A 144,179-nucleotide genomic window follows, 5' to 3' on the forward strand; every position below is an offset into this window, starting at 1 on the left:
CCAATAAAAATCTGGCATAAATCCCCTCACGTAGATTTACGTGCACTGGACCATATTCTATAACTACAATCATAAATTTGGGAACGCCCATTTCCCCGCCCATAGCCACGCCCCTTTGGAACTGTGTGCATTAGAAGTTAGGTGTAGTTCATTACAGAATATACTTAGTGAGCTGTGCAAGTAAATTCTAATTATTGCCAATTAGTGCTCATTATTGCTTATTAAGTGCTGTTATCAATGCTGATTAGCTTGTTATGCCAATTGTTATGCACGTTGTTATAGAATATGCCTGGATTTCAGCGCAGATCTCTACATAAGTACATAAGTAATGCCACACTGGGAAAAGACCAAAAGTCCATCGAGCCCAGCATCCTGTCCACGACAGTGGCCAATCCAAGCCAAGGGCACCTGGTGAGCTTCCCAAATGTACAGCATTCTATACATGTTATTCCTGGAATTGTGGATTTTCCCAAGTCCATTTAGTAGTGGTTTATGGACTTGTCCTTTAGGAAACCGTCTAACCCCTTTTTAAGCTCTGCTAAGCTAACCGCCTTCATCACGTTCTCTGGCAATGAATTCCAGAGTTTAATTATGCGTTTGGTGAAGGAAATTTTTCTCCAATTTGTTTTAAATTTACTACACTCTAGGCATGCTATATAGCATCTGGGAGTTTATGTGTGTAAATACACATCTGAATGACTAAGATCCCGCCTAGCAGTGTGACAGCAGAGGTTGGGGCAATGGGGTGGAGAATCACTATGAAACAAATTGTGTGTTTGTGAGTATGTATCTGTGTGGAAACACTGGGCTATTTTTGACATTTTATTTTTAAAACTCCCTGTCTGATTTGGCCCTATTTTTAAATTGCATTTGTCCTATCTTCATGCCAAATTTAGATATAGAGAGGACGGTCGCCAGGTTTAGGTGCTGTCCCTGATTAGGTTACATTTATTGCCTGGTGGCAAGATGCAGCACATTCTTGATCTCTAGCTGCTGTTGCTCCTGCTCTGTGCTCAATCTTCTCCAGGCTCACCCCCTCCTCCATTCCTGCTGTCTGCAGCTGCCTGGCAGGGGAGAGAGAGGGGTTTTATGCAGGAAACAGCGAGCTGATTCCTGCTGCCTGAGATTTAGGCATTGGTCAGTAGAGTTATAGGAATAGAGAGCCATGTGCATTCATGCAATGACACCCCCCCCCCCCCTAAAAAACATACACAATATGTATAGGTAAAAGCAGTCTGGTTGTTGCTGTTTCTTTGGGTACTATATCACCGGGAGCTGTACCGTTTCCCCCCTCCTCCTACACCAGGCACCAAGAGGGCAGCTTTAAATGCCTACAAAAAGGCTTACGGCATCAGAGCTTTGCATCTCTCTACCTTTAAAAGTACTGTCCCAAGGGACAGGAGAGAAGACAGTCTGTCAGGGCTGCAGGGAAAGGGTGAATGGCTTAAAAATGATCACAGTAAACGAGAGAGGGCAAAGCTGCCTGGCATATGAACATATTCTTTCCCCCCCCCCCCCCTCCATTTGGCATTCTCCATTCTGTCCCCGGAGGAGGGGGAGAGAGAGAGAGAGAGAGAGAGGATTTTGTCACAGGCACCTGCATCCCTGCAAAAGCAACAGCAGCAGCAGCAGCATCGCCGCCCCCTCCCTCTCTCCTCCCGCCCCCAGCAGCTTGCCTTGCGGGCTAACGACCGAAGGGCTGCAGATCCCTCCTGCTAGCGCTGGAACTGGGGATCGCGGGCGATCAGAGCCCGGAGAGATGAAGAGGAGCCCCGGGGCTGTGCCTTCTCCTTCCCTTCTGCTTGGTACAATCAGCCTGCCAGTGCCGGGGCGCAATGCTCCCTGCCGGCAGCGAACGTGACCCAGGGGCTGCAACACTCACTCATCCTCCTCCTCTTCAGCCTCAGGTAAGGGGGCCAGGAGGGTGGGTTAAGGGTGGCCATCTCCTCCTCCCTGGGGATCGAGTGGAGTGGAGGGGGGGGGGGGGGGTTACAGAGCTCAGTGTGACCTGGAACTGCCTTTTCGTAACAGGAGACGGTGATCAGTGGAGAGGTCACTACGTATTTTATCTCCAGGAGGTACCCAGGACTGTCACTTCTGGACTCCCGTTTGGGATTCTCTCTTTCTCAGCAAATGGGAAATAGAGCAGCAGCTTGTACCATCGGCAGCCAAAGCAAGCTCCACACGGAATCAGCTCCTGCAATAACAGCAACCCTCCCCATAATGAAAAGGGCGCATTTTTAATTATTGTTTTAAGGTTTTCCTTTCCAGATTTGAAAACTTTAAGTGATTTCGCTTTTTTTTTTTTTCTCGTATTCATTTTTCTTGTAAAGAAGTTTCCTTTTAACTGTCTCCATTCTTTCAGATGAATTCAGTCTGGGTTTTGGGCTAGATTGCTTTTTTTTGTTGTTGTTATTAGTGGCAGCAGCACCTCTTTTGCTTTGCTGGGTGATTGTGCATTTGTACATGGTCTGGGGCTGCTTGATGCTCCTCTTGTGTTTTGGTAATCAAGGTGCATGGCGGCAGGATTTACAGGACAGGAGCAGGTGAGCAGATATGGAACTGATCTACTGCTATTATTTCACTAGATCTGTGCATTTATTTACATTCAGTTTATGCCTTTATCATTGGCAGTTCCAGGCTAATCAGGGCTTAAGTTAGAGACAGAAAGGAAGTGGTGGGGTGGGCAGGGACAGGAACCAAAGAAACTGGCCTAGGAAGTAGAGGGACTATTCTGTATTCTGCTCTTGGCTTACCCCGTTCCCCCCCCTATTCCCTACAGGCTGCCCTGAAGGGAGGAGGGGGAGAAGAATTGCATGCCAGGCTGTTTCCCCAGAACATTAATTATTTCCCTGTCCCCAAAGGGCTTACAATCAGCCCTATTTGCTTAAAAGCCTCTGAGGAAATGCTAAGTGAACAGGGCCTTGAGATTGTACCTGATACAACAGAGGGTGAAACATAGCTGTTCAAAATGATTGGGGCTGCTAAACCTGGGGTAAAAATGATATAAATAAAATAAAAATAAATACAGATTACTCCTTCCTGGACATAATAAAGGAGCTTGTTCAATATTGGCGGTGGTGAGTGAAGTGACTTGCTCAAGGTCATAAGGAAGGTCAGCAAGATTTGAACCCTAGCTTCCCTACGTTAGTAATGGGCAGCTCCCAATTTTTTTGTTTTGTTTCATTTACAGTGTTATTGCTGCATTGCTCATAAGAACATAAGAATAGCCATAGGGGGTTCAGACCAATGGTCCATCTAGCCCAGCATCCTGTTTCCAACAGTGGCCAATCCAGTCGCAAGTACCTGGCAGAAACCCAAATTTTGTTTTGCTTTAGTTAACTGTTCGTTTTCATTTAGGAGCAAATAATGAAGAGTTCACCATCTTTCCTGATTATGTGCGTATGCATACACTCATTTTCTTATGTGTACACTATCGGGAAAGAGAACACACTCTTTCCGAAAGAGCGTACCCTCTTTTCAAATTGTGTGCACTATTTGCAGAGCCCATACTTGTTGCAGAGAGGGCAAAGAAGGCACACTGTTGTCGACAAACAAAAAACCACACAGGGTCAGATTCTATAAATGGCACCAAAAATTTGGCACCGATAAAATTTGGGGCTCAATGCTATACTATAAAAGGTGCTTCTTGGGGGGGCGGGGATGCTCGAGCTCTAGCACTGAATGGATGTGCGAGGAGACTGCTCCATGGGTAACTCCCTCAAATCCTCATTGGTCTGGTAAACCAGGTAACTTACCAAGCTTCTATCGATGTCTTTCACTATCAAAAATGTCATCACAACGGCAGAGCAAAATCATTTTGAATTGTATCGTATTGTTCTATTTAACATTATGATCCTCTGTTCCCTCTTTTTTCAGTGTAGACAATATGTCGTATTTATTCCCTTGTGCCAGTACCATGAGCCTCCAGTGTGTTGGATTTCTTTCTAAAATGTGACAGCTTAATTGTTATCTCGCTTTTAGATATGTATACAATTAATATTGCTCCTGTATTGCTAATGAATGCCCTGTTTGATTTTTTTTTAATGAAAATTTGAATAAAGATGGTTTGAACTTTAAAAAAAAAAGGGGTGCTTTGGAATGAGCGCGCTATAGAATAGCGTTGAACAGCTGAAATGTGCTGTAAATCCTGGCATAGATCCTTGCTATTCTGTAACAATGCGGGTGTCTTTTGTGAACACATCTGACCCACTCATGCCCCTCCCATGGCCACGCCCCTTTTGAGTTACACGTGATCCAATTTAGGCGCCCATTGCTACAGAATAGCGCACAGCCAGACTGGTGCCCAAATCATAATTAGTGCCAATTAAGTGCTTGCTAACTCCAGTAATTAAATCACTGAAGCTCATTAATGAATTATTTTAGACGCCGATCTGGATTGGCACCCTTTATAGAATCCGGGGGAAAATGTGTTTTTCTGTTTGTTTGTGCTTGTTAATGACATGCAACGATATGGAATATGTCACCGACATGTCATTGCAAACGACAGCCCAGCCCTACCCTCTCTGCTGCTCTAATCACTAGAAGACTCCTCCACTCCATTTATTCTGCGGTTTACATCCTGAAAACTATTACTTTGAAACAGGGGTGGCCCAAGGCAAGATGCTGCCTGAGGCAGGGCTGAGATGCCGCCCCTCCCCAGGCCAAGTTCTGGTATCTCCCCTCTTCATTCCTCCACCCCTTCCTTCCTCCATCCCTTCCCAGAGTTTACCTTCTTTCTCCATTTTCCAAAAGCTGGTGGCGGCAGTAATTTCCATATTCTGCTCTGCCGCTGGCACTGGCTTTTTCTCTACTGTGGCTGCCTCTGAGGAAACAGGAAGTTACATCAGAGAGGCAGAACACACCCACTCTTTGCCCCAGACATGCTCTTACCAGGAAAAAAAATAGTATTTATTTTTTAGCGCATGTGTGCCCTATGGTATGTCATGTTTTGCAGGTGTTTGTGTTTGTCACAGCTTTGTAAAAGAGCCTCATAATTTGCTAAAAAAGACCTACTGGTAGCAATAATATAAAATATTTTATTATATAAAACTAACATTTTTTAACAGGTGGTTGAAATCTCCTGATTTGATCATGGTATAACCAAGGGGTGTGAGTGGAAGGGGTTGATGTAGTGTATCTTATGAGAGACTCCTGAGAAAATGAAAGCAAAGTTCTGGTGTGGATTAGGAATTGGTTATTGGACAGAAAACAAAGGGTAGGGTTAAATGGTCATTTCGCTCAATGGAGGAGAGTGAACAGTGGAGTGCCACAGGGATCTATACTGGGACAGGTACTATTTAACATATTTATAAATGATAAGGAAATTGGAACAATGTGTGAGGTGATCAAATCTGCAGATGATATAAAACTATTCAAGATTGTTAAAACATGTGCGGACTGTGAAATATTGCAGGAAGACCTTAGGAAATTGGAAGACTGGGCGTCCAACTGGCAGATGAAATTTAATGTGGACAAATGCAAGATGATGCACATTGGAAAGAATAATCCAAATCACAGTTACCTGATGCTAGGGTCCACCTTGAGGGTCAGCACTCAAGAAAAAAATCTAGGTGTCGTTGTAGATAATGCGCTGAAATCTTCTTCTCAGTGTACGGCAGCGGCCAAAAAAGGAAACAGGATGCTAGGAATTATTAGGAAAGGGATGGTGAATAAGACAAAAAATACTATAATGCCTTTGTGTCGCGCCATGGTGCGTCCTTACCTTGAGTATTGTGTTCAGTTCTGGTCACCGTATCTCAAAAAAGATATAGCGGAATTAGAAAAGGTTGAAAGAAGAGCAACTAAAATGATAAAGGGGATGGAACTCCTCTCGTATGAGGAAAGGCTAAAGAGGTTAGGGCTCTTCAGTTTGGAAAAGAGACAGCTAAGGGGAGATATGATTGAGGTCTACAAGATCCTGAGTGGTGTAGAATGAGTAGAAGTAAATCAGTTACTTACTCATTCCAAAAGTACAAAGACTAGGGGGCACTCGAGGAAGTTACATGGAAGTACTTTAAAAACAAATAGGAGGAAATATTTTTTCAGTCAACAAAGTTCTGGAACTCTTTGCCGGAGGAGGTAGTAACAGCGGTTAGCATATCTGGGTTTAAAAAGGTTTGGACAGACATGGGAAGCAACTGCTTGCCCTGGGATTTGCAGTATGGAGTGTTGCCATGATTTGGGTTTCTGCCAGTTACTTGTGACCTGACTTGGCCACTGTTTGGAAAACAGGATACTGGGCTAGATGGATCATTGGTCTGACCCAGTATGGCTACTCTTATGTTCTTATAACCCTCTGTATTGTACATTCTCAGCCAAATGGCCAAAAAGGGGCCATTCTCAAATTACTTTAGCAATGGTTGTTGTGTCATCAGGGCTAGAACTAGGGGATAGTGAGCAGGTGGATACCTCCTTCCTTCTTTCCCTCCCCTATTTTCTGCTCTCCCCACCCTTCCTTGCTGAATGGGCTGCCATGGGTTACCCACACTGAGTCTTCCTCCAACCATGCACCCTAACAGTCAGACAGTATGAGACACATTTAATCAGATATCTTGTCCTGCTGCCTTGGGCCAAATCCTCTGATAACAACTGTGAGATTTGGTCTGGAGGGAGAGATGGAGATATGGAATGAAGAATTTGGAGAGCCTAGTAAGGGATTGAGAGAATGTGTAAAGGGACAGGGAATGCTGGAGATTGTGGAAATGGGACTGCAGAGGAGGTGAAAGGGGGGTAATGAGAAGATGGGTAAAGATCAGAAAGTAAAGGGATTGGGTGTTAGGAGGGGTTGAATGACAGGGAAGGAGGTGGATCTAGGTATGTTGAGGGAATGAAAGAAAGATGATGGTTTGGGAATGGATGAGTACTGATGATGGCTTCAGGGGACCAGGGCCGCCGAGAGACTGAGCCGGGCCCGGGGCAAGGCCGCCCCCCCCCATCACTACTACTGTTCCCTCCCTCTCCTGCTCCCAGGCCGCCAGCATTGCAGTCCCCAGTCTTCACCTGCCTACCCTTAGCTCCATCGACATCCTCCTTCTGTCTGCCACTGGGCCCCCTGCATTTAAAAAAAAATCTCAAAATCATCAGCACAACACCAGCGAGCAGCGCCTCGCATCTGTGTGAAAGTGGCAGATTGCCTCGGGCCTTCCCTCACTGTGCCCCGCCCTCATGGAAATAGGAAGTTACATCAGGCGAGGGCGGGACACAGTGAGGGAAGGCCCAAGGCAATCTGCTGCTTTCACACAGATGCGAGGCGCTGCTCGCTGGTGCTGCGCTGCTGATTTAGAGATTTTTTCTTTAATCAGGGGGCCTGGTGGCAGACAGAAGGGGGCTGTCAACGGAGCTGAGGGTAGGCAGGTGGAGACTGGGGACTGCAGCGCCGTCGGTCTGGGAGCAGGAGAGGGAGAGAGACCCTGGTGCCGGGCCCGGGGAATTTTGCCCCCCCTCTCAGCGGCCGGTCTTAGCAAGTGTGGGGCCCTGTAAAGACCAATTTGTTGGGGCCCATCCTAGCCCTGCCCCCACCCCATTGACAAGATTATTCAATTTTTACAAAAATGTTTATTTATGAAATTTCAAATAAAGACAAATAAGCAAAACTTGTACAGAAAAACGGATTGAAATAAGCACAATGCTATCATGAACCCCCCCCCCCTGAAATTATTCAGTTCAAGTTCACTACAATTAGGAGTTCCAATTCTCATAACAGAGGAGATAAAAGGAAAAATTAAGAAAAGATCCAGTACTTTCAAATTCCCCTATTACTGTAACCCATCAAACCAGAGAGGCAACACAGAGATCCCCAAGTATCCAAAAAAGATGTAAAGTAAGTGCATAGGTTCCCATTAAAGACACAGAGAAACTCCTTTGCCATGGATCGAAGGTATCTGATTCAAGCCCCAAACCTCCAGCTATCACCATAAAATCCAAATATTTTGTGGGGGGGGACAAGGGTGACTGACAAAGTGCAGGATAACACAGGGTATACTTAAAAGAATGCATTCAGAGCAATACACGAGGATCACAAAAGCAAATATCAGCATCAACGCTGGAAAAATAAAAGAATGTGGTCCGTCAGTCAGACATGTGATGATAACAAGAGGCAATGCAGGGCGAAAGAAAGCCAATTGGCTAATCCTGTAGAGAAAAATTCACAGGAGCAGTGAACCCGGAGAGGAGGGGGACAGCCTCCTGAGGACACGTTTGCTGTTGCACTTGAGTCATGCAGAGCAGGAGAGTCGAGAAGAAGAGTTTGCATGCTGCGTTATGTGCAGTGGGTGGCAGCTCAGCAGTCAGCTATGAGGCGTGCACCAGTACGGGCCCATGGAGAGAGTTGGGGGGGGCCCTGTGAGTTCACGGCCGGGGTCTGGTAATGTCATGGCGCGGAGACCAGTGGCTGGTGTGCGTGGCGCTGCTGCAGAACTGCATATGCGCAGCACAGATAACGTGCATGGTCAGAGGTGATGATTGCCAGCAGCAGCTGCGGGAGAGGTCTGGCTCTCTGGGACTCAGAAAGCATCCGAAGCGGGACCAGGAGGAGGTGGAGTTGAGGCGCGCCATGGGCCCCCTTGAGTGCAAGGCCCTGTGCGGTCACACCGGTCACCCCTGCCAAAGAACGGCCTTGCCTGCAGAGGACTAGGGAGTGGGTGATGGGGGAATAGAAAGTTGAGAAAGAAGAAGGAGACAGGGGTCAGTGGGAGACCAGGATTGGTAAGGAGAATGAGGTATAAATCCTAACTGGATCTAAGGATCAGTAGCACTCTTGCTCATTCTATTTTCCCCAAAATAGGTGCCCTGGACCTCAAGTAACATACAATGCTGTCTTTTAATAGTTGGGGTTGCCCTGGCTGTAGAAAAAGCTGGACCCGGCTCTGGCCATCATTATATTTATTATTTATTGGGACTTATTAACTGCCTTTATGAAAAGATTCACCCAGGACAGTATACAGCAGGTTCAGCTTGACATAAAGCCAGTGGAGTCAAGTGGCAAGATGGTTAAGCACTCCACATTGTACAAATTTTTAACCTCAAATGCAGGGTAAAGAAGGGACTGTCCTCAGCTGATAACTCAGACCATGCTTCGATTTTGGCTAAAAGACCAAGAAACAATGTAGCTGAATTCCTTACTGGTTCTTTCATGTACAGTCCATAATGCTAAACTTGACTGCTGATTAGACGTGCAGTATCTTTATTAACCTTTGTTTACAGAAATGAATGCCAAATGGAACACCATGTCTGTCCTTTTAGGTGTGCCTATAATTCAGACTCTTCCTTCTTTTGTGATTTTGCTTAAATGAAAAATGCTTTTGTACTGGCTAAAAGCAATCCACACTGTTTGTTGTGGATGTAATTACTGACACCAGTGGGTTTACAGTTTAGGTTGATGTCAGGGGCATTAACTTTCCCAAGGCCACAGAGAGCATTAATGGGAGGAGTAGGATTTGAACCTTGGCTTAGTACACTGTTATAATTACTAGGCTATTCCTTACAGCTTGGCTACTCCATGGATAACTGACTTAGGCATAGACAATCTAACTCATACATGCACCCAGGACTGGTTAATAACCCACCCTATAGTCCAGCATCTCCCCTTCCCTATCCCCAACAGTCCAGCATCATCCTTTTCCCTCCCTATATCCCCAAACAGTCCAGCATCTCCCTTTTCCCTTCTTACTCCCTAAACATCTAGCAACCCCCTTTTCCCTCCCTACATCCCTCAACAGTCCAGCATCTCCCTTTTCTGTCACTAGTTACTAAAAGCTCATCATCTCCTTTTCCCTTCCTACTCCTCCCCAAAGTCCAGTATCTGCCTTTTGCCTACCTACCCTCCAAATATTCCATGATCTCTCTTTTTCCTGTGTACCCCACCAAAAGTCCAGGATCTCCTTTTTACCTTTCTATCCCCCCACAAAATCCAGCATCTCCCTTTTCCCTCCCTACCCACCCCAACAATCCAGCATCTCCCTTCTCTTCCTAAGCCTCCCACAACTATCAATATCTCCCTTTCCTCTCACTTCCCCCCTCCTCCACAAAGGAATCCTATATGGAAGGTGTGGAATCAAGCACACTTAACGGTGATTAGATGGCAATGCAATAATTGGGAAGCAAAGCCAGTGCCAGGCAGACTTCTATGGTCTGTGCCCTGAAAATGGCAAAGATAAATCAAGATCAAGTATACTTATGTAGTACCAAATCATACCTTATGCTATGAGTTTATTTTCTTGGGCAAACTGGATGGATTGTATAGATCTTTATCTGTTTTCATCTACTATGTTACTATGAGGCTCATTTTCACAGACTTACAAAGTTATATAGGTTACCATGTAACTTTGTAAGTCTATGTGCCTTGAAAATGAGCACCTATGCACATCAGAATGGAATCAAATTATTTACAATTTTGAAAGAAATTGAAAACTTTTCTATTTGATTTTGTTGATTTATTGTGTTTATTTTGATGTGTTTTTATATTTACTCATGGGTCGGGATTTTTAAAAAAATGTCATAGTTTTATATTTTTAGTTTTTTTTTAATGTAATTCCTTGTATTTAATTAATGGATTTCTTGTGATATGTTTCCCCATATGTAATTAATTGGTTTCTTGGGATGTAATTCCTCATATTTAATTAATGGGTTTCTTGGGATGTAAGGCATCTAGAACCTCCAGCTGGAATTTGTGTGGCAAATAAGTCTTGCATTAGATTAGATTAGAATGTGCATATTGTTGTCCATGCCACTACTTGGATGGGATGATTAGAAATAGAACAGAGTAAGGTAAAAGTCTACTTACCTTAGTGTTGCCTTGCCAGCTCTTGAGTCCTGACCAAACCCTTTTCAGCCTGTGTGGCTCTGCTGCATTGCATCCCAAGATTGACCCTATAGTGCCAGGAGATGATACAATTCTTAAACATGTCTCTCTGCAGAACCTACAAAGATAGAAGATTGGGTTGGGACTCTGGAGGCAAATTTTGCTCATGAATATTCATTGTGGACATCCTGAAAACTCGACTGGCTGGGGCTCCCCCAGGACAGGTTTAGGAACCACTTCCATTTTTAGTCATGTGGAGAGGGGAGTGAAGCCCCAGCCATTCAGCCTGGCCATTTTATTTTCAAAATTTCAGAAATGTAAACTTCTGCTGTAGAATCTACCATCCCATCAGCCATTTGTTCGTTGGATTGCCTGGTGCCTGGCTGTGAGGACCTTAACCTCTGACTTCTGCTGCCTTTTCATTAAAATTAAATTTTAATTCCTTCCTTCATGCAAAGCTGAGATCCCGCTGGCAGAGTAATGAATGGCAATAAAGCAGTCTGCCAACTTCACTAGAAGGGCTGCACTTGTTCATTTCTGAAACTTTCCATTGCTGAATATCCTTTCTGTGAATGTCGGCTACTTTGTTTCAAGCAATAGCTCAACACAGTCAACCCAAATGAAAAATAAGAAGAGAAAGTATGCAGAATCATGGCTTTAGGAATGCTTTCCTAGCATATATTTGTAAAAGGTGTGGCTGTAGCAGGAGTTATGATGGGGAGGTGTTTTTAGGATTGGAGGTTGACTGAGCGTGGGGTGTATGTGATTGAGGTGTATGTATGGGGCTCTCTGAGTATGTTTATGGGTATATGTATATTAGAATGATAGGACTGTATCTGGGAAATGTGTGTGTTTGTGTGTGTGTTTTTGAATGGGTAAGGGTTCTATGGGTGCAAGGGATTTGTGTAGGGGTTTTTATTGTATGGGGGTGTAAGCTGTGTTAAGGCGTGACTGTGTTTTATTGGAAACAGGTGTGGTTCTGAGGGAATATGTGTGTGGAGCATTTGAGATTGGTGAATTGTATGTGTGTGGAGGGTTTTGTGTATGGTAGATGGATGTAAGGGTTGTCTATTTTTTTTATTTCTTTATTTACAAGCATTTTATTAAACACTTCTCCGTGCTCCCAGAGCAGAGGAGGGATGACTGCCACTGCAGTGGGGGATCTCTGAAAAGTTTTGCCCGGGAGCACAGAATTTGAACTTACACCACTGTGTATGTCTGATTATTGTGTTATTGTTGAGAATTTGTTTTTCATATCTGAGTGTCAGTTAAGTTGTTAAGGGGGCAATTCTTCCATCCAATGATGCATGGGGATCACCTACTCTACAGCGGCATCTGGGTGCCCAAATTCTAAATTTAGGTACGGCTATTTACATCAAGGTGTCAAGGCATTTTACAGAACTGGATTGTGCAGTAATCTAACATTTTTTGTGTAATTTTCATTGGTAGCATTTTCTAGATCCAGAGAGGCATTTTTTGAGACTTATTTCTGAGTCCCTAAGTTAATAATGAGTCAGTCAATGAGTTCAGTGATTCCATTTCTCTGTCTGGCTAGATATATAGATTTTGTTTGTGTATGCACAAACAGTCCTATGCTTACAGAGATGGCAGGATGAATAGAGTGGATGGAAGTGACACCAGAAGCAGGAGGTTGGTGGGGAGGCAAGGACCATAAGAACATAAGAGTAGCCATACTGGGTCAGACCAATGGCCCATCTAGCCCAGTATCCTGTTTTCCACAGTGGCCAAGCCAGGTCACAAGTACATGGCAGAAATCCAGATCGTGACAACACTCCATGCTACAAATCTCAGGGCAAGCAGTTGCTTCCCATGTCTGTCTCAATAGCAGACTATGGACTTTCCCCCCAGGAATTTGTTCAAACCTTTTTAAAATCCAGATACGCTAACCGCTGTTACCATCTCCTCCGGCAAAGAGTTCCATCCAACCAAAGATTAAGAATGCAGTGAGGCACCAGCAAGGTTCCTACCCTCACCAGCAGAAAAATCTGAAGAGGACCACAGCAACATAGAATTGAAGTTGCCAGCTGGGTTGTTACCCCAACTGCAGAACAATCTCAATAGGATTGTGGTGGTACAAAAATGAAAATTCTGGCAAGGTTCCCACACCTGATGGTAGAAAAAGCTGAAGAGAACACAGAGGATCTCTAATTAAAAAATTAATGGTATAAAAACAAAACTTAAATGGTTGTATGTGTGTTTGAAGTGGCGCATAGATGGCGACTCTGGCTGTGAAGGGGATGGGACAGCTTCCCTATGAGGAAATGCTTGAAACAGCTTGGAGAAAAGATGGCTGAGGGGAGATATGATAGACGTCTATAAAATAATGAGTGGGGTGGAATGGGCAGACGTGAATCGCTTGTTTACTCTTTCCAAAAATACTAGGACTAGGGAGCATGCAATGAAGCTACAAAGTAGTAAATTTGAAACGAATCAGAAAAAATATTTCTTCACTCAACGTGTAATTAAACTCTGGAATTCTGTGCCAGAGAATGTGGTAAAAGCAGTTAGCTTAGAGGTTTGGATAGCTTCCTAAAAGAAAAGTCCACATGCTGTTATGAAAATGGACTTGGGGAAAATCCACTGCTTATTTCTAGGATACACAGCTATGGATAGGAAGAGCGATTTACTTCAACCATAATATATTATATGTAAAGGGACGTCTCATACTGTCACACAGGTATATATCAAACCTCTGCAATTGTGACACTGTATAATCATCGGCTGCCCCCAACCTCCAGTAGTGCTCACAATTTGCTCATAGTGCATCACTTATTAACATATTTCAAAATAAAACAGTCCATATGTGCCATTGTGCTCACATCAATTTCATTTTTTTGTAATTTTTGCGCACTACTGTTGCAACTCAGCAGTTCTAGTATAAGCAGCATAAATTGTATTGTACTGTTATGGGATCTTGCCAGGTACTTGTGACCTGGATCGGCCACTGTTGGAAACAGGATACTGGGCTTGATGGACCTTCAGTCTGTCCCAGTATGGCAACACTTATGCACTTATAAGAAATCAACCTCATATGGTCTGGGTCCCTTATATGGCAAACTGGTTTAGGATAAGCTGGAGGGGCTTTGACAGAAACTCCAGTAATTTGGTACGTGAGGACAGGGCCGGGCAGATTGTTATGGTCTGTGTCCTTTAAATGACAAGATGGGTTTGGATAGTCTGAAGTGGGCTTCGACGGCAACTTCAGTAGCTGGAACCTAAGGACAGAGCCAGGTGGATGCCAAACAGAGACAATAATAAAGTATTTTATATCATGTTCATTGCTGATATAATCATGACTTGATAATGAGTGTGACTGTTGGGCAGACTGAATGGACCATTCAGGTCTTTATCTGCAGTCAATTACAATGTTACTATGTGAAGGACCAATAAGGTTCCCAGTCCTGCAGGAAGAAGCTGAAGGGGACCTGTAATGGTATAGAAGTTGAGGTTCTGGCAAATGGCAAAATAGAGGATCCATAAACATTGGCTTGAGATTTTTAGTTTAGGTTTTGAAACCAAAGTATATGTTTTGGATTACATTGTTGAGGATGATGTTTTCAATTTTGTGTCACTTTGGTGAGAAAGAAGTATTACAACTTATGGTTATCAATAGAAATCAAACAAAATAAAACATGGAAAAGAAAATAAGATGATACCTTTTTTATTGGACATAACTTAATACATTTCTTGATTAGCTTTCGAAGGTTGCCCTTCTTCGTCAGATCGGAAATAAGCAAATGTGCTAGCTGACAGTGTATATAAGTGAAAACATTCAAGCATTACTATGACAGTCTGACAGGGTGGGAGGATGGGGGTGGGTCGGAGGTATGCATGGGGACATCAAAGCATATCATTGATATTCTAACAGGATGGGTGTGGATAGGTGAGGGGTGGGGTGATCAACAGAGACATACAGCTTTATGGTTTATAATGGGCTAGGAACCCCAGGTCCTTGTTAAGTCCTTTCTGTTGGGTGTTAAAATATTCAATCATTCTGACTTCAAAGGTCTTACGTTCTTGTATGGTTTTAAAGTTACCTTTCAGTATTCTCACTGTGAAATCACTGGTACAGTGTCCTGGTTCTGTGAAGTGCTGTCCCACCGGGGTGGGGGCCCTACTGGCTGTATTGTTCATGTGATGTCTATGTAAATTGAATCTTGTCTTAAGCATAAGTACATAAGTACATAAGTAGTGCCATACTGGGAAAGACCAAAGGTCCATCTAGCCCAGCATCCTGTCACCGACAGTGGCCAATCCAGGTCAAGGGCACCTGGCACGCTCCCCAAACGTAAAAACATTCCAGACAAGTTATACCTAAAAATGCGGAATTTTTCCAAGTCCATTTAATAGCGGTCTATGGACTTGTCCTTTAGGAATCTATCTAACCCCTTTTTAAACTCCGTCAAGCTAACCGCCCGTACCACGTTCTCCGGCAACGAATTCCAGAGTCTAATTACACGTTGGGTGAAGAAAAATTTTCTCCGATTCGTTTTAAATTTACCACACTGTAGCTTCAACTCATGCCCTCTAGTCCTAGTATTTTTGGATAGCGTGAACAGTCGCTTCATATCCACCCGATCCATTCCACTCATTATTTTATACACTTCTATCATATCTCCCCTCAGCCGTCTCTTCTCCAAGCTGAAAAGCCCTAGCCTTCTCAGCCTCTCTTCATAGGAAAGTCGTCCCATCCCCACTATCATTTTCGTCGCCCTTCGCTGTACCTTTTCCAATTCTACTATATCTTTTTTGAGATACGGAGACCAGTACTGAACACAATACTCTAGGTGCGGTCGCACCATGGAGCGATACAACGGCATTATAACATCCGCACACCTGGACTCCATATCCTTCCTAATAACACCCAACATTCTATTCGCTTTCCTAGCCGCAGCAGCACACTGAGCAGAAGGTTTCAGCGTATCATCGACGACGACACCCAGATCCCTTTCTTGATCCGTAACTCCTAACGTGGAACCTTGCAAGACGTAGCTATAATTCGGGTTCCTCTTACCCACATGCATCACTTTGCACTTGTCAACATTGAACTTCATCTGCCACTTGCACGCCCATTCTCCCAGTCTCGCAAGGTCCTCCTGTAATCGTTCACATTCCTCCTGCGACTTGACGACCCTGAATAATTTTGTGTCATCGGCGAATTTAATTACCTCACTAGTTATTCCCATCTCTAGGTCATTTATAAATACATTAAAAAGCAACGGACCCAGCACAGACCCCTGCGGGACCCCACTAACTACCCTCCTCCACTGAGAATACTGGCCACGCAATCCTACTCTCTGCTTCCTATCTTTCAACCAGTTCTTAATCCATAATAATACCCTACCTCCGATTCCATGACTCTGCAATTTCTTCAGGAGTCTTTCGTGCGGCACTTTGTCAAACGCCTTCTGAAAATCCAGATATACAATATCAACCGGCTCCCCATTGTCCACATGTTTGCTTACCCCCTCAAAAAGGATGGAAGCTGGAGTTGTGGAGGTAGCTGCATCAGTCTGTGGGTTTCTTGTATATAGATGTTTGTATACAGCCATCACTGATTGAGACCGTGGTGTCCAAAAAATTGACTTTTTCTGGGGAGTAGTCAATTTTGAATCTGATTGTAGGATGGTATGTATCCTTCACATACAAAAAGATCCATCATTTACAGCCAAGCCACAAGATACCACCGTATCTGCTCTGACCCAGGGGACAGAGACAGACACCTTAAAAGCCTGAGTGCATCCTTCAAACAGAAAGGCTACAACCCCAAAATAATCTCCAAGAATATTGCCTCCTCCCTCAAAACACCCAGGGAGAATCTGCTACAGTACAAGGAGAAAAAATCCACAGGCAGAATTCCCCTTGTAGTGACATACAATCCAGAGCTGGAAAAACTGAGGAAAATCATAAGAGATCTACAACCTATACTCCAGGAGGATGAATTACTGAAAGAGATATTCCCATCCCCACCAGTACTGGCCTTCCGACAACCACCCAACTTAAAACACAAGCTAATCAGAAGTAAACTTCCATCACAGACTGAAAAGGAACAGAAGGGCACACGTCCCTGTAATTTATCCAGTTGCAAACTATGCCAAAATATTTCAAAGGACCCCACAGTTACCCACAAAGGAAAGATATTCAACATAAAGGGATCTTTCACTTGCTCATCTTCCAATGTGGTATATATCATTCAGTGTAAAAAATGTAACGAAGGATGCTATATTGGAGAAACAGGCCAGATGCTTAAGACAAGATTCAATTTACATAGACATCACATGAACAATACAGCCAGTAGGGCCCCCACCCCGGTGGGACAGCACTTCACAGAACCAGGACACTGTACCAGTGATTTCACAGTGAGAATACTGAAAGGTAACTTTAAAACCATACAAGAACGTAAGACCTTTGAAGTCAGAATGATTGAATATTTTAACACCCAACAGAAAGGACTTAACAAGGACCTGGGGTTCCTAGCCCATTATAAACCATAAAGCTGTATGTCTCTGCTGATCACCCCACCCCTCACCTATCCACACCCACCCTGTTAGAATATCAATGATATGCTTTGATGTCCCCATGCATACCTCCGACCCACCCCCATCCTCCCACCCTGTCAGACTGTCATAGTAATGCTTGAATGTTTTCACTTATATACACTGTCAGCTAGCACATTTGCTTATTTCCGATCTGACGAAGAAGGGCAACCTTCGAAAGCTAATCAAGAAATGTATTATGTCCAATAAAAAAGGTATCATCTTATTTTCTTTTCCATGTTTTATTTTGTTTGATTTCTATTGATAACCTTAAGAGTGGACTAACACGGCTACCACACTCCACAACTTATGGTGAAATGCAATTGTAGTTCTATTCTGTTGTACCTTTGACAAAGATTTATCAAAATATAGTCATGATGGGCTTTGTATTTTAAGTATATTAATAACATTTTTCTTGATATCTGTTTGGTTTGCTGACCTCTCTGAAACCTTGGAGTGTCCCTGGATTCCAGACCCAACCTAAGTGGAGTCCCCCTTGGGTAGGCTCCATCGGTCCGTTGAGCGGTTGGCGCTAAGTCCTTTCTTGCACTGTAGGCTGAGTCCTTGTGTGGGTGTAGCAGTGTGGCCTGTGTTCCACCCCTTACTCCTTCCTCATGTCCTTCCCTAGTTCTCCTCCACCAAGTCCCCAAGAACATAAGAATATAAGAAGCCATACTGGGTCAGACCAGAGGTCCATCTAACCCGGTATCCTGCTTCCAACGGTGACCAATCCAGGTCACAAGAACCTGGCAGAAACCCAATTAGTATCAACATTTCATGCTACCAATCCCAGGGCAAGCAGTAGCTTCCCCATATCTATCTCAACAATAGACTATGGACTTTTACTCCAGGAATTTGTCTAAACCTTTTTTAAACTCAGATATGCTAACCGCATCCTCTGGCAATGAGTTCCAGAGCTTAACTATTCTTTGTGAAAAAATATTTCCTTCTATTTGTTTTAAAACTATTTCCATGTAATTTCATTGAGTGTCCCCATGTCTTTGTACTTTTTGAAAGACTGAAAATTGATTCCATTCTACCCGTTCTACACCACTCAAGATTTTATAAACCTCAATCATATCCCCCCTCAGACATCTGTTTTTCAAGCTGAAGAGCCCTATCCTCTTCAGCCTTTCCTCATATGAGAGGAGTTCCATCCCCTTTATCATTTTGGTCACAGTTCTTTGATCCTTTTATAATTCCGCTATACATTTTTTTGAGATATGGTGACCAGAATTAAATGCAAGGTAAGGTCACACCATGTAATACAGTGTCACACTGTAATTGGCAACCAGTTTTCAGGAAGATCCCACAGGGTACTTTTCCCAGCTGTGGCCCAGAATATCAGCCCTTAACAGAGTTCTATAACCAAAAGGCCATACCCAGAATCTCTGAATATCAGAAAACTGAAAACGCAGAATACACTGCCCAGTCAAGAGGTCACTGCCAGTATGTTTCTCTTTTATTATGATGAATAAAATCTCTGCCCCCCCCCCCCCAATTAGCTTCAGCTAACCTTCCTTTGTGTGCTTGCATTACTAAATCAACTTTACTCTTATCCCCTTTAGTGGATAATATTCCCAAAGTGTGTCAATGTGATTCCATCAGTCAGTCTGTCTTTCCTTCAGTGAATAATCAACATAAGGTGCTGCCCACCTCCCTCTCTGCTTAGCTCAGCCCTGTAACATTTCATCAGATTGATACATTTCTCCTACAGGGTAGCTGCCAAGGCAAAATGACAAAAACCTCTCTTATTTTCTCAGCATAATACAGACAAAGAAAATCTGCTTTTGAAACTCATTGTGATCAAACATTCCCGCTCTCCCCAATTACTCAACAACCCCTCCCCATGGGGGGGGGGGGGGTGGGGGGGGTGGGAGGTTATCTGTTTTGCTTATTACCTGTTGTGGATCCTTGACTCTTCTGTTGACTCCTCTGAAATTGAGGTTGTGGTCACATTCTTACCCCAACTGGCATAAGAGGCAGGAGAGCAGAATATGCCTCTGTTTAGGAAAGCTAGACTGCCCCAATTTGACTGCCCTTTTTGACTGACTGTACACTTGTCCTTTAGGTTGTAAGCTCCTTGAGCAGGGACTGTCCTTCTCTGTTAAACTGTACAGCGCTGCGTAACCCTATTAGCGCTTTAGAAATGTTAAGTAGTAGTAGTAGTAAGTGTTGATAATGAGGGAAGAAAAGAAGGAAAGGGGACAGAAGGGTGAGATGGGGGTGGGAGGAAAGCGAAGGGAATGGAATCCAAGGAGTGAGAAAGGGAGGAGAGTGGGAATCTAGAAGGAAAGGGGAAATGGGGGGAGAGGGGAGGGTGTGGCCTAACCCCCTAGGAGTCAAAAACAGCAGTATGAAGTCCACCACCTCACTGCATTCAATTGCACTTCCCCGCACTCATTCAGCCCCTCTGCCACTCATAATCCCTCTATGCTCTCACCCACTCAGCATCTCCACCACTCATTACCCTTCTATTTGCTCACTCACTCAGATTCCCATCCACTCATTTATCAACCTTTCTGTCTCTCATAGTCCCCCCCCCATCCATCCTCTCAGTCCCCCAGCATTCTTAACTCCCCTCCATTCAGTCACCCGTTCAGCTCCCAGAGGCACTGTTAACTTCCCCACCCACTCAGCCTCTTACAAATAACCTCTCCATCCACTCACTCAGCCCCTCTCTACTCATAACCTCTCATCTACTCACACAGTCACATATCTACCCCCTTACACATACGAACCACACACTCCTTCAGTGAAAGATACCTTTGTACAGTGCTAAGAGAAAGCACTTTTCAACTTGTGATTTGTTGTGTATGAAATATAAGTACATAAGAGTAGCCATACTGGGTCAGACCAATGGTCCATCTAGCCCAGTATCCTGTTTTCCAAACAATGGCCAAGCCAGGACACAAGTACCTGGCAGAAACCCAAATCGTGGCAACACTCCATACTACAAATCCCAGGGCAAGCAGTTGCGTCCCATGTCTGTCTCAATAGCAGACTATAGACCTTTCCTCCAGGAATTTGTCCAAACCTTTTTTAAACTCAGATACACTAACCGCTGTTACCACATCCTCCGGCAAAGAGTTCCAGAGCTTAACTGTTCGTTGAGTGAAAAAACATTTCCTCCTATTTGTTTTAAAGGTATTTCCGTGTAACTTCCTTGAGTGCCCCCTGGTCTTTGTATTTTTGGAACGAATAAAAATCAATTTACTTCTACTCGTTCCACACCCTTCAGGATTTTGTAGACATCAATCATGTGGAAATTGTAAACTGCTTAGAACATTCTGTAGTTAACACAGCATAGAAACTGTAGTGAGCAAAACTGCTCCATGATTCAGTCCTTCGCTTTCTGTTTCTTCACCGGCCCTGTATTTTCTGCCCTGTATAGAGAATGGGAGGGGATGGGGTGAGGCTGAGTGGCCAGAGATGGGCACGAAAGAGTTGCTTCCTCATCCAGGCCCTCCCTTTCTGTCATTGCCCTCCTCCCCCTACCACGACATAGGCAAAAATAGCTTCCCATTGCTTCCTGACACAAATGGTATATCTGTGAGGAAAGCACAACAGAATTTTTAATTGGTAATGGTGGCGAGCACACATGCACTACCTCGTAGCCCTGATGCCATACCCATGCTTACATGTTTATTTGGGGGCCAATGCTCAGTGATATTGAAGAGCGTAAACCATGTGTTAAAACTGGGCATGAAATTAACAGAATAGCTAGCTCACAATCTGGGTGACAAGGACTGCTTTTGTTAATAAGAATTTATTTAAGGACGTGCAAAATGTTTTGTGCTTTTTAAGGTATGCAATCTTAAATCACTTATGTCCCTAGCTACTAAATTGTTTTAAGATTTTGCAGGTAACGTGGGTTAATAACAAACATTAACCCGCGGCAGTTGCAAACCTCTGCAGTAAGTGGAGGCATTTCTGGCACTTGTGGGGGAGGCAGCCATATTAGCTTGAGGTATTGGTTGCTGCCATTAGGGCATGGCTACAAAGGTAAAATGCATTTAACCACTTCCGAGGCTGTTTATTTATTTATGAGGATTTATTTACCGCCTTTTTGAAGGAATTCACTCAAGGCGGTGTACAGTAAGAATAGAACAAACATAAGAAATAGGCAACTACAGCAGTAAAAATATTCAAATATCAATACAAAGTATGGCATGGTATACTACTTACAATGTCAACACACTACGTAATAGAACATTTTAATTGATAGTGAAGGGTAAAGCAATGTTGTAACATATAGATAGGTAAGAGAGTAAGAAGAGTTAGAAAGTAAGGTGACTAATTTAAAGAAAGTTGCATACGAGGTCAGAGAGATGGCTAAATATTTTGTTACCTGGTCTGCATAATCTGCCATGTTAGCAGTTGATGTACATTAATGATACTCATGTTAACTGCAAGGTGCTCTTCCTGTCCCTTCCCTAGCCTCTAACCTGGAATTCCATGTTTATCATGGCAGTTAACCTGTGCTGTCAATGCTGTGTGTTAACACGCATTAAAACTTGCATTAAACACCTAACATGGTTTAATAAATAGAGACTTTAACTACGAATGGGTGACACCATGGATGACTTCTGGTTTATTTTTATTTATTTTGCAAGATATTTGTTATACCACCTTGCAAAATAACGTCAAGGCGTTCTACAGAACCAGACTGTGCAGTAATGTAGCATTTCTGTGCAATTTTTCTTGGTAGCATTTCTTAGATCCATAGAGGCATTTTTGAGATTTATTTTGCTGCTAAGGAATACCATTGCCATGTTCTGAGTCATTAAGTTAACAAATGGCTTCAAGATGTCATATTATGTAAACAAACTCTGCAGACAATACTATCAGATAAATAATTGATGAAGGAGTAAAATAAAACCATTATATTTCTGTGTGCTGCGGTTAGCTTTTTTCTTTTAACTGTGATGGAAAATGGTATGAGAAAACCTGGAGTAATATGATGTGTAGCTGGAAGTAGTGCAGTGATGGGCAGGTGGCACTGGGTACAGACAAAAATACTTTGAGTCTGAGGCAGAGGCATAGCTAGACCTTGTGGTGGGAGGATGCCAGAGCCTGAGGTGGGGGGGGGGGTACATTTTGATCTGCCGTCCCTCCCACCGCTTTACCGCCCTGCCACTCCCCACCCACTACCACAGCAAATACCTTGGCTGGCAAGGGTCCCCAACCCCTGCCAACTGAAGCGTTGTCCAGTGCTGGTCTCTGGCACTGCCGCATTGCCTGCCCTGCTCTGTCTTCCCCTCACGTCCTGCACGCTCCTTTTTCACTAAAAGGAGCGTGCAGCACGTGAAGGGAAGACAGAGCAGGGCAGGCAATGAGGCAGTGACGGAGACCAGCGCTGGACAATGCTTCAGCTGGCAGGGGTTGGGGACCTCCACTAAGAAAACCAGGGGCCCATAGGAAATTGGAGGGGGCACAGGCCCCTGTGGTCCTACAAAGCTACGCCACTGGTCTGAGGCATGTACAGCTCTCATCCCTCTTCAAACAGGACAAGCAACTCACATCATGTTAATAATTGAACAATAATTAGCAACTGAGAAGAAAAAGATGAGACTCCCCTAATCCGTTATCCCTCAGACTCTATAAACGGAGACTAAATTTCTGTGCGCAAATCTACATGCATAGGTGATTTGTGTGTGCAACTTAATTGTTTAACAACTAATCAGCACAGATAATTGGCCAATAACAATTGGAATCTACTTGCGCAACTTTCTAAGCATATTCTGTAAAGTGGTCCATGTAAATTCTAATGCGCGTATCACAAAAGGGGGCATGAGCAGATCATGGGCATTCCTAAAAATTATACACACTGTTATTTAGCCCCAATCAATGCCTAAATAAGACTTGAGCATTTACACCAGGTTTGGTGTAAATGGTGGAGCCTAAATTTTAGTTATGGGGCGACCGCTATGCATATTCTGTAAACCATGCCTAACTTTAGGCAAGGTTTATAGAATACTATGTTTTTTTCAGCACCGATTTTTTTTGGCACTATGTATAGAATTTGGCCTTACGTGTCCTGTTTGTCTCGAATAGATTGTAAGTTCTGTCTCTTATGTTTGTGTACATCTAGTAGTAGTAGTACTTTCAATAGGTCAGTGGTATTCACTTCCAGTTCTCAGGGTGTGTCAGTGGGTCAGGTTTTCAGCATATCTATAATGAATATGCATAGGAGAGATTTACATGCCTACGATCTACACTTGGCTTCAACGGCAATGCTAGTAGATGAGAAGCAAGGGATGGGTTCTGATGGCCATTCCAGTAGTTGGAAACAGGGTCGTAGCCAGACTTTGGCGGGAGGGGCGTCCAAAGCCTGAGGTGAGGGGCACATTTTAGCCCCCTCCAGTGCCGCCGACCCCCCCCACCATTGCCGACTTTGCCCCCCTCCCGCCGCCGACCCTCTTGACCCCTCCTCCCACCGCCAACCTGCTGTCGCCTAACTTTGCTGGCGGGGGACCCCAACCCCCGCCAGCTGAGGTCCTTTTCTTCTCGCAAAAGCCTTCCTTCTGTTTCTGATGTCCTGCACGTGCAGGACCTCAGCTGGCGGGGGTTGGGGTCCTCTGCCAGCAAAGGCAGGCGACGGTGACGGTGGGTTGGCGGCGGGAGGGGGGTCAGGCGGGTTGTCCGCAGGGGGATCAAGGGCCAAATCTATGGGGGCCCAGGCCCCCCCAGGCCCCATGTAGCTACGCCACTGGTTGGAAAGTAAGACCAGACCAGGCAGACTTTTATGGTCTGTGTCCCGAAAATGGCAAAGAGATCAGTATGACCTATATGTATTTTATATTACATTCATAGCATATGCTAGGATTGCAAGTGCTGTGGATCTCAGTGGGGGAGTGGAAACGTGCATAATGAATGTGACCATGCTGAGATCATAATAATAAAATCACTTTTTGGACAATTGGCATGGTGATGTGGCATCGCAGGGGCGGACTGACAGTGATTGGAGCCCCCTGGACAGTAAAGGTCAGTGGGGTCCCTCCGGCCGCTGCCTGCCACCCCACCGCTGCACCGACCCCCCCCCCCCCCACACACATACACTACAGACCCCTGAGCCAAAGTGGACTCTCCCGATCCTACCTTGAAGGGCCCTGGTGGTCTAGTGGCTTCTTCGGGGGCAGGAAAAAGCCCCATTCTTTCCTGCCCACTGTTGATACTGTGCCCAGTGCTGCCGTGTTTTCAAAATGGCTGCTGAGACTTCCCGCGGTAGTCTTGCCTAAGTTGGATCATGTGCTGGTCACTAGGGGGCATGGCCATGGGAGGGGTATGAGCGGGAGAGGGGCATTCACAAAAGATACGCTTACTGTTACAGAATATGAAAGATTTGCGCCCAATTTGTGCGCCAGGATTTGCACCAGGTTTCAGCTGGCGTAAGTCCTTTTGCCCAAAGTTGAGCACTGAATCTGGCTCATCCTGAAGCGGCATTGAACACCAAATTTTATTGGCGCTGAATTTTCTGTGCCATTTATAGAATCTGGCCCGAAGAGTCCTGCGTGTGTTGATTGGGATTGTTAAAACATTTGGAAGTTTTTCGGAGGAATCTGGGACACATTATACTGCAGGGTGAATCAGTGGGAGGAGGCAAAAGCTGTGGAACTGAGTTGCAATTTACCAAAAAATCACTTCTCCGGGGACTTTGGGAGAAAGAACTAGAGACAACCAGCCTTGACTGTGAAAATATACAGTTAGGAGTTGATATTTAGTGGCAGTTTCTAAGTAGGAGCAGCTGTTAACCAGATAAGTCCCACTCACTGAGGCCAAGCATTAATTTTCAGCAACATTATCGGGATAATATCACTGAAAATGACCACTGAATGCCCTGGCGGTATTTGAATAGTGCATGGCAGACTGGGGTGGAGCTGAGAATTACCTGTTTAGTTCTGATATTCAATCTGCTAATCAGGTCACTATGTGCCCGATATTCAGCCAGCAGAGATCAGTGTTTTGTTGACCTCTACCAGCATTCACTGCAGGGCCATGTCTGGGCTCTGGCACTTAAGTTCTGAGTATATGGAGCTGGCAAAAGCTGGTTAAGTGCATTATTCAGGGGGAACTGCATAAAGATAGGACTGACTTTTATGTGGTCCTATTTATGCAGTTACCTTGGCTGGTTAAGTGCTGAATATCTGGTTGTCCAATTACACAGTATCATTCTTATTTTCAGTGAGGGGGTCCTCTATATAGTACAACGTATAGTATCCAGCTCACATACTATATGACAACTTCTTCTTTATACTATTTATATAGGTATTATTATATAGGATCCATCAGACATCTCTGTCACCACCATTCAGGCTAGTGTGAGCCAGGCACTTTTATGGTGGGCAGATATTCCTCATTTGATCCCATAAGATCTCAACTTTTATTATTATCAATTCAATCAATTCAATCAAACGTTAATTTAATTTAAGTTTTACTTAGCTTTAAAATTGTATCAATCTCTCTTCCTTATTTCTACTATGGAGACATTCAGTCCGACATGAACTCATGTTTCGCAAAAAGTTGCTGTTTCAAGGTGTGTCTCCTAGAAAATAAAGCGTAGGCTGTCAAGCATTGTTATAGTTTCTTACATCTTCCCTATCAGATAGTTTTATATAATAAAATACCTGAATTAGTGCTGGAAACCAACTCCATGCTTATTCGCCATATGTCAAAAATGGCCGCGGCGTTTTAGCTATTTATACAATACAACTACGTCACTACTTCGTAAAATTTAATGCTTTCGCCATCCACCAATCCCAGAGTCCACAGTTGTAACTCCTCCTCTTTATTAAATCACTGACATCCACTCGATCTCGCGATTTAAACCATTTGGTTGTACAGAATTTAAAGAAAAAAATCCATGATTGTTCCCTATAGTTTAAAATATTTTCTACATTTCCACCCTCCCACCCTACTTTAACGTGGTCAATCACTCTCCATTTTATATCTATAATTTTATGTTTGTATTCGATCCAGTGTTGGACCAATGGAGCTTCCTCCTTGTTAGTTTGAATGCGAGATTTATGTTCATTTAAACGAGTTTTAATCGGCTGTTTACTTCTGCCAAAGTATATCTTCTCGCATGGACACACTATCACATAAATCACCATGGCTGTCAAACAGTTCATCAGAGTATGAGATTTTAATACTCGTTTTGTTTGAGGATCCATCCATTCTGGACCTGATATTGTATGATCGCACCATTGACATTTCCCGCAGCATAAATGTTGAAAATTATCAGCATCATTTCTAATTTCTCTGTTCTTTCTTTTCGATAATAATTCACCCAGATTTTTTGATCTAGAAAAGGCTATTAACGGTTTTTCAGGAAACATCCCATCTATTTGCAGAACATGCCAGTTGGTCATAATAGACTGAACAACAAATTTAGCTAGAGATGAAAATGGGAGAACGCAAATCAATTTCTCTCCTTCTTCCCTTACCTCTCTATTATCTTGGAGGAGCAAACTCCTTTGTGCAAAACGCGCACGTAGATATGCCCTCTTTAGAGATTTCTCAGGGTACTCTTGTGACACTGAATATGATGGGTTACCCCAAACAAGCGATTTGACCAGCCAAGAGTTGTTTCTGGCTGGTTAAATTGCATTGATTATTGACCCCTATCTGGATAAAGTTAGAACATCAAAATAGTAAACATGGCTGATACCTGGATAAGGCTAGCGGTCACTTTATCCTTTAGAATTTAGACACAGTTCATTACAGAATACGCTTAGAGAGTTATGCATGTAAATTCTAATTATTACCAATTAGTGCTCATTATTGCTTGTTAAAGTGCTGTTAACAAAGCAGATTGGCATATTAAGCCAATTGTGTGCATCGTTATGGAATACCTAGCTATATGTTACATCTTTGCTTTACCCTTCGCTATCAATTATAATGTTCTATTATGTTTTGTGTTGACATTGTAAGTAGTATACCATGCCATACTTTGTATTGTTTTTGAATATTTTTACTGCTGTAATTGTCTATTGCTCATGTTTGATCTATTCTTACTGTACACCGCCTTGAGTGAATTCCTTCAAAAAGGCGGTAAATAAATCCTAATAAATAAAAAAATAAATAAAATAAAATAAATAGGCGTGATATATAGAATCCGGCAGTTAATGTGCAAAGTTCACAGATAGTGCCTGTTATGTATGTAAGTTAATTTAATAATAATTAGCTGCTAATTGGCATTAACAACCAATTATTGACTATGATTGGTGTTAATTGTTGCTAATTGGCATTTAGGTGCATAACTGCCCTTAATCGGGATTCTACAAATTGATGATCAAAAGTAAATGCAGGCTCTAGAGGCCACTAGCGACGGACTAACACCCGCATTTACCCGGCACAGTGCTCTGATCGTAGGGGCAAAATAGCTTCTTAACCCTAATCCAGCTCGGAGCTGGCGTTAGGGCTAAGGCTCTGTTCCCGCCCCCACACCCTCGTCCGTCAGAGTCAGGCAGGCCCAGGTTGTCATTGTCAGCCCGGGCTGCCACCATAGCCTCTGGGTCAGTTAGGCGTGACCGTTTACACCGACCATTGAGGTAGCACAGTGGTTCTCAACCTTTCTTCTTCTGTGTCACACCTGATAGACAGCGTTTCTGTATGTGACACACTGAACACTAAAATTCACAGCTGAACAAAGCATGCCTAAGTATTTCATTGTGTAACTGCAAGTTTAGTATGAATTTGCCTATCCCATATCAAAAAGCTGTATGCAAAACATCAGCCCCAGATTTCTCACTTGTCATACATCAAAACAAATGTATATTCAAATTCTAATGTCACCTCAGTAAGAGCAACACAAAAGCCTTCCACTGCCAGATACTGTGAAACAGCACAAAAACTTGCAATTATGTTACTCAGAAACTATATATAGCTATATAGCAAACAGAATCTATGGACAGCAGACCTGCAACATTTTCAATTGTGGCTGGAGGCAGCAGTTAGTATTGGGGGTAGTGGGGAAGCAGAAATAGGGACCAGTTACAGGGATTTCAAGAACCTGACTGTCAAGATTGCTGGTCTTCCCAGCTTGCAGGCACTGATGGCTGTAAAGGAAACACAGGCTTGCTGTCTACACCAAATATTTTGTGTGAGACACCTCCCACCTCTTGGGGACACACCAGTGTGCCCTGACAGCGCCAGAGACAGCGGCACTTATATGGGCAGCCTCTTGCCAACTGAATATCGTGCCCTCTGTTCTTTTCTAATGTCTTTGCTTCTAAAATAGGTAGTCTGAATCCCTGTTTTTCATCTGTAAAGAGAGTTTAGGCAGAATGAATCATGAAGCAACAGGTGTTAAAGAGGGCTACCATTCTTCCTGTTATTCATTGATTGCTTCCAGTACACAGAGGGGACAGGACATTAGATTCAGCAGGTCAACCATAAGCTCTATTCAAATAATGTTGATGCATTTGCTATGATTCATAACTCAGAATATATATATTTTTCTGGCCATTTGATGACTCAGATTTTTTTTAAATTAACTTGAGCTTACTTCCCAAATCAGAGCAAAAGATATGGAACTTGCATTTAAAGAACAGTAGTAAAATTAATTATTTAGGTTTATTTATAGCAGTGTGGTCTGCCTTTCTCCTGACTTCATCCTTGAATCAGTTGTCCACCCTCCACCAGTCCAATTTGCCTGACTAAATGTGTTCTCTCTTTCTTTTTCTATCCTGTCAGTTCAGACAAAGATCTCTTTTCAGATTAGCTGTTCATCTTTCCTCAGAATGAATCATTAGTTTGCAAAAGTGTTTTCTGCTGGCTGAAATATTCCCTCCCTTAAAATACGGTAATCTATTCAGTCAGCCTTCCCTGTTCACTACCTCATAAAATCCCACAATGTAGGTACCTTTAGCATGTTAGACATTACTGTGTAACATCATAACAGGACCTCCAGCACCCATTAGTGGGATAAGCCCTTGGCCACTTGAGTTTTGCAACAAGCACTGCAAAGGGGTCACCTGCACCTGTGTACCTGCCCCTATACTGGTAACTTCCCATCTGCCAACTGGGTTCCCCATCCATAACTTATCCTCTGGTGGTTTTGGGACACCATGCCCCACAAAACCTTGGGAGTGGCAGAATTCCCAGACAGCAAACCTAAGATAACAAAGAAAAAAGTGGATTACCCAGTGACACACTTCTGTGGATTGTTGACATGGGTGTAGTTTGTTTCATTCGGGGGAGGGGGTATGGCACATTAGTGTATTCATATGCATACATATATCTCATACATATTCATTATGGTTATTCAAAAAAAAAAAAAAAAAAAAAAGACAAAAACAGACTGAATAGGAAGCCAGTATATTAAAACAGGCAACCGCTTGAAATTTCAGTGTGAAATTTTACAGCTTTATTTGTTACTATGTGCCAAGTTGAATGAGATTATCTTTAAACATGGTGAAGTTTACAGTTCATGCACTGTAAAAATACCTTTATTTGAAAAACAAAACAAAACAGGGTACCAGTTTACTTTTAATGATGTCACAGTGGTGTAGACTTTTGTCTGGGGAGCAATGTTGGAGGTCTATCACAGCATCATCCATAGCTGCAAACAATTGCCAAACTCAAGGAAGAACTGCAGATGATCTGGGTCAGCCTGCCACAGGGACTGATTGACAAGGCTGTTAAGAACTTCCCAAAGAGACTGATGACTTGTGTTAAAGCTGGTGGTGGACACTTTGAACATTCACAGTGACTGCAAAATTCTGACACATTGTTAATTGAGTTATTTGAATGATGATATTTTACTGTGTTTTAGTTCGAACATTTTTAATGCACAAAAATTGCTAGGTACTAACACTAAAATGTCAGTAACGTCAACATAGCTTAAGATACAGTGGGGGAAATAAGTATTTGATCCCTTGCTGATTTTGTAAGTTTGCCCACTGACAAAGACATGAGCAGCCCATAATTGAAGGGTAGGTTATTGGTAACAGTGAGAGATAGCACATCACAAATTAAATCCGGAAAATCACATTGTGGAAAGTATATGAATTTATTTGCATTCTGCAGAGGGAAATAAGTATTTGATCCCCCACCAACCAGTAAGAGATCTGGCCCCTACAGACCAGGTAGATGCTCCAAATCAACTCGTTACCCGCATGACAGACAGCTGTCGGCAATGGTCACCTGTATGAAAGACACCTGTCCACAGACTCAGTGAATCAGTCAGACTCTAACCTCTACAAAATGGCCAAGAGCAAGGAGCTGTCTAAGGATGTCAGGGACAAGATCATACACCTGCACAAGGCTGGAATGGGCTACAAAACCATCAGTAAGACGCTGGGCGAGAAGGAGACAACTGTTGGTGCCATAGTAAGAAAATGGAAGAAGTACAAAATGACTGTCAATCGACAAAGATCTGGGGCTCCACGCAAAATCTCACCTCGTGGGGTATCCTTGATCATGAGGAAGGTTAGAAATCAGCCTACAACTACAAGGGGGGAACTTGTCAATGATCTCAAGGCAGCTGGGACCACTGTCACCACGAAAACCATTGGTAACACATTACGACATAACGGATTGCAATCCTGCAGTGCCCGCAAGGTCCCCCTGCTCCGGAAGGCACATGTGACGGCCCGTCTGAAGTTTGCCAGTGAACACCTGGATGATGCCGAGAGTGATTGGGAGAAGGTGCTGTGGTCAGATGAGACAAAAATTGAGCTCTTTGGCATGAACTCAACTCGCCGTGTTTGGAGGAAGAGAAATGCTGCCTATGACCCAAAGAACACCGTCCCCACTGTCAAGCATGGAGGTGGAAATGTTATGTTTTGGGGGTGTTTCTCTGCTAAGGGCACAGGACTACTTCACCGCATCAATGGGAGAATGGATGGGGCCATGTACCGTACAATTCTGAGTGACAACCTCCTTCCCTCCGCCAGGGCCTTAAAAATGGGTCGTGGCTGGGTCTTCCAGCACGACAATGACCCAAAACATACAGCCAAGGCAACAAAGGAGTGGCTCAGGAAGAAGCACATTAGGGTCATGGAGTGGCCTAGCCAGTCACCAGACCTTAATCCCATTGAAAACTTATGGAGGGAGCTGAAGCTGCGAGTTGCCAAGCGACAGCCCAGAACTCTTAATGATTTAGAGATGATCTGCAAAGAGGAGTGGACCAAACTTCCTCCTGACATGTGTGCAAACCTCATCATCAACTACAGAAGACGTCTGACCGCTGTGCTTGCCAACAAGGGTTTTGCCACCAAGTATTAGGTCTTGTTTGCCAGAGGGATTAAATACTTATTTCCCTCTGCAGAATGCAAATAAATTCATATACTTTCCACAATGTGATTTTCCGGATTTAATTTGTGATGTGCTATCTCTCACTGTTACCAATAACCTACCCTTCAATTATGGGCTGCTCATGTCTTTGTCAGTGGGCAAACTTACAAAATCAGCAAGGGATCAAATACTTATTTCCCCCACTGTAATTAAATGGGCCCCACACCTGCAGGGGGCCCCCATGGGCCAGCATGTCTGTCCCTTCTCTCTACCCCCATCCGGCGTCTCACTCACCTTCCCGGTCTAGCTTAAAAACAGTTTTTTCTAAGCAGAGGGTTTCCACTGCAGGAGCAATTGAGAAACATGCTGCTTTTGGCAAAATTTGGCCTCCTTGGCACTCTTCCTCTGCCACCACGGAGCACCCAAGCAGAAACAGGAAGTTGTGTCAGAGGTGGGGCGGACTGTGGTGGCAAACAAAGGAAGAGTGCCGACTGCCGAGGATGCCGAATTTCACCAAAGGCAGTATGTTTCAATTGCTTCCGTGCCGGAAACCCTCTGCTTAGGGGAAAAATAAAACATTTTTAAGCTAGACTGGGAAGGTGAGGGAGACGTCGGACTGGGGTGGAGAGAAGGCCAAGATGTGCAGCCCACAGGGTTGCCCTGGAGCAGCTGTTTTTGAACTAAACTGGAAGAGGTAGGGTTTAAGAGAGGGGGAGATGCCAGAATGAGGGTGGTGGAGAGATGTGAAAGGGAAGAAATAATGGGCTTGGAAACAGAAGAGAGGGAGAAAGATGGTGGGCACCAAATTTTCTCCCCACCTGAGTGCAAAATATAAATACTTGAGGTGGCGGGGATCCCCCAAGCTCCACCAACTGAAACCTCGTCCTCCATTCTGGCAGCCAGAAATCTCCAAGCTCAATAGTTGGTGGCAGTATCCCCAAATTGCCACTGCTCCCCACCACCACGCATGTTCAGATTTCATGAATGTGTGAAAGATGAGCAGGTGTGTGTGTGTGTGTGTGGGTGGGGGGGGGGGGGATGCAACTGCTCTGAAATACTGCTGCTACCTACAGAGCTTGGAGAGTTCTGGTCGCTGGACCTGAGGAGGGGAATGAGGTGATCATCAGCTATTGAGGCTCAGAGTGCTCCACTAGCCACAGCAAGGGAGAAATTAAAAAATTTTTTTGGGGGGGGTCCTAAGTTCTCTCCCCCCCCCCATGGTTATGCCATTGATTGTGTTCAGTACAAAATGAAGTGCATTTCTATTTCTCCAGTATTGCAGTAGTTGCTGAGTTTAACTTCTTGGGGTTCCCAGTTCCGTTTTGGTGTTCATATTTCTACTCTGTGATCCTTTGTTCTGTATTTGGTGAAGGTCTGTATGTGTTTTGTGTGTGAAGAAGTCATTTAAGTTTGTTTTATGTGTGGTAGTAATGGTGGGTAGGGAAATCGAGGGAGGGGGCAGGGAAGAAAGGGGATTGGGGCCGCCTCCTTAATTTCTGCCCTGGGCCCCAGCATGTCTAACACTGGCCCTGCCGCTAGCACTGCTTTGTAAGCAAGGGTAAGTGTGTAAAATATCTCATTGAAATTCCAAAGTGGTTGCTGAGAAAATGGCAAAAACTCTAAGGGTTACTGGGGGTTTTTTTTGTCTCACCTTGTATATATATATATAATTTGTTTTTTAACTGAAATTAGCTATCAATAGTAAATTTCTCTCACATGAATTAGCAAGAGGTGAGTACACTTTCCCTGTTCCCCTTCCCTAGGCCTGACACCAGCAACTCCTCCTTTTCTTCTCCAAAGCCCAGCTCTTGTTCCCATCCTCACTTCTTCTTCACTTCTTCCCTCTTTCCCCCAGTGTGGGCCTTAGAAATATACAGGGTCTAGATGTAGAAATGCAGTATTGGGGAGACACAATGGATACCTTCCAGATTAATATCTTCAGATGAGTTAGTTCAGTGTATTCTACACTCTTGCCTCATACAGTATAGAGGACCACAAAAAACAAGCTGTCAAAAATTGAAATGGAACCCCCCCCCCCCCCCCCCCCACTTCTTCTCAGCCAAAGAAAGCCAGACTCTATAAGCAGTGCAATTCTAGTAAAAGAAACAGAAATGCATTTTCTCCTGTACTCTGCTTAATAGAAAAATAGATAAGATGTACATTTTTCAAAAAGAATTAAATACAAATATATTTTTTCTACCTTTGTTGTCTGGGCACTTTTCTAATTAGGTTGGTTCCAATCTGTTCCACATTTTGTGTTGACCTTCTAAATTATTTTCCAACTTTGCCATTCCATTTCTTCTTTTGTCCTGCATCCTGTCTTTCTCTATATCCATCTGGCACTGGTCTTTCTTTCTTTCTTTTTTTCCCCTCACTTTTCTCTGCCTTTTTATCTACCTATATATTATTTTTACCCCTCATTCTCCATTTCTTTCATCCTCTAGTCTAGTTTCCATTTCACATTTCATCTATCTACCAGCTTTTCTCATCCACCTCTCTTCCCCTCTCCAGCCATCCCATTGCCTCCTCTGTCTGTCGTTCTTTATCCCAAGTTTCCCATTCCCCTCATCAGTCCTCCATTTCCATCTTTTTTACTCATCTACTCTCCACTGTCTCTCATCCCCTCACCAGCTCCATCTCCACTCCCGTCTCTCCTTCCTTCTCTCGCCTCCAGGCCATTGTTCTAAACTCCATATTCCAGTGGTTCCCAAACTTTCTTGGTCACAGCACCCCTAGGCTACACATTTTCTCTCATGTTTTCCCCCCGCCCCCAACAACATTGAGTCCTACCTTTGCTGGTGGGGATGCTCAAGCCCTGCCAGCTGAAGAGGTCCATTGCTCGATGCCGGCATTCCCACGCATGCCGTCCTGCTCTTCCCCTTTTCCATCCATCATCTGCCCTCCTCTTTCCCCTTTACATCCAGCCTCTGCCCTCTTTCTCTCCCCACTTCCATCCAGCCTCTGTCCTTCCTCTCTCCCACTTCCAGCCTCTGCCCTCCCTCTCTTACCACTTCCATCCAGCCTCTACCCTCTCTTCCTCCACTTTCAATCAGCATCTGCCCTCTCTCTCTCTCTCTCCACTTCTATCCAGCCTCTGCCTTCTCTTTCTCTTTCTCTCCCTCTCTCTCTCTCTCTCCCTACTTCTGTCCAGCCTCTGCTCTCTCTCTCACCCCACTTCCATTCAGCCTTTTCCCCCTTGACAAACCAGACTCTGCAAAAGGGAACCCAAAACTCGCTCGAGCATCATTTTAGCTGGAAGGAGCTGCTTTCGGAGACAGACAGCAGCCAGTAGCCATGCCTAGAAGAGTGCTGCGATTCACAAAGAGCCCCTGGTGCGGGATGAGTTGAACAAGTGCAGCGTGAGGCTGTTGGTCAGTGCCTGAGAGAGCGAGAAGGGACAGCTCCGTCCGGGGCTGAGAGTGAGGCAGAATGACAGTAGGAGAGATCGCAGTCTGGGGTAGTCAGTTGGGGGCCGGGAGTGAGGAGGAATGACAGTGGGGGAGAACATGTAACGAAAGCGCATCCTGGAGCCTCTGCCCTAGCGGGTCTTTGCCTGCCACTGACAAGCAGAGAGTTCGGGTCTCAGCTTGTCCCCCTCAGTGCCAAATCCCCCCCCCCCTTTAGGAATGGCAGCTTCATTCCAAGAGGGAAATGGCAAGAAGGACTGGGGCACACAGAAACTACTGCCAGGAAAGGAAGAGAGCTTATGCCATTGCTAGTGGGAAGGGAATGCCAATGAAAGCCAGAAGGAAGGGGCTGGATGAACTTTCCTTACTTCTATGTTCTCCCTGATACAGCTCACCATTCCTGCTGCTGCTGCATCTCTAGACCGGCAGCAGTAGCAGCAAAGCAAGCTACAGCCACCATGAGGCAGGACTCTTCAATCATGCAGTAGCTGCAGCTTGTTTTTCTGCTGCTGCTGCTCATCTGGAGAAGCAGCAGTAGTGGCTTGGGCGGCAGCAGGAAGGAGGTGGGAAAAATATGCCACGGCACCCCTGAGAGTTCACAGCACACGGTGTGGGAATGCTTTTTGTGTGGTCTGGCACTGGCATAACATAGTAACAAAGTAGATGACGGCAGATAAAAGACCTGTATGGTCCATCCAGTCTGCGCAAAAAGATAAACTCATAGCATAATGTATGATGCAATGCATTTGCATACTTGATCTTGATTTGTCTTTGCTATTTTCAGGGCACAGACCGTAGAAGTCTGTCCAGCACTGGCCTTGTTCCCCAACTTCTGAAGCTGTCATCAGTGTCAAAGCCCCACTCCAGCCCATCCAAATCTGTCCAGCCAGGATCAGGGCACAGGCTGTAGAAATTTGATTCCTCTTCAACTCTGCCACCATGCGGCCCAGTTCCAAAATGGCCGGTTAGTGCAGATATTTAGTAGCACTGCCTGGTGAAGTGCTGCTGAATACTGGTGGTTAGTCAGCTCCAAGTGATTTCAGAGGGCAGGAGCCTCTCCTGCCTCTTAAATTGCTTTGAATATCGACCCCATTATATTTAATTGCTTTTTTTCTTGTTCATACATTTGTGGCCTTATCGTGCTATAGTAGTTGTATTTGCTGCTCAGATAAGTGCCACCGACCGGGGCTAAGCAGTGATTTTAAGCAGTATTATCCGGAAAATGCCACTGAAAATAATTACGGACCATCCTGGTGCTGTCTGGATAGCACTGGGGTGGTCCATAGGTACAGCCAGGGTGTCCTTCAAGTTATTTGGCTAGCAGCAACATTAAGTCTGTTACTGACCTACTCATTTTTGCTTTATCTGGACTATATTTTTTGTGGCTGATCTGCTGGATGATGAGCCTGCTGCTACTCTTTGCTATTTTCCCCTGCAGTGGGGTGCTTTTCATGACTGGTGATGGTAATTCTAATTTGCATGAGCATTGTTTTATAACGCTGATAAAGCTTCTGAGGCTTTTTCGTTCTGTAATCCATTTATACCCATTTGGACACTCCATGACATATTTTTAGTGAAATGAATTATTTAGAGATATTGTTTGAACTTCGTTAATACTAATTTGGGGTCATTTCAGGATGGAACATGAGGCCCATCAGCTGGAACAGCAGCACGTGCATGGTGTGTATGAAAGCACAGCTTCCTGCTTTAATGACCTGCAGAGCAAAGCTTGGCCTCGAGTGCGCCAGTTTCTTTTAGATCAGAAGCCCGGCAGTCTCACTGCTGACATAGGTAAGCTGATGGTATTTTGTATGGCAATGCACTTTAAACTGAATTAATAGTTCACCTTTGTCCTTTGATGACATGGGTGGCATCTGGAATCGTCTCAGTGGGTACAACACTAGCGCATCATGTTGCATGCCCATGACTATATATTACTATAGAAGCCTGACAAAACAATTATCCATATGGGTGTCACACTCTTATCACCTCACGCTTAGATTACATCAACTTGTTTCTCACAGATTTCCCACTCAGCCAACTCTTTCCCCTTTATTCTGGTCAAAATTTGGCTACACTCACATTAGCCCTCTCCTTAAGTTGCTTCATTGGCTCCCTATCCATTTCTGCATACAGTTCAAACTCCTCTTATTGACTTAGAAGTGCATTCCCTCTGCAGCTCCTCAGTACCTCTCCTTTCTTTTCTCTCCATACATCTCTCACAGGGATCTTGGTTCATTGGGTAAGTCTCTTTTACCTGTACCCTTCTCCTCCACTGCCAACTCCAGACTCCATTCCTTTTATCTAGCTGCACTTTATGCCTGGAATAGACTTCCTGAATCAGTACATTAAGCTCCGTCTCTGGCCATATTGAAATTCAGGCTAAAAGCCCACCTTTGTGAGGCTGCTTTTAACTCTTGACCCCAATTCACCTGTTCAGAACCCATGTCTGTTTTAATCATTCCCACAATAAGTAATTCCCTAGTCCCTTATTTTACCTGTTTGTCTGTCTCAAATACATTGTAAGCTCTGTTCAGTAGGGACTGTCTCATACGTGTTTTATGTACTGTGCTGTGTACGTCTAGTAGAGCTAAAGAAATGATAAGTAGAGCAGAAGTAGTAGCAGTACTGCTGCTACAGATATCAAACTTTGTTCCATCTCTGGTTGAGGTTTTGATAAGCTCCTTTGAGCAGGGACTGTCCTTCTTTGTTAAACTGTACAGCGCTGCGTAACTCTAGTAGCGCTCTAGAAATGTCAAGTAGTAGTAGTAGTAGTAGTAGTAGTAGTAGAAACTGTTCCTGATATTACCTTCCAGGTTGACACTGTCCTGATGTCTTGGATCATGTGTGCAGGGGATGGACAAGTGATAAACTACCTGAGAGGTTCAAACCATTAGTTAGCAGACAGCATAGGCGCCGACTCCATGGGTGCTGTGGGTGCTCGAGCACCCCCAATATTTCACCCACAGGAAGTTTGTTCCCTCCCTCCCTCCGAGTTCCAGGGTCCCCCCCTCCGAGTTCCAGGGTCGTCGTCCCTCCCTCCGAGTTCCAGGGTCGTCGTCCCTCCCTCCCTCCCTTCGAGTTCCAGGCCCCCTCCCTCCGAATTTAAAAGTCATCTTGACTTACCTCGTCGGGGTTACAGCGGCCGGCAGCAGCGGTAAAAAGTGTGCCGGCTCGGCTCTTACTTCAGTTTTCCCTTCTCTCTCTCTCAGCTCTGGTCCCGCCCTTGCGGAAACAGGAAATGAGGGTGGGACCAGAGCTGAGAGAGAGAGAAGGGAAAACTGAAGTAAGCACTGAGCCTGCACACTTTTTACCGCTGTTGCCGGCCGCTGTAACCCCGACGAGGTAAGTCAAGATGACTTTTAAAATTTGGAGGGAGGGGGCCTGGACCTCGAAGGGAAGGAGGGAGGGAGGGAGGAAGGGAGGGATGACAACCCTGGAACTCAGAGGGAGGGATGACGACCCTGGAGCTCGGAGGGAGGGGGGGACCCTGTGGAACTTGGATGGAGGGAGGGGAGGGGGGACCCTGTAGAACTCGGAGGGAGGGGGGACCCTGGAACTCGGAGGGGGGACGGGGAGAGGGAGGGGGATGGGAAGGGAGAGGGATGAGGGGGGAGAGGGAGGGGGATGGGGAGGGAGGGGGACAAGGGGGAGGGGACAAGGGGGAAGGGGAGGGGGAAAAAAAATTTCAGCACCCCCAATCATTTTGAAAAGTTGGCTCCTATGGCAGACAGCATGAATTATCAACCCATAAAAGATGTCTCCCTTGGGAAAATTGTGCTGAAAGGTCATCATATCAATCTAGTCATGTTACATGGGAAAAGTACACATATGAAGATGCTGGCCAGGAGATACATCTGATGACCTGGGATAGATAGCACTGTAGAAAGAGTGGCCAAGGAGTGTGACATATGCCAGATGTCAAGGCATAACCCACCAAAAGCCCCCATGATGCATGATCAAGGATTCACACTGACTATGTAGGTCTATTTCAAGGGAAGAGCCTCCTTGTTGTGTCAAAATCTTACTTGTGGTGGTCACAGTATCTTCACAAACATTTGCTCTAACAATATGTAGCACTTTGGCAGCTGTTTACAACTCATGGGCTACCAGATATGATTGTGTCAGACAATAGATCTGCTTTCACATCTGATAACTTCAAGAATTTTATGCAAAAGAACTTTGCAGGCCTTAAAGATATTTCAGCTGGACACATAATAGAGACTAAGGAGCTCATTTTCGAAGCAGATAGACATCTCAAAAAGGCCAAAAACATGTCCATCTGCCAAAAACATGTAAATCGCAATTTTCAAAAAGGCAGAATTTCTACATTTTCCACTGAGTTCATCCAAATAGCAAAGGGACATATTGTGGGTGGGACTAGGCTAGACCCAAAATTAGGACATCTTTCAGTGATAATGGAATAGGAAGACACGTCCAAGTCTAAAAAGAAGTACATTTTTATCTAGACCTGTTTCAATCACATCCAAGTTAAAAAAGAAGCTCTGAATGGCCAGCTGACCACTGGATGGTTTAAGGCTTGATCCCCTCCTCAATCCCCCAGTGGATGCTATCCCCCCTTCCATCCCACTAAGAACTGAGACTGAAATGGGATACTAGGCGCTATGACAGCATCAGGTATTATGGGTATACCCACCAGAGCAGCAAGCAGCTCCCAGGAGTAATATAGTGGTCAGTGCAGTGGACTTTGAACAAGAGGATCCAGTTCCAATTCCCACTCTACCTAGTACATTTGTGGTGGAAATTGTGAGCCCTCCAAAACCACCAAATTGCCTGCTGTACCTAAATATAGCTGCAGGGTGGAAGGTGATTGTAATGGTGTACAGTTAGGCACAGTAGATTTTATTCTGTTCCTGGAGGGCTCAGGGTTCAGAATACAAAATAAAGGAATTATGGTGGGAATTGTACATGAGTGCCATTGTTTAAAGCCCACTGCACTGACCACTAGGCTGCCCCTCTGATCTGCAGGTTCGTCTGTGTGGTCATTTCTCTCAAAATGATGCCAATCAGACGTCCTTGTACCTGTTTTTTTTGGCATTTATAATTTGGACATGTCAGCTTGGAAAATGGCTCTTCTTTTAGATAACTTCTGTGCAAAAATGTCTATCTTTGAGCCATTTTGAAAGGGAAACCAGATGTTTTTCCTGTTCGAAAATGGCTCTAACTTAGACGTTTTGTTTGGACCTAAAGAGCCAAATGTCCCAGTTATGATTTGGGCGTATTTTTCAAAAATGTCTGTCCACGACTTTTAGGAGAAAACATAAATGTCATTTCTTTATGGCAGCATTTATGAGCATTGGCAAGTTAGCAGATACTGAGAACACTTGAATAACTGATTATTCTTTGTCTTCAGGTAGATAGGGCAGGTACAATCATCTATAAATATGGGGAAGAAAGTTTGGATATACATATAAGAACATTGGCTAAGCTGTTATATTGTGATCTATATGTTTGGTTTTATTGTGTTTTTAATTTGTTTTTATGATTATATTGCCTTTTTATCCACCTTGGTTAAGGCAGGCTATATACATTAAGGCTATATACATTAACTTCTCATTCTGAGAAGTTCTGAGAGAAAAGGACATTTCTCTGGCAATTGAACATTATTTTGCTCTGTGCTTTGTGAACTTAAAGATTGGGGTTTAAAGGAGGAATTGTAGGTTATTGATAGGCAGAATAAAAAAAAAGCAAACTTTATCAACTAGTCTTCATACCATTTCCCCCTAGTTTTAAAAATTTAACGTTGTACCACAGCATTAAGAGATGGCCTCTAGCAGGCACAGCAGGGCCTTGTTCAGTCTTAGGGGGGGTGGGGGAAGAGAGAGAAGCAAGCATTATTAACTAGTTTTCATAGTGTTCAACCCTTTCCCCATAGTTTTAAACTGAAACTTTCTCTAGAGGTAGATACTTTTCCCATAGTTTTAAACTGAAACTATTTCTAGAGGTAGAAACGTAACAGCCAAAGAACATTAAAAAGGATAGTAGCAAGGCTCAAAGTTTGTTCTAAAAGACAGTTAAGTACATAAGTAGTGCCATACTGGGAAAGACCAAAGGTCCATCTAGCCCAGCATCCTGTCACCGACAGTGGCCAATCCAGGTCAAGGGCACCTGGCACGCTCCCCAAACGTAAAAACATTCCAGACAAGTTATACCTAAAAATGAGGAATTTTTCCAGTCCATTTAATAGCGGTCTATGGACTTGTCCTTTAGGAATCTATCTAACCCCTTTTTAAACTCCGTCAAGCTAACCGCCCGTACCACGTTCTCCGGCAATGAATTCCAGAGTCTAATTACACGTTGGGTGAAGAAAAATTTTCTCCGATTCGTTTTAAATTTACCACACTGTAGCTTCAACTCATGCCCTCTAGTCCTAGTATTTTGGATAGCGTGAACAGTCGCTTCACATCCACCCGATCCATTCCACTCATTATTTTATACACTTCTATCATATCTCCCCTCAGCCGTCTCTTCTCCAAGCTGAAAAGCCCTAGCCTTCTCAGCCTCTCTTCATAGGAAAGTCGTCCCATCCCCACTATCATTTTCGTCGCCCTTCGCTGTACCTTTTCCAATTCTACTATATCTTTTTTGAGATACGGAGACCAGTACTGAACACAATACTCCAGGTGCGGTCGCACCATGGAGCGATACAACGGCATTATAACATCCGCACACCTGGACTCCATACCCTTCTTAATAACACCCAACATTCTATTCGCTTTCCTAGCCGCAGGTTATTTTCTGTTCTTTGGCTGCTGGAGAGGTAGCACTGCTATTGACCTGAATTAGGTGTTAATTAAAGTGTGAGGAAGTAGAATATTTGCAAAGATTATTAAGGGTAATCTGATAACTGAGTTAGCTTGAACTTTTTGCCACAGCCTACAACATTAACAGATAGCCTCTAGAAGGCACAGCAGGACCTAGCATGGTTCGGTATGGCGTATCCTTGAAGGATACTATTGAAACAGGACATTTAGGGAATCCCAGTAGAAAGGTTTCAACAATGCTGAAAGTAAGCCAGGTGTTCTTAGTGAGCGCGCAGGATAAAGGATGCACATTATCCCCTCCAACTTCTAAGCAGCTTATAGATCCAAGGAAAAAACACCTGTATACAAATGCTAGAAGCCTAAAAAATAAAATGGGAAAATTAGAGTATATAACACTAAATGATGAGGTAGATATAATAGGCATCTCAGAGACTTGGTGGAAAGGGGACAATCAATGGGACACTGTGTTAACAGGGTACAAATTGAATCACAATGATAGAGAGGATCAGATTGGATACATCAACCAGCTCACCTTTATCCACATGTTTATTCATGCCTTCAAAGAAATGAAGCAAATTGGTGAGGCAAGACTTCCTTTTTCTGAACCCATGCTGACTTTGTCCCATTAAACCATGTTTGTCTATGTGTTCTGTAATTTTATACTTTATGATAGTTTCCAGTATTTTGCCCTGCACTGAGGTCAGGCTTACTGGTATGTAATTTTCCCAGATCACCCCTGGAACCCTTTTTAAAAATTGGCGTCACATTGGCCACCCTCCAGTCTTCAGGTACTATGGACGATTTTAATGACAGGTTACATATTACTAACAGCAGATCAGCAATTTCATGCTTGAGTTCTTTGAGTACCCATGGATGTATGCCATCTGGTCCAGGTGATTTATACCCTTTAATTTGTCATTTTGGCTCAGTACATCTTCCAGGTCAGCATCAAACTGGCTATGTATAGTGGTTAAAATAGGCTGTATAAATAGCAGGCCTAGTTAGCACTGAATATTGGCTTAACCAGTTAAGTTGCCATGGTCAAAAATGAAACCAGATTTTCTATGCCAGTCGCTGGATATGACCTGGCATTGAATATCTGGGATGACTTCTGGTGTAAGGTAGTCACCACACAGCCTGACCCCAGAATATCGTGGGGGGGGGGGGGGGGGGGGGTGTATGTTATTGTGTAACCTGCCTAGTTAATGGAGAGGGGGTAGGTACAAATGAGAAATAAATAAATTAAATAAATGTATCTTTTATTGATTGTACCATCTGCTTTGTCAAGCCATTTGTCTAAGGTAGACATGATGTAATAGTGACAGCATTAATGTTTATATTTATGTTTATTTTATTCATGTATAGCCTACCTTAGGAACATAAGAACATAACAATAGCCATACTTGTTCAGACCAACTGTCTGTCCAGCCCAGAATCCTGTTTTTAACAGTGGCCAAGCCAGGCCACAAGCACCTGGCAGAAACCCAAATCATGGCAACAGTCCATGCTACAGCCCCTTTCTTTCCGAGCACTCTACCAAAACCCTCATCCACACCCTTGTCACCTCTCGTTTAGACTACTGCAATCTGCTTCTTGCTGGCCTCCCACTTAGTCACCTCTCCCCCCTCCAATCGGTTCAAAACTCTGCTGCCTGTCTCATCTTCCGCCAGGGTCGCTTTACTCATACTAACCCTCTCCTCAAGACCCTTCACTGGCTCCCTATCCGTTTTTGCATCCTGTTCAAACTTCTTCTACTAACCTATAAATGTACTCACTCTGCTGCTCCCCAGTATCTCTCCACACTCGTCCTTCCCTACACCCCTTCCCGTGCACTCCGCTCCATGGATAATCCTTCTTATCTGTTCCCTTCTCCACTACTGCCAACTCCAGACTTCGCGCCTTCTGTCTCGCTGCACCCTATGCCTGGAATAAACTTCCTGAGCCCCCTACGTCTTGCCCCATCCTTGGCCACCTTTAAATCTAGACTGAAAGCCCACCTCTTTAACATTGCTTTTGACTCGTAACCACTTGTAACCACTCGCCTCCACCTACCCTCCTCTCTTCCTTCCCGTTCACATTAATTGATTTGATTTGCTTACTTTATTTATTTATTTTTTTTGTCTATTAGATTGTAAGCTCTTTGAGCAGGGACTGTCTTTCTTCTATGTTTATGCAGCGCTGCGTACACCTTGTAGCGCTATAGAAATGCTAAATAGTAGTAGTAGTAGTAGTAGCTTCCCCATGTCTGTCTCAATAGCAGACTATGGACTTTTCCTCCAGGAACTTGTCCAAACTTTTTTTAAACCCAGATATGCTAACCACTGTTACCACATCCTCCGGCAAAGAGTTCCAGAGCTTAAATTCATTGAGTAAAAAAATATTTCCTCTTATTTGTTTTAAAAGTATTTCCATGTAACTTCCTTGAGTGTCTCCTAATCTTTGTACTTTTGGAATGAATAAAAAAATCAATTTACTTCTACTCGTTCTACACCACTTGTGATTTTGTAGACCTCAATCTATTTCTATAGCACTACTAGACTTACACAGCGCTGTACACATTATAAGCAGGTACTTTCTCTGTCCCTAGAGGGCTCACAATCTCAGTTTTCTATCTGGGGCAGTGGAGGGTTAAGTGACTTGCCCAAGGTCAGAAGGAGCTGCAATAGGAATCAAACCCAGGTTACCAGGATCAAAGCCCACTGCACTAACCATTAGGCCAGGTTTATTAGAATATAAATCTATTGCCTCAGGCTGCTTGCTATGTGAATATTCCATCATTGTTTAATTATTGCTACCAAGTATTACATATTAAGGGCATTTGCTTTAAACTTTGTTTTAATTCATTTATCTAGTCCTTTTTAAACCCAAAGGTGAACCGTAAGGGTGGTTGAACAATTAGGTTTAAACTGTTTTGTTAAATCGCAAGAGGACTGTGAAAAATTACAAGAAGACCTTACGAGACTGGGAGACTGGGCTTCTAAATGGCAGATGATGTTTAATGTGAGCAAGTGCAAAGTGATGCATGTGGGGAAAGAGGAACTCGAATTATAGCTACGTAATGCAAGGTTCCACATTAAGAGTCACCGACCAAGAAAGATCTAGGTGTCGTCGTTGATGATACGTTGAAACCCTCTGCTCAGTGTGCTGCGGCGGCTAAGAAAGCAAATAGAATGTTAGGTATTATTAGGAAAGGAATGGAAAACAAAAATGAGGGCGTTATAATGTCTTTGTATTTGTCCATGGTGCGAACGTACCTCGAATGTTGTGTTCAATTCTTGTCACCGCATCTAAAAAAAGATACAGTGGAATTAGAAAAGTTACAGAGAAGGGCAACTAAAATGATAAAGGGGATGGAACGACTTCCCTATGAGGAAAGGCTGAAGTGGCTAGGGCTCTTCAGCTTGGAGAAAAGACGGCTGAGGGGAGATATGAGAGAGGTCTATAAAATAATGAGTGAAGTGGAACGGGTAGATGTGAATCATTTGATTACTCTTTCCAAAAATACTAGGACTAAGGGGCATGTGATGAATCATTTAAAATGAATCGGAGAAAATATTTCTTCACTCAATGTGTAATTAAACTCTGGAATTCATTGCCAGAGAATGTGTTAAAGGCAGTTAGCTTAGTGGGGTTTAAAAAGGTTTGGACAGCTTCCTAAAGGAAAAGTCCATAGACCATTATTAAAATGACTTGGGGAAAATCCACTGCTTATTTCTGGGATAAGCAGCATAAAATGTATTGAACTTTTTTGGGATCTTGCCAGATATTTGTGACCTGGATTGGCCACTGTTGGAAACAGGATGCTGGGCTTGATGGATTTTTAGTCTGTCCCAGTGTGGCAATACTTATGTACTTTTAACTGCAAGCATCAGAAGTATCTAGGTAAAAGTAATAGAAATTGGTAACATTATTACTTTTTTATAAGTAAAAGTAGCAAAACTTTTACTTAAGTACAGTAATTAGTTACATCTACTTAGTTACTATACAAGATTGCACTATGGTGATGGGAGCTGGAAAAGCTGGCCAGATGGGGGGAGCCCAGCCTCAGGAGGTGGGGAAAGATGATAAATAGAAGGAACTGTGTTTGGTGAAAAGGGATCTTTTGGTTGCTGAGCCCCCGCCGAGACACTGAGTACTGAGGGAGAGTCCTGGAGCTGAACAGGTGGATCCTGGTGTGGCTGGTTGACATAACCTCTGCCAAGGGGCAGAGGTGATCTATGGTTGGTTCCCTAGCGTGGAGATCCATCCATTAAAGGAGACATTTGAAGTTACCTATTGTGACTGCTGGCCATTATTCGAAAGTGGATTTTTGTACAAATCCTGAGTGGTGTAGAACGAGTAGAAGTAAATCGATTTTTTTACTCATTCCAAAAGTACAAAGACAAGGGGACACTCAAAGAATGTACTTCAAATGCAGCAGCACATTTATTAGATAGGAAATACATTTTAGCCCCCCCCCCCCAACCACCACCACTTTCTCTTTCTGCTTTTCTTTAGTCCCTACAAAAGGATTGCTTATAGTCTCTGAGGAAGATATGGTCTGAGGCCCTCCTGTCACTCCCTAGGTTACTCAGCTCTTTAACACCACTGTCCTTTTCATAGGGGAAAGAAGGGATTGTATTCCTCTTTTCCTCACTTTCTTAGAAGAACTCAACTCCTAGCTCCCAACTTCCTATTTTTTTTAAAGTATACTGCTCTGCCATCTTCTGGCTAAATCTGGATATAAACTTTTCTTAGGTTATTCCCTTGGCTGCTTGGATTTAGCACACAGCTTTTCACTGGTAGCTCCAGGCAAGTTACATTAAGCTACATTTAGCATTTCCTTGGTTCTAGAGGGCCTATAATCTAAGGAACCTATTTACTAAACTGCATTTTATTTATTTATTTAGATTTTGCTCATTCAGTAGTAGCTCAAGGTGAGTTACATTGAGGTACACTGGATATTTATCATACTATGCATGTTATTGCCCGATTAACATGCATTCATTTGCAAAGACGTTTGTTATTTGCTAATAACACAGCTTAACACAAAAATGCTGTCTAATATATGTTAAAAAATAATAAGCTATTTGCATGTAAAGCAGTGCCAGCTCATATTATGTAAACTGAATAATGCTGCTTAAAGTGAACTCATCAGCTGCATTATTCCTGGAATGCTAACAACACCTTCAGATGTTTAACTTTCGTTGGGAGAATTGGTTCTCTAACGTGCATTTTAAAAGGGTCTTTAAAAGTTAGGAAAAAAACACTCTCATAAGAAATTGTTTATGGAGATTGCGCCAGGTATGTGGAATGTTTTACTTTTAGAATTGTGGCTGCATGAATTAAGATTTAGGAAGATTTTAGAACCTTTTTAATAAGTTCTATTATTGACTTTTATTGCTCTGTAATTTTACCTATTTTTAATGAATGATGCAGCCCCCACACACTAAAAAAAGGGTCCTGGTAGTCTGGTGGTCTCCTGACCCCCTACAAGACAAACAAAAACCTGGTGGTCCGGTCTCCTGACTTAGGGCTGCATAATGGTCTAGTGGCTAACCACGCCCACTCACTCCTGTTTCTAAGGTTGCTATCTTGAAAATGGAGGTACCCTGCCGAGGATCATGCATCCTGGGATGCAATAGGAGGGGCCTAACTGCCATATAAGGTGTACACATTGTTTCCTGCGCTAAAGCCCTCTGAGCATTCTGCACAGATTAACACTGGCTAACACTAATTGGCTCTAACACTGGCGTTAGGTTCTGAGCATCCAGGCCTTTGTATTTAAATGTTTGGGACACCCCTGACCACCCATGCTACTCTCATGTACATCCCCCTTGCAGATGCATGCTATTGATTTTGAGTGCTAAGTTTATAAAATAGCAGTAAGAGCAGTTAAATGGATAACTGCAAACTACTTCCAGTCAGTGGCGTAGCAAGGGTGGGGCGGTGGAGGCGGTCTGCCCCGGGTGCACGCTGCTGGAGGGTGCAGAGAGCAGCCGCACACCTGTCCGCTCTGCTGTTCCCTGCTCCCTCTGCCCCAGAAGAGGTTACTTCCTGTTCCGGGGCAGAGGGAGCAGGGAGCCAGTGGAGCCGACAGGCGCACTGCTGCTCTCTGCACCCTCCAGCAGCATGCACCCGGGGCGGAGCGCCCTCACCACCCCGCCCTTGCTACGCCACTGACTGGCAGTAGTTTGTAGTTATCCATTTAACTGCTCTTACTGCTATTTTATAAAGAATGCACCCGGGGGGGGGGGGCTCGATGTGCCGGGGAGGGGGTGTCATTGCGCCGGGGGGGGGGGGGGGGGGCTTGATGCGCCGGGAGGGGGGTGTCATTGTGTTGGGGGGGGTGTCGTGCTGCACCCTAGGGGGATGGACGCCGCTGCACCCGGGGGGGTGCGCAGCGGCAATCTGCCCCGAGTGGCAGCCGACCTAGGATTGCCACTGCTGCCAGTTAGTATCAATTAACTCCAATTATTGCTGATTATTGGTTGCTAACACAAATTAATGCCTAATTAACGAATTAAATTACGCATTTAATGGCCAGAATTCTATAACCTATGCATGCAATTGTGCACAGGAACCTCCAGGTTCTGTGTATGGCACCAGATGTGCTCACCCAAATTTGTGCACATGCCTGAGATTCGCACACAAATTAATTGAATAACGAGCTCAAAAACAGGACTAATTGGGTGCTAACAGCTAATTATTGATGTTAATTTGCACTCATCAAAATTTGTGCATGCATCTGGCTGTGCAGGGCACCTACTTCCCATAGCACATATCTCATGGGAGGGGTATGGGTGTGTCAGGAGTGTTCTGATAATTTGCACATTTACACCAGGTTTCAGCAGGCATTAGACTGGGTGCAGGAATTGGTGCTATTCTGTAAAGGGTTTGTACCCTTTACAGAATAGTGCTTAGCAGTGATTTTTTTCAGCACCTATTTTTGAATTCCCTCCAATTGAGGAAATGTGCATGCAAAATTATAGAGTTATGGGGTAAATGTTGCACATGACCCATTTCTTTCAGTCTCATTGAGACCTTCCTGGCTTCGAGCCCTAATCCAAAGTATAACTTTTGACCCTACAGCTATCTCTAGAGACCCAAGTTCTTCTGCCTAGCAGTGCTTTGTGCAGCAGGGGCATAGCCAGGCACAGGGGCAGCCCGACCATTAAGCCACCTGAGGTGGGGGCCTCAGGCAGCACTCTTCAGAAGCGGCATCTCCCCACTTCTCGGGGAGCGGCATCTCCCCCTTCGCGGAGCTTACCTTGTCACATTCCAAACCCGGCAGAGGCAGCGATTCCCATACGCTGTCCTGCCATGAGCACCCACCTCTTCCCTTTACTGCGGCTACTTCTCTGATGCAGCTTCCTGTTTCGTCAGAGGCTGAGGCAGCTGCAGTAAGGGGAAAAGGCGGGTGCTGGTAGTAGGGCAGCTTATGGGAATTGCTGCTGGGTTTGGAACGTGACGAGGTAAATGCCACAAATGGGCTGGAGGTAAGAAGGGGGGCAGCTTCTGGGCCTGGGAGTGGGAGGCATCTCAGCATGGGGTGGAGAGCAGCATCTTGGCCCGGGGGGGGGAGGGGGTTGGCATCTTAGCTAGGGCCGCCGAGAGGGGTGGCAGGGGGTACAAAATTCCCCGGGCCTTCAAGGGGGGCCCAGCACTGCAGTCCCCGGTCTCACCCGCCCTTGGCACCGTCAAACGTCTGCCACCAGGCCGAGCCCCCCACATTGAAATCATCAGTGCCTCGCCTGTCATCTCCGTGACTTAAAAGCACAGCAGCGGCAGATCGGATTCGCATCCCTTTGGGCCTTCCCTCCCTGTGTCCCGCCCTCGTCTGATGTAACTTCCGTGAGGGTGGGACACAGGGAGGGAAGGCCCGAAGGGAGGTGAATCCAATCTGCCGCTGCTGCGCTTTCAGTCATGGAGGTGACAGGTGAGGCGCTGTGATGATTTCAATGCAGGGGGCCCGGTCTGGTGGCGGACGGAGGGGGGGGGGGGGCGGGTGGGGACTGCAATGTGGCGGCCTGGGGGGGTGGCGGTGATGACCTTGGGGGCGGGGCCCCAGGGGCGGCCTTGCCCCGGGCCCGGCCCAGTCTCTCGGCGGCCCTGGTCTCAGCCTGGGGTGGGGAGGCAGCATCTTAGCTCTGCCTCAGGCGGCATCTTGCCTTGCACCGGCCCTGGCCAGACAGCCGATTTTGGGTGGGCCTGAGTCCAAGCTGAGTGTGCCCCCTGGCCCCGGCCCCCCTCTGCTCTGCTTTGCTACGCTGTCTGCCCTTCTTCCTTCACTCCACCCACAAATCCAAAATATTAAATACCTGAGCTGGTGGGGATCTACAAACCCTGCCAGCTGAAGATTTCTTCCTGCTCGGGCAGTCAGCGCTGTTCCAAACAGCAGCCAGCAGCACTTTCCTCGAGCTGATACCGTGATGCACATGAGTGAAAACTGAGCATGTGCAGAGGGGCCGGAGTTAGTGTCAGCTTGAGGCAAGTGGCTGCCTGGGGAGGAGGAAATCTTCAGCTGGTGGGGTCTGAAGATCTCTGCTAGCCACAGCAAGAGTGCCACACTTTTGGGTGGGCCTGAGTCCAAATAAGGTGGGCCCCGGCCCACCCATGTCTACGCCACTGCTGTGCAGTTTGTGTTGCCATAATAGAGACACAGAAAGTTTGATACGATCAAAAGCTGAGACCTAAAAAACTGGCATATCTGTGAGGGTGGTTCAATTAATTAAACCTGACATTTGTCTCTTCACACTGGATCAGTTTGAAAGGGAAAGGGACTGAGACTTGATATACTGCCTTTCTGTGGTTTTTGCAACTACATTCAAAGCAATGGAGGGTTAAGTGACTTGCCCAGAGTCACAAGAAACTACAGTGGGAATTGAACCCAGTTCCCCAGGATCAAAGTGTGCTGTACTAACCACTAGGTTACTCCTCCACAAAGTTCAGTTGTTTCCAGCTTTCTGCTTATAATGCTTATAATAGTTGGTCATAAAACTCAAACCTATTTTATGCTATCATCTGCTGGAAAATAAGGCAAACAATTACTTTCAAAAGATAAAAAATACTCCAACGAAACATTTCTCCAAGGTAATAACATAGATCTATGTACATGTACATAGACTTCTAAAAAAAGTTACAATATTTTTCCATTACTTAACATTTATGTTACGAACAGATTAAAATAGTGAACAACTATTTTTTTTTTTAGGTTGTGGGACTGGAAAATATCTCAGTGTCAATTATGAGGTATATAATCTGGGCTGTGATTACTGTGGGCCTTTGGTAGAAATTGCAAAGAAGAAAGGCCATGAAGTCATGGTATGTGACAACCTTAATCTTCCCTACCGCAGTGAGTGCTTCGATACTGTCATCTCTATAGGAGGTAAGTCACTGCAAAGTATGATCTTGTGAGATCTTGCCAGGCACTTGTGCCCTGGATTGGCCACTGTTGGAAACAGGATACTGAGCTTGATGGATTTTCAGTCTGTCCTAAGTAGAGAGGTGTGGTAGCCATGTTAGTCCACTCTTAAAGGTTATCAATAGAAATCAAACAAAATAAAACATGGAAAAGAAAATAAGATGATACCTTTTTTATTGGACATAACTTAATACATTTCTTGATTAGCTTTCGAAGGTTGCCCTTCTTCCTCAGATCGGAAATAAGCAAATAAGCAGTCTGTCCTAGTATGGCAGTGCTTATTTTCTTATGTCCTTTTGATGGTTTTTCATTAGTAGCAGTGCAAGAAACACATTGGAATACTTACAGGCTTATTTTTGAAAGAGAAGGGCGCCCATCTTTCGACACAAATCAGGAGATGGGCGTCCTTCTCCCAGGGTCGCCCAAATCGGCATAATCGAAAGACGATTTTGGGCGTCCTCAACTGCTTTCTGTCGCGGGGACGACCAAAGTTCACGGGGGCATGTCAGAAGCGTAGCGAAGGCGGGACTGGGGCGTGCCTAACACATGGGCGTCCTCGACCGATAATGGAAAAAAGAAGGGTGTCCCTGACGAGCACTTGGGCGACTTTACTTGGTCCATTTTTTCTTACGACCAAGCCTTAAAAAGGTGCCCAAATTGAGCAGATGACCACCGGAGGGAATCGGGGATGACTTCCCCTTACTCCCCCAGTGGTCACTAACCCTCTCCCACCCTAAAAAAAAAATTAAATATTTTTTCACCCTCTATGCCAGCCTCAAATATCATACCCAACTCCATGACAGCAGTATGCAGATCCCAGGAGCAGTTTTAGGGGGTACTGCAGTGCATTTCAGGCAGGCGGACCCAGGCCCATACCCCCCTACCTATTACACTTATGGTGGTAAATGTGAGCCTTCCAAAACCCAGCACATACCCACTGTACCCACATCTAGGTGCCCCCTTCACCCATTAGGGCTATGGTAGTGGTGTACAGTTGTGGGGAGTGGGGTTTTTTTTTGTGGGGGGGTTGGGGGGCACAGCACACAAGGTAAGGGAGCTATGCACCTGGGAGCTTTTTCTGAAGTCCACTGCAGTGCCCCCTAGGGTGCCCGGTTGGTGTCCTGGCATGTGAGGGGGATCAGTGCACTACGAATGCTGGCTCCTCCCATGACCAAATGGCTTGGATTTGGTCGTTTCTGAGATTGGCATCCTTGGTTTCCATTATCGCCGAAAATCGGGGACGACCATCTCTAAGGACGACCATCTCTAAGGTTGTCCTAAATGTTGAGATTTGGGCGTCCCCGACCGTATTATCGAAACGAAAGATGGACGCCCATCTTGTTTCGATAATACGGGTTTCCCTGCTCCTTCGCGGGGATGTTCTGCGAGGACATCCTTAGGAAAACTTGGGCGCCCCGTTCGATTATGCCCCTCTTATTCAACCTGCTTCCAATCTGTATATAGCAGAGGATCAATTTTCAAAGGGTGTAGGTGGCTAATGTTGGGAATAAAGGCAATTCTATAAACGGGTGCCTACTTTTATTTACTTTTGTTTCTAGAATACCAGTGTAACATGTCAAACATGTGCTTATATTCTAGGTGCAAGCATTTCCACCAAAAAGCTGGTCGAAATGTTCATGCCTAGTTTGCTGAAGACATTCTTAGATTTTAGTATTCTATAGTAGAGACTGACCTAATTTCGGTTTTGGATTCGACACCAAAACTACTACTACTTGACATTTCTAAAGCGCTACTAGAGTTACGCAGCGCTGTACAATTTAACATAGAAGGACAGTCCCTGTTCAAAGGAGCTAAAACCAGCCCAAAGTCCAGGTTCAGGTTTCAACCGAAAAGGCCAGTGCGTTTTTACAGAAACCAAAACTCCCCAATCCCAGTCTGTGGCATTGTGCAAAATATTCTACCTTAGAACTATATTTTAATAGTAGGTTAGAATTTAGTAAGTATGACCACTTTCTGAATGTGTATTACTTCACTGTTTAACTATAAAGAACAGAGAGGGGTCTTTTACTAAGGCATGCTCATGTTTTTAGTGTGCGTTAAAATTGGACATGTGCTAAACGTTAGAGACGCCCATAGGAATGCATTGGCATCTCTACCGTTTAGCATGCGCCCAATTCTAGCGCTCGCTAAAAACATGAGCGTGCTTTAGTAAAAAGGGGTCAGAGTGACCAAAGTTTTAAGGGATCTTTAGGAATGGAAAAACATTGTATGTCATTTGTTTCTGTACTTAGGGAGCAATTTTTGATTCCAATATATAATGTGTAAGCTGATGGTCAAGGGGTGAAGGAGTCTATCACAGAGGCTATAAATGATGTGTGTATATAGTCATTAGCAGTGCGTTTTTTCTAGCAAAAAAGGTGCCGGTATTCAAATGCTAGGCCACCCTTCAAGGGTACGTTGATCACAGAGGGACCCACCCCACAATAGCCAGGCCACAGAACCTATGACAAGGCAGAATTGGTGTTTGGATCCTGAGCTCTTTCATTAAAACTTGGGGACTTCCTGACAAAAAAAACATTCTCCCAGGCCACCTACCAACTCCTCTCTCCCCCACCCCTCACGCCTAGGCCTTCCCCAGGCCTACCTTCTAAATGTTCTGGTGGTCTATTGGCCTGTTTGGATAGGGTTACCATATTTGCGTAGATAAAAAAGAGGAAACAAAAAATAAAATGCTGCCCCACTCCAGCAGCACAGTCACCTTGATCCTCCAAGAAAGCCAGATTCTGTAAGCAGTGAAAATACTGGTAAAAGTAACAGAAATGCATTTTCTTCCGTAGTCTAAATACAATGACGGCTGCACGTGGGAGTGGAAACAAATTAATCAAACTGTCTGGCTTCCTTGCATACAGTGGACTAGATGGCTCACTTCCACTCTGGTCTATTAAACCAAATTGGGCAGCTTTTTCTCCCTTCTCCACCTCCCTCCCCCACCCTGCATCTTACATATTTCTCCTTCTCTTCAGCTCGCTCTCTCCCGTCTGCATGGTCATTTTTACTGCCCTGAACCGTTCTTCTTCTCCCTCCAGCACCGCAGGCAATTGACACAGCCAGTCCTGCCTCTCCTGAGGTGTGTCCCACCTCTGTGGAAAACAGGAAGTTGCATTAGAGTAGGTGGGACACGCCTCAGGAGAGGCCCCAACGTTGGCAAAGGGCTGGCTGACTGTGTCAATTGCCGGTGGTGCTGGAGGGAGAAGAAGAACACTTAAGGGCAGTCAAAATGATGATGCAGACGGGAGAGAGCGGCAGAAGAGACAGGAGAAGACATATAACTTGCACGGGAGGGGGCAGAGAAAGATATTGCATTGCATGTGGCGCATAGGCACCATTTTTTGTAAAAATCTGTTTAGGGGAGCAACCGCTCTCTTGCGCCCCCCCCCCCTAGCTACGCCACTGCTTGTATCATGGATGCCCAGGGCAATTGTCCTGTTTGTACCCCCTAATGCCAGCCCTGGCTGACCAGAAATTAGGAAAGAATTTAAAAATGAAATGACAAGAATAAATATATCTTCTCCCATTGAGCCAGGGAAAACCAAGAGAGAGGTTAGCAGAGGACAGCCATAAACACTGCAGACGTTGATTATAATGGACAGATAGCTCAAGCAGTTCACAAACAGCAATGAATATGTCAGCCTTAATGGCAGTTTATTAGCTTAAAGTTCAGATAACGTAACTGTGTTACAGCCACGATGAGTTAAACAAGTGGCACTGACAATTCTTGTGACTCATTCGGACACGTCTCAGTGGTTTCCCACTTGATTTCATAGGAGAGGGTAGTACTTGAGGAGAAAAATACTAGGGTCTTACACAAACCCTCACCAAAAGACCAGACACGCCAAACAAAAACTCATAAAAGCACAAGAATAGCCATACTTGGTCAGACCAATGGGTCATCTGGCCCAGTATCCTGCTTTCAACAATGGCCAATCCACGTCACAAGTACCTGACAGAATCCCAAAGAGTACCAAGATTCCATACTTCCAATTCCAGGGACAAGTAATGGCTTTCTTCATGTCTATTTTAATAGCTGACTATCATGGACTTTTCCTCCAGGAACGTGTTCAACCCCTTTTATAAACCCAAATGCACTAAGTGCTGTTACCCCATCTTTCAGCAATGAGTTCCAGAGCTTAACTATTCACTGAGTGAAAAAATATTTCCTCCTATTCATTTTAAAAGTACTACCATGCAACTTCATGGAATGGCCCCTAGTCTTTGTACTTTTCGAAAGAGTAAGCAACCAATTCATGTTTACCTGTTCTACTTCACTCAGGATTTTGTAGACCTCTATCATATCCCCCTTCAGTCATCTCGTCTCCCAGCAGAAGAGCCTTAACCTCTTAAGCTTTTCCTCACATGAGAGGAGTTCCAGCCCCTTAATCATTTTGGTCACCCTTCTTTTAACCTTTCCTAATTCCGCTATATCTTTTTTGAGATACGGCAACTAGAATTGCACACAATCCCCACCAGATTCTATATATGGCGCATGAAATTGTGTGCAAATTTGGGCATGTGCCCAATTTGCGCATGCAATTTAATTGAGTAAGGAGCCAATAATGAGCAATAATTGGGTGCTAACAGTCAATTACTGCAGTTAATTGGCTCCAATTAGGTTTTTTGGCAAGCATCTTGCTAAGCACTATTCTATAAAGATGTGCACGCAAATCTTTTAGCACGCAACTGAAGAGGGAGTGTGGCCATGGGAGGGACATGGGCGGGTCAGGAGCTTTCACTAAAGATGTGTGCAGTATTATAGAATTCGGGGGATCTGTGCCTAATCTCTTTCATGCATATTCATTGTGGATATTCTGAAAACCTGACTGGCAAGGGGTACTCCAGGACTGGACTTAGGAAACACTGGTCTATAAGAAGAAGTGGTTTGCTAGAAATTCCCCAGGAGCACTCTAATGTAGTAACAATACAGATCGGTTTAATGTTGATATCAGCTGCTGCACTTACAGTATACTTATTAATTTACAAACACACAGAATCAGCTATTGTGGCAAATATATACCATAAATATTTGAATGTAAACCAAGACTTTTGGAACAAAAAAGTGACCTAAAAATGGGGGTCTCGTTTTATATCCATGTCCCACCTGATGACCGGCGCTTTTGTCCTCACCTTCCTACCCGATAACTGGCACTACTGTCCTCTCCCTTCCCTGAGGTGTCCTGCTGCAGCTGTCTCTGCCACCAGCCCCCCCAACTCTTGTAAAGAGAAAACCCCTCCCTCCCGGACCCACCGAAAGCCCCCTCCCTGAGTCACAAGTTCCCGTTGCAATCTCACAAGACTGCCATGAGAATCTCATGAAACTGCCACTGAAACTTGCAGCAGCCATTTTCACTACGGAGACTGCATGTGCAGGAGTATAGGAAGATCACTCCTTTCCCAGCTCGCTACTGGACTACCAAGGCTGTAGGGAAGGCCCTGGGAGGGGGCCTATGGTGGATCTGGGAGGGGGGGTGTTCTCTTTACAAGGAGGGAGTGAGTGTTTCCAGTTGGGTGGGGGTGCTGGGGGCAGAGACAGCCCTGGCAAGACACCTTGGCAAAGGATATCATGGGGGAGGGAGGGAAGGAAGGAAGGAAGGAAAGAGAGAGAGGATTACTAGTACTTGAATATAAACCATTGGTTTCTATTTGAGTTAACATTTTTGCCCCTTTTTTAGGGGAAAAATGTTATCTTGGTTTATATGCGGATGGGTTTGTATTATTTAACTGCTTAATTAGTAGAGGCATACTTGGAGGGACACCAACTAACTAATACTATATGCCAGTGTTTCCCAACCCTGTCCTAGCCAGTCAGGTTTTCAGGTTTGCCATAATGAATATGCATGAGGTAGATCTGTATACACTGGATCTGCAACCTCTACAAATGTATGGATATCGTGACAACCAGCCTGGTTAGGTGCATGTCCAGCACAGAGTTGGGAAACACTGCTCTATGTGGTTCTAAGTTCAAAACTTACTCTTCTGCCACATAATCGGCAGACCGGGAGGGGATATTTAGTGGCACTTAACCATCCAGTGTCTGTCTTCTCTGGCTGCCATGGCACTGCCCATATGTGGGCACTGGCCATACTCATTGCTGGCACCTGCATATCTATCCGGGCAGAAAGGGTCACTCAAAAAACAGTTCTGTCTTTACCTGGCACTGAATATCGGCCAGTACCTACATAATTTCTGGCTGTGCAGCTGACCCAGATATTCAGTGCCAGTGTCTGGGCATGGCCTGGCATTGAATATCTGGGACTAATTTAGCCCGTGGCTGTCAGAGGCTTACAACCTGCTGCCAGCCGCAGGCTGAATATCGCCTGCATTACATTTTTGGGAAAACAGAAGATTGATCTTAAGTCCCATTTTGATGTTATAGGATGCATTAAGGTGCCCTTTTACTAAGCCGCATAGGCGCCTACGCATGCCCAACGTGTGTCAATTCGGAGTTACCACCCAACTACTGCATGGCCCATGTGGTAATTTCAATTTTGACACGTGTCTGCTATGCACGCCAGAAAATATATTTTATTTTCTGGTGCGCGGCGAAAATCGGGTGGTAACTCCAACTTGACACGCGTAGGCGATTACCACATAGTTAACCTGAGAGACCTTACTGCTAAGTCAATGGCTGGTGGTAAGGTCTCAGACCCCAAATGGATGCGTACCAATTTTTAATTTGCTGCACGTTTATTTTCGGCAAAACTAAAAAAAATGCCTTTTTTTACAGGCACGCTGAAAAATGGATCTGCTTGTGCCCAAGACACGCATCTACACTAGTGCAGCACACCTTAGTAAATGGACCCCTAAGTTCCAAAATATTATTGTGGCTGTGATAAACGGAAGCTTTGGGAGTAAGATGTAAATTTGATATTCCCCCCCCCCCCCCATATCAATACTAAAGCTGCCAATTTGTATTCCTAAGTGATCGTTATGTTCTGAATGGAAGAGGTGTTTTCTTTTACTTCCTGCCAGATCTTTTCAATTAGAGTGTGCTCGAGCTTACTTCTGTTTCATGACCTGGTTGTGGAACAAGGTTCTTCCCTCTGTGAGGTCTATTAATTGAGTCCTGGAGACATTTGTAGCATTCCTAGTCTTTTTCCCTACCCTCTATCCTATCTGATATTATAGCTCCTTCCCCTCCTGCCCCAACTATCCATGTCATGTCTACTCATTGCCTTATGTTTTATAGTAACATGGAGAGGCATATTCGAACGGGGGAGCCCATCTATAAGGGTGGCCATCTCTATTGACGGCCCCATTAAGCGGCGTACCTGACTGTATTATCGAAAAAAGATGGCCGGCCATCTTTCGTTTCGATAATACGGTCGGGGCTGGCCAAATCTCAACATTTGGGCCGCCCTTAGAGATTGCCAGCATTAGAGATGGCCACCATTGGTTTTCACTGATAATGGAAACAAATGGCGGCCATCTCAAACCCGGCCAAATCCAAGCCATTTGGTCGTGGGAGGAGCCAGCATTTGTAGTGCACTGGTCCCCCTCATATGCCAGGACACCAACCGGGAACCCTAGGGGGCACTGCAGTGGACTTCACAAATTGATCCCAGGTGCATAACTCCCTTACCTTGGGTGCTGACCCCCCAAAACCCACTACCCACAACTGTAAAGAGTAACGGGGGGCACATAGATGTGGGTACAGTGGGTTTCGGGTGGATTTTGGAGGGCTCCCATTTACCACCACAAGTGGGCCTGGGTCCGCCTGCCTGAAGTGGAGCTGAGTATGACATTTGAGGCTGGCAAAAAAATGTTTTTTAATTTTTTTTTGGATGGGAGGGGGTTGGTGACCACTGGGGGAGTAAGGGGAGGTGATCCCCGATTCCCTCCTGTGGTCATCTGGCCAGTTCAGGCACCTTTTGAGACTTGGTCATGAACAAATAGGGACCAAGTAAAGTCGGCCAAATGCTCGTCAGGGCCGGCCTTCTTTTTTCCATTATCGGCGGAGGCCGGCCATCTTTTAACCACGCCCCCGTCCCGCCTTCGGTACACTGTCAACACGCCCCCTTGAACTTTGGCCGGCCCTGCGACGGAAAGCAGTTGAAGCTGGCCAAAATCGGCTTTCGAGTGTACCGATTTGGCCAGCCTTAGGAGAAGGCTGGCCATCTCCCGATTTGTGTCAGAATATGGCCGCCCTTCTCCTTAGAAAATAAGCAGAATAGTAACATAGTAAATGACGGCTGATAAAGACCTGAATAGTCCATCCAGTCTGCCCAACAAGATAAACTCATTTTACATGGTATGCAGTACTTTATATGTATACCCAAATTTGATTTGTCTTTGCCATTCTCAGGGCACAGACCGTGGAAGTCTACCCAGCACTGTTCTACTAAAAGTTCTGAAGCTAACGTTGAAGCCCCTTGAAATTTACACACTAGTCCATCCATATCTATTCATTCACGAATTCATTTGCTTCCCAATTACCAATGTTGTCACCCAATCTCCGCTAAGATTCCGTATATCCATTCCTTCTAAACAGGATTCCGTTGTGTTTATCCCATGCGTGTTTGAATTCCATTACCATTTTTGTCTCCATCACCTCCTGTGGGAGGGCATTCCATGTATCCACCACCCTTTCCGTGAAAAAAATACTTCCTGACATTACTCCTGAGTCTGCCCCCCGTTAACCTCAATTCATGTCCTCTAGTTCTACCGCCTTCCTGTCTCTGGAAAAGGTTTGTTTGCGGATTAATACCTTTCAGAAATTTGAACATCTGTATCATGTCACCCCTGTTTCTCCTTTCCTCCAAGGTATACATGTTCAGGTTGGCAAGTCTCTCCTCGTACGGTTTGCAAATCCCATACCATTTTTGTAGCTTTTCTTTGCACCGCTTCCAGTCTTTTTACATCTTTAGCAAGATACGGCCTCCACAACTGAACACTATACTCTAAGTGGGGCATCAACACCTCCTTTCTTCTGCTGGTTTTCTTTTTCTTTTTTTTCTATTTTAGACAGTAAGTCGCTCTTAAGGCAGTCCCGTAGAGTGAGTTAGTAAAACTTTCATAAACTTGGAAACTTGGGATTTTGTAAGGCTGTTAAAACTGACTTGGTTTGATCTAGCAATTTGATGAGTTGAAATGGAAATTTTCAGGCTGGAACTATTGTCTAATTTTATTCTATTTTGTTATAAGTTGTCCTATTTTATTATATTATGAATGTAATTCTGTAACCTGCTCTGGGCACTGTTGGGAGGATGGGCTAAATAATGGAATAAATAAATAAATCTTTGAGAATTACAAAGTTATTATCCCTGCTTAATAGCAAACTCTTTTTATTTGTCTTGACATTAATGATCCCATCCTGTGCTTTTTCTCTTCACAGTAATCCACCACTTTTCAACTAAGCAAAGAAGAATTAGAGCAATAAAAGAAATGTCCCGAGTACTAGTCCCTGGAGGGCAGCTTATGCTGTACGTTTGGGCAATGGAACAAAAGAATCGTCGGTTTGAGAAGCAAGACGTATTTGTTCCTTGGAACAAGGCCTTGTGTTCCAGACCCCCTTCGGAAACTAGCCAGTCTGGAAATAAGAGCCCTCTTGGCCAGAACATTAAAATGCAAGCCACCAACAAGCAAGCTCGAGGCTCTGCTGAATCTATCGACATAAACAACCTTAGACAAAATCTCGATTCCAAACGTTCACACAGTGCTGACAATTATGGACCTGCTGAAGGATGCTGCATGAAGTTTGATGAGGATGAAAACAGATTTTATGCTGCTTTGGGGAGATCTTTACGATCCTGGTTTTTCTCTCGATCCCTTGATGAATTCACTTTAAAAAAGCACATTGAAAAGATAAAGCCTCTGAAAAGCATAGGAGGCTGGGCAAATAGCGCCATATCTGCTCAGCCTTCCAGGCACTGCAGTTTAGATCTGGGTCACCGTAGCTCATTATTACAAGGAGAAAGCTTTGATGATGACGAGGTATTCATGGAAAATGCATCCCACAAAAAATCACAGTGGTTCATATCCTCAGATGTTATGAGGAATTTCAACGGAATGATACAGAGCAACAAGAATGAAACATCTTTTCAGAATGATTTAATGGAAAATGGAATCTGTAACTGCAAATGCACAGATGAAAGAGAGAACTCCACTGTTAGTGGAGTCTTAAAAAGAAATTTGACTACAGAATCAGCTGACGGCATTTTGGATGCTGCGGTTGTTGTTGAGGACCAGGAGGCTGACATGTTAGATGCAAAAGCCTATATGCGTTATTATCATGTTTTTCGGGAAGGTGAGCTCAGCAGTCTACTTGAAGAAAATGTGCCAGAGCTTCAGATTCTAAATTCCTGCTATGATCATGGAAACTGGTGTGTTATTGCGACAAAACCCCCCCCAAACAAACTCTAAAAACATAATCAAAATTTGACATTCAGGAAAAGAAAAGAGCTAATCCATATTTTTGTCCCTTGGTAAACTCCTTAAGAAATTGTCAGTGAGAATGTGTCTCTGGGCTACTAAGAGGATAGTTACTAAGTTGTAGTAAAATATTACTTGCAGCTTAAAATACCACAGGAGTCACGAACCAGCGGTACTGCAGGTATATATCTCCATATCAGTCATTTCCTTAGATATGAGAATATCATGTCAACTTATCGTCTGTATATGATACTTTTATTTGATGCTTTGTATAGTTTCTTTATATGACATTTCTATATGATGTGTATACGTTGTTAACTGTATTTTTTATTATTTTCTATTTTTGGTTTCATTTGTCTAACGATCCATAAATTTGTTTTTAACTGGATTTCTACTCGAAGCGTTGTCCTCTTCATTTTTGAGTCATCTTCGCTGTTTTGTTTACGGTTTTTGCGAAGACTGGTTTCTTCTGCTGGGTATTGCAGTACTACCACTAGTGGTCAAACTGCCAAATTAAGGGTCCCTTTTATTAAGGCATGCCGAAAAATGGCCTGCGCTGGTGTAGGCACATGTATTGGATGTGGGCAGGTCCATTTTTCAGATTGCCTGCAAAAAAGGCCTTTTTTTTGCCAGAAAATGGACATGTGGCAAAATTAAAATTGGAGCACGTCCATTTTGGGCCTGAGACCTTACTGCCACCCATTGACTTAGGGGTAAGGTGGCGGTAAGGTCTCATTCGTTAAGTAGGCGGTAATCATCAGCATACACTGCCAACTACTGCCCGGTTAGCGCCACACGGTAAAAAATAAAAAATACTTTCTGCCATGCGTATTGGACGTGCATAAAAATTAGAATTACCGTCTGGGGCACGCAGTAGCCAAGCGGTAGTTCTAATTTGACACACATTAAATGCATAATCGAATGCGAACGCCTATCTCCATGGGCGTCTATGTCCGAAAACGGGTATGTGAAGAGGCGGGACAGACCGTATTTTCAAAAAAACGGACGTTTTTCAGCTGGGCGTTTGTTTTTTTTAGCGATAATGGAAACTAAAAACGCCCAGCTCAAAAACGTCCTAATCCAAGCCATTTGGTCGTGGGAGGGGCCACGATTCGTAGTACACTTGCCCCCCTGACATGCCAGGACACCAACTGGGCACCCTAGAGGTCAGTGCGGTGGACTTCAGACAACGCTCCCACATGCATAGCTCCCTTACCACGGGTGCTGAGCCCCCAACCCTCCTCCCACAAAACCCACTACCCACAAATGTACAACACTACCTTAGCTCTTAGGGGTGAAGGGGGCACCTACATGTGGGTACAGTGGGTTTTGGAGGCCTCCCATTTACCAGCACAAGTGTTACAGGAGTGGGGGGATGGGCCTGGGGCCAGCTGGCTGAAGTGCACTGCGGTACCCACTAAAAGTGCTCCAGGGACCTGCAAACACGCAGGCCTCTAGGACTTGTTGCTGCTACAGTGGTGGAAATAAGTATTTGATCCCTTGCTGATTTTGTAAGTTTGCCCACTGACAAAGACATGAGCAGCCCATAATTGAAGGGTAGGTTATTGGTAACAGTGAGAGATAGCACATCACAAATTAAATCTGGAAAATCACATTGTGGAAAGTATATGAATTTATTTGCATTCTGCAGAGGGAAATAAGTATTTAATCCCTCTGGCAAACAAGACCTAATACTTGGTGGCAAAACCCTTGTTGGCAAGCACAGCGGTCAGACGTCTTCTGTAGTTGATGATGAGGTTTGCACACATGTCAGGAGGAATTTTGGTCCACTCCTCTTTGCAGATCATCTCTAAATCATTAAGAGTTCTGGGCTGTCGCTTGGCAACTCGCAGCTTCAGCTCCCTCCATAAGTTTTCAATGGGATTAAGGTCTGGTGACTGGCTAGGCCACTCCATGACCCTAATGTGCTTCTTCCTGAGCCACTCCTTTGTTGCCTTGGCTGTATGTTTTGGGTCATTGTCGTGCTGGAAGACCCAGCCACGACCCATTTTTAAGGCCCTGGCGGAGGGAAGGAGGTTGTCACTCAGAATTGTACGGTACATGGCCCCATCCATTCTCCCATTGATGCGGTGAAGTAGTCCTGTGCCCTTAGCAGAGAAACACCCCCAAAACATAACATTTCCACCTCCATGCTTGACAGTGGGGACGGTGTTCTTTGGGTCATAGGCAGCATTTCTCTTCCTCCAAACACGGCGAGTTGAGTTCATGCCAAAGAGCTCAATTTTTGTCTCATCTGACCACAGCACCTTCTCCCAATCACTCTCGGCATCATCCAGGTGTTCACTGGCAAACTTCAGACGGGCCGTCACATGTGCCTTCCGGAGCAGGGGGACCTTGCGGGCACTGCAGGATTGCATTCCGTTATGTCGTAATGTGTTACCAATGGTTTTCGTGGTGACAGTGGTCCCAGCTGCCTTGAGATCATTGACAAGTTCCCCCCTTGTAGTTGTAGGCTGATTTCTAACCTTCCTCATGATCAAGGATACCCCACGAGGTGAGATTTTGCGTGGAGCCCCAGATCTTTGTCGATTGACAGTCATTTTGTACTTCTTCCATTTTCTTACTATGGCACCAACAGTTGTCTCCTTCTCGTCCAGCGTCTTACTGATGGTTTTGTAGCCCATTCCAGCCTTGTGCAGGTGTATGATCTTGTCCCTGACATCCTTAGACAGCTCCTTGCTCTTGGCCATTTTGTAGAGGTTAGAGTCTGACTGATTCACTGAGTCTGTGGACAGGTGTCTTTCATACAGGTGACCATTGCCGACAGCTGTCTGTCATGCAGGTAACGAGTTGATTTGGAGCATCTACCTGGTCTGTAGGGGCCAGATCTCTTACTGGTTGGTGGGGGATCAAATACTTATTTCCCTCTGCAGAATGCAAATAAATTCATATACTTTCCACAATGTGATTTTCCGGATTTAATTTGTGATGTGCTATCTCTCACTGTTACCAATAACCTACCCTTCAATTATGGGCTGCTCATGTCTTTGTCAGTGGGCAAACTTACAAAATCAGCAAGGGATCAAATACTTATTTCCACCACTGTATATAACATTGGCACACCAGTTGACACCTGAAGACTAATCTCTCCAAAAACGTCCTTTATTGGAATAAGCACGCTTACTCACAGTTAACTGCAGATCAGAGGTTGTGCCCCACTGGCAACGAGTCTCCCTGGTAACCTCCGCTCTCAGGACAAATCACTTCTATCTGTACCCTTCTCCACCACCGCTAACTCCAGACTCCGCCCCTTCTGCCTCACATCACCTTATGCCTGGAACAGACTTCCCGAGCCCATACGCCATGCGCCCTTCCTGCCTATTTTCAAGTCCTTACTCAAAGCCCAACTCTTCTCCCTTGCTTTTGGCGCCTAACCACCTTCCCCATTCATGATACCTACACTGACTACATAGTTTGTTACCTTTAGATTGTAAGCTCTCTTGAGCAGGGACTGTCCTTCCCCATGTTTAAACTTGTACAGCGCTGCGTAACCCTGGCAGCGCTATAGAAATGCTAAGTAGTAGTAGTAGTAGTAGTAGCAGGTCAGAGCTGGCAGAATGCTGTACAATGCCCTCTTTCAGCCACATTCACGGGAAGAACTAAGTTCTGTAACGTGGCTAACACGTGAAAGGGACCTAAAACTGGCTTACAAAAATGGCCACTACCTCATGGACTACCGGAAACAAAACAGGGCACACTCTGACCCAGTTAGCAGGGGGAAAAGCACCATGGGAGTAGAGCCTACCAACTACCAACATTGTGAGCATTTGCCACAAGCTACTGGAATCACGGAGCCCAATACCCTACACCCACCACAATGCATTGCTGATGTGACTCTGCAGTGTGCATAACGGAAAAGGTGTCACACTCACCTGAGAGCCACATCAGAACCAGGGAAAGGCTGTCACAGGATAGAACACATTCTGCTGTCATAGAGGTGGGTACGGCATTTGAGGCTGGCATAGAGGCTGGAAAAAAAGTTTGTAAAGTGGGGTTTTTTTGGTGGGAGGGGGTTAGTGACCACTGGGGGAGTCCAGGGAGGTCATCCCCGATTCCCTCCAGTGGTCATCTGGTCAGTTGGGATACTTTTTTGGGACCTGTTCGTGAAAAAAAAAGGTCCAAAAAAAAGTGACCCAAAATCGTGGTAAAAACGCCTTTTTTTTCGATTATCAGCTAAAGACGCCCATCTCTCCTCGGCCGATAACCACGCCCCAGTTACGCCTTCACCACGCCTCCAACACGCCCCCATCAACTTTACCCATTTCCGTGACGGATTGCAGTTGGAAACGCCCAAAATCGGCTTTCAGTTATACCGATTTGGGCGCCCACGGGAGAAAGACGCCCATCTCCTGATTTGGGTCGCAATATAGGCGTTTTTCTCTTTCGATTATAAGCTGGATAGGCACCTATATGCCTTAGTAAAAGGGCCCCTAAATCCTCAGGTATGCGTATGTGCAGTGTAAGTATACATGCTCTCGGCACACATACTATGGAATACACTGCCAACTGACTTCAAGACGATTAACGACATAACTACCTTTCGTAAATCTTTGAAAACCTATTTCTTCAACAAGGCCTACAATGAAAACTCATAGCTAATTACAACACCTCACCACATCACCCTAATCTGATATTTATCTTTCTATAACTTTGATTAGACCTTTCGTTCTCTTTATCCAAAATCTTTTTGTAACACCAATGGTATCAGTCTCCTGGAATGGCGATGCCATAACAGGCGCTTGTAAGCCACATTGAGCCTGCAAATAGGTGGGAAAATGTGGGGTACAAATGCAATAAATAAATAATAAATAAATAAATAAATAAATATGTATTTGACTAGACAGGAGCCCTTTCCATGTGTAAAATCCATTCTGTAAATGCAAAAGCTGCTTCATAAAATGACCTCTCAAAAGCACACAGGCACATATGTTGAGCCTATTGTAAAAAAAAACAATATATGCGCCTACATTTATAAAATTGCCCCCCCCCCACAAGATCCTACACAAAGTTACACCTGCTCCAAGGCAGGTGAGTGTACGGTATTTACTGATAAGAATTAGCGCTTGTGTGTGTATTGTGGAAAATAGAAACAAAAGTGCCATCCATCCGTTCTGTGCTCCTGGGGTCACTCCACAGGCCCGTCATTTTTTGAGTGCCTACTTTTAAGCTCATTAACTGCCAGGCAGTTTTATAAGCACCTTGAGGAACATGTAAAATATTGTTCTGCATGCTCATATCCCTTAAAATTTTACCCCCCAAGAACTTAATTGGCACTCTCAGAAATGATAGTATTTGCAACCACTGGAAAATACCTCAGACTTTGTGAGTATTTCTTTGTAATGTTTTAAGGTAGTTTATAGCAAATAGAATTCCATAAATTTGCACACTTCAATTTAGAGAACATTGCCATCTAGTAAATGGCAGTAATGCACCAAATTGCTATTCTGTAATTATGCACTAAAATGGCTTAGCGCTTAATTGCAAGAGGGTGGTCACAGGGAAGGGGTATGGTCATAGGCATATCTGAAATTTAAATGGGCACCATACAGAATACTTGTATATTATGGGGCCTTTGGTAGTCTTGGACGTCTGAATTTGGCGCTCAGTGGGTCATTTTTTACCGTGGCTGGGGAAAGGCTTTTTTTTAGTGGGGTGTTAAAAAGTCATGCACTAAATTTAAAAGTAGCATGTGGTTATTTACTGTCTGTGCACTTACTGCCACCCATTGACCTAGCAGTAAGGGCTCACATGCTATTTGTGCAGTAGTCAGGGAGTGCACGCTAATGTGGCCGTGCTGCCAATTACTGCCGGGAATGCCCCCCACGGTCGAAAATAGAAAAATATTCTCTACTGTGGGAAACAGTGTGTGCCAACTTCAAAATTACCACTGGGCGCCTGTGCTAGCCCAGCTGTAGTGTCGACTAGCCCAAACTATCCGCGCATTAGCCCTGTTGCAGCTTAGTAAAAGGGCCCCTATGTGCATAAAAGCTGCATTTAAGCACATTCGTTTACGCCAGCCATAGACCTGGTGTAAATGTGCATGCCAGTGTCGGTTTATGCTAGTGTTCTATAAGAATGCTTAAATGCATAAGTGTTCTAATAGAATAGGCTCACAGCCCATGGAAATTTGGCATCTAAACTTTGTCGCCCCATTATAGAATTGTCTGGGCCCGATACTCAGCCAGCAGTGATCAGCATTTTGCTGACCGCTGCTGGCGTTAAACCTAGAAATGTAATGCCGGGTCATATCCAGGCACAGGCTTTGAATTTATGGGTGTCCAGAGCCAGCTAACGTATAGCCGGTTAACTGTGATATTGAGCACTCAACTGGCTATGGGTTACCATTTAAAGATAGGATTCACTTTTATGTGGTTCTATTTATGCAATTAACCTGGCCGGTTAAATATTGAATATTGGCACTTAACTGGCCAAATGTTGACTCTGCCCCAGAACGCCCTCAAAATAGCTGGTTTGCAATTCGGCGCTAACCAATTATTTCCAGTGGCACTAAAAATTATCGGTTAGCATTGAACAGACAATTTAACCAGCCAGGAGCTATTTCTGACCAGTTAAATCGTGTTGAATATTGACCTGATTATCTTAAATAGAATCCAAAATGTCTCAAAGAAATTGTATTGATGCACAGTTTATGCATATTTGAAGCCCAGCATATGAGAAATGACAACTGTATATGCAAAGCTAGAGGTAAAAGAATATACTTTCTGGATTCCAGTATGCAAAAGGTAGTCAACCTGAAATGACCAGTATTTCAACGGATGTGCATATTGAGAACTAAAAAAAATAATCCTTAGATCATTGTAACAGAGTAGAGAAGTAACCAAAGTTCCTTGTGACCTTGGGCAAGTCACTTTACCCTCCATTGACTCGGGTACAGTTTAGATTGAAAGTGTGACAGTTTTCATCAGTTGGGGAAACCCATGAATGGTGAGCAAATGAGGTCCACAGATTTTCTACAGGATATGGCATTGCAGGTTCAGGGAATGATAGGATGCAGTCTTCCACTTGCAGCAGCCATCTTTCCTTTGGGATGCCCTCTGTTGTTGGTGGCCACCAGGTCTTTGCTGCCTGAAACCAGAACCAGAGAGAGCCAGAAACCAGGGTAACCCCACAGAAACTGTAGACATGAGCGCCTGGTACTTACCTGGAGTTACAAGGCAGGAATAAGGCCAAGGCTCAGCAGGGACTACTGCAAGATCAAAAAGCATCCAATGAGAAAAGTCAGGATTTGGAGTGTAGCACAGCCAAAGCACATAGTAAAACCAAGAAGTGCAGACCAAACTCTGACAAGAAAATGAATTAGAGACTGAGTTTATATAGGTATCCAGACAAGAACAAGATGACCCCTGTAAGGAAACAGTACCTAGGGTTGAACAGTATTGACCAGCCTGCTGGTGAGACAGTGACACCCAGAATTTCCAATAGCTAGATTTAGTATTGATGGTAATATACAGTGGTGGAAATAAGTATTTGATCCCTTGCTGATTTTGTAAGTTTGCCCACTGACAAAGACATGAGCAGCCCATAATTGAAGGGTAGGTTATTGGTAACAGTGAGAGATAGCACATCACAAATTAAATCCGGAAAATCACATTGTGGAAAGTATATGAATTTATTTGCATTCTGCAGAGGGAAATAAGTATTTAATCCCTCTGGCAAACAAGACCTAATACTTGGTGGCAAAACCCTTGTTGGCAAGCACAGCGGTCAGACATCTTCTGTAGTTGATGATGAGGTTTGCACACATGTCAGGAGGAATTTTGGTCCACTCCTCTTTGCAGATCATCTCTAAATCATTAAGAGTTCTGGGCTGTCGCTTGGCAACTCGCAGCTTCAGCTCCCTCCATAAGTTTTCAATGGGATTAAGGTCTGGTGACTGGCTAGGCCACTCCATGACCCTAATGTGCTTCTTCCTGAGCCACTCCTTTGTTGCCTTGGCTGTATGTTTTGGGTCATTGTCGTGCTGGAAGACCCAGCCACGACCCATTTTTAAGGCCCTGGCGGAGGGAAGGAGGTTGTCACTCAGAATTGTACGGTACATGGCCCCATCCATTCTCCCATTGATGCGGTGAAGTAGTCCTGTGCCCTTAGCAGAGAAACACCCCCAAAACATAACATTTCCACCTCCATGCTTGACAGTGGGGACGGTGTTCTTTGGGTCATAGGCAGCATTTCTCTTCCTCCAAACACGGCGAGTTGAGTTCATGCCAAAGAGCTCAATTTTTGTCTCATCTGACCACAGCACCTTCTCCCAATCACTCTCGGCATCATCCAGGTGTTCACTGGCAAACTTCAGACGGGCCGTCACATGTGCCTTCCGGAGCAGGGGGACCTTGCGGGCACTGCAGGATTGCAATCCGTTATGTCGTAATGTGTTACCAATGGTTTTCGTGGTGACAGTGGTCCCAGCTGCCTTGAGATCATTGACAAGTTCCCCCCTTGTAGTTGTAGGCTGATTTCTAACCTTCCTCATGATCAAGGATACCCCACGAGGTGAGATTTTGCGTGGAGCCCCAGATCTTTGTCGATTGACAGTCATTTTGTACTTCTTCCATTTTCTTACTATGGCACCAACAGTTGTCTCCTTCTCGCCCAGCGTCTTACTGATGGTTTTGTAGCCCATTCCAGCCTTGTGCAGGTGTATGATCTTGTCCCTGACATCCTTAGACAGCTCCTTGCTCTTGGCCATTTTGTAGAGGTTAGAGTCTGACTGATTCACTGAGTCTGTGGACAGGTGTCTTTCATACAGGTGACCATTGCCGACAGCTGTCTGTCATGCAGGTAACGAGTTGATTTGGAGCATCTACCTGGTCTGTAGGGGCCAGATCTCTTACTGGTTGGTGGGGGATCAAATACTTATTTCCCTCTGCAGAATGCAAATAAATTCATATACTTTCCACAATGTGATTTTCCGGATTTAATTTGTGATGTGCTATCTCTCACTGTTACCAATAACCTACCCTTCAATTATGGGCTGCTCATGTCTTTGTCAGTGGGCAAACTTACAAAATCAGCAAGGGATCAAATACTTATTTCCACCACTGTATTGTCTACTTCATAAGGGAGTGGTAGAGCACTGGGCATGAGAAGAATGAATTGCTTCAGTCTTGATAGACTTTGATTTGTTAGTTTTATTAGGCAATTTCAACCATCACCTTGAGGATGTGGGTTCTGAGCTGTTAAACAGTTTTTATCTACATTGTTAGAGCTGGGAATAGTGGCTATTGTCGATGGTAGTACCCCTGAGGCAGGTTCTATTCTGCATCAAATGCTTTTGTCAACAAATTCTAAGAATTTTTGGGCACGTGCTTCCACTCTCAAATGGATCATGTCTTCAGACAATCATAAGTTAAAAATATAAGAGTTGGTGTACTGGGTCAGACCCAGTATCTAGTTTCCAACAGTGGCCAGTCTAGGTCACAAGTACCTGGTACTACTACTACTACTTATCATTTCTAAAGTGCTACTAGACGTACGCAGCGCTGTACACTTGAACATGAAGAGACAGTCCCTACTCGACAGAACTTACAATCTAATTAGGACAGACAGAACAAACAAGAGATAAGGGAATATTAAAGTGAGGATGATAAAATAAGGGTTCTGAACAAAGTGAATAAGGGTTAGGAGTTAAAAGCAGCATCAAAAAGGTGGGCTTTTAGCTTAGATTTGAAGACGGCCAGAGATGGAGCTTGACATACTGGCTCAGGAAGTCTATTCCAGGCATATGGTGCAGCAAGATAAAAGGAATGGAGTCTGGAGTTAGCAGTGGAGAAGGGTGTAGATAAGAGAGATTTACCCAGTGAACAAAGTTCCCGGGGAGGAATGTAGGGAGATGAGAGTGGAGAGATACTGAGGAGCTGCAGAGTGAATGCACTTATAGGTCAATAAGAGGAGTTTGAACTGTATGCGGAAATGGATAGGAAGCCAGTGAAGTGACTTGAGGAGAGGGCTAATATGAGCATAACGACACTGGCGGAATATTAGTCGTGCAGCAGAATTTTGAACAGATTGAAAAGGAGAGAGATGGCTAAATGGGAGACCTGTGAGAAGCAAGTTGCAATAGTCTAAGCGAGAGGTGATAAGAGTGTGGATGAGGGTTCTGGTAGTGTGCTCAGAAAGGAAAGGGCGAATTTTGGTGATATTATAGAGAAAGAAACGAATATGCTGAATATGTGCAGAGAACGAGAGGGAGGAGTCGAAGATGACCCCAAGGTTACCAGCTGATGAGACAGGAAGGATGAGAGTGTTATCCACAGAAATAGAGACTGGGGGAGGAGGAGAGGTTGGTTTAGGGGGAAAGATGAGAAGCTCAGTCTTGGTCATGTTTAGTTTCAGATGGCGCTGAGACATCCAGGCAGCAATGTCAGACAGGTAGGCTGATACTTTGGCCTGGATTCCTGCTGAGATTTCTGGTGTGGAGAGGTAGATCTGGGAGTAATCAGCGTAAAGATGATACTGAAAACCATGGGATGAGATCAGAGTACCAAGGGAAGAAGTATAGATGGAGAAAAGAAGAGGTCCCAGGACAGATCCCTGAGGTACACCAACTGACAGTGGGGTAGAAGTAGAGGAGGATCCACTAGAGTATACGCTAAAGGTACGCTGGGAAAGATAAGAAGAAAACCAGGAAAGAACAGAGCCCTGAAATCCAAGTGAGGACAGCGTATCAAGGAGTAGGCTGTGATCAACAGTGTCAAAAGCAGCAGATAGATTGAGAAGGATGAGTATAGAATAAAGAGTCCCAAAAAGTAGCAAGATGCCATGCTACCAATTAGTGATTTTTCCCTGGATAAAATTTCAGCTTTTTTTCTAGTGTTAATAGCTATCAGGCAAAGAACAGCCTTGAACCTATAACTCTTGGGTTGCAAGGCCACTGCCATCCAGGAGGAAGCGTTCTGTCTCTTAGGGGCCATTTTACTAAGGTGTGTAGGTGCCTACACATGTCCAATGCACGTCAAATTGGCATTACCACCTGGCTACTGCATGCCCTGGGCGGTAATTCAGTTTTTGGCACGCGCCCAAAACACGGAGCACTTACCTGGGGGTAATCAGCAGTTGGCACGCACTACACTCTTACCATCCAGTTAGCATGTGAAACCTTACCACTATGTCAATGGGTGGCGTTAAGGTCTCAGACTGAAAATGGACATGCACTTGTTTTCATTTTGCTGCATGTCCATTTTCCTGCACATTTTTTCCAGGTGCACTCAGGAAATGGAGCAGCCCGCGTCCAAAACACGCGCCTACACCAGCGCAGGCCACTTCTGGTTGCGCCTTAGTAAAAGGGCTCCTTAATTTCTTGGCTGGCCAAAGACATAGCTGTTGTTACTGGGAGTTCAAAGACTTCTTATAATTTTTGTCCAGAAGTTGATGTTGAGAAATTTTGGGAGGAGTGCAAGGAAGGGTGTTTAATCCCAGCTGTTACAGATTTAGATAAGCAAAGTTCTCTGTGGGAAGAGTCATAGAGGTAGACACTTGATGTTGTGGCTCCTATACAACAAATTCAGAGTCCGATGCATCATTCACATTGCTGGTATTTGAAAGAACTGCAACAATAACAAAAAAAAGTATATGAGAAATTTAGAATGTTATTGGTGATATCCTACAGTAGATACAAATTCTTATTTTATGTCTGCCTTGAGAGATTAAGAACTAGCAATGCAAATGGCTAAGCATTTCTTTTATGTGTTTCATCCTGGTCTGCACTGTCTTTTCTCCTGGCTTAGGAAAGTGACAATGAGTGTAGGTCCATTTGCTACTGACCACGCCTTTTTAAGAGTTGATATGCTATACTGAGCATAGGGCAGTTAATTTGAGACAGATACTCTGCTCTGATCGTAATGGTGTTTCAAAGGATATAATCCTTGCTGATCTGGTAACGCCATCCTGGAAACAGTTTCATTTAGTATCTGTTTTTGATGTAGATTGAGCCTCTTGGCCTGTCAAAGGTCAGCTTTGTATATTAGATCCTTGTGCAACAGATTTTGTAGTGAGTTTTAGTGAAGTACTGATCTCTGCTCCTTTATCTATCGTTAATCAGTCATTGCAGCTGGGTTATGTCAGAGTCCCTTAAGAGTGCAATTGCTCATCTGAGTATATAAAAAAAAATAACTTGGATCCTATGAAGGTGGTGAACTATATCCCTATTTCAATGCTGCCCACTCTGAAAAACAATGCGTGGTATGGCAGCTGAATGAAATATTTAAGGTGCTTGACACTTACTAGTATGGATTAAAGAAACATCATAGAAGTTGACTTTGCTTATCTCTATCCTTGACATACTGCAAATGCATCTGAATAATGGTGTAGATATTCTGTTAATAATTCTGGATGTGATAGTGGCGTTTGATCCATGGACTATAATATCATGCTCTCTCGGGTAGCTGAGATGGGCATTGGTGGCCAAGTGCTAAATTGGTTTTGATCTTATTTGCAGGATAGGATATTTAGGGCGGTTAGGGATGGGCCAAATCAACCTGAAAGATGTTGAAATATGGTGTTCACCTAGGATCAGTCCTGTCTGCCCTGCTTATTGCTAAATATTTACAATTGCTACACTTAACTTACAAGATCATAAGAACATAAGACTAGCCATAGTGGGTCAGACAAATGATCCATCCAGCTCAGTATCCTGCTTCCAGCAGTGGCCAATCCAGATCACAAGTACCTGGCAGAAACCCAAATAGCAGCAACATTCCATTCTACCAAACCTTGGGCAAGCAGTGGCTTCCCCAATGTCTATCTCAATAGCAGACTATGGACTTTTCCTCCAGGAACTTGTCTAAACCTTTTTAAAACCCAGATATGGTAACCGCCCTTAGCACATCCTCTGGCAACGAGTTCCAGAGCTTAACTATTTTTTTGTGTGAACAAATATTTCCTCCTATTTATTTTAAAAGTACTTCCATGTAATTTCATTGAGTGTCCACTAGTCTTTGTACTTTTTGAAAGAGTGAAAATCGATTCATTTTGTATTCATTCTACACCACTCAGTATTTTATAAACCACAATCATATCCCCCCTCAGCCGTCTCTTTTCCAAGCTAAAGAGCCCTAACCCCTTTAGCCTTTCCTCATACAGGAGAAGGTGCATTCCTTTTATCATTTTGGTCAGTCTTCTTTGAACCTTTTCTTATTCCGCTTTCTTTTTTTTTTGAGATATGGTGACCAGAATTGAACGCAATACTCAAGGTGAGGTCTATGCTGATGATAAACAGATTTTGCTGAACATTCATTCTACGTGAATCTTGAGAATTAGCTTGGATGGTTACAAGCAAACTTATCAGATTGGATGAGAGAAATTAAATTGGCTATTAATGTGGGGAAAACAGTTACTGTGGGTTAGGAGGCCCTCAGCCTGATTTTCATCCAGCACCTGTGTTAATAGCAGATGGTGTCAATCTGCCTGTTTTGTCTGTAGTAAGAAACCTATGGTTCTTGCTTTATCAACACCTGATGTTGAAGCAGCAGATATGTCATGTTGCGGTTATTGAGGCAGATACTAGTTGTCAAGCACACGTGTTAAAAAGGTTTGGACTGATGTAACTAGCTTAGGAATTCCCTCAAAATATTTACACCCTTTACAAGTTGTTCAGACAGCACTGTACAAAGGGTTTTGAGAGAAGTGCAGCTGTAGAGGGGGCACATATGGAGGTGTGCAATAATTGCTCCTAGCCCACTGTCTCCTCTCATTGGCAGTAGTAAAGCAGGTGGGTCAATGGGTGCCAGTGGGCAAGTCATACATGATGCAACCACTATTCCCTCTAAGCTGAGTGGGAGTCCTCCAACCACATTGCTGCCAGTGGAGGGTGCTGCTTCAATATTGTATTTTCAGTTGCTAGATACAGGCATGTCCTCTGGAATCCTGCAGAACTCGACTCTCCCTTGCTATTGAAAATGTGATATTGAAAGAGCACCCCCCACTGGCAGCAGTGTAATTGGAGGACTCTTGTTCAGCTTAGAGTAGGGTTACCATGCATACGTTTTACCCAGCTTATCCGTTTGTCTGGATTTGCGGATGAATGGGTGGATGGGTGGATGGGCAGGTGGGCCTCAGGGTGTCCTATCCTCCCTTCCCCTCACTGCTTGAACTCTCGGCAGCCATTTTGAATTGGCGCTAAGAGAAAGACAGTCTTCAGATGTGCCGGGCAGGAAAGAGGGGTTCTTTCCTGCCCCGAAGAGGTCACTAGACCACCAGGGCACCACACTAAGGTAAAGGAGGGGAGGGTATGGTAGTGAATGGAGTCATGTGGGTGGAGGGAGGCTGGAAAATTGGGGAGGGGATCTACATGAGGGGAGAGAGAGGGAATGTGGCTTTCTTTGGGGGGGGTCAAAGTGACGGGGTGGGGCAGGGAGTAATGGGGCAGGTGGGGTGTGACACGGGGCAGGGCAGGGTGTGACAGGGGGGGTGGGTGGGGTGTGACAATGGGTGGGGCACGTGTCCTCTTTTTTCTTGGGGCAAATATGGCAATCCTAGCTTAGAGGGAACAGTGGAAACAACCAACTACTTCAGTATGGTCCTGCGTTGAGAACATAGTGGCTAGGTTGTTAACAGGATGCGGTCTGAAAAAAGACATAATCCCATTGCCTATAATGATCCATGGGTTGCCAGTTGAACAGAGAATTCAGTTTAAATTTTTTGGTTAGTATATAGAGCTTGCGGGCACTTCAGTATTTGAAAGACTTACTGTGATGATATGTTCCTGCCCATTTGCTGTGGTCTGTCTCTGCTAATTTACTGGAGGTACCCACATTAAAAGTTGAGAGGTTGGCTATGATCTGGTTGACAGCTTTTTCAATTGCTGCTCTGAATCTGTAGAATGAATTGAGGGCAGACTTGAGGGCAAAGGTGGACATGAAATGTTATTGTAAGTCCTTGAAGGTTCATTTGTTTGGGCAAGCTTTTCCCTGCCTTAATTGCTGTAATTAGTGTGTGTGTAGGGGGGGGGGAGGGGGGTTGATTCAGCGGTAGTTAGCAGATTATTGATATATGGTTGGTTTGTTTCTATGCATATATAAGTCTTTCATTGTACACCACACAGGCTATTAATCAACTGTGCGGTATATATGTCTTAAATTAATAAAATAAAATATCAGCAAAACTCTTTCAAAAGCTTTGCCCCCTGCAGGCTGGAAGTGGAACCTCAAAGTAAGCCCTACTATTCCTGCATTGTAACCTTGAGCTTGGATTTTGAATGTCAGTAATAACATCTACTTCCTTTTCTTTTCCATCACTACAGAGGATCAAGAAATAGGAAGGAAGTTGACACTATGGTATGAGAAGATTGATTTTTTAGCCCTTGATGCAAACTAAAGTCAAACTGGGACCATGTCAGGTTGACCACCTTGAGGTCTCCTACAAGATATCTTTGCTTTTTCCATACTGGAATCCAAGAAGTGTATATATTTACCTCTGACTTTGTGTATAGAACTCTCATAGCCCCCGTATACTAGGCTGCAAATACTCATGAACTGGATACAGTTTAGCACTCATTTTCAAAGCAGATAGTCGACTCAAAATGCCTAAACAAAGTCCAGCTGCCAAAAATGTCCAAATCACGATTTTCAAAAGGAGATTTTGGATATCCTACACTGCAGTTCATCCAAATAGCAAGGGGGCATGTTGTGGGCATGTTTAGAGTGAGACTAGGGACGGCCCAAATTCAGGACATCCAACAGCGATAATTGAATGGGAAGAAACGTCTAGGTCTAAAAAGAAGGATGTCCTAAATCAGACCTGTTTCAATCACTTCCGGGGTATAAAAAGGTACCCTAATTGAGTAGCTGAACACTGAAGGATTGAGGCATGGGCCTTCTTTAACCCACCAGTGGTTACTGTCCCCCTCCCTCACCCCTGAAAGTGACACTGGAAAGAGAAACAAGGCTCCCTGACAACATCAGGTATTATGGGCATTTTGAACACAGAACCAAGCAGGTCTGAAGGGTAGCCTAGTGGTTAATTTTTTTTTGTTTGTTTGTTTGTTACATTTGTACCCCGCGCTTTCCCACTCATGGCAGGCTCAATGTGGCGGGCAATGGAGGGTTAAGTGACTTGCCCAGAGTCACAAGGAGCTGCCTGTGCCAGGAATTGAACTCAGTTCCTCAGGACCAAAGTCCACCACCCTAACCACTAGGCCACTCCTCCACTGGTTAGTGCAGTCGACTATAACCCACAGGACCCATGTTCAAATCCCACTCCAATACTGTTACTTTACTTTTAAATTGTAAACCCTCCAGAAACAGAGATATACCTATTGTACCTAAATATCAAAGACACCTGCAAGCCTGAGGGCTTTTGAGGTGGTGCACATTCAGGTACAGTAGGTATTTCCCTGTCTCTGGAGGGCTCACCATTTAAAATAAGAGTTACAGTGGAATATGAACCTGGGTGCCCTGGAATAAAGTCCACTGCTCTGACCACTAGGCTGCTCCTCTGCTATGCAGGGATGTCTGTGTGGCCATTTTGTACAAATGCTGCCAGACAGATGTTCTTGTTTCTGTTTATTTGGCATTCATGATTTGGATGTTTTATTTTGGAAAATGGCTGTTCATTTTGAACATTGTCACTTGTTTTTGAACAGGAAACCCCAAAAATGGCTGTGAGATGGATGATTTTTTTTTTGACATTATGAGCGAGATGTCCCAGTTCTGACTTGAACATTCCTTCGACAATGCCCTTTTTTATTTTAGATGTCCTAGATTCTACAAAAGATTATAGCCATAGATGTTGGAATGTTATGAGCATAAAAAATCCTTATCGGGCTTGAAATGTTTTCCAGTGGATGCACAGACTACTCTTTAGGACCAGTGGCTGAAACTCTATGGCCATTCACGTTTATCATTATTCTGTTCTTTATGAGTTTCCTTTATTATTCAATTTTTGGTAGCTGTTATATTCTGTATAGATATTTTTGAAGTACTATGTATTGACCTTAGTGTTCTGATTTAATAAGCGAAGCCCCTTCTAAAAAAAGGGACACCACTTGATACCAAGGCTTAGTCCTGGCTCATTTATCAGAGATCCTCCAGAGGGTTAAGCATTTACATTTAGAGCCCATTGTACAAGTCTTGTAAGGTAGTCATGATGACTCGTCACATAATTGATGGTTTCCAGAATAAAGTCTTTACTGAAAATGTCTTCAACATAACAAGTGTGGTGTGAATAACAGTCCGATGTTAATTGCAATGTACAGAGTTGCAGATAGACACAAAGGGGTAGCTTCGATAAATCACACCCAAAGTTAGGTGCTGAGATGATCCTCACTAAGCTAGTATTCTGTAAAGGGCACTCTGCATGGAATGACCTTTGTAGAATACTAGCTTAGTATGCATTCCCCCCCCCCCCCCCGATTCTATATATGGCGCTTGAAATTCCATGTGGAAACCAAGGCATATTTTATAACAATGCCCATAACTTAATTGGTTAATGAGCTAATCAGCGCTGTTAATTCAATATAAACAAGTAATTATCAGCACTAATTGACATTAATTGAGATTTATGCGCACAACTCGCTAAGTACATTCTATGATGTGGTGCTCCTAAATTCTAACTTGCATAGTTGAAAGGGGGCATGGCCATGGGCATTTCTAAAATCTATGCGTATTATTATAGAATATACCCGCTCTGCGCCTAATTTAAGCGTTGGGATGTACACCAAGTAAAACGTGGCCTAAATGGATGTGACCAAATTTGGTCACGTGGTGAGCCGCTCGGTGTATTCTGTATAGTGCACAGAAATTTAAGCCTATTCTATCAAATTTAGTCATACTTTAGCAAATACGCCTAGGCGTAATTTTTTTCCACGCAGAGTTTTCAGGCGCCATATATAGAATCTCCTTTTTTATGCCACCTTCTGGAATTTAAGCTCCCTTTAGACTCATAATGAGCTCCAAAGAACCTTTCTTGAAACTTTCCTTCCAAATACTTAAGTCTCAATTTCTGTCTCCCTTTCTTCTCTGACTCCTTGGTCTTGAGCACCAGATGGGCCATGCCCTCCTTTCTTCACAGCTTGGTACTTCAGAATATTAACCAGATTAGCTCTTCTTGATCCAAGATACAACACTTCTTAATGTTCCCAGAAAGGTCTTTGTTGCTATTATTTTTATTGTTGCTGTTTGTATAATGTTACTAGGTGTATATAGCGATTTATAGACCCACATAATAGACAGTCTTAAAGCTTACAGTCAAAACAAGACAGACAAAAACAAGTGAAAAGTAAGGGGGGAAGGGGCTTTTGGTTAATAAAGTGTGTTTGTTTGTTTGTGTGTGTGTGTGTGGGGGGGGGGGAGGTTATGGCTATTTCTAAGGCATGACAATCAGGGATAAGATATAGATCTCAGAGTTAAATGGTGGGAGGTGTCTGACAGGGTCCAGTTTCCATAATTATTAGGGGTAAATGCCCTAGAAAGTAACATAGTAGATGACGGCAGATAAAGACCTGTACGGTCCATCCAGTCTGCCTAACAAGATAAGCTCATTATATGTGATACTTTTTATGCATATCTGACCTTGATTTGTCCTTGCCATTTTCAGGGCACAGACTGTATAATTCTGCCCAGCACTTTCTTTTCTTCCCAATTACCGATGTTGCCACCCAATCTCCACTAAGCTTCTGTGGATCCATTCCTTCTGAACAGGATTCCTTTGTGTTTATCCCACGCATTTTTGAATTCTGTTACCGTTTTCTTCATCTCCACCACCTCCCATGGGAGGGCATTCCAATTATCTATCACCCTGGTCTATATAAGATGAGCAGAGTGAGGGTAAGATGGGAGTGACCCTAAATAATAAATGCCACTAGAAGTTTTAGATTCAGTACCTTCTCTGAAACCATAATTAGAATTGAAACAAGTAATAGTGCAAGAATTAAAAACAAAAACAAAGGACCCTTTTACCAAACAGCAGTAAAAGGTGGCCTGTGGTGGCATTGGCACATAGGATTGTCACGTGCCGAGGCCACCTTTTACCGCTGTGGGTAAACGTGTTTTTTTTTAAGGGGCAGTTAATGACCGTGCAGTAATTAAAAAATTGCGTGTGGCCATTTACTGCTTTGGCGGTAATTGGGCAGCATGCGGCGCTGCCTGATTACCACCGGTACTCCCACTCCCTGCCCACTGGTTCTAGAAAATAGAAAATATTTTCTAGTGCCTGAAATGACATGCGGCAGGCCTGGAACTACCGCCAGGCTCCTGTGTGAGCCTGGAGGTCAGTGGCGTAGCAAGGGCGAGGCGATGGGGGCGCTCTGCCCCAGGTGTCAACGGGTGGGGGGGTGCTCTGCTAGCGAATCCCTACCAGCTCCATGCACCCGGCAGCTATGTGGTGCAGCGCCTCTCGTTTGCTGCAGTAAGAGAAGAAAATTGCCTCGTCGGCCCTTCCCTCATTCTGTCCCGCCCTCGAGGAACTAGGATGTTACATCAGAGGGCGGGACAGAGTGAGGGAAGGGCCGATGACGAGGCGATTTTCTTCTTTTACAGCAGCGCAGAGTCATGCGAGGCGCTGGGTGGACGGAGCTGGTAGGCAGGTGGGGACTGGGTCAGGGGAGTGCTGTGTCACGCCGGGGGGGGGGGGGGGTGCTGTGTTGCCCTGCAGCCGGGGGGGGGGGGGTGCACAGCAGCAATCCGCCCCAGGTGGCAGTGAACCACAGAACGCCACTGCTGGAGGTAAAGCCGATTTGCTGTGCGCAAGCCCAGCGGTAGCCCTACTGTTGGGTGATAAAAGGACCCCAAAGTGTGAACTACAGTCATCCCTGCTGGTGTGCCTATCTAAAGGATAGATCTGCAGATTTAGATTGTAAGCTCTTTTGAGCAGGGACTGTCTTTTCTTCATGTTCAGTTGTGAAGCACTGCGTACGACTGGTAGCGCTATAGAAATGATTTGTAGTAGTAGTTGTAGTACTGCAGATTCAGTTGACTTTTTATCTTAAATTATACTCTAAGTCTAGACTCCTTAATGCCCATTCATCATTCAGTAAGAGCCAGTGAATTGAATTTGAAGGGAAACTTTATGCTTTGCAAATTTCAATTTTGCAGCTAGTAGATCCTGCACTTTAGTTAAAATGCAGGTGAAACAAAGTATTATTTATGCCTGGCATTCAGCTTAAGGTCCTCTTCCCCATGATGACAGATCCAGAGTGAAAGAAATAGTCCACTCCACAGCGGTGGCATAGTCAGTCTTCGCTGAGGCAGTAGCAGCGGCATTCATATGGCTTCTGTGGTCTGCACCAGGACTTTCTCTCTGAACCGTCCCACTGTTCACAAAACAGGAAGTTGCATCAGAAGGGGCGGGGTGGTTCAGAGAGAAAGTCCCAGTGCATTCTGCTGGCAGTCAGTGAATGACACTGCTGCTGCCTGGATGAAGACTGGAGCAGAGATGACTTCAAGGCATGGAGGGGGAGGGGGCCTGGATCTGACAGGGCATATGCAACACATGCACTTGGAATAAATATGCCACTGCTCCACAGCTGGATCCCTCAGGAACACCTACATCAGTTAAGTGCCAGAGGCACCATTATAAGTTCGGACTTTGTGGCCCTCTGCACCAGTGGCGTAGCTACAGGTGGGCCTTGCACCCAGGCCCACCCAAAATTGTGACTCTCTTGATGTGTGGCTGGTGGGAATCCTCAAACCCCACCAGCTAAAGATTTCCTCCTTGTTAGGCAGCCAGTGCTCTGTCACACACCAGCCCCTCTGCACATGCTCAGTTTTCACCAGGCGGAAGCACTGAGCATCTATGGAGTACTGGCAGCGGCGCCTTGCTTCTGCTGTTTGGAAGAGCACTGGCTGCCCGAGGAGGAGGAAATCTTCAGCTGGTGCACTTTGGGAATCTCCACCAGCTGGGGTATTTAATATTTTGTGTTTGAAAGTAGGGGGAGAGCAGAGTTGAGGGGGGCCAGGAGGGGCTGAATTCCGTGCCCATCCATTTTCAGCTCAGGCCCACCCAAGATTGGCTGTCTGGCTACGCCCCTGCTCTGCACCCACCTATGAACTCAGAGACTTCCTCTCTCTCAAAATTTCCTTCTATGACTGAATGACCAGAAACTTTTATCAGGCTTCTAGCAGGCTCCCAGGGCTATACCAATGTGCTAATCCTATGGGGAGGTCGAAAGCATTGTGATCTTGGGCAAGTCACCTAACCCTCCATTGCCTCAGGTACAAACTTAGATTGTGAGCCCTCCAGGGACAGAGAAATACCCAGTGTATCTGAATGTAACTCACCTTGAGCTACTACTGAAAAAGGTGTGAGCAAAATCCAAATAAATAAATAAAATAAATAAATAGCAGTTCATAAGACCCTTTGCATAAGAAAATCTATGGAGCCCAATATCCATCCTGCTGCACAACCTGTAAGTTTAAAGTTATGAGCCCCAATTTATATAGGGCATGGATTGAAAAGTTCAAGTCGGGACATGCTCAGTTCTGGTGATATTTTAATAAAGGATCTGCTGATGAGCATTTTCTAAAATACTTGCAGGGGGGCTCATGCATTTACCAGCTGATGCAGTGGAAACATCTATTTTACATATATACACATGGAAAAAAAATCAATGGAGGAATTACAGCAGTTTACAACTGTCAGTGCTGAAATGTGTAAGATGATATTTTGGCACTTACTTAACATAGTAACATAGTGAGCGCTTTTCTTAAAGAGGGCAAAATAGCGTGCAATCTTTCCTGAAAGAGCGCACATGTACGTTGGTTAGTGTATGCATACTAGTTCATGCATGCATGGTCCTCAGGAAAGAGTACGCACTATGTGCAAATAATGCACCCTCTAATGACATTCGTTAAAAAAAAAACAAACAGAAAAATGAAAGATTTTTGGGTGTCCACCCCTAGTTTATACTCCTGCATGGTAGCTGATTCAAGTCATGGAAAATCTAGCTCTTCCAGCCCTCATATCAAAAAGTGTCCCATAGTGCATAATCTCCACAAGCTGTTGATATCGGAGCACATGAAGGATGACTGACCTTAAAAACATGGCAGGCAGATGATGAGAGATCTATGTACATATTTGATAATTTGATATCTCAAGATCCTTGTTCTGATAAGAACTACTCCAGGAAGCTGTTGACACTGGGGCCCTCAGCCCCCTCAGAGAGCACAAGAATACAAAAGGTTGTTTCTGTGGCTTTTGTTTTTGAGGTCTTCCAGATCTCTTTTTAGCGGGATTTGGGAAGATGTTTTTGGCCTGGAGGTTCATATGGGCCATGAGATTTTACAGCTTAGAGCTGTGTTGCTTCAGCTCTGCTAGGATACTCTGAAATGAGTGAATGTTATCTTTAATGGCGCTCACTGCTTCTTTGACAGTTGTCATGTCCTCATTATTGCTAGTTATTAGTGTTTCCAGTAATGGCAAGTTGAGTACGTCCCCCTTTTTCCACATGGGTGCCATCTTGACTACAGACAGGGGTTCCTCTTTGGAGTGCTTAAAACTCAAATTGATGGCAAATGAGTTCATTCTTAGCTAGTTTGTTGGACACCATCATCTGAATGTTAGGCAGTGAGTCTGGTTTAAAATTCTGGAGAATTAGTTGTGATAAAAATGCAGAAAAGTGAAATCTTTTTTCAGAGCTTCATTCTAAGACAGCCATCTTTAAGCCTGTTTACCAATATCCTGCCTTAGCAGTGTATCACTTAATTTTTTTAATTTGACTTCACCAGTATAAGTGGATATATATAATACAAGATGTTTACAATTACTGCTTTCTGTAAACACTTTTGGATCATTGGTCAAAAGAGATTCATAGATCAGCACAAATCATCTTTAGCTGGAAAACTGAACATGTGAACATCATGGTGCACCACTAGATGGCTCTCTAAATCTAGTTCTCATTTATCTTTGCTCCTACAGTATTGTTTCTGAGCCTTGCTATCTCCATATTTATCAATCTAATGTGTATTGCAATATTTAAAAGCTCTTCATAAGGATATTTGGGAACTGACAGTGGGAGATATCTTAAAATGCCATTAGAAATAAAGATAAACAAGGGAATTTTACTAGAAGGAAAACAATGAAGATGGTTTTCGATGGACAGTGCTCTCCTAGTAGCAGATAATCCATGTTTTCAAAGGACGCTTGAGGGGAGACTACAATGGAAAGAAGAAGGACCAACAAGCATAACAGCTTATCCAGAGATTAGAAAATAGCATTCTGTGCATTTACTTTGAAAGTACTAAGCAGAATATAGCAATGGCACGAGGATGATAAAAGCATAGTGTCTGGGGTTAATTTTATGAAGTAATTTTCATATGTATAATGCCTCTTGTAAAATTACCCCACAGAAAAAAGTATGCATGATGGCAAGATCGTGTTTGGTGTAGGCATGTGCTGGGCCAGATTTTGGGTGGAACGTGGGTGGAATCACAATTTTCACTTGTACATTCTAAAATTTTTAATTAAATTAAAATACAAATCACACATTTTATATGCATATATTTACACCTGCAACTCTGTAACTATAAATATAAATTGATCATCAAAGAAAAAAATATTTGTGGCATTTTACCAATTCAGACAGTTTTACAAAACATTCGGTGAGGATGTGACTGGGTTGAGGTTGTTGATCCAAAACATTGCCAACAACATCCCAGGCTATTTGCTGTGGTGTATTGGATTCCAAAGATTCCAAAGCCATGATGATAACCAAGAATCTTAGAATCAGTATGCCTGTAAGAAATTGTATTAATCTGAGAAAGTGTGTAGTATTCTTAATGTAAGATCTGGTCAAAGACACAAAAGGCTCGGAAAAGTAATCAATGAATTGGGAGAGAAATGAACATTAGCCTCTTGAATTCAATTCTGCTAGAAACTGGAAGCCAATGCTCTTCTACTGTATCAGAAAAAGAGTAACATGATCAACTGTTTTTGCATTATAGAGAAGCCGGATTGCAGTATTTTGCTTCAATTGATACGCACAAAGGCAGCTCTCTAGTAAAGAGTTACAGTACTCTATACAATTGATCACCAGGTCATGTACAAGAATGGTAAGAGCTTTATGATCAAGGCAAACCCTGAGAGACCTAACTCTCTGAAGAGTGAAGAATAATTTTGTAATAATGTGGGAGATAAATGGTTCAAAGGAAAGATTTCTGTGTAGGATAACTCTCAAGAATACGCTAGAGTCCTTTACTACATACAACTGTGCAATTGTTAATCAGGAGAATGAAGAGAAGCAACTTGTTTTTCTTTGAAATCCAAAGTGCTTCAGAGTTTTTAGCATGAAGAAGCAGCTTATTCAAAGTGATCCAATCAGAAATTTTGTGGAGAACATGAGATACTTGAAGCTGATAAGAAGAATTCCAAGAACCATGGACAATAAAATTACGGAACACATAGACAAACATGGTTTAATGGATCAGTCAGCATGGGTTCAGCCAAGGGCAGGGCCGCTGACAGACAGAGCTGGGCCTGGGGCAAGGCCACTGCAGCATCTGCTGCCGAGGATCTCACCCCTCTACTCATGCTGCCACCTCCCTCCGCCCTTTTACCTTTCTGTGTCTGCTCTTCCCTGGTCTGTTACTCTCCTGCTTCTGTGTGCTGGGATCTGGGTTATCACATTAAAGCAATCACCTGGGTCCTAACACACAGGAGCAGGAGAGAGACAGGATGAGGGAGCAGAATCTTCTGGCGCCATGCTGCCCTTGGAGGCTGGGCCCGAGGAATCTTGCCCCCCTGCCCCCTCTCTTGGCAGTCCTAGCCAAGGGATTTTCAGAAAGCTTTTGCCAAAGTTCCTCATGAAAGACTCTTGAGAAAATTAAAGAGTCATGGGATAGGAGGCAATGTTCTGTTGTGGATTAGGAATTAGCTATTGGACAGCAAACAGAGGGTAGGGTTAAATGGCCATTCTCAATGGAGGAGGGTGAATAGTGGAGTGAGACTGGTACTATTTAACATATTTATAAATGATGTGGAAATTGGAATGACAAGTGAGATGATTAAATTTGCAGATGACATAAAATTATTCAAAGTTGTTAAAAATTGCAGGAAGGCCTTAGGAAGCTGGAAGACTGGGCATCCAAATGGCAGATGAAATTTAATGTGGATAAATGCAAAGCAAAGCACATTGGGAAGAATAATCCAAATTATAGTTACCTGATGCTAGGGTCCACCTTAGGAGTCAGCACCCAAGAAAAAGATCTACGTGTCATTGTAGACAATATGCTGAAATCTTCTGCCTAATGTGAAATGTCAGTCAAAAAAGCAAACAGGTTGCTAGAAATTATTAGGAAAGGGATGGTAAATAAGCCCAAGAATATTATAATGCCTCTGTATTGCTCCATGGTGTGACCTCACCTTTAGTATTGCATTCAATTCTGGCTGCTGTATCTCAAAAAAGATATAGTGGAATTAGAAAAGGCTCAAAGAAGAGCGACCAAAATGATAAAATGGATGGAACTCCTCTCATATGAGGAAAGGCTAAGGAGGTTAGGGCTCTTCAGCTTGGAAAAGAGATAACTGATGGGAGATATGATTGAAGTCTACAAAATCCTAAGTGGTATAGAACGGGTAAAATTGAATTGATTTTTCACTCCTTCACAAAATACAAAGACCAGGGGGACAATCAATGAAGTTAAATGGAAATATTTTAAAAACAAATAGGAGAAAATATTTTTTCATTCGAAGAATAGCTAAGCTCTGGAACTCATTGCAGGAAGATGTGGGTTTAACAGCAGTTAGCATATCTGGGTTTTAAAAATGTTTGGACAATTTCCCGGAGAAAAAGTCCATAGTTTGCTATTGAGATGGACATGTGGGAAGACACTGCTTGCCCTGGGATTGGTAGCGTGAAATGTTGCTACTATTTGAGTTTCTGCCAGGTACTTGTGACCTGGATTGACCACTGTAGGAAGCAGGATACTGGGCTAGATGGACCATTGGTCTGACCTAATATGGGTACTCTTATGAGCTGAATGTCATCAGTGTAGAAGTATGGACTCATGTCTAAGCTCTGAATGACAGTGGCTAGGACAGCAATGAAAATATTGAACAGTAGCGGCAAGAATAAAGCCTTGGAAGACTCAAAATCATAAGGGGTAAGCAGAAGAAAGAGATGTGCCTATGGGTACCTGGAGTTTTCTGTTGAACTAGTATGACCTAAACCAGTTCATAACATTGCCTCTGAGGCTAATGTCTTCAAGATGTGATAAGAAAAGCAGAAATAAGGTCAAATTGAATTATTAGGGTATCTTTATATGAATCTGGATGGGTTATAATTTCATTCAGTATGGCCACTAAAGAAGTTTAATTGCTATGGTCTTTACAGAATCTGGATTGGGATGAATCACACCTAAAAAATAGGCATGGGAAAAAAACGCTTAAGCGCTATTCTATAAGCTGCACCTAAAGTTAAGTGTGGTTTATAGAACAGCACTTAAGCACATGGGTCACACGTAAATTTAGGCGGGTCCATTTGCACCAATGAAAATGTGGTGGCACACCTAGATTTATACATGGAACACCCTAATTCTATAATTGCACATGCAACTGAAATCCACACCCATGCTCCACCGCAAAACATCCATCACCCTCCCATTTCTCTGCCCCCTTTTCGGGAACACACATATAATTAAGATGTGGATCACATGCCTAAATTTGCATGCATACCCGTTAATTGATTTCAATTAGCACCAATAATTGCTTGTTCAAAAGCCAATTATTGGCACTAATTAGCTTGTTATTCAATTAAATTGCACATGTGCCCAATTTGTGTGTGTAAGCTTTTTAAATTAGGGGGTTAATATTATCTAGGAATGTTGTGATCTACTAAGCTACAGCCTGCTCAGTGATTTTAGCAATACATTAAATATTCAAGATGGGACGATAGTTACTTGGGACAAAAGGAATAGGATTTTGTTTCTTTAAGATTGGGCACATAATAGATTGTTTCCATTTGTCAGGAACGGATTAAGACTTGTATTTATGAAATCAAGGAAGACGGACAAATGAGGATCAGGGAGAACAAGGAGCAGCAGGCTTTAAAAGATTACTAGTGGATTTCATCTATTAATGTACAAGCAGGCTTCAGTTTGTCCTCTTATGGGTTATTTATATTTAATATACCACCATTACTATGAAAATCACAGGGTGGTTTACATAATAAAAAACACTATGGTATGATAGGAATGTGCCAACAGTATAAAACAAAAACTGAGAAAAATAATCCACTATAATTGACCAAAACCCAAAACAACCAAAAGTGGAAACAAAGCCTTACTTCTCCCCACAAAAGCTCAGAGGTGAGGAGGTGAGGAGCAAGAACCATAAGGATCTTTGATTTTGTTAGAACAATGGAGGAAAAAGACCTCAGCTGGCTGTGATCTTCAAATGATGATATGCTTGCTGAGCAATTCAAAAGCACCAGCTACTTCGGAAACACAGCTCACAATTTCAGTCATTGGTCAAAACCTCCTTTGACATCATCAATATTTTTTTATCATGGTCTCTTCACAAAACAATCATGTCTTTGTGCCAAACAAGTTCTTTTTGTACTTTTTTATATTTATATATTCAAAAAGTTAAATTCTTGCTATTCCTCAATGAATAATATCACTGAAACTTATCTATCTATCTATCTATCTATCTATCTATCTATCTATCTATCTATCTATCTATCTATCTATCTATCTATCTATCTACAGCGCACCATACAGGTGCGCTAGCTTTTTTAGCTAAGTGTTTTCCTGCTGTACATATATATATGTATGGAAGTATAAGTTTCAGTGATATTATTCATTGCAGAATTGCAAGAATTGAACTTTTTGTATATAAAATACTAGTAAAAAAGGCCCGTTTCTGAAAGAAATGAAATGGGCACTAGCAAGGTTGTCCTTTAATGGCAATTATGTTTTTGAGGGAACTGTCAGGAGAGAGTATGTGTGAGAGAGAGTGAGTGAGTATGTGTGAGAGAGTGAATGAGTAAGTGTCAGAGAGTGAGTATGTGTGTGAGAGAAAGAGTGTGTGTGTGTGTCTGTGTGAGTGAGAGAGTGTAGTGTGTGTCCCGTCTCCTACACCATGTGCACTAATTATGCTCTCTCCCCTGCATTCATCCATAGGCAGCAAACGTCCTCTGTGCCCTGCCCCCTTCATCCATCCATGTGCAGCATCTCTCCCCTGCCCCCTCCATCCATCGTGGTGCAGGAATTCTCCTCTGTCCCTTGCCCTCCCCCCCTACATGTGCATCAACTCTGCATTCTCCCCTGGCCTCTCCTCCATCTACCCACATCCAGGGCCTCCCTCCCTCCATCTCTACCCTCGGAGTTCCAGGCCCCGCTCCCCTTTGAGTTCCAGGACCCCCTCCCCACTCCCCTTTGAGTTCCAGGACCCTCCCCCTCCCCTTTGAGTTCCAGGATCCCCGAACAAAAAGGAAACGGGCGCTAGCAAGGGTCCAGGGCCCCCTCCCTCCGTCCTACCCCTGTCCAGGCTGCATCATTGGGGAACACGGAGCCTGGGCTGCCGTAACCACTTGGCGCGCACCTCCGACATTCAGGCTGGGCTGTTTTGCTATTTTCTTTGGCCTCATAATGGCTCGGCCCCGACTCGTCCGGATTCACCGCTCCTGTCATCGCGGCTCCTCCCCTCTGCTAGCCAATCTGGTGTCTCCTTTCCCTCGTCTCCTCCCTTCGGCCCTGATGCTTCTGAATTCACCACTCCTGTCTTTGCAGCTCCTCCCCTCTCCCCTCTACTGGCCAATCTGGTGTCTCTTTTCCTTCATAGCCTCCCCCATGTCCTGCATCAGTGTGTGTATGTTTCCCTGGCAACTATACAGAGTTCCCTCGTTGAGGGCGGGGCGATTACGAACACTACATGGCTTCACTGGCAGCTGCCACTGAGTCAGCTTCAGAACGTTGGAGGTGCGAATTATTATATTAGATAAAAAAGTACAAAAAGATCTTGTTTGGCACGAAGACATGATTGTTTTGTGAAGGGAGCACAATAAAAAATATTGATGATGTTGAAGGAGTGTTTTTGACCAATGAATGAAATTGTGAGCTGTGTTTATGAAGTAGCGGGTGCTTTTGAATTGCTGTGTATCCTAGAAATAAGCAGTGGATTTTCCTCGTCCACCTTAATAATGGCTTATGAACTTTTCTTTTAGAAAGTTATCCAAACCTTTACCACGTTCTCTGGCAACAAATTCCAGAGTTTAATTACACATTGAGCAAAGTAATATTTTCCCCTGTTTGTTTTAAATTTACTATTTTGTAGCTTCATTGCATACCTCCTAGTCCTAGTATTTTTTAAAAAGTAAATAAGTGATTCACATCTACCCATTCCACTGCACTCACTATTTCATAGCCCTCTATCATATAAATAGCAGCTATTTTTATATGGGTACATCAAGCAAATTTGCCAAGGAAATGTTTTATTTTATACATTGTTAACCGATTTGACTTGCTGTGTAATTAATGTCGGTATAGAAAATTCAATAAATGCTAATTTAAGATAATTCTTTCACTAAGACATTTGCAACAAGCAAGGCACAAGGGGGGGGGGGAGGTAAGTTATTGTGTTAGAATAAATAAAAAGTGTTTTCCATTTTTCTTACCCTTTGTAAAAGGTGACATAGGGTTTCCTCAGCCTTTCATATCTGACTCACTGGGAGGTGTGAGGCACAAGCCAAAACATGGGACAGGTCAAGAGGAGGTCAGATGGTTTGTTTGGTAAACAATATGGCAGGAAAAACAGAAATGTTACATTCTTTTTCCAGTTCTATAAGTAGGGCTGAGGGCATTGTTTGGAAATGACCCCAACCTGGCCCTGGGGATGTTCCAAGCGAAAGCAATAATTAGGTAGCCTGGGTTACCAGAACATGTCTTGGAAGACTGGCAGGTGCTGCAAGAGATGGTGAGGCACTGTGGCCACTTATCAAGGATTAAGCAGAACTGGAGTGTGTACACTATTTTGTACATTCAGGCTCAGGTTTACAGCATTACATCACAATATATATTTTGAAGTTCAAATTTGCGACAGCTCCTTGGCATTTTCTAGAAGATATTCAGTTGGCAGAGGGCAGGGTTTTTAAAACACATTGACCGTGGCCAGCTAAATTAGCCCCAGATATTCATGCACCATATCTGGGCACTGGCATTGAATATCCAGAGCTAATTAACACCTGGATTGGCCACTGTTGGAAACAGGATACTGGGCTTGATGGACCTTCGGTCTGTCCCAGTATGGCAATGTTTATGTTCTTCTGTTCTTACATGTTAAAGATAATATTAAAATCACACAATTGCAGGACCTACAGGGTAAGAAAGAGGCACTGTGGGTCAGTCTAGAAAGAGGGACTGACAAATGTATTTACATTGATATGATAAACAGGCCTCCTTCACTGACAGACAGAAGTGGACAGATATTTAATTAAAGACATTCAAAATACAGCTGTGAAAAGGGAAGTACTACTAATAGATGATTTTAATATGTCAGATGTAGATTGGGGTATCCCTATTGAAGGGTCTTTTAAAAGCAGGGAGACCTTGGATTCTCTACAGGGAAAAGTATTTCAGCAGTTGGTAATAGAACCCACATAGGATGGGGTCATGCGGGACTTAGTGCTTACTACTGGGGAGAGTGTTTCTGATGTTATAGTAGGTGATCATCTGGCATCAAGTGATCACCAGATGGTATGGTTTAATATTAAGATAGGTGTGGACAGAGTTCATTCAAAAGTGAAGGTTCTAGACTTAAAAAAAAAAACTAACCTTATTCAGATGGGGGATTACCAATTGCTGATTGGATGGGAACATCTGGAAGAAGTTGGGAAGCAGTGGGCAAAATTGAAAGGAGCTATTGTAAACCTTTTTGTAAGGAAATAAATAAAAGTAAGAGGAAAAGGAGGCATCTTTCGTTCTCAAAAGTAGTAGTTGAAAAGGTATGGAAAAAGAGGTTAGCCTTTATAAACTACAAGAAACTGCAGAAAGAGGAAGACAAACAACAATATCTGGAAAAGCTAAGAGAAGCTGGTAAAGCAGCCAGGAAAGCATGCAATGGAAGAAATAAAATAGCCCATATAGTGAAATGGGGGGGACAAGATATTTTTTAGATATGTTAGTGATAGGAGGAATTGGAAAAGCGGCACTGTGAGACTCAAGGGTGAGGGGAGGAATATGTAGAAGCTGATAAAGATAAGGCGGAATTGCTTAACAAATATTTCTCTTCTGTGTTCACACTTGAAGGGCCAGAAGCAGGAGCACAGAAGATAAATACAAATAGGAATGGAGGGATGGTAGTCTCTGAACAATTTTTTGAGGACTGTGTTCGTGAGGAGATGGCTAAAGGTGGAAAAAATGATGGGGCTGGATGGCATACATACGAGGTTACTGAAGGAACTTAGGGAAGTTCTAGCGGCTCCACTGGCTGATCTTTTCAATGTTTCCCTAGAATCAGAAGTGATCCTGGAGGGCTGGAGAACAGCAGATGTGGTCCCTCTCCACAAAAGTGGAAGTAAGGAAGAGGTTTGGAACTACAGGTTGGTAAGTCTGACTTATGGGGTAAGTAAATTAATGAAAACACTTCTAAAACAGAGAATAGTAAAGTTTTTGGAATCCAGTGGATTACAGGACCTGAGGCAACATGGTTTCATTAGAGGCAGGTCTTGTCAGACAAATCTGATTAGTTTCTTTGACTGGGTGAACTGAGAGCTGGATTGAGGGAGAGCACTAGATGTGGTGTATTTAGATTTAGATTTTAGCAAAGCCTTTGACACGGTTCAGCATAGATGACTAATGAACTGAGTGCCCTCAGTATGGGCCCTAAAGTGTCTAACTGGGTTAGAAACTGGTTGAGTGGAAAGAGACAGAGGGTAGTGGTAAATGGAGCTCATTCTGAGGTAAAGGATGTTACCAGTGGTGTGCCAAAAGGTTCGGTTCTTGGACTGGTTCTTTTAAACATTTTTGTAAGTGATATTGCTGAAGAGCTGTCTGGTAAGGTTTGTCTCTTTGCGTATGATAACAAAATCTGCAATAGACACCCCTGATAGGTGTACTTAATGAAGCTAGAGGAATGGTTTGGAATTTGACAGCTTAGATCAAATGTTAAAAAATACAGGGTCATGTATTTGGGATGCAAGAACTCGAGGGAACAGTACAGTTTAGGGGATGAAGAACTTTTGTGCATGAAAGAGGAGAGAGACTTCGGTGTGATCATATGGAATGATCTTTAAGGTGGCCAAACAAGTAGAAAAGTTAACAGCAAAAGCTAGAAGGATGCTTGGGTGCATAGGGAGAGAAATGGCCAGTAGGAAAAAGGAGGTGATGATGCCCCTGTATAAGACTCTGGTGAGATCTCATTTAGAAAATTGTATACAACTCTGTAGACCACACCTTCAAAAAGACATAAACAGAATAGAGTTGGTCCAGAGGGTGGCTAAAAAAAATGGTCAGTGGTCTTTCTAATAAAGAGTATGGGGGGCAGACTTAAATATCTCAATATGTATACTTTGGAAGGAAGGCAGGAGAGGGGAGATATGATAGACATTTAAATACCTATATAGCATATATACACAGACATTGAGTCTCTTTCAGTTGAAAGGAAGCTCTGGAACAAAGGGGGATACGATGAAGATGATAGACTCAGAAGTAACCTGAGGAAATACAACTTCACAGAAAGGGTGGTGAATTCGTGGGATGGCCTCCCTGTGGAAGTAATGAAGATGAAAACAGTATCTGAATTCAAGAGAGCTTGGGACAAGTACATAGGATCTCTAAGGGAGTGATAGAGAGAGCAGATGGCATGTATGGGTAGATTAGATAGGCCATATAGTCTTTATCTGCCTACATTTTTCTATGTTTCTGTGTAACCTTTTCCAGAGATAGGTAAGTGGTAGTAGAGGACACGAATTGAGGTTCCTCCAAAGTCTACCGCCCAGTAACAACAGGAAATACTTTTTCAAAGAGAGGGTGGTGGATGTCTTGAATACCCTCCCGGAAGAAGTTGTGTGGAAGAAAACTGTAACCAAATTAAAAAATGCAGGGGATGAACAAAGAAATCCCTATATAGAAAGAGGATGGAATCTAAGCAACACTACCTTCACACTTTAAACAAGGCAAAGAGAGGTGTAACCTGAATGGAGCAGCAGGATCTGCTGTCGTTTATTATATTACTATATTCAAGAGCTCCTATTCATAAGCTCCCTCATGTCACTCTGGACTGTCACTACATAGCAACTGGTTGCCTCCCTTGAGAGGTCAGTCTATTCTTCCATTGCAATTTCCATGGATATGCATGGAAGAATACAAACATAGGATTCAAGCCAAACCATGTAAGCAGATGTAGCAGACTTCTCAGGTACTTGGCATGGAGGGTGACACTAGACACATATACACAAACCACTTTTTTGGTTCAATTTCTAAGTTTTTTTTATCACATAAAGGCAAATATGAAAATACAAATCAAATTAAGTTAATATAAACAATTTTAATGATGTTTGTAGTTAAAATAGGGAAATCTCCTCAAGATCTTTCTTTCAAGCACACAGACTAGTAAAGGGTTCCTTGGTGTCTGGTTATAAATTTAGAACAAAATATCTGGCAGGCCTAGTAAAGTCATGCTGAAAAAATGTGGCCTGATCTGAAATATAGAAATACTCCCATTTATTGGGCTCTCCCAAAATGTAAAAATAGAAAAACAGCACTATGAAAATAAAGCAAATAACCATAAAAACAAAGAAAGGTAAGAGCATCAAAAAGGTTCAGAGTATTAACAATCCTTGGTTTCCTCTGTGGTGTTTTCTCCTTTATTCTTATGTATTCTCACATTCCTTTACTGCTAGACAGGTGTTGTACCCCTCTGCTCTTTTGTAAGTGCCTTTTATCTCAAGGTGGTTAGCAGCACCTCTTATCTATTCTCCGCTATAGTACTCACTCTTTAGGGCAAATGACAGGCCAGCCATTGAGGCACTGCATTCAAATCCATCTCATGCATATTCATTGTGGATAGCCTGAAAACCTGATGGGACCAAGTGTCCCCCGAGTACTGGGTTAGGCACTGATTCTCACTCCTTCGATTTAGTGTCATCTCTCAGTGCTCCTAATATGTTTTCTCCACTCTTGGTAGCTTAAAGTCTTCTGTTACTAATGCTTCCCACCCTAGTAAGCACTCTCTTCTTAGTCATGGGGCATTGTGTGGCTAATGATGCCAGGCCCTTCCTTCATGCTGGATGGCTGCCTTTTCTCCATACACAGCCTTTTCCTTCAGCCTGTATAAACCATGTGGGGCATAAGACATTCACCCCAATTCTCTGTTCTTGATTCAACCCCTCCCTATCTGCTCTCAGTGATAGGTTTCTGTCATTTAAAGGGAAATGTCCTGCTGCTAATGTCCCCTACCCTGATTTCTTTTACCTCAGGATCCTTTATTTATCCTCAGTAGACTAAACAGGTACAAGAAAGCAGGGAAAAGAACATTAGCAGGCTCATTTTTTTTTTTAAATAACAGGAAATCATCTGTGTGAGAGAGTATAAACCAATGTGTGTTAGGCTTAGGTTTCCTACCTCTCAAAGTATTAGTTGCAGTTCTGCATGTCATTGTATACAGGGGCAGCACAACTTATTTCCAGCTGAACATTTTTTTTTGTTACATTTGTACCCCGCGCTTTCCCACTCATGGCAGGCTCAATGGAGCAATGGAGGGTTAAGTGACTTGCCCAGAGTCACAAGGAGCTGCCTGTGCCTGAAGTGGGAATCGAACTCAGTTCCTCAGTTCCCCAGGCATCCTAGTCCTCATTGATATAAACAACAGTTGACTCTTCCTGGATACCAGACACAACTTGCCCTTCATGAGTGTCACAGTCATAGGATCCAGCTCAATGGGTGCTTGATCACCCCCAGTATTGAGCAAACTCTTTGTGATGGAATAACTTCCACTGGGTTTAGCACCACCAATCAAATTGAAAAGTTGTCTCCTATGGTCACAGTCATCAGCTGCACTGTGACATCATCACACTCATTACTGGCACAGGATTTTTCATGTGCTTGAAGAAGTTGTAGTTAAGCCCCTCCTCTCCTAAAAGTAGTGTGATCTGTGAGGCAAAGCAATTTTGTGGAATTTTGTAATAATATCCATCTTATATCATAGATCTCATTAAGTTATCACCACAAAATGCCACCTCATAATCTAGAGAATATCTCATATTACATTTCCCAAGTTGTAAAAACTTAACCTACAAAACTATTCATAATGCTAATTTTTCTTACCAAAGTACCAAACTCTGGAACTCATTACCCAAGTATATCAGACACTCAGTTGATTATATGTCGTTTAGAAGTTTACTTAAAGCCCACTTCTTTAGATCTGTATTCAGCTAATATGAAAATAATTTTTTTAAATAATTGTAGTCTTATATTAATATTAATGGTCTTGTAATGCTTCTTCTTAATTTATTATGTAAGCCACATTGAACCTAAGCTTTCTTTGGGAAAATGCAGGGTGGAAACGTCATAATAAATAAAACAAAATTTCTTTATGAGGACAATTTCTCAAGTGATGTAGCAAGTTCAGTAAGGCGGTAGAACTAGAGGACAAGAAATGAGATTGAAGGGGGGCAGACTCTAGAAAAATGTCAGGAAGTATTTTTTTCACGGCGAGAGTGGTGGATACTTGGAATGCCCTCCCGTGGGAGGTGGTGATGAAAATGGTAACGGAATTCAAAAATGTGTGGGATAAACATAAAGGAATCCTGTTCAGAAGGAATGGATCCTCAAAAGCTTAGTGGAGATTGGGTGGCAGCACCGGTGGTGGGAGACGGGGCTGGTGCTGGGCAGACTTCTACAGTCTGTGCCCTGAAAATTGCAGATACAAATCAAGGTCAGGTATACACAAAAAGTAGCACATATGAGTTTATCTTGTTGGGCAGACTGGATGGACCGTGCAGGTCTTCCTCTGCCGTCATCTACTATGTTACTATGAGTTACCTACTTGACTGCCTGTGTGAACATATTTCTTCATGTCTCACTAAGCTGGTGATAGTAACACAGTAAACGGCAGATAAAGACCTGTATTGTCCATCCAATCTATCCAATGTGGTCCGTGTGGGTTACCTATGCCTTGTTTAAAGTGTGAAGGTCATTTAAGTTTTGCTTTGATCCCATCCTCTTTCTATATAGGGATTCTCTGTGTTTATCCAATGCGTTTCTGAATTTTGTCATGGTTTTTGTCCCTACCGCCTACACCAAGAGAGTATTCCACATAGGTGCATATATGCTAGTATTGTAACTGGTGCATAAATGTTAACGCCTACTTTATATTATATACACAACCAACATTTCCAACACTTATAATATGTGCTATATTGCCTAATTAGATTATGTGTGTAAAACAATCAGGTTACATTTAAATGCTCTCTTAATCTATACGAGTTAATACACTTCACAATGGACTTAAAATCAAATTGTCCAATCAAAAATAAGCAGTTCAATTGTTACAGAAATCCTAGCACTTATTTTGAATCTCAATGGGGATCTCTGTTTCATCAAAGGCTTCCTCAGGGGAAATATAGTTTCAGTCTGCATTTCACTGAACTCGCTAACACACACAAAACAATAGCTAAGGCATATTAAGTGTTAAGACGTCTCTAACTGGCACTAAATTGGTGATAAATACCAATAATTGGCATTAACAAGCACTAATGTGTATGTTATAGCTTTTAGCTCTACGTTGTTTCTGTGTGTCTGTTTTTAATTCTTCCTTTACTATACTTAATTAGTGAGTTGGTTTCTGAAATAAAGCCAAATAAATAAACAAACAAACAAACCAGCATTATATGTGTAGGGGTAAATTCAACAATGGGCACCATAATTTAGGCACTGAGATGATGCATGCTCAGCACGAATTCTTCTAACTCTAGTTCCGCATGAAATTGTTGTTATAGAATACTAGCATAAGTCTGCAGTTCCATGGCTAACTTTGGCCATGAGTATGTATGCCAATCAAAAGGCTGGTGTAAATGCTCATGTCTAATAGTATATATACACAAAAACTCTCAGCAAACAAATACGAAGCCTCTGTAGTGTTTTTAGCTCGCAGTAGAAATCAGCTGGCGGTAAACGCCGAGATGCCCATTATATTCCTATGGGCATCTCGGCATTTACCGCCAGCTGATTTCTACTGTGAGCTTAATACCATGGCTTAATAAAAGACCCCCTTAGTGAAGAATTCTTGTTTTGAATGTCACCATTTAGCACACTTTATAACTGTAAATATTTATGGATCTTCAGATGCCTGGCTAGCTGAATGCATGTAACTTTCTAAATGCAAGCGCTGCCCATTTGTCATTGATCTAATTTTTTTTATATAGATTTTCATTTTTAAGAACTCATCTGAAGATATATGAAAAAGCATTTAGCTACTTAACTTTCAATGTTGTTAAGAATCGGAGCCTCTGCCAACATGGCCAGGAAATTGGTGGCAGCGTCTATGCCACCAGAATTATAGAGACCAGCTGATAAACAAGATACATATATCTTCAGAGAATTAATTTTTAAAAATTAAAATTTATATACAAAATTGGATCAATGACGAATGGGCAGTGCTTGCATTTGAAAAGTTACATGCATTCAGCTAACCAGGCTTCTGAAGATCCATAAAAACTTACAGTTAAAAATGTGTGCTCAATGCGACATTCAAAACAAGAATTTTTCACTATTTGTTTGCTGGGAGTTTCTTTTATGTTATTGATGGTCCCTGCATATTGATTTTTGTCCTTAAGTGGACATGTCTAATAGTAGGCAGTTAGGGGCATACTGTAGGATTCTATATAGCGCACCTAGTGCTTCAAAATCCAAGCATATTCCATAAAAATGCATGTAACTTAATTGACTTAACAAGCTAATCAGCGTTGATAACAGCACTTAACAGCAATAATGAGCACCAATTAGCAATAATTAGAATTTACATGTACAAATCTCTCCCCCCCTACCTGGCCCACCACCCCTACCAATATCCCTCACGGGGGAAAACATCCCCTCTCACCCCCCCCACCATAGTCAACCCCACCTTCCTCATTCCTTCCACACCCACCTTTGTCCACCTCCCCTACCCCTTCCACTATAGACTAAAAAGAAGAAATAGTAAAGAAGTGGCTACATAACTCCTTGTTGGCTATAATCTGGATGGGTAAACCACACGGACATCTAGAAAGGGCATTTTAAACCCAAAACAAAAACTAAGGGCCTCCTACCACTTTGAATGGGCTTTGTCGGTATTACTGCGCAGGAATCGCTAACACGGAAGAGGCCCTAAATTAGGAAAGGGGTTGAAAGTTAAGCTATTATTACTCTTCATCTCAATCTCTAGTGGGCTTTGAACATCTACAGTGGCAGGCCTCTTCAAGCTTCATCTTCCACCATGGTTTTGTTACAACTGACATGAAACCCAACACCCTGATCCCTTTCAATGTCTCACCACCAAATTATCTGATAATGCATGCAGCCACCAGACTAGTGAGGCCAAACAGGTTCAAGGAACGTTTTCCATCTCTGATACAAACATCATGCACAATTAAACTATTCAGACAAAAGGCGTTCCCTCCATTTTAAACATTTAATAGTGCACTTGATTATATTCTGTACAAAAAACAAACAAACATATAGCAAATATAGCAAGTTAAAAACCTTTTCCTTTGTCCTTTACACTTTGACCTTAATCATCTAAAGCATATTTACAACAGAAAAAAAAAGCCAAGAGGTACAAAAAATAATAATGCTTATCTGAGGTTTAAATACAGAGTATATTTTAAATAATTATTTTTGACATGCGTTATCTATATTTAACAATACACTGTGGACAAGTATACAAGTTCCAACAGAATGGTATGTACAATATAAAATTAACATGTTAAAAACAAACACTTTATAAACTGAACATAAAGTTTATATATATTCATAACACCACCAATACTGTAATTATTTAAAGTTTCTGGTTGTAACAAATATTCTTCATAAAAAATAAAATTGAAATACTGAATGGTAAAAACAAAAACATTAAAAAAAGTTAAGAATAAAAAAAAAATCCTTCTTTCACTCTCAATCATACATTATCCACTTTGGATCAGTACAAACATTAAAACTTATGGCAAGTACTGTATCTCTCACACCACTTTCTTCAGCCCCTCTACAGTAAAACCTGTATAAAAAGCAATTCCAGTGGGCCTCTCTGTGTCACTACAGCTACTGCCATAAAAAGATTGTCTTCAAGAAGCACCCCTGGGTCTATAAAGACAAATCATGACACTCCAAAAGAGAGAGTTCAGCTTGAACCAATCAGATATTCAAGTTAATGCAAGCTTTCAGGAATTGGTTTTAAAAAACCCAAAAAAGATAAAAATTCAAATTAGCTTCCTTCAAAACTAAACACTTACAGGAACTGAGATGCCACCTTAAAAGGCATTGCATCTCCTAATGCTAAAATGTTCCTATATAATATTTAGATAAATAAAGACATACAGAGCCCTAGAATCTGCTCTTTATCACACTTATTCAAGAGGACATGCAATATTTTTTAAGCGATAACACCACAAATGGCTGTATTTGGATCATTAACCAGACAAATGTAATTCCTATGCTAAATGCTTCACTGCAGGAGCAAATGTGTCAATCTGCACAGGGCTGTGAATGAAATGGGGAATGGCGAATAACCAAGAATGTCTCAACAATGATATAAAGAATCCTCTAGGTTGGCCATGCATTAAGTGTATCTGGTTGACATCCTTCTGGTGCACCTCCCTTTATGTACAAGCCATCCAAATACAGTATGAAGCCACCAAACTGAGCAGGCCAGAGTACGTAGCAAAAAAATGTCAGATGTCATGCTTTTCCTATTACTACATTTAATATTTATACTTGTATGGGATTTGCTAAGACAACTCCCCCGTTATGGATTGCGATTAGAAGTCCATCTTAAATTCCGGTTATTTGCCTTGGGTGAGGTTTTGTTCAGTGATGTCCCAAAGATTTAAAAATACAACATAATTCAAAAAGAAAAACACTGGGAAATTAAGAATATTACAAAGCCCCTCTGACATATGTTGCTTGTGATTTTACAGCACTCTGATCAGGAACTGACTGTGAAATACTTTCCTGTTCAACAAAACAGATTTTCATCACAATCACAAATTGTGATTTTCTTGCCCAGTTTCATTCTTCTCTTGATCTGTGTCCTAATAGAAGAATCCAAGTTAAACTACATTAAAGTCATTTTGCCCATCTCAGTGTACCAGACACCATGCTTACACTTACAATAATCCATTCAATACCACAACAATTATTCACACGCTTGTCTGTGCAAATCTTTCTCCATCTCAATGTGAATACATTGAAGAGTACCAGCTATTCCAGTGGATACACCAGTCCCTCAAGCATTAATATGACATATACGCATATAAAGTGAATATCACACAGGAATGTAGTATTTCCATATTGTTCCACAATATATATTCTGCTTTGTGGCATTTTGCTTCTCAGAAGCTATTCAAACAATAAAATATACATTTATTTTGCACTTTGAGAATCCAGAGTTATATGTTTTCCAGTCAAGACCTATACAATAGATCTTGTGAGGACAAGCAGCAGCTTTAACATGTATGGTATTGCCAGTCTTCCAATAATTTGCACAGTCCACCTTGGGGTACTATTTGTGACTAAGCTTTGCAGTTGACAGATTCTCAGAGATATTCGTTGGGAGGTGCTGAACGCACAGTAGCTCTCTTTCACCAGTCACCTTGATTTTACTTCTTTGGTCTCAGGCATCCGATTAGTGAACGAGTCCCTTATCTTGACAATTTCAGCTGCAGACAAGTGCCCAAACACCTTGTTGTACCATTCTGGCATATGGCCCCTAGTGCACAGAATAAAAATCATATCTGTCATTCTTCCTGTGAAATACAACACTAAAGAACTAGAAACAAAATAAGATAGCGGATCAGCAGTTGATACTGACCAGGCTACACTGGAATGGAATATGTATATTTTTTTTTAACTTTTAGGAGCCCTAGGCACACACTAAGGGCTAATGTGACAATCTATACCCGTGTTTTTCAATGCAAGGCCTCCAGCAGCCCCCATCATTCAGGTTTTTTTCCCCTCTTCCTCTCTGCTAGTCTAGCCAAGTTCCTGAGTGGATGAGGGGGAAAGCCACATGTTTGAAGGATAAGGCATTTCTGGATCGACAAAGAGAATGTATTTGGAAATTTTATTTTTATTTTATTTAGATTTTGCTCACATCTTTTTCAGTTGTAGCTCAAGGTGAGTTACATTCAGGTAACTCTGGATATTTCTCTGTCCCAGGAGGGCTCACAATCTAAGTTTGTACCTGAGGCAATGGAGGGTTAAGTGATTTGCCCAAGATCACAAGGAGCAGTAGTGGGATTTGAACTGGCCACCTCTGGATTGCAAGACCAGTGCTCTAACCACTAGGCGACTCCTCCACTCCACATTCTTGAGGACACCCCCCAATGTAAAGTATGAAGACAGGCTGGTGAGGATGGATGTCCTAGACACATTGGTCAGCAGTGTCGCAGCCCCACACAGGAAGATATTTGGTGGCTCTCCATCAACTCATTTGGATCCAAAGTGGCCCTGACTTCAAAATTAATGAAGACCACTGATCTATACCATTTGTTTCCCAGAATGCAGTGGGGTTCCATTCCGATCCCTATTTTCTAGGAAAAATTAATTGGGGCTACTGGGATTTTGTTCTACTTGGGAACAGGGAAAAGTGTTGTATATCAACTGCTCAGTCATGCATCTGGGTGGCAAAACAATATTTACCAAATTTAGGGCCCCTTTTACTTAGCCGCGTAGGCACCTACACGCATCCAATGTGCGCCAAATTGGAGTTACCGCCCGGACCTTGTGGTAATTTCAATTTTGGCGTGCGTCTGCTACATGCGTCTGAAAAATGTATTTTATTTTCTGGCACACGTAGTGGACACCCGCCAAGTGGCATCTGTCATGCGTAGGTCATTACCGCCCAAATTCTTTACTGCTAGGTCTATGGCTGGCGGTAAGGTCTGAGACCCAAAATAGATTATTATTATTATTTGTTGCATTTGTATCCCACATTTTCCCACATATTTGCAGGCTCAATGTGGCTTACATAATACCGTGAAGGCATTCACCAAATCCGGTACGGGATAGGTACAAAATGTTGTATTGGGATAGGGAAGATAAGATTCAATCAAGTTGGGTTGAGGTAAGAGAGTTCATTAATGTTCAACACGATCTTTAATAGTGAGGTGTTGCAGGGTTGAGTCATTTAAGTTGGGTCATTCGGATATGCCCTTCTGAATAGGTGAGTCTTTAAGGACTTTCTGAATTTTAGGCAATTTTAATTTTGCTGCACATCCATTTTCGTAGGGTGGGGGGGTGGGGGGAGAAAAAGAGGCCTTTTTTCACAGGTGTGCTGAAAAATGATTCTGTGTGAGTCCAAAACCCACGCCTACACTGAGCCATTTTTCAGCATGCCTTTGTAAAAGGACCCCCTTAGAGTTTTACTAAGCTTTTTCTCTCCGACAAAGAATAGAGGAAGCCAAAGTAAATCAGTCCTGAACATATCAAACCAGGTAATGAATAGGACTTAAGGATTGAAAATGTTTGCAACAGGTTTTCCCTTTTAAGGATACAGGTTCATCCAAAACTATGGTGTGATTGAAAATAAACTAAGAAATCCTAGGAAGCAGCATTTGTGGGACTGTTAAGACTGCATGTCTTGTCATGCTACAGAGCCAGTTTGAAAGGCACGGCCATGGGCATGTTCCTGTGTATGGTGAGACATTATTCAGGCTGCCAGAAGTAGTACAAATGTCAATATGATTATGGAGAGGAAAGCCAGGACATTGCCAACATTTGACAGGGAATGAGCGTCTTCTCCCTCAAGTGATGCCACACCAGCTCACATGCAAAACACCTGGCCATTGTTCATCTAGGGATTACTAGCTTATTCACATTACTCCATGTACATAGAGACCCCATGTACATTTTACTCACTCATAAAATAAACAAAGATCATTTAAAAAGACAAAAAAAAAAGTCAATTCATGCAGAATTGTACCTTAAATCAGTTCTGCATACATAGGTGAGTTTGCACTTTCCTGTCCCACTGGGCTCAAGCAGGTGTGTAGATATCAGCACATTAACTCTGACCCCAGCGATGGGTGCCTGGTCATGATCCACTGAGGTAGCCAACAGTACACAAGCACCTTTTGGTAAATTTGTTCTCCAAGTTCTGTTAAAATAAAAAGCATAGAAATAAGTAAAAATAAAAAAACAAAACCCTGAAAGAAAGGTGGACATATACCCCCCCCCCGGATTCTATATAGCATGACCAAAATTGGGCATGCAAATCCGATCATATTCTGAATTTGGGCGTGCAATCTCATTACTTAATTACTTAACAAGCCAATCAGCGCTGATAATTGCCACTTAACAAGCAATTATTGATACTAACTGGCATTATAACTTATACGCACAACTTGCTAGATGTATTCTGTACAGTGATGTGCATAAATTCTAACGTGCACTGCCAAAAAGGGGACATGGCCATGGGTGGACTGTGGGCGTTCTGAAAATCTACGTGCACAGTACACCTTCTCCGCGCCTAACTTAGGCACCGATATTTACATCAAGTTTTACTTGGCGTAAATGGACACGCCTAGAGTTAGGCACAGGCATGGCCAACAGGCGTATTCATAAACTGGCTAGGTGTATTCAATAAACCATGCCTAAATTTAGGTGCTGTTTACTGAATACACTTAGACAGAAATATTTTCCTTACCAATTTTTCAGGTGCCAAGCACAGAATCTAGTCCATAGGAGGGAATTCAATAAATGGTGCTTATGAATCAGCACCGGTAAAAATGAGCGCTAAGCAGTATTCTATAAAGGGCGCTCCAAGATGAGCTCTTTTTAGAATAGCGCTTGGAGCTGGTTCTTGCATCTAAAGCTTAGTGCTGGAATTTACCCCAGCTGAAGCCTTGTCTAACTGCCGATGCTCAATTCATGGCATTTCAGTGCGTGAGTGGCACTAATCTAGAAAAGTGTACGTAAATGTTCAGAACGCCCCATCCCCTGGCCATGCCCCCTTTGAGGCACACACTATGAGATTTAGGCACTTGGGTTTACAGAATAGCGCGCAATTAGATGCACACGCAAATCTGAATTAGTGCCAATTAAGCGCAACTATTGATTGTTAAGGCCCATCAATTCACACTTGATAGCTTGTTAACTAATTTAGCTGCGAATGCATCCTGGATCTGCACCATATACAGAACCCAGGGGTTACAGCTTAAATCAATACAAATAACTGGAGGATTCTGTTGATAAGGTTAGAAAGAATGTTAAAAGGTATGGAAGGCTCACATTTCCTAAACTCCTGCATTGTTATTTACCGAGCAGCAGAACTGATCAAAGGAGTTATATCCTTAAAGTCATTATATTGTTTTTAGAACAGTTTGGAAGCTCCAGCAAATCACTGCTGTATCAAGAGTCAATAGGAGGAAAAACCCTCCCCCACAAAAAAACACACTGAAAATTAGCCCACGGCAACATATTTAGCACGGATATCTACTACAGGCCAGCACCAAATATTTGGTAATCAGTGCTGACTGGAGTTAATATCTGTTTAGTATTGATATTCAAACTGCTACCAGACACCTGACCAAAATTAGAACTGCTTTTTGCTGTCCTAATTTTGGCCGGTTACCAATCTGGTTAACTGTTTGAATATAGCTGCTAACCAAATATCCTGCAGCTCCACTCACAAACTGACCTGGCACTGCCCAGAATAGTGCCAAGGTGGTCAGAGGAAATATTCAGTGGCATTATGTGGTTAGTGCTGCTGAATAGCTCACTTTCTGGCACATATCTGGTTAACAGCACCCACAAACTGAATAATCTTTAAATAATCCATCAAACTGTTCCTACGGCAGAGTTGTTCTACAGTATTTATGCTCCACATTCCAGGTGTTCCGGCCTCATTTTTGTGGTAATTAAGAACATAAGAGTAGCCATACTGGGTCAGACCAATGGTCCATACAGCCCAGTATCCTGTTTTCCAAACAGTGGCCAAGCCAGGTCACATGTACCTGGCAGAAACCCAAATTGTGGCAACACTCCATCCTACAAATCCCAGGGCAAGCAGTTGCTTCCCATGTTTGTCTCAATAGCAGACTATGGACTTTTCCTCCAGGAATTTGTCCAAATCTTTTTTAAACCCAGATATGCTAACACCACTGTTACCACATCCTCTGGCAAAGAGTTCCAGAGCTTAACTATTCGATGCTGGATGATTTCCCTAAAGTTTTCTTAGTGCCTGCACAACAAGTGCTGAAGACATGACATTCTGAAAACAATTACAAAAGTAAGAAAACTACAACATAAAACTTTACTAGTCAGTGTTTAACAGGAGGAGGAAGGTAGCAGAATACCTTACTCTAGAACGTCTTCTTACTTTGAATTAAGAGAAAAAAAATTTCCTTTCAGAATCCTTTAGAACAGTGTTCTTCAATGCAAGGCCTATGGGACAATAGTGGCCCTCACTGTTATTTTCTTTTTTTTGTGCTGCTAGATTCAGAACACTGCCATACATGCTTGCTCTTAACATTGGGCCTCTCTCTCTCTCCAGATCCAGCTGCTCTCCCCTCCCCCCCCCCCCCCCACCACAAACTTGTGTGTTTTTGCTGGCAGCAATTAAGCCAGGTTGCCTCCAGCTAGCCCCTGAGGCCTTACCTCTGCTGCAAATTCCTATGGCCTTGTGGGAAGGTCTCATACCCAGCTAGAGGCAGCCTAGCTTAATTGCTGCTCTCAAAAAACCACACAACTTTGTAGCACCCGGGAGGGGGGGGGGGGGGGCAGTAAGAGAGATGCTGTCCAGCAATGAAAGGAAGGGAAGGGAATGCTGCATATGGATGGAGGGAAGACAAAGGTGCCTAGATGGTGGGGAAGGGAAGAGTTAGATATAAATTTCAGGAGGCAGAAAAATGTAAGATAGCTGAATATGAAAGGTAAGTACCAAAAATTGATGTAAGGCAGGAAGTGAAGAAAGAAGGAGAGAAAATGAAAACAAATAGATAATAGGCCTGGGAAACAAGAGTTAAAAGCACAGATAAACCAGAGACTGGGAACAAGATGATTAGAAAAATAAAAATCACCAGTCAACAAAGGTAGGAAAAATGATTTTATTTTTAGTTTAGTGATTGAAATGCTCAGTTGCTGCTGTCTTTATATTTTCCACTGTACAGGAGGAAATGCATTTATTTCCATCTCTGGTGCTATACCGCATGCAGAGTCTGGCATCTTAGGGTTTCAGTTTAATTGCTGTGGAGGAGTACCCTAGTGGTTAGTCCAGTGGACTTTGATCCTGTGGAGCTGGGTTTGATTCCCACTGCAGCTCCTTGTGACTCTGGGCAAGTCACTTAACCCTCCATTGTATAAACTATGTAAACCACTTTGAATGTAGTTGCAAAAACCACAGAAAGGTGGTATATCAAGTCCCATTTCCCTTACATTAGTATTTTTAATTTGCGGTCACTTATTCTGTATTTGAAGAGGGGCTATCTGTGTTTTGCTTGTGTGATCGAGGCAGATGCTCTGGTGGGGTGGGTGTTGGCACATATCAGTCAGTGTTGTGGCCCATGTAGGAAGATATTTGCCAGTTCTCCCTCAGCCCTTTTGGACCCAAAGTGGCTTCAACTGAAAAATTAATGAATATCACTGCTTTATAAGATGGCCTCTAAGCACAGTGCTATACAGTTGAAATTCAGGAGATGGACCTAGTCAATCAAAAATTTGTTAAACCTGTTGCTCACTGTATTGGTTTTAACTAGTGTAGATGACAATTTGCCGACTTGGACAAGCTGAAATAGACATTACCATAAATGTATTTGATACTCCCAGATAAAAGGTAACTTAATTTGTTTCTATCTTTTTCAAGTCATTGTGTAGCACTTCTGCCCTGTTTCTTATTCGGTGTGCTTGTGTGGCACTTCTGCCTTGGTTCTTATCTGTCTGTGTCTTAGGGTTAGTACTTCTGTCTTGGTTTTTCCCTGTTTGTTCTGTTCTTTGTATCTGAGTGCCTGTGTGGCTCAGCCCTGCTCTTCTGTGTGGCTTCCCTCTTCCCTTTTGGCCGTGTGGCCCAGCCTTGAGTTCTGCCTAGTCTGTCTTGCCTCATGCTCTGCCCAGTCTGCTTCCGCCTGTATGTTATGTGCCTTCTCTTTTTGCCTTCTGTTATTGTGTGTGGGTTCCAGTTCGGCCTTGTGGCCTATATGAGAGGGCTCTGGTGTGCACGGGTTTCAGTTCGGTCTTGCGGCCCCTCTGCTCTTGCGTACCTCGTTCCTGCCTGTGTGCTCCTTGCACTTCTATAGTCTGTTCCAGTCCTGCTTAGTCAAGATCAGTTCCTGTGTACCCTGTTCCTGCCTGTGTGCTCATTGCACTTCTAGTCTGTTCCAGTCCTACCTAGTCAAGCCCGGTTCCTGTGTACCCCATTCCTGTCTGTGTGCATATTGCTCTTCTAGTTTGTTCCTGTCCTGCCTGTTTAGTCCAGTCCTGGTTGGAAAGTTTGCCTGCTGCTGCCGCCATACTTCGACAGCGGCCCAAGAGCTCACGTTTCCCTGAGTCCGTGCCAGTTTGCTAAGGCCCCTCTGGACACTTCCTTTCCTCTCTCATTTAGCAGTACCTTATATGCCACCTAGAAGCTTGAGATCCTCAGCCCATAATCTGTTATCTGTTCTTTCATTGAGGCACATCCACTTTGATACCATTTGTTTCAAGATTTTTAGTGTAAATGGACCAACTTTGGAATTCATTTCCACGTCATCTTCGTTTACAAACCAATCTTGATAGATTTAAAATCAGTCTAAAGACGTTTCTGTTTAAGGATGCCTTCAGGTCTGAGCCCTCCTGATTCCAAGCCCTACTCTGTGGTATGATAGTCTATGTGGATGTGATGGCTCATTAATGCTGCATTTCAACGTCTCCTTATCTTGCTCTCTTCACTTCTTTTATTCTCTCCTATTCATTGTTGTAGTTCCTTTCCTTCTGTAATTTTTAATGATTAGAAACTGCTCAGATGGTAAATACTTATGACACAGTATATTTATATATTTATTCATTCATTCATGCTTGTATCCCATAATTATCCAAAAACGAGATTTGGTTCAATGTGGCTTACATTTAACAGTTGTTAGAAATTATATGGATTCAATTACATTTACAAAATTGTATGATGCTGTGTTTTACAGTGGTTGGCAAGATAACTATTAATGCATATGGAATAGTCAGTGGGTTTCTTGAGAAGTTATGTCTTCGTTCATTTCTTAAATGAAAAGATGTGTTACAGTTAGAGCTTGTGTTGTATATTATTGTTCCATCAAGAATAAACTAAACTTGAAACTTGACAAGATCAGATTATCAATAATATTTTGGAATGTAAAGACCTATACACAATTCTACAAATACCCTATGCTATCAATATTCCTAGAGATGGGAACAAAACCAGTGGACAGCAAACACCTGATGGATAACCCTAGAATTTGTACTGACACAAAAGACATCAGTAGACCTATATCAACCTCAAATCAGAAGGCAAACAAGGAAACTGAAGAAAGCACAAACGGAAACCAATAACAGTATCATCCCAAAAGAGAGAGAGACAGAGAGAAAAAGAAAAATGTTGTAGGCACCCCCAGAGGCACAGAAGCAGACCTGATCCTTGGGCGTATACTGACGGCACAAACATCGCAAACTGAGAACATTTAAATAGAATCTTGGTACCAATGTCAGATCCTGGGACTAGAGCATAATACAAACTAAAAAATATGATTTGAGAATAAGATGGCGCAACCTAGGTAAAACTGAAAAGTAAAGATTAATGTGAATACAACTGATGGGGAAAGAGGGCAAGCCTGGGGTGCAAATGTCCATGTATGCCATGGAGAAGCAGGATAGGGCTTGGAAGCCATGCAAATTGCTCCTGGTCCCTGTGCAAAATTCTGCATAGGAGGGGAATTCTGTACAATTCTGCTATGTACAGTGGTGCAGAATTCACAGAGTAGTACAGTGGGGGAAATAAGTATTTGATCCCTTGCTGATTTTGTAAGTTTGCCCACTGACAAAGACATGAGCAGCCCATAATTGAAGGGTAGGTTATTGGTAACAGTGAGAGATAGCACATCACAAATTAAATCCGGAAAATCACATTGTGGAAAGTATATGAATTTATTTGCATTCTGCAGAGGGAAATAAGTATTTAATCCCTCTGGCAAACAAGACCTAATACTTGGTGGCAAAACCCTTGTTGGCAAGCACAGCGGTCAGACGTCTTCTGTAGTTGATGATGAGGTTTGCACACATGTCAGGAGGAATTTTGGTCCACTCCTCTTTGCAGATCATCTCTAAATCATTAAGAGTTCTGGGCTGTCGCTTGGCAACTCGCAGCTTCAGCTCCCTCCATAAGTTTTCAATGGGATTAAGGTCTGGTGACTGGCTAGGCCACTCCATGACCCTAATGTGCTTCTTCCTGAGCCACTCCTTTGTTGCCTTGGCTGTATGTTTTGGGTCATTGTCGTGCTGGAAGACCCAGCCACGACCCATTTTTAAGGCCCTGGCGGAGGGAAGGAGGTTGTCACTCAGAATTGTACGGTACATGGCCCCATCCATTCTCCCATTGATGCGGTGAAGTAGTCCTGTGCCCTTAGCAGAGAAACACCCCCAAAACATAACATTTCCACCTCCATGCTTGACAGTGGGGACGGTGTTCTTTGGGTCATAGGCAGCATTTCTCTTCCTCCAAACACGGCGAGTTGAGTTCATGCCAAAGAGCTCAATTTTTGTCTCATCTGACCACAGCACCTTCTCCCAATCACTCTCGGCATCATCCAGGTGTTCACTGGCAAACTTCAGACGGGCCGTCACATGTGCCTTCCGGAGCAGGGGGACCTTGCGGGCACTGCAGGATTGCAATCCGTTATGTCGTAATGTGTTACCAATGGTTTTCGTGGTGACAGTGGTCCCAGCTGCCTTGAGATCATTGACAAGTTCCCCCCTTGTAGTTGTAGGCTGATTTCTAACCTTCCTCATGATCAAGGATACCCCACGAGGTGAGATTTTGCGTGGAGCCCCAGATCTTTGTCGATTGACAGTCATTTTGTACTTCTTCCATTTTCTTACTATGGCACCAACAGTTGTCTCCTTCTCGCCCAGCGTCTTACTGATGGTTTTGTAGCCCATTCCAGCCTTGTGCAGGTGTATGATCTTGTCCCTGACATCCTTAGACAGCTCCTTGCTCTTGGCCATTTTGTAGAGGTTAGAGTCTGACTGATTCACTGAGTCTGTGGACAGGTGTCTTTCATACAGGTGACCATTGCCGACAGCTGTCTGTCATGCAGGTAACGAGTTGATTTGGAGCATCTACCTGGTCTGTAGGGGCCAGATCTCTTACTGGTTGGTGGGGGATCAAATACTTATTTCCCTCTGCAGAATGCAAATAAATTCATATACTTTCCACAATGTGATTTTCCGGATTTAATTTGTGATGTGCTATCTCTCACTGTTACCAATAACCTACCCTTCAATTATGGGCTGCTCATGTCTTTGTCAGTGGGCAAACTTACAAAATCAGCAAGGGATCAAATACTTATTTCCCCCACTGTAAATGATCAGACTAGGAACGATAGGATGGTGGTTTATTCAAGAAAGTGGAAAAATTCCTCTGTAGTTGCAGGTGAAGGCTTCTGGTATCAGAATCCCAGCACTCAACTAATTTACTAATCTATCAGCAACAACAACAACTGAAAGGTGGAAGGAGTTGAGTATCTTTAACAGGAAATCACCACTCAAGTAAAAGAAAAAAAAAAAAAAAAAAAAGTTGAACAAATCAACATTTTAAATTTACAAACTAGCTTTCTACATTACTGGATTGATTAGAATGGTCATGAGCCACCCCTCATAAGTAAAGCAGGGTTATCACCATCATTAACTGAGTTTTGAACTTCATGTAACCTGATTAGATTCTTTACCGATTGTAGCGTGATATCAATACCCAGAATAGACTAAGAGGAAAGGGAATGGGACTTGATATACCGCCTTTCTGTAGGAACAATCAAAGCAGTTTACATATACAGGTACTTATTTTGTACCTGGGGCAATGGAGGTTTAAGTGACTTGCCCAGAGTCACAAGGAGCTGCAGTGGGAATCGAACCCAGATCCTCAGGTTCAAAGTCCGCTGCACTAAACCACTAGGCTACTCCTAGTATGATTTACTCTACTCTAGACTGTATTACCATTTCCTGCAATAAATTAATTTGCTAGGCACTTATCTTAATTTACACTTCGTCTTGTTTGCATCACAACCACATCAGGTTATACTGTCGTATCGTGTCCTATTGCGCAAACGGGAAGCCATGCTTTCACTTCAAAGGCAAAAATTAAATGTTTACCTTATGACTACAAAGTCTCTGGCTGGGTGTGGTGCCATGCTATTTTGGACATATTGGTATATCTCAGTCTGGTCGTCCAAGGTTTCAATCACTTTAGAATCCAGGAGATCTTCGTCCCAGAGTTGCTGCTCTTTCAGCAAACGATTCAAAACCTCCTCCGGCAGAGCTGGGATTTCAATGGTAGACTTCCATAGTCGCAGAGGGGGCCCATCACACACCTGGAGACATGAAAGCAGCAGCATGGTAAATTCAGTTCCTTGGCAAACATGCTTGCATTCAAGACTTGATTATAGATATCACATAGCAGATTAACAATGAATCTTAGCATATCTAATTATTTAGGTCTGTTCATATTCATGATTTAAAGATTACTAGAGCATGCTTTACTATTTTATTTTTACAAGAAAAGAATCCAGAGAAAAAAAATGACACCCCCCCTTCCCGTTAAAGTCAAGCTTACACAGAATTAGTCATATGTGGACAAGGCATATACTTCCAACAACCATCTCAACTAGCTAATAAAAACATAGAAAAATGAAGGCAGTTAAAGACCATACGGACTATCCCAGGGGTGGGCAACCTTGGTCATCAAGGGCCGCAACCCAGTCAGGTTTTCCTCCGTGAATATACATGAGAACTATTTGCATGCACTGCTTCTATTGTATGCAAATAGATCTAATGCATATTCATTGGGGAAATCCTGAAAACCCAAATGGGTTGCAGCCCTTGAGGTCCGAGGCTGCCCACTCCTCACCTATATTGTCTGCCCATCCATGCCATCTGCTATCCCTTCCTCTCCCTTAAAGATCCTATGTACCTGTCCTAAGCTTTCTTGAATTCAGTTAGAATCAGTTGGAGACAAAAACACATCTGCATTTTGTCAAAAATCTATTAAATTAATTCTAGGGACCCATTTTAACTATAACCACTAACATGCCCTGTTGGGAGTCTCTCTGGCCCTCCATTATGAAACGGGAGGTTACTGATCTTCTTTGCCGATTGGCCAGAGGATAAATCCAGAGGCACTCTAAACTATGCCCAGAATAAACACACAATGAGGGTAATTCTTTAACTGGCTGCCTGATTGGTGCATATTCCATAATGCAAAGTAGGCGCCTATTTTCCTTTACTGAATACTAATGTAACAAGGTGTGTGTGTGTATATTTATATATATATATATATATATATACACACACACACATATATACATATATATACAATTCTAAGGTTCAAACATAAACAATGGTTGCACACAAATATCAAAACATAAACCATCAAGCAACCGTTAAACAATTGTATCTTTATTAAATATCAAAATAATCTAAACATTGTATATCCTGTCATCAACTCACATTTACACACACTCATTCATAACCCACATCCACAACCTAAAATCACTCCACATAATACTGTAAACATTGCTAGATATAAAACCTTTACAAAAACTACTATATGAAGATGTGCAGCAATTCTTTTCACAATGTTGTAGAAAGTCTTTTGCTCAATGAGCAGATGTAGATAGTCTTTGCTTAACGTGTAAACTCTATAATGAGCTCACACTGCGTATTCACCACAGAATCAAAGCATATGCTGTAGAGTAGCTCATAATCTTTAACAAATGCTCAAAGGGTCTGCGGGCTCTATTAAGTAGCAGTCGACGAGCACCGCAAAAGTCAATCACAAAGATAGCTGCAAGCTCAATAGTAGTGCCAACTCAACTTGAACACAATCTTCTTCACTGTATCCTCCACAGTAAATTCAGCTTAAATCAACTGATGATGATGTTCGGAAGAGACCGACATGATTATGTTTCGCTAACCAAGCGTCTTCAAGGGTCTTTCACTTAGCTACTATCAGTAGTCAGGAACTCGCCCCAGCAAGCAGCTGGTGGAACCGTCAAAAGAATCCCTGCTCTTCCTGCCCGGGTGGCACGGGCTCGACCGCATTGGCGCTGAGAAGGGCGGAGAGTTCCTCTGCAAGTACCTGCCTGTGGTGGGAGCTGAAGGATTGAACTCCTGGTGGGCAATTTGGTGGGGTGGAGATCAAATTTAGGGTGTATCCACACTGCACTATTTGGAGAACTCACTGGTCGGAGGTTATGAGAGGCCACCTTGGGTGAAAAACTTTCAACCTACTACTACTACTATTTAGCATTTCTATAGCGCTACAAGGCGTACGCAGCGCTGCACAAACATAGAAGAAAGACAGTCCCTGCTCAAACAGCTTACAATCTAATAGACAAAAAATAAAGTAAGCAAATCAAATCAATTAATGTGTACAGGAAGGAGGAGAGGAGGGTAGGTGGAGGCGAATGGTTACAAGTGGTTACGAGTCAAAAGCAATGTTAAAAGGTGGGCTTTCAGTCTAGATTTAAAGGTGGCCAAAGATGGGGCAAGACGTAGGGGCTCAGGAAGTTTATTCCAGACGTAGGGTGCAGCGAGACAGAAGGCGCGAAGTCTGGAGTTGGCAGTAGTGGAGAAGGGAACAGATAAGAAGGATTTATCCATGGAGCGGAGTGCACGGGAAGGGGTGTAGGGAAGGACGAGTGTGGAGAGATACTGGGGAGCAGTAGAGTGAGTACATTTATAGGTTAGGAGAAGTTTGAACAGGATGCGAAAACGGATAGGGAGCCAGTGAAGCGACATGAGGAGAGGAGTAGTATGAGTAAAGCGACCCTGGCGGAAGACGAGACGGGCAGCAGAGTTTTGAACCGACTGGAGAGGGGAGAGGTGACTAAGTGGGAGGCCAGCAAGGCCGTCCGGTACTGACACTTTTATGGTGGCTATGCTCCCATGGATCCAGTCAAAAGCCTGTCCCCTGCTTTTGCTGTGGAGCTGCAGGGGTCTGCTTGGTCGCACGCTGTTGATAGGAACGAGCGCGCTGGGGCTGGCCCTGTGCCTGGGAAGGCCTTCGGGCCGGCTGGTTGTACCTACGCTTGTTGTAGGCATAGGGTACAGACCGCCGGGCCCGGGAAAAACGACCACCTGGATGCTGAAGGCGCCCGGTGGGAGAGATTGTCAAGAGCGGTTTCCCGCTGGTGCAGTTGGTCAACCAACTGCTCGACCTTCTCGCCGAAAATATTATCCCCCCGGCAAGGGACATTCGCCAGGCACTGCTGTGTCCGGTTGTCCAGGTCAAAGGCACGCAGCCATGAGAGTCTGCGCATCACTATATCCTGGGCAGCAGCTCTGGATGCCACATCACAAGTGTCATAAATACCCCTGGACAGCCTCCAGCTGCCTGACCACCTCCTGAAAAGGGCTGGACTGCTCCGGCGGGAGCTTGTCAACCAGGTCCGCCAGTTGCCGCACATTGTTTCGCATGTGGATGCTCGTATAGAGCTGGTATGACTGGATTCTGGTCACGAGCATGGAAGAATGATAGGCCTTCCTCCCAAACGAGTCCAAAGTGCGAGACTCCCGCCCCGGGGGCGCCGAGGCGGTATCCCTCGAACTCCTGGCCCCCTTGAGAGCAGAGTCCACGACCACTGAGTCATGTGGCAGCTGAGGCCGCATCAACTCCTGGTCTGTGTGGACTCTATATTGGGACTCTGCTTTCTTGGGGATGGTGGGATTAGATAGGGGCTTCAACCAGTTCTGAAGCAGTGTATCCTTCAGGACATTGTGCAATGGTACCATGGAAGACTCTCTAGGTGGTGATGGATAGTCGAGGACTTCGAGCATCTCAGCCCTCGGCTCATCCATGGTGACCACTGGGAAGGGAATGCTAATAGACATGTCCCGGACAAAGGAGGCAAAGGAGAGGCTCTCAGGAGGCGAGAGCTTCCTCTCCGGTGAAGGTGTGGGGTCGGAGGGAAGACCCGCAGACTCCTCTTCCCCCCCACGAGGCCTCCTCCTCGGTGTCGGACATGAGCTCTCTGAGCTCAGACTGTAACAGGGCCTGTCTCGACCCCGAGGAACCGCGTCCTCGATGATGGTGCCGAGAGGTGGACTCCTGTGCCGGCAGGGACGAAGCTCCCTCCACCGACGGGGATTCCACCTGAGTGGAGATCGAGACGGTGTCGAAGACCGCATCACAGGGCCAGAGCCAGCCGGCGCTTCCATCAACGGCACCGCGGGCGCAAGCACTCCCGGTGCCGGCAGGGCCTGGCGCATCAGCTCCTCCAGGATACCTGGGAGGATGGCTCGGAGACACTCGTCTAGGGCCGCTGTCGGGAGAGGCTGGGGAGCCTGTTCGGGCGTCGGTGCTCGAAGCTGTCCGGGTCCAGGAGATGGTACCGGGGTACCCGACGACTTGCGCATCGACACCTCTTCAATAGAGGGGGAGCGCTCCTCCCGGCGTGGGCGCTTCTTAGGGATCGAATCTTCTCTCGATGTTCCGGAGCTGCCCATGCCATGCGCCATGGTCGACCGATGACGGTGCTTCTTCGAAAGCTTCTTCTGATGCCCGTCATCGGCGCTCTGCGGCATGGATGAGGAGGAGGTGGAGTCCCCGCAGCCTCTGGGGGTCTGATCCGACAGGGTTTGGTCCCGATGGCCCTGGGCGGCGGGACCAGCCGAGGCGGATTGCCCACTCGGCTGTTCACTGCCGCCATCGCTGGCAGGTCGTCGGGCCAAGGGAACCTGTACTCCTGGGGTCGATGCCATGCTCGGCGTCGAAGTCTTCAACATCGGTACCGATACTGAAGTCCCAGCCGTTGACACCGATGCCGTCGACGTGCCGGCGCAAGTTCCGAAAAGACGGTCCCTAAGAACTTGCCTCGCCACCTGCGTCCGCTTTTTCAAGCCGAGACACAAGGTGCACGCCTTGGAATTATGCTCCGGACCGAGGCACTGGAGACACCAAGTGTGAGGATCGGTCTGCGAGATCTGCCGGCCGCACCGACCACACTTTTTGAATCAGCTCGGGACCTTCGAGAACATCGATGGAAAAATAGTGTTGGCAAAGTCAAAACCGTTGATAGTGGCGGCAAAAGTACAACACCACAAACAAAAGAAAGAAATCGGACACGCAACGAAGCGAAATAAAAAGAAAACACTCGACAATAAGGAAGTTTTTTTTTTAAACGAAAAAAAAGGGGGTGCGCGAACGTGCGTAGAAGAAATAGTGGACTAGGCCGCAAAACGGTTTTCTGGGGCTGACACGGAGAGGGATGAAACTGCGTCTCTCTCCAGCGCAGAAAAATAGAAAACTGAGTGGGAGCGGTCACGCACGGGCGGGAAGATGGCCGCGCATGAGCGGTGGGCGTACCCCACGTGCGGGACCTCCCGCGAGATTTTTCCTGCTTGTCCTCGGAGAATGAAGGGTACTTTCACTTGGGTAGCCACTTGTTTGATCAGTGTGAAGCAAAGGACTTACCTCAGTTTTGTGGGTTTGTGGCAACACTTCTCAGCAAGTGTGGGCCTGAACTATAATGCTACAAACCACAGCAGGCGCATTTAGGGTTTGTGTAAAAAGATCATGCTGTGGGGGCCCCATGTCATGCCACTGTCCTATATACGAAGGAATTTACAGGACTTCAAATGCAGTTTTTCTTCATTTTGCAAAGAAATTAGCATCTGCTTCAGATTTTTTCCCTTTGATAACAGGAAATGTGCATTCCATTTCACTTTTACTCCCTTTAAATTTCTATTCTGCTTTGTCTCCTAGTATCACTACCATTCACAGTAAAAAAAAAAAAAAAAAAAAAGAGATGTCATTTCAGATAACAGCAGCACACGTATAAACTGCAGTCATAAATCTTTACAATGATTTGGATTCGATTACATGATTTTCCAAACCACAGCTCAAGTTAAGTTACAAGTAGATGCAGAAGGTATTTCTCTGCTCAGGAGCGCTTACAGTCCAAGTTCTATACCTGAGACAATGGAGGGTGAAGTGACTTGTCTAATGTCACAAGAAGTGCCAATGAGAAGAATATTAACTTTGACTTTCCTGGTACTCAGACTGCAGTTCTAATCACTAAGACACACTTCCACATGGTACTTGTGACCTGGCTTGGCCACTGTTTGGAAAACAGGATACTGGGCTAGATAGACCTTTGGTCTGACCCAGTATGGCTACTCTTATGTTCTTATGTAAAACTGGAAATCAAGGTTAAATTTATAAATACACACAGAGTCAAGTAAAGTGATGAAGCATTGTACTGCTCAAAAGGAAAACCATGGGACTGATATTTGGCCAGTAGCAATCAGCGTTTTGCTGACCGTCAGTGGCACTAAATATGGAAATACAATGTCAGGGCATATATGAAAGTACCTGCAAATAATGTGTACAGCGTTGCGTACATCTAGTAGCGCTATAGAAATGATTATTAGTAGTAGTATGTCTAGGCACTGGATTTGAATTTCCAGGTTTGGGGAGTGGGCTAACACATAGGCGGTTAAGTGAGATATTCATCACGTAACTGGCTATGGGGTTATCGCATAAAGACAGGATCGCATAAAAGTCAGTCCTGTTTATGTGGTAAACCTGGCTGGTTTAGTTCTGAATATCAGCACTTAACTGGTCAAGTGTCGACTCTGCCCCTGAAACACCTCCAAAATAGCCAGTTTTGAATTCAGTGCCAACTGGTTAGCCCCGAACAGGCGATTAAACTGGCCAGAAGCCGTTTCTGACTGGTTAAATTGTGTAGAATTATCAACCCTCATGTTTTCTGTCTCATTTACCTTCTTGTAGGCCAGTTCTGCTGGTTCTGATGTAGAGCAGCTGAACCAGCCTCTAAACTTCTCTTTGGCCTCTTTGAGCAGACTGTCAATGCACTGTTGCAGGTATGAGCTATAATCTGAAGGCTCATCGCCGTTCCTGCGCCCGAGCTCTTCCAAACTAACTGGTTTCAGGTCTTGCTCCATGTAGGAATTCCGACATCTGCTCATTTCTTCAGGAATCTGGAAAATGTGGTGAGAAAAGGGGTGAGGAGGAACAACAAAAAAAAAAAATCACCTGGCACATAACTTATTTCTTCTGAAGTGTCAAGGGGAAAATACCACCAAGTCGAAAATCTGAAGTGTATCAGGAGAAAAGGAAATGAACATTAACTAGAATGTGTTTTCAAGAGAACCCCTTATCAGAGCCAAGAACAGCAACAGAAGTCTTTTGCAGTTACTGCTAAGATGTTTATAGAGTATTTTTTCTTTCAGACTGCCTGAGTGTTGTAGCAATAACGTTATCAATACTGTGGGATTAGTCAAACAAAAACATTAAAAGCTTATTTAATTTGTAACAGAGTCCTGAAGCTACCACAACATAACAGTGGTATGAGTGTACAGGGTCTCAGCACTACTCCTCAGCCGAGGTCAACTAGAACATAGGAATTCACACACACAAGGAGCGAGAGGCGTCCATTACTAATGGATAACAAACCCTATGAAAAGAAGGCTACAGGCCAAGGGGATTTTTAGCCTAGGATACAAATAAATTACAAACTCAGATACAAGCGTTGTGTGACAAGACATCTGTACTTGTTGCAAGAATGTAAAAACAAGGAACAGAAAATAGCAGCAACTGGAATGCAGCATTTGCATACTGACAAACATTGGGCATGGGAATACAGCTGTGGACAGTCTTAAAGGATTCTCAACATGTTGGCTGCATGAGGTCATTCCCATTCTATTTCACTGCTGCACCCCCTCCCCACACTTTTATAAATCTGAGAGAGTACCTTCATTTGAATAAAATTCCACATCAGTGAAAACTAAGAGCTATGTCCCACCTGGAAGAGTTTCTTGCATTCGGCGATCATGTGGGCCAACCCCTGCGTGGCAGCCAGGTTTTCATTTAAGTCTTTTTGATCCGGTTTGCCCAGACTATGTTTTCTTTGCATCACTCTATAGAGGAAAAATATAAAGCATAAAAAAACTTGATAAAAACAGAGTATAAAATGAGAACAATTCATTAGATGGTAACATCCTATATAATAAAACGCACCTCCAACATTCTGAAGCTGACTGCATGGCAGAGGCATTCCTGCTCTCTGTATCCATCTCCTGAATTGACATCACGTACTTCCAGGTTCGTCACAAGCAGAAGTGACCAACCACACGAGGTTTCTCGGCTTCAGAATGTTGGAGGTGCATTCTATTAAATAGGATTGGTCAGTTCCTTGAAGCACAGCCAGAGCTCAGACACCAGAGAGAGAGAGAGGGGGGGAGGGGGCTGACACCAAAGAGAAAGGGAGGGAGGGGGGGCCTGACACCAGAGAGGAGAGGGGGGGGGGGGAGGTATCTCTGTCACACACACATTCTCTCTCTCTCACAGTCAATGTCTTTCTCTCTCTCACTCTCACACACTCTCTCACACTCTATCACATTCACTCTCTATGTGTCACACAGTCACTCACACACTCTCTTGGTCTCATACACTCAGTCTCACAGAGAGTCTGTGTCTCACACAAACTCTCTCTCTTGCACACACTGTATCTGTGTGAAACACACTCTCTCTCTCTCACATTGTGTCTCACATATGCACTTGCACACACTCTCATTCTCACACACACACTCTTCTCTCTCACAGGCACACTCGCACCCAGACTCACACTCTCTCACACACACACACTTGCACATTCACGCTCTCTCTCACACATAGTCACTCTCACATACACTCTCTCAAATATACACACTCCGAGGAAAACCTTGCTAGCGCCCGTTTCATTTGTTTCAGAAACAGGCCTTTTTTACTAGTTACTAGAATAAAGATTAAGGGACCCTTTTATTAAAATGTGGTAAAGTTTTGCATTTACTGCACAGTAAGTGCCTTGGCTGTGTGCTGTTGGGGGTATTCCCAGCACATTCCTAGGTCGATGCAGAAAGCTACAGTGAGCCTAACATCATGGTTACCGCGATGGTCACTGGTTGCGCAACGCAGAAAGGGGGTGAGCACAGTTTTTTGATTTTTTTTTAAACCAGGTCCGGGGCAGTGTAGAAGGGCTGGTTGAGAGCATTTAATCAATTTTTTGTTATTTAAATGTCTCATATTTTTTTTTGAAACATTAAATTTTTATTGAAGAACAAAATGGGTTTCAGTACAATATTTCCAGTGCAAATTACAACAATATAACCTTCAAACTTACACAAAGTGCACTTAGAATAATAACAAAGGTATAACTTGAAGTGCTAAATACACCATCCCCAAACTAGAATCCCCCCTTCCCAATAAATGCCTCATTTTAATCTTTTCTGCAGCCAGGACAAGTATCTACAACTTTGAAATAGCAATAATATGCATGTGTCTGAAGAAAAATGAAAATGCCAGCACACATCTGTGGCAGCTGTTCTATGCATAAATACCAGCCTCGCAAAAATGTTAACATGCAAGAAATTTTTGGGAGGCTAATACTTATGGGCAGAACAGCAGCCACAGATGTGTGCTAGCACTTCTGTTTTTCTTTGGATGTGCGCACAAGAAGCTGGGTTTACCTGCTGAATTGACCCCCCCCCCCCCCCCCCCCATGACCACGTAAGTTCTGTGCACATAGAATTTGCAAGCAGGCTGCTGGCACTAGAATTTCACAGTGTTATATTTGTTTTTCTACAGTTACATTTGGGATAGGACCGATTGTTACGCCTGTCTACATTTCCAGATTTGTTATGGACTCCAGATGCAGGCGAGAACACTGAAACACGCCCAGTGTCAAGTCTTATATAGTTTGTGCGAGCAATAAAACTTTTTAAATAAAGGTTTTCTTTGTGATTTTGAGTTACAAACTGCTGTATTTTTAAACAACTATTTGGTTATCTCCACTATTTGGCATTTAAGACCCTGTTTACTAAGGTGCGTTAGCATTTTTAACGTGTCTACAATTAGCGCACACGCTAACTGTGTAGGCGCTTATAGGGATATTGTAGGCGCATACATGGTTAATGCGTGTACATGGCTAATGCACGTTAAAAAAACACTAACACGCTTATAACGCGGCTTAGTAAACAGGGCCTATAAGAGTTTATTACATTTCATATACCATCTTACATAAAAATATATCAAAGCAGTTCACAATAAAATACAATAAAAGAAAAGAAACTACAATAAAAATAGGAAATCCCTCATAAAAGCTGCACGTCATTAGGTTTCTACATGGCACGGTTTTAAGTGTGTGATAAAAGCTGTGCGTGCGCTCTACCCCATGGTGCATAAGCTTCAGAAAAACTCTACCTTGTGGTAATCATATTGATAGGCGATGGTAGGCACATCTGCGCTATCTGAAATAGTAACAGCAAATGAATAAATGATTCTATTAGTGTGACTCTGCTGGCTCCTAGTCCTACAAAATCCTAGAAGTGCACTAGTTAAGGCTTTTCAAATTCCTATTCTAAGTCAGTCTGGGATTTTCTGAAAATAAGAAACTTTGAAAAGAAGATAATTCCAGAAAGCTGCCACTTCTGCACCTACTGTAGATGGCCGGGATGCAGAGATTTCAAGTGTGTGTGCTTTGAGCAGGCTAAAAAAAAAAAAAAAAAATATATATATATATATAAGGATATACTTCCAATTTTACAATGTGTGAGGCACACATAGATGCTGGTTACCTGAGATCTACACAGGGATTACGGTGCAGTAGTCCAAACTTTTGTGGTGTCTACCACCACCTCAAAACTCTGAGGAAAGAGCTATTTGCTTCTCTCCTCATGAATGTGCAGGTTTTGCAAACCTATCTACCCAAAGTGGATAATATACTTAATGCCAAACAGCTCATACGGAAAGAAAGGGAAAAAGACTCAGAGGTTTGCGGTAATACAGCACCCTAGCGGACCGGTTTGTGGAATGCTCCTTTTGTGCTCTATAAAAGTTCTCACAGGGCTGTTCACTACCTCAATCTATCATTGGCAAAAAAAACCCTCTCTTCTAAAATTTTAAAATTGTGCTCAATTATATAACCTAGAATATTTTCATTTGTTTCTTATATCCTTTGTAAATAAAACACATTTCATATGCAGCACACTTATCTGTACCCAACGGGGCCCGTTTCAACCTCAGGCTTCCTCAGGGATATAGTGCTGCAAATCACAAACAAAACCAACAATAAAAAAATCACAACCCAATATATTAAACAATCCACCGTTTGGTATCCAGCATGGCTTACTCGACGCTAACCTTTAACTGAAATCCACCATTTTCTTTCCGGGTTCATCAAACGCGTCACCACTGACGCTAAATATATCCGCTCAACTACCAATCGGTAACCACTCAACAACCTGCTGACCAATCAAAAACACCTACGCAACACAAACGGCTACTTGCAATCAAGTTCACTCCATATGTGTCAAATGTCACAAAGAGAACCAAAAATTAAAGAAAAATAAAGAAAAAATAAGGAAAAACAACAAAAAAAAGGAAAATGTTTAATTTTAAAGAAAAGCAGCCCATTCCACTGCTGGAATAACCAATTGTACAACACTACAATAGCCCTTATGCCTGCAGGTGTCATCTATATGCAAGTTCAGTGGGTATTTTGAGGTTTTTCCAAGGCAAGTGTACCAGTTAGAGTGAGATATAGGCCTGGGTCTCCTTCTCTAGAGTCCACTGCACTGACCACTAGGCTACTCCAGGGACTTGCTTGCTGCTCTAAGAGGAATGGCCATTATATCTGCAGCTGCCCTAGAGCCTGGTATGTACTGTCACTTTCACCTCTTAGCAGAGTGGGAGGGGGTTAGTGACCACTGGGGAATTAACTGAGGTCATATCTATATCCCTCCAGTGGTCATCTGGTCAGTTTGGACACATTTTTCACATTTAGTCATTATTAAAACAGGTCTAGCCAAAAAGTACTATTTTTTGCCCTGGAAATTTTTACAATATTCCATTATTGCAGAAAAATGTCCAAATTGTAAGTCCACCTTGGTACCACCCAAAACATGCCTCCAATGCGTCCCCTTGAGATCTGGACAAACTGCATGGAAAAATATCTTAAAAATGAGTTTCAAAAACAGCTATTTGGATGTCTTTGCAAAACGAAAACAGTCCATCTGCTGCTTTGTGACTTTTTTTTGGACATTTTTCTGTTTCAAAAATGAACCCCAGTGCATCATTAAGGCACACACATCATAAACAAGTGCAGAACAGTAAAAATTCCTCTTAAATTTTATTAAGTAATTACTCGATCATAAAGAAAACAGGAAGCCAAATTAGTCATCTCCCCCCCCCCCCCAAATTGGTGTCACTTGATTTGTGATATACAGACCACTAAAAAACTGAAAATCGTCATTTTTTTCCTTAAGGAGTACAATAATCTATTTAGCCTAGCTAAACAGCATCAGAAAATTTCAGCTCCTCTCACAAGCAACTATTATATGAAGCATGAAGTGAGACATCAAAGAACATATTGGGTACCTGGGAGAAGAATTCTCCCTCTTCAGAGTGTTTAGATGGAAGAGGGATGGTGCTAAACACACAGCCAGATTTGTTGGTGTCATCTGATTTTCCTCTACTGCAGCAGCAACGTCGCTCAGGAAATAAAGAAGAGTCTGTAGGACCTCCCGGTTCTCATCAGGCAAAAGCATAATAGCAGCTTTGATGGCCTGGAGACGTTGATCCTTTGGAATGTCTGTAAAACAGAGTAGTTCGATGATTTATTGATGTTATTATATATCCCACTAAGAGGCAATACATCAGCAATTGCTTTACTATTTAGTTTCACGTGCAACTCATGTAGCACACCATGCAATGGCCAACTCTACTGCATTAGGTGCCATCAGCATTAGAAAAATGTATATATTTAGGAATTCTATAAATGGTGCCTAAAGTTAAGTCCAACTTTTGGTATGGAAACGCTTTCTAATAGATGCGAGGCGCTAAAATGGGGCTGAAATGGCAGATCAGCATGAAAAATACACTTATGCACCTTGGTATGGGACAGCACCTATGTATCTTTGTGTGTAACTGCAAAAAGGGGGTGTGGACAAGGGAGGGTCAGAGGCGTTCTGGAAAACTGCGAGCAATTTGATAGAATACCGCGGATGCACGCCAGGATTTATACCCAACACTGTTTTATGGAGAACACTCATCCTGGAGCTCCCTTTACAGAATGGTACTGGGTGTTAATTTTTAATCTAGCCCATAGTATGTTCAAGAATTCTTATCAGTTCTGTGCTGAAAAACAAGGCTTTTCTGCTCATTACTACAAAAATTCTAAAACTGTGAACACACTCTTAAAAGCTCTGCCAAATTACATTTTATTTACACACCATGCTCACATTCTTAAAATGCATCGAGAAAAAAAAGATCTAAAATTCTTTACTTCATCTCTGAACGTTAAATAAGAAAACTGGAATCAATGTAATAAAAATATTTCAACAGTGGTTTTCCCCTACTTGCTTCTTCCTGCAAAGTCTATTCCTTGAAAACTTTTTTCCTAAAAAAGCACATATTGGAAAATATCAGTCACTAACGTGCAGTACCATATGACAAATTCATTAAAACAGCTCCATGGTTACAGAGCACAACACATACTTTTGGTTGGGAAAATCTGACTTTGTGTTTTCTTAAAAATTGAAAGGATGGAAAAAATTTCATGAAATAATCCAGACCCAGCTCTGCTCTTCATTAACAAATGTCTATAGACTAATGGGCGCATGAAGTACAAATTTTGCAGCTTTTAAACGTTAAAGTACAACATGTGACAACTCAGACCTCCACATGAACCGCACACTGACCAATCTCAAATTTTATTCCATTTGAAATTCTTCACTTTGCTTTGGCTATGGCCTTCAGGAAACACAAGGGCAGATGCCGAGTTCCCTTTGGCAAAGGCGGCAGAGGGTGAGTGCCAGAGACCTGACCCTCAGAGGTAGCAGAGGAAGAAGTCATTTTATGACACAGTCAGAGCCTAGAAGATGGATCTATTATCACTGTGAGAAAGAAGGGATTGCATCGTGGAAGCAGCCACTGTGCCCCTCAATGAATTTCCAAAGCACAGCAGCAGGCATGCAACTGAGCAGAGAAGACCATATGCCAAATTTCTGCCTAAGCACTATTCTATAAATATACATATATCTTACGTAGTGGAGAAGGGATTTGATATGCTGCCTTTCTGTAGTTACGATTAAAGCAGTTTACATCTATATATATAAAACTCGCCCTCAACTTTCTATTGTCTGCTGACGTCACTGAAGCCAAGGTTCGTATGTTCGAAGCTCTGAAGCCACGAAAATCAGTCTCTGGGCCCCGCCCTCGCGTCAAACGTTATGACGTTGAGGGCGGAGCAGATTCTCACCTCCAACGATCTACTCAGGCCACAAACTCCGGATTTCCACACTGTAGCTCTGCTCCGCCCTCGCATCAAAACGCGATGACGTCGAGGGCGGGGCACGAAAACCGCCACCCACACAGAGCTACAACGCAAACAGCAGCGGTGCACGCCACGAAGCAGGTAAAACAGCGACGAGCCATGCAGCCATGAAACCCTTGCTAGCGCCCGTTTCATTGCGCTCAGAAACGGGCCTTTGTTTACTAGTATTATATACAAGTACCTGGGGCAATGGAGGGTTAAGGGGGGATTCTATTTATGGTGCCTAAAAAATCTGCGAAGAAAACATTTCCGCCTAAGTGTATTCTATAAGCGGCACCTAGATTTAGGCGCAGTATATAGAATACACTTAGTTGATATCCCAGCGCCTAAAACTACGCGTTCATGTACACCAATGAAAACATGGCGTAAAACATGGCGTAAATGATGGGCGTAGATTTAGGCACACTAGGCCATATTCTATAACTCGTAAATTTTAGAAAACCCATGAAACGCCCATTTCCCTGCCTATAACCACACCCTTTTTTGACTGCGTGTGTTAGAAGTTAGGCGCACAGTGCTACAGAATACGCTTAACGAGTTGTGCACATTAAATTCTAATTGCCAATTAGTGCTCATTATTGCTTGTTAAGTGCTGTTATCAACACCTAAATAGCTCATAACACTAGGCCCATATACATAAACATAGGTGGAGTCTGAGCAGGACTTGGGTGGGGTGCAAAGTGTTGGAGATATGTGCCTTACCCAAGGAGCACACACACTTATGCCAAGCCTATAGCTGGCATAAGTGTTCACACCTAAGTTATATGCGTGAGTCTCACCTGTTACGCTAGGAAAAGGAAAGTAGGTGCCTACATTTCTGCCTAGAATAGTCTCTTACCCAGCGCCCGTAAGAACTGCCCTCTAAGGGGCTCTTTTACTAAGCTACAGTACAAAGTGGCCTGTTCTAGTGTGGGTGTGGGGAAATCGGCACACGTCGGGCCATTTTTTTTAACGCAGTAGGTAAAAATGTCTTTTTTATGTTTAAATCATTTTTATTGACGAACACAACAATTTAAATTCATATAATTTCCATTTAACACTTTACAGAGATATGAGTTCCACAACATTCTTCTCTATCGTCATTAGTTTCCATTATGACTTGCCCACTCCCCCCTCCCCCACCCTACTGGTTATTGTGTCAAAGTATATTCACTACCATGCTGCTAAAATGTCTTTTTTAAATGGGGCAGTAAATAGTGTGTGCGCTAATATTAAAAGTAGTGTGTGGCTATTTACTGCCTGAGTGCTTACCGCCAACCTATTTACTTGGTGGTAAGGGCTCACACGCTACTCGTGTGGTAACCAGGCAGCGGGCGGCAATGTGACCTCGCTGCTATTTATTGTGATTTACCGCTAGGAATGCCACCCTATGGTAGAAAATTAGTTTCTACTGCGGGAAACAGCACGTGAAAACTTTGGAATTACCACCGGGCGCCAAGCTACCCTGGCGGTAGTGTCGATTTGGTGCTCGTTAGCCCTACCGCAGCTTAGTAAAAGGGCCCCTAAGTGTTTTTTTAAAAAAATTATTTTGTAAACGTTATGTAGCACATTATGGGCTGGATTCAGTATGTGGCACCGAACAGTATTCTATAAAGGGTGCGCCAGGATGCGCGCTCTTTACAGAATAGTGTGTAGCACCAAAATCTGCACCCAACTTTAGGCGTAAGTATTTACATCAACTGAAACCAGGTGTAAATCAAGGCGTGCAAGTTGGGTGTGGATCCCCTAAATTTTATAACACTGCACACACTTTAAGGGAATGCCCATGTCCCTCCCATTGTTACCTCCAGCTATCCTATAACAGGGTGCGTATGTGTAGTTCCGTGCCGAGCTGTCGTTTTTGGACCATTTCGGAGCCTTGCTTCAATTACAACGCTTAAATAGCTCGTAACACTAGGAGCCATATACAGAATTCCCTAGTATATGGCTCCTTTTCTGTCACCTTCCCATACCAGCCATATTTGTGTTGTAATCTTCAAACTGTTGAAGCGTCAACATTTTCCTGGTCTCAACCTCAGACCTCTGTAGTGCTTTGAAAGTAATCTTAGGCCTCTCTGTGACCTTCCTCAGTTATTTCCTTAATGTACTGCTATTAACTTTGGGGGGCATGGCCTGATCGAAACAGTATCTTGGTGGTGCCAAACTGTTTCCACTTAATAATGGACGAGACAGTTTCTCAAAGGACATTCAAACACACTGACATTTTCTTAAAAGCCTTCCTTTAATCTGTAATCTTGAATAAACTATTTTGTTAAGCTTGTTTACCAATTCATCTTATATCATCAGAAGCAGATCGATTGTTCATCCAGGAATATTTTGAATCAGATCAGGTATTCTGAATGGACACAGGTGACCTGTATTTAATTTAAGCCTTTTGGAAACAGAGCTAATTTGTGTTCACTAAGGGTGAAGACTATAGGAAACCTAAGGCCATGCAAAATTAATTTGCAAAACTGGTCAACCTCTTGGATTCCTCGTTATATATGAAGGTCACATTAAACAACGTATTAAAACTGTCTTTTTCAAATTGCGAGTATTGAGGAGAATGAGGGAATTGCTTTCTGCATCTAATTTTCGTACGATTCTGCAGTTATGCCTTACCATATTTTGTTTATTGTAACTTATTTGTGGGACTTCCAGCTTATATGCTGAGGTCACTACAGGTTGCGCAGAACTCTGCAGCTCATATAATTGACAAATTCCACGCCATTAGCATATTTCCCCGGTTTTAGTTTCTTTACATTGGTTGCTCATTGAAAAAAAGATTTCTTTTAAAATCTTAACTCTAGAGTTTTTAATATTTTGAAGAATGATTCACAAACTATCATGTCCTCTTCTTTGAAGTTGTATAAACCAGTCAGAACCCTTAGGTCTGCTAATAAATTGCTTCTGGAAATTCCTAGCTTCTGTTCTGTTAGTTTGCTAGGTCTTCGATCATTTATTTCTCAAATGATGGTACCTACACTCTATGGAATGCTTTGCCTGCTGATTTGCGTAAATTGGAGTCTCATCTTATTTTTAGAAAACAGTTCAAGGCTTTTTTTTACTTCAAGAGGCATTTGTGTAAGCCAGTTTGTTACCTATGTTATTAGTATTCAGAGGTATAAAAACCATGAGATCTCACGTGTCATTGTCTTAACATAAATGTTTTATCGTTAGTATTAGATATTTTGATTACATATGTTATGTAATCCGCTAGGAACTGTGGACTATGCGGAATATAAATTTTTAAATAAATAAATAAAATCTTTAAATTTTCTATGTTTATGAACACAGATATATGCAACAAAGACCAAACGTCTAGGAGCGAGACTGCTTTTAAAATGCTGCTCTAGAACATAGCTTCAAGAACTCAAAGTGGTCTCATGAAACCAAGGCCTCGGCACGCCTATTGAAAGGGGACCCCAGGAATACATGCAGTTAGCCATGTCACACTGCACCCAAGGGGGGAGGGGGGATAGGATAAAAAAGTGTTAGGAAGTAGCATGTCAACTATGCAAAATTTCAAGAGATGATTCCACCAGGGGGGCAGGGTTTTTAGAATGCATAGATTTTAAATTTCTGTGTTGAAGGACCTGGTCTGAATTAACAAAATGTCTACAAATACAGATAATGTACATTGTTTCTATTTATATAAAAATTTAACCTCACAAAAGTATGTGACTTGAGAATCAAGATAAGGACAAATTTACCCAAAACATGCCAGCCATTCAGTTCATGCATATAAATTCATGGGAGACCGACACCTATTTCCGGAACTCACATTGATAGATCTGAAGAAAGGTCTCAGAGAGTTTGTTGGTCATGAGAGGCTCCGGTAGATCTCTAAAGTACTGCTTCAACATGTCTGCAACATCATATGCAGACTGCCCCTCGTAATTCACGCCGTCTGGGAATTTCTCATTCATTTGCCGCAGGGCCTGAATCCTAGACTTGACTCCAGACTTCCTGAAGAGTCCAACCTGTAAAACCCGAGAAGCAAACAATGCTTCAGGTGAGGAAAATGTAAAATAGGTAAGCATGCAATCATTTTTAAAACACTGCGATAATAAAATATGATCTTTGGAAGGTAAAACAAACCTGATCCAGGCAGTGACCGCGGAGGTAGCGCATGGCTTGCTGAATGCTCTGAGGGAGTGGTTGTCCTGTGCGCCGCACATTAATTGGCAGTGGAACCCCAAACACACTTCTGTCTTTATAATCGGGAACCTTTATCCTTTTCATAAACTTTGGCACAGCCCTGTTTAAATAAAAACAAGCCCCCACCGCACCCCCAAAATAGATGATGAAGCATATTTCAAGACGTTTTACATTTTCATCCTTACTAGACATTAAGGAGGTAACTTTATAAAGTCATTGCCCATGGACTAAATTCAGTCAATGGCGCAGATCCCCTGAATTCTAGAACTATGCGTACGTTTTAGTGACCGCCCCCTGATCTGCCCATACCCCTCCTGTGGCCACACACCCTTTTCAGCTGCACACTAAAGGATTCACACTTGCATCTTTATAGAATAACACTTAGCATGTGTAAATCAAAATTGTTGCCAACTACCATCGATATTTGATTGTTGGCACCAATAGGCTTGTTACTCAATTAAATTGCCCTCGTGCCCAATTTTAAGCGTCATTTATTGAATTCCACACATATGTGTCCACATATGAGTGTAAATGGCCTCTTATAAACACCAACTGGTGTGAAAGGCATCGCCATGACATGACAACGCATACTTTGATGTTTGGCACGCACAGAACAGAGTCAGAACTGACATGAAGACTATGAAATATCTTATTTACATGTATGTGTGTGCAAAGTACAAGCCTTCATTTATTCAAGATCGTGAGCAGGTGTGAGTGATCGCACTATATTCAAGGTGTGCCCTCTGCCATACATTAGGAATTTATAAAGACAAGTAGGGGGTTTCCTTGTCTTTATAAAAGAGCACCTATGTAGGTGCAACAAGGGGGTAATTTTGTAAAGCATTTTCTCTGTCTGAGCATGTTTCACAGCCATTACAGGAGGTCTTATAAAACTGCACATGCAGGGGTGGTGGGGACCTCAGGCGGCATTCTTTTGGAAGCGGCATCTGCCCCCTTCCTTCCTCCACCCTGTTCCCCGATTTTACCTTCTTTTTATGTTTTTTTTAAAAGCTGGCAGTGATTCCCATATGCTGCCCTGCTGCCAGCACCCGCCTCTTTCCTTTATTGTGCCTGCCCCTCTGATGTAGCTTCCTGTTTCCTCAGAGGCTGCCGCAGTAGAGAAGAGACGGGTGCCGGCGGCAGGGCAGCATATAGGAATCGCTGCCTTTTAAAAATAAATGTAAAAAGGTAAAAATCAGGGAACAGGGTGAAGGAAGGGAATCTTGCCTTGGGCCACCTCTGTGCACATGGTGGGTACACATGCATAAAGAGCAGCCATGCATAAAGACAGTTTGCACTTTTATGGACCACGTGTAGGCCCTCCTGCGGATGCACATGTATAGAACACACACAAATTTAATGGAGCAGGTACAAATTTGTGGAAGAGCATTTGGCCTCTACCAGGGCTGTGTCCAAGGGCTTATTTTATAAAGATACCCAGGCTGTGTCCTGGATATTGAGGCACTGGATAAAGCAGTTACACAATTTGTGGGGCAATAGAAAACAAAATGTTTTTGCAATATGTTTTCCAGGATAGGATGATACTGTCTCTAGAATTATTATTATTTTTTTTTTTTGGAGGGGGGGGGGGGGGGGGGGGTAATGGTTGGGAGTTTATTGGTTAGTGGGAAGATGTTATAGGACCCAATATTCATTGAGAAACATTCAGATAACTACAGTAGTTAACATTAAAAACACCGCAAATACAAAAATTATCATGTTATGTTGTACACTACTTTGATCTGCTCTTCCTGCAGAGAAGGTGGTTATATAAATGAAACAGAAATAGAAGAGAAAGATTCCTATGTTGCTTTTATTGAATGCTAATCTTAAAATCACCCGAACACTTTCAATAGAACACCCTAGTATTGTCCTGCATATCAACAAACAGTGGCGACCTGAATAATTCATCACAGCGTGAAACAATCAGAAATAGATCAATTGACACAGCTGCAACCACAATGATGCTGTTACAACATCAGTCCAACAGAAGTCCTAAACGTTCATGAAATGTTTCCATATTTTTCTTCAAGACTTTCACAATCACTTTATTTGCCTGACATCTCATGAATGCAAATAAAACCAGCTGCAATGAAGTTTTACAGGCAGGCAGGCATTCACCACTCAAGGCTTCACGAGATAAGCAACTCTTGTGCAAGATTACAGAGCTTTTGTGTTGGTTTAAGGAAATCTTGTATGCGGCTGAAAGACTTTTCCTTATGGCAATGCTGAATAGGGCACATCAGCTGCTGACATTTAATGTATGTTTTTTGCCACATTTCCGTTTACTTAAATACTGGGTGAAATTTGTATGCCGAAGTTGAAACCGAATTACAGACTATTATGAAGTCTTGAAGAAAAATACAGGGGACATATCACAAACTTTTATGAATTAGTGAAAAAGCAAGCTAGAAATAGGTATTTATTCTGGTTGCAGTGGTGGCAACTAATTCTTTCCAATAGGCTTAGATGTGATAAATGACTCAGGCCACCACTGTGTTGATATGCAGGATGATATTAAGCATTTATAAAATAGGAACCATGTTACAAAATGACCCTTAAATTTAGAAGTCATCAAAGCGGACAGCCAGAAATCAAATCTGAACTTAAAGCCAACTTTTCTTTTTTGTATCCTTTAGGAGTCTTTCTAAATAATCATCCGCCATAAAAAAACAGAAAGGAAATGTATCGCTCCGCTCTACAAGAATTTAATTATTTAAAAATAGGCAGGGGTCCGTGCTGGTTACAAATTCAACATATGAAGCTAATTTAACAGCAGCAAAGCAAAATTACCAGCCAGAACAATAGAGGTCATGCTGGACTGCAGAAAAGGCAAACTGAACGCTGTTGCCAGTGACCCTTAATGATGTGAATTCTTTAGTCCCCTCCTCCCCAAAAGCCTCATGTAAACAATGAGGCTTTTGTAAAACTGGAGTTTGGTGCAGAAAGGCCTGGAGCTAGGTCTACCACCCAGCAGTATGTGTAACAGCAGGGAACCAATGTCATATGTTAGAGATTGGCAGCTGAAAGCTTTGGTAAAAACAAGAGTAATTTTGTATTAGACTTTTTAGCTTGGATATTGGTAATCATAAAAATACAAAAAGGTGTGGGAAACGAGAAGGGTGCAATAACGCAGTGTGGAAGTGCTCTGCTCAAAATTAAAAATAAAATAGAGCCATCAGGTCAGTCTGTATCCCTCATTGCTCACATTAAAATATTATAGCTCTCAACATAGCATACATAATATGACCTTTGTCAAAAAATCCATCAGAGGAATGCAAAAAGAACACATTACAATTCCCACTGAGAATCTGAAGCATGCCGCATAAGCGGTCAACACTTATTCTGTCATTTAGAACAGATATGTTCTGTGTTCAGCACAGAGCTGGTACAATAATGGTCTTTCAGATGGAACACTTTGATGATAGTGTTAAAGAACAGCTACAATTTGTGTGTTTGAGGGGGTAGGGAAGGGGGTGATGGGAGAGTCAGATGTTACTTCTTTGACTAATAGCTGCCATTAGCAAGATGTAATGATAATCCATTACACCAATCTGACAGAAGAGCAGCAGCCAGGATTTCAATATTTTAAAATTATGGTTAAGCATTTGAAACCACCTTCAAGAACTCAGATAAATCAATTTTGGAAAGCAGGAGCTGTAACACCTTGGGAAATACAATTCAGTGCTATAGCAATTTTACAAGATAGGTCAATTTTCAAAATGGGACGTCCAGTAGAGGCCAACCAAATTTGGTACTGAAACTGGTCTGAAATTTGGATTCGGGTTTTGGCCGAAAATGCCAGGGCATTTTTGGCTGAAATTTAAATGTTCTCTCCCTCACCCCCTGCAGCCATCACCGCTGCACACAGCCTACCTTCCCCCCTCACTCACTCCCCCCTTCCACTGCCAATAGCCTCCCCCCCCCGACCCACCCAGCAGCCAAGGCCTGGTCAGTTTGGTTTTCAGCTTCAGCTTCTACTGAAACCGAGCGGCCAATTTCGGTTGCAGATTCGGTTTCGGCAGAAACCGAAGATCACGGGATTCGGTTGGGTTCCAGCAATATCTACTAAGGTGGTTGAAGTATATGTATAGATTAAGCGTATTTTCAGTGGCGTTGCACGTATGGTGCATATTTTTATTGGCGCGCACTTACTCTAGACAAACAGGTGTAGATACTGGATGCCTACTCATCAGGTATATACATTTGGGTTGTATGCTCCAGATTATACCTGGCCCAACTGTGTGCATTACTTATATAGACAGAAGCAGTTCTGCGGGGTTCCCATGGGGACGGAAGCAGTTCTGCAGTGTTCCCGCGGGGACGGAAGCAGGTCCTGCGGGGCTCCCGCGGGGATGGAAGCAGTTCTGCGGGGTTCCTGTGGAACTATAAGCTGCACTGCATCAGCCTCTCATCTACCGAGTACCTTGAGTGCTGTCTCCTCCTCCTCCTCCTCTTCCTCCTTGCTTTAACAGCACAAATGTGGAAAGTCTTCCGTTAAGGAGGTGGTAGAGACACAAATGATGATGGAATTCAAAAAGACTTGTGATGAACACAGAGGATCTCTAATTAGAAAATGGAAATTATAAAAATCCTAACCTTAAATGGCTGCATGTGTGTGGATGTGTCAAGTGACGCTTAGATGGCGACTCTGGCTGTGATTAACTAGGGCCGATACCGGGCAGACTTGTATGGGTTTTGTCTAATATATGGCAGTCTGGTTTAGGATGGGCTGGAAAGGGCTTAGACAGCAACTTCAGTGGCTGGAACATAAGGACAGTGCTGGTCAGATTTTTACGGTCTGTATCCCACAAATGAGAAGACGAATAGACTGGAGTGTGCTTCAACGAGAACTCCAGCAGTTGGAACATAAGTATAGGGCCAGAGACTTCTATGGTCTATGTTCCAGAAACATGAAAGAAAGTATATAATATCACACTCGTTGATTTATTCATGAATTGATAATGAGTGTGACTATTGGGCAGACTGGATGGACCATTCAGGTCTTTATTTGCTGTCACTTACTATGTTACAATTAATCCTCTTTGCTCCCGGGCTTATGCGCAGACCTCAGGTCTGACACCTGACCTACTGGCGCGTGCATGTGGTGATCTCTCAGCACACAGTGCCAGAAATCAGAAATAAATCTTACATGTGCACACCAGAGTGTTCTAAGTTTCAGCTTCCATTCCTTCCTTGCCTACAGTGATGTGGCTCAAATCCAGAGAGTCTGAGGGAGCTGATCAGAATTTTCTCTTATGTGCCATTAAATTCTTGCGGGGATGGGTGGGGATGGGTTAAATTCTTGCGGGGACGGGTTGTGATGGGTTACATTTTTGCGGGGATGGGTGGGGATGGGTAAGATTCCAGTGGGGACGGGTGGGGATAGGTGAGATTCTAGAAGGGACGGGCGGGGATGGGTAAGATTTTTGTCCCCGTGCAACTCTCTAATAGACACCCAATATCTGCATCTATACATCTAGAGTAGGTGCCTAGGGGTACATCTGTAACCATGTGCCTACATATAGGCACTGACTGCCCGATGATCAGACGCAAACGCAGGCACTAGAAGTTGTTAGCGCCATACTAGCGCCTGCATTTGGTACTGCCCCATGATCAGAGCTCCCAAGTGCGTGAAACAACGCACTCGCAGGCTCTGAATGCAACTAGCATGCAAATGCATGCAGAACCTATTCATCCCCAATGATCAGGGACCAGCGCACCAAAGATTGGCTTGCTGGCCGCGGTAAACCCTAAGCCAGCTCAGGGCTGGCGTTAGGGTTTGCAGACCATTGGGGAGGAATGGTGAGCCCTGTCCAGCATGCATTTGCATGCTAGCAGGCCCCCATTCCCCCCAATAAAGCAACCCCCTCCCCCAGGAACCGACACCCCCCCCCCCCGCGACAGGGGGCTGGAGGTCCGGTGGACCTCAGATCCCCCCTATACCGACTCAAGGAGGGCTGGAGATCCAGTGGGTCTCCAGCCCTCCCTGAGCCTTTGTTTGAGGGGGGGGTAGTCCCCCGTTGCTGGGGGGGGGGGGCTCATCAGTCACCCACTAGGCCAATAGGGACTTGTTAGAAATGCTTGGGGGGGGGGGCGTGGGGGGACCGGAGGTCCACCGGACCTCCAACCCCCGTTTTGCCTTGCTCGGGGCAGGGGTTCCAGCGCTATTTTTAGAGAGCTGCTTGGAACAGCGTGGGACTTTTGATCATCTGTTTGTGAGAGAACACCTGATTGGTGCCAGGGCCACCAAGAGAAACAGCTGGGCCAGGCAGACTGCCCCCCCACCTGGATCACCGCTGTGCCCCCCTGCCACTGGGGTAGCCCACCCCCCCCCCCCCCACACACATTTGTGCTGCCCCTGCAGTTTCCTGTCAGTGTGTCCAAGAAGGTACCTCCTTGCCTCTGTCAGACTGCTCCTCCAGCCTCGGTCTGTCGTCTCCTGCTCCTGTGTGCCGGGACTTGGATAATTACAATAACGCAATATCGCGTTAATGCAATCATTCGGGTCTTGGTACACATGAGCAGGAGAGAGACAGATCTGGAAGGAAGCAGGCAGGCAGGCAGGAAGAAGCTTGCCAGCACCGGGCCTCCCCTTGGAAGCCAAGCTCGAGGAATTTTGCCCCCCTGTTTGGCGCCTACTTACCTTTACAGAATACTGGCATAACTGAGCGTATTCACAAGCACTTACACCAGCCATAGAGCTGGAATAAGTGTGTACATCTATCTTCCAATAGAAACATACATAACTTACATTAGTTTATGCTCATGCATGTAACTTTGTGCTCTGCCCACGTGTACATTCACCTGCAAATTATGTACTATTGGAGATATGCCCAACTTGGGCCTAAATGCTAACATCTACTTCACAGTAGGCCCTGCATTTTTCTGCACATATATAAAACTATGCATCTACCAGAGTATATGCACAGTTTTTTTACACTGAAATGAGCCTCAACTTGCACTTAAGACATCTGACCCGGCACCAAATGTCTGTTTGAAAATTGACCTCATAAATATTTAGCAGCACATATATTATCTGTTTTCTAGCAACAGCTGCTATACTGACAATGCTGGAAACGAAAACCCTCTTTTCAACCATTGACCAGATGTCCGGCTTCCCTGCTACTGGAGAGAATATCCTCGTGTCAGAGAACCTAGGCCACTTCAACTAATACGTTTTCAATATTTGACTTGCCCGTTGAGAGGACCTTGAGGACTGGATTTGAGGACACCTGCAATAGGGTACAGACCTCTAATGTATAAACGGGCATGATCGTAGAGAGCTGAATTCTTTTAGATTCCAAAACAGTAAAAAATATACAAAAAAAATCCAAGTCGTCACCTAATGAAAACTATGACTTGAAACAAAAATCTTGTACAAGCCGAAATGAGAGGATAAACATCAGTACTTACCAGCTGAAGCCATGCTTATTGGAAGGTGTGTATCTCTCCAGTAAAGCTGTTAGTTTCAAGAGGGAATACTTCTGCAGAATATTGATCTGCGTTACCGACTGGCAGCTGATCTGCAATGATGCGGAGCTCAGGCTGGGGCGATGGGAACTCTGGAAGCTGTGCCATCTCAATCTGTGCCTTTAGATTCAGGAAACAATAAAGAGATGGGACAATAAAACTTTGTAAATTAGCTTTGGGAAATATTTATCTAGATTTTTAGTTTCAAAAGAATATGAAAGATTTAGCCCCTCAATATTTTTAGAAGTTTTCTTTTTTTAATTGTCATAATAATGGGCTAATTTTTCCCATTGATATGCACTTATCAGCCCATAGTTTTGTTACTATGTGGTGCTGCCACGTACAGGGCGATTCTATAAAGTATGCACAAGCATTTACATGTCGATTATCTGCATATTTAATTAGCATAATAGAATATATGCACATACGTCAAAATCTGGTTAACTGGAATTCTGTAAATAGGTATATTTCTTACATAGCAGGTAATTTTCCAGATAGGCCTACACATAGGCAAAGCCTGGGTGGGACGCTCACATCCACAAATTACAGCATACTACAGAGTTATATGTGTATCAGCAGAGCTTAGCCAGCTATAGAGCTGGCGTGTGTGCACCCAAGTGCTCACACCTAACTTATAGATGCGCATTTTTGCTGTTATGCTAGTATTCTATAAAGGAAAGAAGGCCCCCTAAGTTCCTTAATAAAATAGGCTCTTACCAGGCATTGTTTGGGCACCTGTTGATAGGCGCCCTGTTTTGGAACTATCCCCTTAGTAGGTATGGAAAAGACCTTTAGGGGATTGGGCTCTTTCCATGCCAATTTAAAAATATGTTAATATGTTAATATTAATGCATGATACCCCAACCTGGCTGCTACTGTAGAAATGTGTACAGCATTCTCGTGTTTGCTTGTAGTTGCATCCAAATTGTCTCTGACAATCACATCTCATGCTTTATCACTGGTATAAATATACAGGTGTTTAATCATGATGAAATGGAACCTGTGCAGAGTACCAGATTCAGCTCTGGCCACCATGCTGGACAGATATGTTACCATGTGCCCTCATAAAATGGTCCTTAAGAAACTGAATGTAACTCACCCATTGGTTCGTGTTAATGATGCGCCAACACCAGAGTCTCTTCTCTCCTGGATTCCGGAGGGCTCCTCTGTTTCATTCAATGAATTTCCTGTGCTGTCCAAATCGCTGGGGGTCCTACGATCATTGTCTACATCAAAATGTATCTGCTTGGGGGAAGAAGGACAGGGGGAGATAGAGTCCAGAGCTGAATCAGAATCCCCCTCATCGGAAAATTTTTCTGACCATTGGTTCACTATCCTTTGCATTCCTTTGACATGGTAAAGGATGTCATCCAACTCTGGGAAGATGTCTTCATTCTCTAGGTCAGCCAAATCATTAGCACTAGAATACAGAAGTGAGCCTGGTACGTTGTCATAAATACTTAGACGACTCCCCTCAGAACTGCAAGAATTGCGCCGTCCACCAACATTGGATTCCTTGGGACTATCAACACTGTTCTCCCTATGGAGGCGGAGATGGTCATGGCCATTTCCATGAAAACTTCCTGTTCTCCAGTTCACAGAGGGTTTGTCTGAAGGAGAGAAATTATCATTGGAAAGTGCTTTGGGAAATGTGCCAGGTTTGTGGTCCTCTGGAATATAGAACACAGCTTCTTCCATTAGGGCTCTCCTGTTTCTGAAGTTCTGTTGCAAGATGCTGCTGAACGTTGACTGGTTGAAGGGGTCAAAACCTTCCAAATACATGCCAACTCTCTTCTGGCAGGTACTGAGACTCCGTGTTCTTGTGATGGGGCTAGGTGTACTGACTGCACTGCTAGTTTCAGACTGACTGCTGCTACTGCTGGTCTGAGTAGAGTTTGAAACACTTCTCTTTCGTATTGTGGGAACATTTATGTGATTGCCATTAAGGGCAGAGATCTCCACACAGCTGAGTTGTTTTAGTTTCTCTTCATTTATGCCTTCCTGCAGGATGGGTCCACTGATAATAAGACCAAGTTTAGAAGGTCCTTTCTTTTTACTGTGTGAGCTTTTGATTTTAAGACTCTCCATCTTTTTCAGTAGGCTCTTTGTTTTTGACTTTGTACTCTTTTCATTGGTTTTGATGCTAAATCTGAAGCTAGACAGTTCCTTTGGAGAAGGAAGACTGCTGGAGGAATCATCATTAGGTATACCGTTTCCTGATGAACACACACTGATAACAGAATTAGTCCTTGTGGTGCCAACTTCACTTGGCAAATGGGCTCTGTGACTTCCGGCACTACTGCCACTGTGGATGGAAGCTAGCTCCTGGCGCTCACTAAGGTCAGTCAACACACTCTCATTGCTGACAGCATTCACCAGCAGGTGGTCTTCCAAATGTTCTGGTGTCAAGTTCTCATTCAAAGGGAAAGCATCAAATTCCTCAAGCCTGGACCATCTTCTGCTGTCTCTCTGGAAGGTCCACCTGCCACTTATAGCACAGGGCTCATCTTCATCAGAATCTTCACTCTGCAAAGACAGAAGGGGATCAACAGGGAGCACAAGAAATTCAATAGGAAAGTTGGTACATTGCTGTGTATTTGGAGGAAAGAATACTTTCTCCCCAAGTCTTGCTGAGTACCTTCATGCAATAACCCTCATTGTATGAAATATATATCAAAACCAAATCTCAGCAAAACTTCAGAAGAAGGGTTCCCAACCCAGTCCTTGGAACACATCCAGTCAGGCTTTCAGGATATGCAAAATGAATATGCATGAGAGATTTGCATACAATGGAGGCAAGCCAAGCAAATCGATCTCATGTATATTCATTGTGGATATCCTGAAAACCAGACTGGCTGGGTGTGTCCTGAGGACTGGATTGATAATCTATGATATAGAATGGTAGAAAAGAAAAAGGGATAGCCCCAGTGCATAAGCTTCAGGTGGGCTAAAGATAGTGGCAGCAGTAGAGCAAAGGTGAAAGACCTTCAGGAGAAGATAACATCCCTGGTGCAACGAAAGGCCACGACGAACCTGTTCTGTGGTTTATTTCCTGCTGCAGGGGCATGGAAAGAGTTAGCTAGCAGAAGCAGTTATGGTGAAAACTAACTGGGCAAGAGACGTATGCCACTGCTGTGGGCTCCAGCAATAGTCTTCACTGAGAGAATGATAAGCCAGAAGGCCACAAAAGCAATACAGCTGGGCAACAAGATAAGCAATGTGAAGCTGCGCAGTGGCAGAAGAAATGAGCCACACTTGTTTTGGTGATAAGGGGGAGGGGGTATGTGGTTGGGATTATGGCAATAGAGATATTAACTTGTTTGCAAATCTCTTGTGTGTGTCAGCTGCTTCTGTTCTTTGCAAGGAGGAAAAAACCCCCCTCATGTATTACACAAAAGCCCCTCAGTCCACAGAACTAAACAAGCAGCTTTGTGTTCACCCTTCTGCCTAGCTCAAAGGCAGAGATATCCTACCATGTGATGTTAAATGTTTTAAAGCAAACCATTAAATGCATGATATCTGCTGACATAAAGAGCTCTCTTCAGTCAGGTCATATGGATTAACACATTATCAAGCTAAACGCCCTATTTTACATAGAATGTTCAAAAGGAAATTGAGATTCACAACCCTCCTGGTATTTATACAACAAGCTCTGACATACACAGCATTCTGCCTCTAACAGTGGCCAATCTATGTCTCTAGAAAGAACCTGGTGGATTTGCTCCCTGCTGCTCATTTCCTAAAATAAGTGATAGTGATGGCCATGTCTGCCAAGCTAATGGACCTATCCTCCAAACGTTTGTCCAAACCTTTAAACTAGGCCTTGACAAATTCCCTTTCAATCTAGAAGCCAGCAGCTAAGTCGGTGTGTTCCACAGGACCAGGCTTTTTTTTTGACAACCCGGACTTGTCAAATAACCCTATGATCAGAGCTAATAGCGCGTGTGAATTTGCATTCTATTAGCTTTGATCATAGGGGCGTTATTGCCCCGCACAGTTCGGGCGCTAATTTTAGAATGCTGTTCTGAACAGCGTGGGGTTTTTGATCATCTGAGCCTCAGTCTTTTAACCTTCTTCTCCCACTTACCTCCTCAGTCTCTCTGTTTCAAGCCCATTCCTCTCACCCTCTCTCTCCTCAATATCATCCTTCTTAGTCCCCCCCCCCCCCCCCCCACAAATAGATTCCAAGGCTACATCTTTCTTCCCACTTTTCTTGTGTATAGGTCTTCTTTGTGGTTTTGGTAGTTTTTCCATTTTGTTTCTCAGTTTATTGTCATCTTTCCCCTCACTTTCCCTCCTTGCTGTGTTTCTATTTTTCCATTTCCCCTCCTAATCTTCCTTTCCCCTTCATTATCTCTTTAAGTCCCTCTCTATTTTCTCTCTCTTCTTCCCTTCTGTTTCTTGCTGCCCCTCTCTTCTCTTCTGATGCCATTACCACAACAGGTGTTCTGCTTCCATACGCACAGCAAATCTCCGCTCGGTCCACGTGGTGCAGAAATCTTGAGCTGGTTTCACAATCTCAAGTCTTGTGAGACTTGGGGCTATGAGAGTAGAACAAGAGTTCCTGCACCTGAGCTGAGTTTTGTGGATAGAGAAACTCCTGTTTCAGTGGTGGTGGAAAATACAAAAGCCTCACAAGGGCATGAAATCTTGAGCGCCAGGGTGTAAGTTTCTAAATGCCATGGTACCTTAGAACCTGGGATTTGTGGAGCCCTGCTTCAAGCCCAGCAATACAAGACTGCTGGAATCATCAGGCAGGGACAGAGGATGACAATCTATGACCCGGGTTAGGGCAGGGAGACCAGCTAGCCATGGGCTAGGAAGAAGCAAGACAGGGACCAGGTCTGAGAATGATATGAATGGAAATAGGGCCGAGAGTCTTACCATAAGACATGCCGGGGGGGGGGGGGGGGGGGGGGGAGAGGAGGAGAGAAGAGGAGCAAGGAAGACAGAAGCCATAGTTTGGGGTACAGAGGACAGAACAAAAGGAAGACCTGGGGTGGGGGAGTGAGCATTTACACTATGAAGTTTAGCAGACAAGGCTCCACAACTGTGGAACGAGTTGTACTAGTTATGAAAGCTGGACCTGGAGTTTTTCATAAATCCTTGAAGCTGATGTGAGGGGAAAAGCAGCCACAGGGCAGGCAATGCAGCAGAGAACAGTGATGGAGAAAGGCTTCTGATGGCGAGACTTGGGGACTCCCGCCAGCCAAGATAGGTGGAGTTGCAGTGGGGGGGTGGAGAGGTGGGGCAAAATGGCACCCCCTTATTTTTGTGGTCTGGGGCAG

At 43.5% G+C, this 144,179-nt stretch overlaps 2 protein-coding genes across 2 annotated transcripts in view; one reads left to right on the forward strand and one right to left on the reverse strand.

Moving 5' to 3' along the window:
- The first annotated feature begins 1,836 nt into the window (after nucleotides 1–1,836).
- On the forward strand, nucleotides 1,837–61,571 carry TRMT9B (tRNA methyltransferase 9B (putative)). Its single transcript, XM_030192208.1, has 4 exons — nucleotides 1,837–1,907; nucleotides 36,643–36,797; nucleotides 50,985–51,158; nucleotides 60,544–61,571. The coding sequence occupies exons 2-4, from the start codon at nucleotides 36,644–36,646 to the stop codon at nucleotides 61,569–61,571; spliced, it is 1,356 nt and encodes a 451-aa protein (XP_030048068.1). The 5' UTR covers nucleotides 1,837–1,907; nucleotide 36,643.
- A 38,571-nt stretch (nucleotides 61,572–100,142) lies between these two features.
- Nucleotides 100,143–144,179, reverse strand: part of DLC1 (DLC1 Rho GTPase activating protein) — a 744,850-nt gene continuing 700,813 nt past the window's right edge. Inside the window, 10 exon segments of the mRNA XM_030191431.1 lie at nucleotides 100,143–102,443; nucleotides 104,658–104,831; nucleotides 113,039–113,256; nucleotides 119,669–119,887; nucleotides 120,712–120,826; nucleotides 125,322–125,535; nucleotides 131,042–131,240; nucleotides 131,359–131,518; nucleotides 138,835–139,011; nucleotides 139,991–141,417. Of these exon segments, the coding sequence (XP_030047291.1) occupies nucleotides 102,323–102,443; nucleotides 104,658–104,831; nucleotides 113,039–113,256; nucleotides 119,669–119,887; nucleotides 120,712–120,826; nucleotides 125,322–125,535; nucleotides 131,042–131,240; nucleotides 131,359–131,518; nucleotides 138,835–139,011; nucleotides 139,991–141,417 (3,024 nt within the window). The 3' untranslated portion in view covers nucleotides 100,143–102,322.

This window comes from Microcaecilia unicolor, chromosome 2 (genome assembly GCF_901765095.1).
Source record: "Microcaecilia unicolor chromosome 2, aMicUni1.1, whole genome shotgun sequence".
Taxonomy (NCBI): domain Eukaryota; kingdom Metazoa; phylum Chordata; class Amphibia; order Gymnophiona; family Siphonopidae; genus Microcaecilia; species Microcaecilia unicolor.

Excerpts from the sequence above, each read along its gene's own strand:
- TRMT9B (XM_030192208.1), top strand. The coding sequence starts at position 36,644 with ATGGAACATGAGGCCCATCAGCTGGAACAGCAGCACGTGCATGGTGTG. Across the intron at positions 36,798-50,984 it reads CAGTCTCACTGCTGACATAG|GTTGTGGGACTGGAAAATAT; the intron begins GTAAGCTGATGG and ends TTTTTTTTTTAG. Across the intron at positions 51,159-60,543 it reads TACTGTCATCTCTATAGGAG|TAATCCACCACTTTTCAACT; the intron begins GTAAGTCACTGC and ends TTCTCTTCACAG.